General features: G+C 36.8%; 1 protein-coding gene and 1 long non-coding RNA gene across 5 annotated transcripts; one reads left to right on the top strand and one right to left on the bottom strand.

Moving 5' to 3' along the window:
- Positions 1 to 20979: 20979 nt before the first annotated feature.
- HHIP (hedgehog interacting protein) lies at positions 20980 to 115338 on the bottom strand. Of its 4 annotated transcripts, none has more exons than XM_074396862.1 (14): positions 114436 to 115338; positions 108610 to 108802; positions 102447 to 102603; positions 101541 to 101742; positions 57627 to 57778; positions 57055 to 57228; positions 55993 to 56136; positions 52229 to 52350; positions 49394 to 49517; positions 48330 to 48460; positions 45767 to 45848; positions 29939 to 30087; positions 26986 to 27110; positions 20980 to 26161 (listed from the first exon to the last, which is right to left on the bottom strand). In XM_074396862.1, exons 1-14 carry the CDS (start codon positions 114712 to 114714, stop codon positions 26147 to 26149), a joined length of 2049 nt encoding a protein of 682 aa, XP_074252963.1. In that variant the 5' UTR covers positions 114715 to 115338; the 3' UTR covers positions 20980 to 26146. The 4 variants fall into 4 exon arrangements, with proteins under 4 accessions (XP_074252963.1, XP_010336938.1, XP_003928061.1 ...); XM_010338636.3 differs by having other exon boundaries at positions 26982 to 27110; XM_003928012.4 differs by having other exon boundaries at positions 20980 to 27110; positions 114436 to 115337.
- Positions 115283 to 117862, top strand: LOC104651397 (uncharacterized). Its single transcript, XR_744870.3, has 2 exons — positions 115283 to 115677; positions 117569 to 117862. It is a non-coding gene; the product is annotated as an uncharacterized LOC104651397 (long non-coding RNA).
- Positions 117863 to 144179: the final 26317 nt, after the last annotated feature.

Consider the following 144179-nt stretch of genomic DNA (forward strand, 5'->3'; position numbering starts at 1 on the left):
AGTGAAACATTTGGCCACTGATTAGGTGTGCATATAAATGTTCAGGTCTGGGTAGGGAACTATTTTGTGGACATTTTTTTTGCTCCAGTTTTCCCTTTCAATTAGCTGTTTATTCCCTATGACTCACATGTTTTTGTGAAATTGCTTGGAAAGGCATTTGGTGACAAGTGGAATTGAGGTGAAATAGGTGTAGACACAGTTACCAAAGTGAATGTTAAAAATTCTGCTTGGGGTTATCAGAACAACTTTTAGGGATGCTGTGCAAAGTGCATTTGATTATTTCCCTAAAGAATAATAATGATGTATCTTCACATGGTGGTTTTTAGATTAATGTATCTTAAAAGTACTAGTATTGCTGGTTTTTTTTCTGTAATGAGTATAGAAGCAAATTGGATCATGAAGTAACTCCAGTAGTATGAGGTACTGATCTTGAGAAGCCATGTATGTCTGTGGCAATATTCACGTATATCTTATTAGAGAATTTAACTTATGGAAAGTTAAATGAATACATTCTGTTTGGGGTAGTATGGGAATGTCATATTTTTATTAGCCCAGGCTACCTGCCTAAAAAATAAACGTCTTTGAATCTGGGTATAGACAGGCCTCATTTGATTGTGCTTTACTTTATTGATCTCCACAGATATGTTTTTTACACACTGAGAGTTTGTAGCAACTCTGTGTCAAGCAAGTTTACTGGAACCAGTTTTCTAACAGGATGTGCTTACTCGGTGTCTTTGTCACATTTTGGCAATCTTGCAATACTTGAAACTTTATTATTATTATTATTATATCCCTTATGGTGATTTGTGATCAGTGATCTTTGATGATCTATTGTAATTTTGGAAGGGGGCACTGTAAATCATGCCTGTTTAGGATACTGAACTTAATAAATGTTGTGTGCATTTTGACTACTCACCAACTTGCTGTTCCCCTATTTGTTTTCTTTTACTCAGGTCTCTCTATTCCTCAAGACCCAATAATATTGAAATTAGGCCAATTAACAACTATACAATTACGTCTAAGTGTTCAAATGAACAAAATTAAATAAAGAAGAGTCACATGTCTCTCATCTAAATAAAAGATAAAAGGATTAAACTTAGTAAGGAAGGCATGTTTAAAGCTGAGACTGGCTGAAAACTAGGCCTCTTGCACAAAACATTAGCCAAGCTGTGGATGCAAAGAAAAAGTTCTTGAAGGAAATGAAAAGTGTCACTCATGCACAATAATAGTGGAAGACTTTAACACCCCACTGTCAATATTAGACAGATCAGCAAGACAGAAAATCAACAAGGAAATCCAGGACTTGAATGCAGATCTAGACCAAGCAAATGTAATAGATATTTACAGAACTCTTTTTTTTTTTTTTTTTTTTTTTTGAGGCAGAGTTTCGCTCTTGTTACCCAGGCTGGAGTGCAATGGCGCGATATCGGCTTACCGCAACCTCTGCCTCCCGGGTTCAGGCAATTCTCCTGCCTCAGCCTCCTGAGTAGCTGGGATTACAGGCACGCGCCACCATGCCCAGCTAATTTTTTGTATTTTTAGTAGAGACGGGGTTTCACCATGTTGTCCAGGATGGTCTCGATCTCTTGACCTCGTGATCCACCCACCTCGGCCTCCCAAAGTGCTGGGATTACAGGCGTGAGCCACCGCGCCCTTAACCCCAAATTCACAGAATATATATTCCTCTCAGCACTACATCACACTTACTCTAAAATCAACCATATAATTGGAAGTAAATCACTCCTCAGCAATGCAAAAGAAAGGAAATCATAACTAACTATCTCTCAGACCACAGTGCAATCAAATTAGAACTCAGGAATAAGAAACTAACTCAAAAATGCACAACTTCATGGTAAATCAGCAACTGGCTCCTAAATGTAGACAGGATAAACAATGAAATGAAGGCAGAATTAAAGATGTTCTTTGAAACCAATGAGAATGAAGACACAACATGTCAGAATCTCTGGGACAAATTAAAAGCAGTGTCTAGAGGGAAATTCATAGCAATAAATGCCCATATGAGGAGCAAGGAAAGGTCTAAAATCAACACCCTGTTATAAAAATTGAAAGAGTTAGAGGAGCAAGATTAAAAAAAGCCAAAAGCTAGCAGATGACAAGAAATAACTAAGATCACAGCAGAACTGAAGGAGAAAGAGACACCAAAAACCATTCAAAGAATCAACAAATCCAGGAACTGGTTTTTGAAAAGATCGACAAAATAGGTAGACTACTAGTCAGACTAATAAAAAAGAAAAGAGAGAAGAATCAAATAGATGCAATAAAAAATGATAAAGGGGACATCACCACCAACTCCACAGAAATACAAACTACCATCAGAGATTACTACAAACAATTCTATACACACAAGCCAGTAAATCTGGAAGAAATGGTTAAATTCCTGTACACTTGCACTCTCCCAAGACTAAACCAGGAAGAAGTTGAAACCCTAAATAGACCAATAACAAGGGTTGAAGTTGAGGCAGCAATTAATAGCCTACCAACTAAAAAAAGCCCAGGTCCAGATGGGTTTACAGCCGAATTCTACCAGGCATACAAAAAGGAGCTGGTACCATTCCTTCTGAAACTATTCCAAACAATATAAAAAGGGAGAATTCTCCCCAACTCATTTTATAAGACCAACATCATCCTAATACCAAAACTGGGCAGAGACACAACTGAAAAAGAAAACTTCAGGCCAATATCCATGATGAACATCAATGCAAAAATCTTCAATAAAATACTGGGAAACAGAATGCAACAGCACATTAAAAAGCTTATTCATCATCATCAAGTGGGTTTCATCCTGGGGATGCAAGGCTGGTTTGACATACACAAGTCTGTAAATGTAATCCATCACATAAACAGAACCAAAGACAAAAACCACATGATTATTTCAATAGATGCAGAGAATGCCTTTGACAAAATTCAACAGCCCTTTATGCTAAAAACTCTCAATAAACTAGATATCGATGGTATGTATCACACAATCATAAAAGCTATTTGTGACAAACTCACAGCCAATATCATACTGAATGGGCAAAAACTGGAAGCATTCCCTTTGAAATCTGGCACTAGACAAGGATGCCCTCTCTCACTCCTCCTATTCAACATAGTATTGAAGTCCTAGCCAAAGCAATCAGGCAAGAAAAAGAAATAAAGCATATTCAGTTAAGAAAAGAGGAAGCCAAATTGTCTCTATTTGCAGATGACATGATTGTATATTTAGAAGATCCCATTGTCTCAGCCCAAAATCTCCTGAAACTGATAAGCAACTTTAGCAAAGTCTCAGGATACATAATCAATGTGCAGAAATCACAAACATTTCTACCAATAACAGACAAGCAGAGAGCCAAATTAAAAGTGAACTGCCATTCACAATTGCTACGAAGAGAATAAAATACCTAAGAATACAATGAACAAAGGATGTGAAGGACCTCTTCAAGAACTACAAACTACTGCTCAATGAAATGAGAGGACACAAATAGATGGAAAAACATTCCATGCTCATGGTTGGGAAGAATCAACATTGTGAAAATGGCCATACTACCCAAAGAAATTTATAGATTCAATTCCATACCCATCAAACTACCATTGACCTTCTTCCCAGAACTGGAAAAAACCACTACAAACTTTATATGGATTCAGAAGAGAGCCCACATAGCCAAAACAATCCTAAAAAAAAAAAAAAAAACCAAAAAAACCAAAAAAACCAAAAAAACAAAGCTGGATGCATCATGCTGCCTGACTTCAAACTATACTACAAGGTCATAGTAATCAAAACAGCATGGTACTGGTACCAACACAGAGACATAGACCAGTGGAACAGAACAGAGGCCTCAGAAGCAACAGCACACATCTACAACCATCTGATCTTTGACAAACCTGAGGAAAACGAGCAATGGGGAAAGGATTCCCTGTTTAATAAATGGTGTTGGGAAAACTGGCTAGTAATGTGCACAAAGCAGAAATTGGACCCCTTCCTGTCACCTTACACTAAAATTAACTCCAGATGTATTAAAGATCTAAACATAAGACCTAATACCATAAAAATTCTAGAAGAAAACCTCTGCAAAACCATTCAGGACATAGGCATAGGCAAGGACTTCATGGCTAAAACATCAAAAGCAATGGCAACAAAAGCCAAAATAGAAAAATAGGATCTAATTAAACTCCAGAGCTTCTGTACAGCAAAGGAAACAATCATTAGAGTGAACCAGAAACCAACAGAATGGGAAAAGATTTTTGCAATCTATGCATCTGACAAAGGGCTAATATCCAGAATCTACAAAGAACTAAAACAGATTTATAAGAAAAACACAAACAAACCCATTCAAAAGTGGATGAAGGATATGAACAGCCACTTTACAAATGAAGACATCTATGAGGCCAACAAACATGTAAAAGTGCTCATCATCACTGGTCATTAGAGAAATGCAAATCAAAACCACATTGAGATAGCATCTCACGCCAGTTAGAATGGTGATCATTAGAAAATCTGGAGACAACAGATGCTGGAGAGGGTGTGGAGAAATAAAAACACTTTTACATAGTTGGTGGGAGTGCAAATTAGTTCAATCATTGTGGAAAACTGTGTGGTGATTCCTCAAGGACCTAGAAATAGAAAATCAATTTGACCCAGCAATCCCATTACTGGGTATATACCCAAAGGATGATCAATTATTCTATTATAAAGACACATGCACACATATGTTCATTGTGGCACTGTTTACAATAGCAAAGATCTGGAACCAACCCAAATGTCCATCAACGATAGACTGGATAAAGAAAATGTGGCACATATATATCATGGAATACTACACAGCCATAAAAAATGATGAGTTCGTGTCCTTCATAGTAACATGGATGAATCTGGAAACCATCATCTCAGCAAACTGACACAAGAACAGAAAACTAAACACCACATGTTATCACTCATAGGCAGGTGTTGAACAATTACAACATGTGGACACAGGATGGGGAGCATCACACACTGTGGATAGTTAGAAGGGGTTGGGGAGGGACAGGGAGGAGTGGGGAGGGATAAAGAGGGGGAGAAATACCAGATGTGGGTGTTGGGGGGATGAAGGCAGCAAACCACCTTGCCATGTGTGTACCTATGCAACAATCCTGCATGATCTGCACATGTACCCCAGAACCTAAAGTACAATAAACAACAACAACAACAAAACAACAAAAAACAAAAACAAAGAAACAAAACAAAAAAACCTTTACATCCAGTTTGGCAGAGGATATGCCCATTTGTTGTATCCTGTAATTCATGCTGCCAGATTTTTGGCACCAGGATCACAATCCTACTCATCTGAATCCCACTTAGTTGGTGCTTTTCTGCCATATTCCACTTCCATGTGGTATTTAGAAATGACGTGTTAGCTTGTTTCCATAGAGAATGGCAAGAGCCCTCAAGTAGAGGCCACACCTAAAATAAAGCTTGATAATGGACAAAAAAAAAAAAAAAAAAAGTATGGCTGCATTCTTTTTTTTGGCAGTGTAATATTCCATTGTTTATACATACCACATTTTCTTTCTCTAGGCTACCATTTGTAGGCATTTAGACTGATCACATGTCTTCGCTATTGCAAATAATGCTGCAATGAACAGACGTGCACATGTATCTTTATGATAGAATGATTTATATTCCTTTGAGTATATACCCAAAAATGAGATTGCTGGGCTAATAATTCACTTTGAGTTCCTTGAGAAATCTCCAAACTGCTTTCCACATTAATTGAACTAATTTATATTTCCACCAGCAGTGTATAAGCATTCCTGTTTCTCTGCAACTTTGCCAACATCTGTTTTTGTTTGTTTGTTTGTTTACTTTTAATTAATAGCCATTCCAACTGGTGTCAGATGGTATCTCATTGTGGTTTTGATTTGCATTTCTCTAACGCTCAGTGATGTTGAGCATTTTTTCATATGCCTGTTGTCAACATGTATGTTTTCTTTTGAAAAGCATCTGTTCATGTCCTTGCCTACTTTTTAAAGAGGTTGTTTGTTGCTTGTTAAAGAGGTTGTTTTTTGCTAACATAGTTTCCAGACATTAGACATTTGTCAAATGTATAATTTGCAAAAATTTTCTCCCATTCTATAGGTTGTCTACTCTGCTGATAGTTTTCTGTGTTGTGCAGAAGCTCTTTAGTTAGGTCCCACTTGTCTTATCTTTTTTTTTTTTTTTTTTCAATTGCTTTTGGCATCTTCATTGTGAAATCTTTGCCAGGCCCTACATCCAGAATGATATTTCCTAGGTTACTTTCCATAGTTTTTATAGTTTTTGATTTTACGTTTAAGTCTTTAATCCATCTTGAGTTACTTTTTGTGTATGGTGTAAGAAAGGGGTCCTCTTCAATCATCTGCATATTGCATATTGCTAGTCAATTATTCCAGCAACATTTATTGAGTAGAATGTCCTTTCCTCATTGTTTGTTTTTGTCAGATTTGTTGAAGATCAGATAGTTTTAGGTGTGCAACATTACTTCTGGGCTCTCTATCCTGTTCTACTTGTCTATGTGTCTGTTTTTGTACCATTGCTATGCTGTTTTAATTACTTAGCCCTGTAAGATTGTTTGAAGTCAGGTAACATAATGCTTCCGGCTTTGTTCTTTTTGGTTAGAATTGCCTTGGCCACTAGGGCTCTTTTTTAGTTTCATATGAGTTTTAAAATAGTTTTTTTCTAATTAATTCTGCAAAGAATGTCATTGGTAGTTTAATAGTATTAAAAATGCTGTTAAATCTATAAACTGCTTTGGTCAGTGTGGCCATTTTAACAATGTTGAGTTTTTTCTATCCCTGAGCATGGAATATTTTTCCTTTTGTTTGTGTCATCTCTTATTTCTTGGAGCAACCTTTTGTGATTCTCATTATGAAAATCTTTTACCTACCTGGTTAGTTGTATTCCTAGGTATTTTATTCTTTTTGGAATGGGATTGCATTCTTTTATTCTATTATGAATGGGACCGTATTCTTGATCTGACTCTCAGTTTGGATGTTGTTGATGTACAAAAATGCTACTGATTCTTGTACATTAATTTTGTGGCCTGAAACTTCACTGAAGTTGTGTATCAGATCAAGTAGCTTTTGGGAAGAGACCATGGGGTTTTCTAGGTATGGAGTCATATCTGCTACAAACAGGGATATTTTTGTTTACTCTTTTCCTACTTAGTGATGCCTTTTATTTCTTTCTATTGCCTAATTGCTCTGGTCAGGACTTCTAGTACTATGTTGAATAGGAGCCGTGAGAGAGGGCAACCTTGTGATACAGGAGTTAAGAGTAAATCACTTAGGCAGATAGTAAGGGTGTAGGAGTCCTTGGTAAGGCTTTTCTTTTTAATGAAAAGGAGCCCCAAATCATTTTCTAACAAAGAGCAGCCTATAAAGCTGAGCTGCAGACATAGATAAGCAAGCTGTGAGATTGCATGGGTGAATGCTGGCAGGAACTAGGGACTAGACACATTCAAGATGGAGGCTCCGTCTTCCCTTCTCTGCCAGCCATATGTATAATAAGATGCAGATAAGATGCAGACAAGATGGTGCTGATCAACTGGAAAGCCCATTTGCATAAGAAGATTAGGGTGGGTGGCCAGCCTTCCCCACATGCTATGTAAACATCCTACCTGATTGAACTATCTGTGAACCCTACCTAGATCATACACTGCCTCCTCAAACTGGACTATAAAACTGACCGTTTGAAGTCTGCCAGTTCTTTCTGCGTGGAGACCCCCTTCCTCTATGGAGGACCCTATTTTTCTTTCTCTTCTCTTCTACCTATTAAACCTCCACTCCTAAACTCCTCATATGTGTCTGTGTCCTAATATGTTCTATATGTGGTTATCCAGTTTTCCCAGCGCCATTTATTGAATAGGGTGTCCTTTCCCCAATTTATGTTTTGGTATACTTTGTCAAATAACAATTAGTTGTTCATGGGTTCTCTATTCTGTTCCATTGGTCTATATATCTTCCTTCACACCAGGACCATACTGTTTTGGTTACTGTAGCCTTGTAGCATAATTTGAAGTTGGGTAATGTGATACTCTGGATTTGTTCTTTTTGTGTAGGATTCTTTTGCCTGTTTAGGTTCTTTTTTGATTCCATATGAATTTTAGGATTGTTAGTCTAATTCTGTGAATAATGCTGATAGTATTTTGATAATAATTTTGATAATAATTGCATTTGATAATAGATTGCTTTGGACAGTATGGTAATTTTCACAATATTATTTTAATCCAGATCATGAGATGTATTTCCATTTTTTTGTGTCATCTATGATTTCTCTGAGCAGTGTTTTTAGTTCTTGTAGAGATTTTTCACCTCCTTGGTTAAGTATATTCCTAGGTATTTTATTTTTTTGAAGCTATTGTAAAAGGGATTGGATTCTTGATTTGATTCTCAGCTCAGTCATTGTGGGTGTATAGCAGTGCTACTGATTTGTGTGCATTGATTTTGTAACCAGAGACTTTACTAAATTTTTTTTTATTGCATTTTAGATTTTGGAGTACATGTGAAGAACATGCAATATTGTTGCATAGGTACACACACGGCAGTGTGATTTGCTACCTTCCTCCCCATCACCTATATTGGCATTTCTCCACATGCTATCTCTCCCCAACTCCCCACCCACCGCTGTCCCTCCCTTATTTCCCCCCAACAGACCCCAATGTGTGATGCTTCCCTCCCTGTGTCCCTGTGTTCTCATAAATTTGTTTATCAGATCTAAGAGTCTTTTGGAGGAGTCTTTAGGGTTTTCTAGGTATATGATAGTATCATCAGCAAACAAAGATAACTTGACTTCCTCTTTTCCAATTGGGATGCCTTTTCTTTCTTTCTATTACCTGATTGCTCTGGCTAGGACTTCCAGTACTATGTTGAATAAAAGTAGGCATCCTTTCTTGTTCCAGCTTTTAGGGGAAATGCTTTCAGTTTTTCCCCACTCGGTATAATGTTGGCTGTGGGTTTGTCATATATGACTTTTATTTTTGAGGTATGTTATTTCTATGTCTAGTTTGTTGAAGGTATGCTGGATTTTATCAAATGCTTTCTGTGCATCTATTGAGATAATCAAATAGTTTTTGTTTTGTTTTAATTCTGTTTATGTGCTGAGTCCCATTTATTGAACTGTATGTATTGAATCATTCTTGCATCCCTGGGATAAAATCCACTTAATCATGGTGAATTATCTTTTTGAGGTGCTGTTGGATTCAGTTTACTAGTATTTTGTTTAGGATGTTTGCATCTATATTCACCAAGGATACTGCCTTCTAACTACCTTCTAGTTTTTTTGTTTGTTTAAATGTCCTTTCCTGGTTTCTATATCAGGGTGATATTGGCTTTCTTTGAGTTAGAAAGGATTCCCTCTTTCTCAATCTTTGGATTAGTTTCACTAGGAATGATACCAATTTTTCTTCAAATGTCTGGTAGAATTCAGCTGTGAATCTATCTGGTCCTGGGCTTTTTTTTCTTGGTATGTATTTTAATTACTGATTTGATTTCACTGCTTGTTATTGGTCTGTTCAGGATTTCTGTTTCTTCCTGATTCAAGCTAGAAGGGCCGTATGTTTCCAATATGTTTCCATTTTGTGTGCATAGAGGTGTTCATAGTAGTTTCGAATGATCTTTTGGTATTTCTGTGGTGTCCGTTGTAATGTCTCCATTTTCATTTCTAATTAAACTTTTTTGAATATTCTTCTTTTCTTGGTTAATCTAGCCAATTCACCTGAAATCTTAGTTGTGACACAGGTAAGATCTCACCCACGTCTCTTGACCAAGGATCTAAACATAGGGCTTAGGTAAGTAACTGTAGTAGACCACATGTAAGAAAAAAGTTTTGGTTTGCCTAGTAAGTACTTTTAGATACTAATAGTGTTATCTCTTTGTGTTTAGATTGTTGTCATTTCTTTCCCCCTGAGTTTAAATGTTTTGAGAATGAAGGACCTTCTTTTTATACCTTTGTCTTTTCAAGAGGGCTTAGACCTGTCTGGATTAATTACGTATCAATTGATTGGTGGATTGTTGAAGACTAGTCTAGGCCCTTTTGGGTTTTATTATGTAAATTTAAAAAGGCAGTATAATATATGGGAAGGAAATCTTCACATTTTTTCCTATCTTCCTCCGTCCTTTCGTACTTTCTTTTTTCTTTATTTTCTTTCCTTCCTTCTTTGCTTTTTCTCTCTCTCTATTCCCTCTTTTCTTCCCTTTTTCTATTCTCCCTTTTTTTTTTATTATAAAAATAAGGGCCTGCATTTATTTGGCTTTTGTTTTTCCCCGAACACTGGGAATCAAATTACACTTTCTTCCTTTACATTTGCAGTAACTATAGCACATTAATATGAATGCCTTTTAAAAAAATCTAATATTGTAGAGAGGATAGCCAATTAATGGAAGCACATTAATATGATATCCTAAGTCAAAACAAGTGGAATTGAAATACTTTAAAGCAAGCTGCTAAGAAGCCAACAGAAACAAATAAAAAAAATTTCTGACTATAAAACAAGGAAGTAGTGAGAGCAGTCTCCACATATATCCATGGAGGACAGAGGAATGTTGAAAGTAGGTGAAAATGTGAGTTTATGTCTAGAATATGATAATGCTTTGTGAGATAAGTGCAGTGGACCTTCCACACAACTGCTGTGTTTCATGTTCAGCATGCCTTTGAAAAACTCTGTGGACTTTGTTCTTACCAAGGTCAGTAGCATAGTGAGTTCAGCTAGATAATCAACAAACTTACCAACAAAGCATGACTGCATTGTTGTGTATTAAACTCGTAATCAGAAACAAATGTTTGAAAACAACATACAAATAAATATTATCATTAATTTAGCAGTCTCATTGTGGGAGGCAACAAATACCTAGAAATTTGGAGCAATTAAGTCATTGTGACCTTAATTAGTGTTTTTAAATGAATGAACAAATTAAATAAACTTCAAAACCTCCTTCCTCTTTTATTCTTACCAGAAACTATCAATATTGTCCATTATGCCAAGAAGATATGAGGCCAGTTTGCTTTGTTAGACGTCTAATGAATTGTATCTGCATCTATGGGACACTATTTTCAAAGAAATTTCGTGAAATCATCTGATTTGAATTTAGAAATGGGTAATTATCTTTTCATCCATTTTATCAAATATGAAATAAAACGCAGATGATTATTTCTTCCAAGATCTTGACTATGAGACATTATAACAACTACTAATTAGTAGCTAGTGAGACTCCGACTCAGTTTCCACTGCTGGTTCAGGACCTTGCCACCGTGTTGTTATCTAGTCTAAAGTACCTTAGACCTCAAACTATGAACATAGATTAGCTTATACTCAACATTAATTTCCAGTCTAGCACATGATCTTGAATTCTATTCTGATGTCAAAGGAATGTGAGAATTGTCATACTGACCCATCCACCTCACTATTGTCTTGCTGAAGTACTTTCCTGGGAAGAACACTGTCTGAAATTATCTTTAAAATTCAGGTGTATTTCAGCTTTAGCATACATTATGGATTTTCCTCTTCCATATGTCTATAGGAGAAAGAAGACAACATTTTGCTTAATCCTGTAATTCCTTACTCTAATAGTTACTTTCAAAAGAGTTTGAATGATTAAGAGAATTACCTGAACTTTTACTACTCAGGGAAAAATCTGTGGAGCAGCAGCATTGGAATTACCTAAGACCTTATGAGAAATGCAGACTATCGAAGTCACTCCATTCTTAGTGAGTCACAAGATTCACTAAAATCTTAACAAGATCCACAGATAACTGGTTAGGAAGAACATTAAAACTTGAGAAGAATGAGCCTTAGAAAATGGTGTGCTAATTAAAAGGGATAGGGATGGGGTATCTGGGTCACACACAGCATCTGAGGTTGAATAAATGAACGCATCTTTTCAGATATTTACTGTTCTGGTGTTTTGGTTGGTGATGCTTGCTATTCAAGGTTTTCGGCACTAGAGGGTAACGCTGGGCTGAACAGCCAAGTGAGCAAGCCCTCTCTCCAGAAAACAAATGCGCATCTCAAAATTATCTACTCTTAAAAGTTTGTTTGGTCTTTTGTGTTACATTTACTCTAGCTACCCAATAACAATTGGCATTTATTTAATTAGCACAAATTATATGTCAAACACTATGCCAGGTCCTTTACATGAATCACCTTATTTTATCCTCAGATGTGCTAATATTACCCTACTTTAAAGATAAACAAATTAGGGTTAAGGAAGGTCAGGATATATGTTTGTGGTCCCACAGCTGAGAAAAGGTATCTGACAGAGCTTGGATCAGACCAGGTCTGTCTGACTATGAGCCTGTGCTCATAGTCTACACTACAGCCATTCTGCTCTGGCTTCTCTTGACTTCTCTCAATAATCTATCAGGGAAGGAAGATTAAAGTAAACAACTGTGACTACATTGAACAATCAAAAATAGAAGAACAAAAAATTAAATTAAAATTCCATATGTTTTTAATGTACTTTCTTTGTAAGTGAGAACATAGTGATTATGTGCCCATGTTCTAGAGCTTTCTGTCTAATAGAGGACTGCTAGCCGTATATGGCTTTTGAGTGATTGGAATGTGGCTACTATGACTGAAAGACAGTGTTTAAATGAGTTTTTAACTAGTTTCATTTTAATTAGTTTAACTCTAAAAAGTGATACACAATTCAGTCTTTAGAAAGCTGTTAAGTGTTTTTGGAACGACTTGGGCATGTTAATCTATTTTTTCAGCTGTAAGCTTTATGCAAAATTTATTTAACAGATCAAGTATTTTAGATGAAAATTTTGTGTTTGAATTTAGATGTGCTATAAATGTAGAATACACACTCGCTTCCAAAGACAATATAACAATGTAAAATATTTTATGATTAGTCTTGATATTGATTACATGTTGAAATAATAATATTCTTGGTGCATTGAGTTACACAAAATGTGTGGTTGAAATTAGTTTCAGTTGTTTATTTTTACTTTTAAAATGTGGCTACTAGAAAATTTTAAATGATATATGTAGTTCTCATATTCCTGTAAGACATTGTTGCTCCCCTATTGCTGGGTTCAAATCCTCACTCTACTATTGAATAGCTGTGGGAACTTTGTGTCCCATTTCTTAATCTATAAAATGGCTTAAGAGTACCTGTCTCATGTGGTTGTTGAGAAGATTAAACAAATTAATATATGTAAAATACTTATTGCAAAACAATTCTCCATGCACCTTTTGTGTTTCTGCACATCTTTGTAAGCAGAAGCTCTGAATGCCTTTCTTCTCAACTAGCTTTTAAAAGATGCTTGTATAACAACCAGCCTTGGAAGACAGTGAGAGCTTCTCTCTCTAATGCAAAGTTCATGTAGGTTTTGCCTACTGTCTTTTATAAATGATTTGGGATTCCTAAGCTTAAAGTTTCTTTTCTGAAACTCAACCAACTGCCCGTGCAGATATCACATGGATTTTTATGTTTCAGTCTGTGAGATCTGAGGCTCAGGGAACTAGTTACTGGTTCTGGATATTCCTGTGATGAATAAACTGTCCTTTGTCTCTGACCCAGGAGTCTCATGTCTTCTGTCAGCCTCCCTGAAATTATGTCAGGCCAACTTGTTAGTTTCTAAGGAGAGTGAAATCTCAGAACTTTCATAGTTCTTGGCATTTCTTTGAGTAGGTGTCTGGCACACAGCACCATATAAGTGTTAGCAATTACTACTAACTCTCACCTGTTTCCATTCCATTTAGCTGACTTGTTACTGTACTACACCTGTTATGTCCATTTCCACTTAGGTAGATATCTTTTCTTTGCTCTTTATTTGGGTCTCTGACATTCCCTCTGGCTCTACTCTGTTGCTTATCTCTCATGGTTATTTCAGGTTGTATGTGATGAAAGTTTTAGAGCTGTATTTTATGAATCAGTGTAATGGACTTAATTTTGTTTCTTTAAATATTGCTTCAAATATTCAAAATTATTTTATTGCTCCAAAATTTGTCTCTTCCAGGTTAATTTCACAAAACTAAATATAAAGATGTGTGGTGACAGTCTCATGCTCCTGGTTCCTCTGCCTGTATTTAGCTGAAGAGAGTTTGGTACCTGACAAGCACTAGCTCCCTTTCTTCTGCCCAACAGCAATTCTCTCTCTATAATACTTTTTCTTCACTTGTACGCTTTTAGAGATGCACATACCCATGATCACTGTGCATAGTTTCCATTTGCACATAATGCATTTTGACTACACTATAAAACTGTATTTAGAGTTTAGAATTTTACTGATTTTGGTCAAAGGTGAAGGTAAAAATTTTCAGAGCAAAGAGTATGTACACTATACTATTTTCAGTAACTACAGGAACAAATGGGAACAGTGTTAAAGGGAATATCAAACATTTCAGTACTCATTACATACGAGGGATTATCAAACATATTACCAAAATGTTTTAACCAAATTGTCTCAATTGCTTTTAACTCTGACTTTTGAAAATGCCAATGTTAAAGAAAAATCCAATATTAAAGAAGCTACTCTGTGTGATACCAAGTGGCAGGTACATGTCAATATCCATTTATCACAACCCATAGAATACACAGCTAAGAGTGAACCCTAAGGTAAACCATGAACTTTGGGTGATTATGAGCAATTAATATTTAAATTTATTAAAATAAAATGAAACTAAGTATTCATTTTCTCAGTTGTACCAGCTGCCATTTCAAGAGCTTGATAGCCAACCATATTGGACAGTCCAAGTATACCAGATTTCTATCATCACAGAAGGCTATACTGGGCAGCCCTGCTGTTATCCCTTCTAAATGTGGTACATAAACGTGCGGATCAGATATTTTGTGTTGTTCTTTAACAAATAGCACTAGATTTGTTTCCATAGCATTTTTGACGTAATTCCAGATATGTTTACAATTCTAAGTAACATGATTATACCTTGGTTTAGGATAAAGTTATAAAACTTGTTTCTTCCTTCCTTCCTTCTCCCTTCCTTCCTTTCTTCCTTCCTTCCACATCATGAGCCACCGTGCCCAGCCCAGACAGACATTTCTAAGCAAATGCATATTATTAAGCAAAGAAGCCATTCTGAAAAAGCTATACATTGTTTGATTCCAACTATACGAATTTCAGGAAAAGACAAACTATAAAGACAGTTAAAGAGATCAGTGGTTGCCAGGGCTTGGGGAGAGACAGGGATAAGTAGGTGCAGCACAGAAAACTTTTAGGGCAGTGAAGCTACTCTGTGTGATACTATAGTGGCAGGTACATGTCAATATCCATTTATCACAACCCATAGAATACACAGCTAAGAGTGAACCCTAAGGTAAACCATGAACTTTGGGTGATTATGATGTGTCAGTGTAAGTTCATCAATTTTAACAAATATACCTCTTTGGTGAAGGATGTTGATAACAGGAGAGCTAGATTATTGCATATGTGGGAGGAGAGGGTATGTGAGATATCTGCACCTTCTCAATTTTGCTATGAACCTAAGATTGCTCTAAAACATAAAGTCTATTTAAAATTGGTAGGGAAAATTTAATATAACATAGATTTCATTTTCTTTGTTTTTTAGGGTCTCCATCTTCATTAAATATATTCCTAGTGATAGTTACCTTTCGATTTTTTTTCTCTTAACAGGAGTCTTTCAATTTTCTGTTAGTGCGATGTACCATCTTGGCACAATTTACACATTTAAAACTAATGTATATTTTATTTATAGTACATATCACTTTAGCAACCCAGTTTTAGTTTAAACAGATAGATGAATTCTAGCATACATTGAAATATTGCATTTGTTTGTTTGATGATAATGTTATTGCTGAAAATAAGATCCTTTAATAACCACAGCAAGGATCCCCAGTGTCGTGAGGATGACTGACTGTCATGCATAAATATTGACTCAGTGCTGTTGTGTACCTTCTACCCAACTAAGCACAAGCCTGGAATTAAGATGGAGACCACACCACTGTTTCCTTTTTGGAGGCAGAAGGCCATGTTTCCACTACGTTTTTTCCAGTGTTACCATTCCACCCTCGAAGTTAAAACAGCTTATGCCCCATGAATTAGATCCCTGCTCCTCAAGGTAAGCCCATGTGCCATAAGCATTAGTATAACCTCAGGGTTTGTTAGAGATCATCTGAGGCCCCAGCCTAGATGTGCTAAATCAGAATCTGTGTTTTAGTGAAGTCTTCATGTGACATAAGGCACCCTGGAGTTTGCGAAGCACTGAACCAGACAAAGAAGATGAGACCTTCATGAGGCAGTGCTGTGGTGAATTGTGTTCTCTCCTCCTCTCCTCTACTCCCTCCCTCCCTTCCTTCCTCCCTCTCTGCCTTCCTTCCTTCCTTCATTCCTTCCACAGGTATGAGCCGCCAATTCACTTCAACATATGAATTTCATATGTTCGAAACCTCCAGTACCTTAGAATGTGACTCTTTTGGAGAGGGTCTTTCCAGAGGTAATCAAGTGAAAATGAGGTCATTAGTTCAGGCCTGAATCCAGTATGATTGGTGTCCTTATAAAAAGGGAAATGTGGGCACATAGACACACATAGAGGGAAGGTGATGTGAAAAGACACAAGGATAAGTTGGCCTGGCACAGATCTTTCCCTCACACCCCTCAGAAGGAGCCAGCCCCGCCAACACTTTGATCTCGTACTTCCTGCCTCCAGGACTGCAAGGCAATAAACCCCTGTTGCTTAAGCTTCCCAGTGTGTGATCCTTTGTTATGGAAGATTGAGAAGACTAATAATCTTGGTTATATTTTCTTCTGCACTTTGAATTGACTGCCTTCTCGATGGTATCAGCTGGGCATTTCTGCTCTTCTATGTACCCAGAGAATGCTGTCTGGCAGGGTGCCTACAGAAGTTCTCGTGGGGACATTGTTCATGGAAGAGACAATAATGGTATTTGTGACAGTTGTAAAACCAAGCATTAAGGACCCATTAAGGACAATGGCAGCTTCCCCGTAACATGGACTTCTTCAGCATATAGGAAATGATGGACATGGATCAGGTAATGTCTTAAAAATTTTGGGTGAGAGTTGTGGGAGACATAAATGGATTCAAGAATGAACCTACCAGATGGAAAAAACAGAAAAAGGAGATTCAGAGAACACCTAAGAGCAGGCAACACCAGAAGCACAGAGTGGGAGAGAGCCAGGGCAAAGAGGAAGCTGGGAGATTAGCGGAAAACGAGCAAGAGTGTCGGTTCTGATTATGTAATCACCACAAACTCGTGAAGTGCAGTAGTTAATATACTCCTACCTAAGATTTGCAGTTGCAATCTGCCTTCCACATGGATCGTGGAATTCGTACTACTGAATAGTAATACCTGTTTGTTAGAGCTGAAAGAGTGTGAGTTCTTTTATGTATAAGGAAGCTGAGTCTCAGTGTGGTGAGAGATGTATCCGGTAGCTTCCCGCTAATTAGTTGGAGACTCAGGCCCAGGATCCACAGCTCCCAGCCCTAGGCCAGAGCTCTTGCCAGTACACCTGGCATGTGTGGCTTTTGGTAGCTGTAGATTATAGAACAGAATGTCTACGATAAGTGAAATTGCTTTACATGAAGCACATGGATTTTGCATCAAGGAGTTTTAATTATAAGTCTATAAATATGTCAAAAGGATCTGACAACATCTTATTAAATTACAAGACTGAGCTCAAGTAGTTTCTGATGCTGGCATAGTCCCAAGAAGAAGAAGTTTTATAGTTGGGAGCTACCCAGTCTTATACCTCCTTCTCCCTGCCCCCTCCTTTCCCCTTTTAAAGTGTTTGTTTATTTTAACCATAGAAAATACTGTATAGAAATTAGAAAAATGCAGAAGAAATATTTTATCCAAATTGTTTTCCTTCTTTTTTTCCTCTCGTTTCTTTGAATGATAATAGACTGGAATCTTCAGAGAGTCCTCTTTAGAACTCCAAATAGAAAAAACTGTTTTTTACTGATGAGATATCAAGTGTGGCTGGTATTTTAAATTGCATTTCCATTGGAAATAGGACATTAGTCTCAAATTTTCTATTATAAAAGTGAGTGCAAAGGAGTGATTTTATAGACATATCTGTCACATTAACTGTCAGGATCCTGGGAAAATTGGCACCTGAGAATTTGTGAGAGTACAAGTGTGAGCTATAAAGACTTTTAGTGAAAACTGAATCTTCTACTCCTCCACTGGTAGCTGCCTTAAAAATGGAAGAGTTACATTCCGAGTTTGGAAGTAGGATCCCACTAACTTCATTTTATTGTGATCACATGGGATCCAAGATAATGGTTTCTTAATGTGTCCCCTTTTCATCATGTCCCTTTTTATTTCCACCACAGCACCTCTCTTCTCACCGGTCTGTCACTCTTATTAACATTTGTACTGGCCGGGTGTGGTGGCTCATTCTTGTAATCCCAGCACTTTGGGAGGCCAAGGCCAGTGGATCACCTGAGGTCAGGAGTTTGAGAACAGCCTGGCCAACATGGTGAAACCCTAATTCTACTAAAACTATAAAAGTTAGCTGCGCTTGGCAGTGGGTGCCTATAATCACACCTACTTGGAGGCTGAGGCAGAACACAGGAGGCTGAGGTTGCAGTGAGATGAGACTGTGCCACTGCACTGGGCAACAAGAATGAAACTCTGTCTCAAATAAAATAATAATAATAATAATAACACTTGTAGCAATCAACATCTAAAACTGGGAAATGGAGCCACTTTAAGTGTTTACAACAGTGGAAATTTGAAGCAGGGAATTGCTTATACTGGTGATGGCAGAGCTGAAAAGCCATAAAAGAGACAGTGGAGGAACCCAGAGAAAAGTGCAAATCACTTCCATCACTAGAGTGGATATGTGTACTACTACTATTATTATTTTTTTAATGTATGTAGATAGGTAGGTCTGTCAGGGATTCAGAAGGAGCAGACACACGAGAAACAAAAGGGTGATCATGAGCTGAGCCACAAGGACGCATTCTAGGAGCCGAAAGGTACAGCATAAAGAATTCTGGTGCTTCCTGGGTCACTGTGAACATTAGCTGGAGGGCTCTTTTCATGGTGACATTTTGTCTGACTTAAAACTTCTCTGAGGAACAACGTGAGCTGAGGAATGCTTTCTGAATAAATACGTTGTAACACATTTTATTCTCTTAGAAATAATAATGTCTTACAGAGAGATAGCTTTTCCTTTCAACCAGTCAAAGAGATGCATTTATCCAGGAAGAAAGGGGACTTAAATGAACACATTTTGCTTTTCTAGAAAAAAATACTGGCAGATTTTAAATTCGTGCTCAAAGTAACTGATGAAAACACTCCTGGTAGGGTTAACTGGAAGCACAATGGCAAGGTCAGCAAAGTCGTGGGGTACCTGCAATCGCCTTCGTTCACGTCCCTCCCCATTCCACGTGCTGCTTCTCTTCAATTTGGGCACCCAGTGTTCCTAACTTCTCTTCTACATTCTTCACTTATTCTTACTTGAAAGAACGAGGTTTAAGGGACCTACACTTAGAACAAATTTATCAATGTAAGATGTTCATGGCTGCCTAATGAAACTGACCCTTAACGTTGGCATATATTTTGGAAGATATTTTAAAATTAGAACATGAAAAATGACAAAAGATGAAAATATTTTGAGGTAGTTTGGCCATAGAGTATTTAAAAATTGGTGTTCATGTAATCAGTCTGTATGCTTAGAAAAAAGTTTTAAATTCTAAAATAAAAAAGAATTTTAAAATAGCACATGTACAGCAAGTCATAAGATAAAGTTTAATACATTTGATCACGTTAAAAGACACAAAACACAGCCAATCTAACCAAATTTCAGGCATGCATTTACATAAATATATTAAATTAAGAAAAGAAATTATACACTTAAACATCCTTTTCACCTAAAAATCATTAAATCCACAGATCAACAATAAAACCAATTCTCTGCATTTACCACTTCAAGATACAATTGTTCTATTTTAAAGATAACACAAATACACTTGTTAGAATTTATATGCATTATACATATATTATATTTTACATAGATAGTGTGTATACATATGTAGTGTTTGTACAGATAGATAAATATATATATATACATGGGTGTGTGCACACGTACAGATACACACAGATGTACTTTAGGCCATCTGTACTATTACTGTTGAATTCTAAAGTTGAGCTGAGCTGGTGCTGTTGGACGTGATTATTGTCTTTTGCTTCAAACATGCTCATGATGCCCATGGGGCCCACAATCCCCCCTGGTAAATGTCCTTGTCTTTTCTACAGCACATAATCATGGTAGGCACTTTAATAAATATTTTTTCAATTAAAAAATGGATAGATGATTGAATAATAGAAGATTGATTAAAGAGAACTGCGTATGATAATAACTTGGTTAAATAAATCAAATAAGTTCAAATTCAGAGAAATTTCCTGAGCCAATGACTACGCATGTAACTTGTCAGACAGTTATAGAAATCTCTCCTAGAACATATGTTAACCCTGCTCCCTGGAGCTTGTACCTGCCTTTACTACATGTTCATATACCTTCTCCCTCTTATTAACAGAATTCTAAGTATGGGCTGATTCTGGTACTTGCTGTGAATAAGGTTCTGGACAAACTGCCCTAATTTTCAACAATCTAAAGGAAAATGAACCGCTAGAGACACCAAAACATGTTAGAAGAATGATAAAGATAATCATCCCTTAAAACTGGACAAAATTAATCACAGATGAAACCAAAAAAGGCAGAGTTTTCATTTTAGTATTTTACATTTGTTCATTATGATTCAACAATTTTTTTTTCACTTTAGTTGGATTACTTTTGAATAAATAGTTTAGTTTACTGTAGCATGTCCTGGAGAATCAAGTTCTAAAAATTTCATAGTACCTAAGTTACCATTTATCTTATTACTACATGGTTCTTGGTGAAATGCATGTCTAAACATATGTAGTGAATATAATGAGATAAGGGAAATATCTGATTTCTCATAAGGTAGTCAACTGGGTTTTTCAATAATAGTATTAGGAAAGGGACTCTCTTGTACATGAAATCTTAATTTATTCTAGACAAGTCATGTCTCAGATTTTAAGAATATGAGGTAAAAAAACATATCTTTTGGGCATACCATCCCAAAGCTGATCATACCTTGTTCATGTAAATGAAAACTATCAATCAGTTATTTTTTTAATGAAAAGAAAAATGTACAAGAATTAGTTTGTAACTGCAAAGACAAAGCTTATTTCATATTTAGCCACTATGAATTTCCCATTACTGTTATTGTTCAGTTATTTCTATATTATGTGCTGAAATTTTTTCTTTTTGACTTAGGAGATTATAGTCAATTGAGATAATGCATCATATATTTATATTAAGTTGCATATATATGTATATATATACATATATATACATATATATACATATATATATACACACACACACTTATTTTGAATTTAAGTAATACATAATCTATATATGTAAAAAGAAAACCCCAAGAAACCCTACAAAGGAGATGGCAGACTTTATGATGTGTGTTAAGAGGTAACCTTAGATTTAAGTTGAGCTGATACCATTTTTTTATGTTACTATTTAGTCTGGCTCAAAAAAGAGTAACAGATTTTAAGTACAAGGCTTTCTGTTGATACAAGGAATCTAATTATTTATTTTTTATTTTGTTAATTGACTTATATATGACCTATACAAATCATATGAGAATCAAGGTAAATGATGGGTATACCTAAGGTTCATATTTAATGAGGAATTTGAGAAAAGTCCTAATCTCATAAGTGAACAAACCTTTCCATAGAAGCTAGGAAGACCACCAGTGTGACTGAGAAGAAAACAGTTCTACAATACTCCCTCCCAATCCCATGAATATTTGTTACTCTTCTAAAAACTTATTTCAAGGTGATGTCCAAAACTTATTTAGAGAAGATAGTTAAGAGAATGAAGGATTGAAGTTGGCTAGGATTAGTGTTTGACAGGTTCCAAGGTCATTATGTGTGTGTGTGTGTGTGTGTGTGTGTGTGTGTGTGTGTACACACATATATATATATATATATATATATATATATATAAACACACACACACACAGTAGAAGCATATATATATATACTTCTATTCTTAGGTTTCCCACTATCCTTGACATCTTATTCATTATTGGAGGTATGACCAATTTGTGTTGGTGTGATACAAGAGAAAGAAAGATAGCAAATGTATATTTCTTTTATGTATTGTAAAAATGAACTTTCTGATGTTATTGCCAGCATTCAAGTAATAGTTTACTTCCTGGGAGTAAAAATATATACATTTTCTGCCATGGGACTTTGTTCTGAGTTCTCTGCAACTTCAAATCTCATCCCAGGGGTGGGGAAATGAAGATTTTTAATGTCTCCATTGATGAACTGCTTATTTTTTTCCTCACGGATTTGGAATAATTTTCTTTAAAATTATTACATAGAGAAGGTTGTTCCTTGGCTAAGAAATAGCTACGAACTTTCCCTGCTGTTAGCTAACCCCAGTGTTATTCCCTTTGTCTTTCTTATATCTTTGCTTGGGCAGCTGAATTGGAGTATCTGGACTGTTAGTGATTTATACTCTTCCTTATATCTTTCAAGGATTGTAATAGATCAGTCTAGTATGTCATTTGTTTACTATCCACTATTCTTTGCTATATAGAATTTGAGAAAATGTGGGACAAGGAGAGGCTATTTTTCATAAAAACAAAGAAAAGATCATAACCAGCAAAATCAATAGCAAAGTATCCCAGGCTACCTTGAATATGGGTATATTGAGAACATGTCTATTTAGGCAAAACCAACAGAAAATATAGGAGAGGGAAGTGGTTAAAAGAAAAAAGAATATGTGTGTGTGTGTGTGTGTGTGTGTGTGTGTGTCTGTGTGTCTGTGTGTATGTGTGTGTGTATATATATATTATCAGAGAGAGAGAGAGGGAGAGAGAGAGAGAAAGAAGGAGGAAGAGAGGGAGGGAGAGGAAGAGAACACAGATATTATAGGTAACATTTTATAGAAATATTTAAACTAATTTGTTAATCAGTCAACTACAATTAAAATTATAACTCCCAATGGTATACTATAGTTTTCCTCTAAAAATTTGGGTTTGATTTCTTTTTTATGTTTCAAAGCTAAGAGGCTTAGCGGAAAGTTAGACTAATAAAAGTTTAATGTATACCTTGAACGCTCCTAGGTGTAGCATCTAATCTCACATCTTACATCTGGTAGGCTTGTATAGTTTATAATTTAGAGATAAAAACAATATCAAATGCAAATGGAGGCAGGGCATGGTGGCTCATGCCTGTAATCCTAGCCCTATGGGAGGCCAAGGTGAGTGGATCGCTTGAAGTCTGGCATTCGAAACTAGCCTGGCCAATATGTCCCTGTCTCTACTAAAAACACAAAAAAATTAGCCAGGCATGGTGGTGGGCACCTGTAATCCCAGCTACTTGGGAGGCTGAGACAGGAGAATTGCTTGAACCTGGGAGGTTGAGGTTGCAGCAAGCTGAGATTGCACCATTGCACTCCAGTCTGGGCGACAGAGCAAATCTCTGTCTCAAAAAAAAAAAAAAAAAAAAAAGGGCAAATGGATTAAAATTGTTAGTATAATATTTTGTAATTATTTCCAAAGAAATAAATAGGAAAGAAATAACTACCTGGGACTTGCAAACGAAAAACAGAACCGTTTTCTATTTAGGTTGTATGTGTATATATATATATATGTGTTGGTTTCTCTACTCTTTATGAGATACTCAATAATCTGAGAAAACTTCTGAGTATTCTTTGTGATAAAATAAAATATATATTTTACAATAATTACATTGAAAAAAATCCAAGAAGAAAAGTTATGGATGGAAGCACTTTTTGCCATCACTCAAGTTTCTTAAATCTTTTCTCCATTTCATTTAAATATCTGCCAATTGGTGTTTCTTTTATTACCTTAAATAACTGTCAAGAAAACAAGGTTCTATGAACCAGGACAACAGTATGGCAGAAACAGTAGTAGAAAGGTTATTTCCAACCATTTAAAACAACTATAACATCGTTTCACATTTAACTGACATTAAACTTGAGAATGGACAAGGAAATAATAATATACAATTTTCTTTTTCATTATTTCATCTTTATCTTACCCATCAGTATTCTTACGAAGGATCTTTTCTTTCCATTTGAGATTGTGTGCTTTATGAACTGAGCAGATGTTGCCTTTCATGTGATTTAACAATAATTTTTTTCCTAGCTTATACGTCTTAATCAATTCCTACCTGCCTCTCATCATGAATCATGGAAGATAATTCGCCAGTCACGCATTTTAAAAATCTACTTGAAAGAAAAGGTCAAAGAGATTTTTTGAATTGACCACTTAATTTAAAATATGTTGCCATCAATTAGCCAGTGCTATCTACTTTTCTCCTAAGAACAGAAAGAAATGACTCCAATGACTCTACTTTCTTTGCTTGGTTTAATATCCGTGGATCTTGCTATCTTCTCTTGAGAAGAACTTGGTCTTTTATTCTAACGACTCACAAAAGAAAAGGCAATGACACCTGGGGCACATATGTTTTTCTAAGTCACTTAAAAATCTTTCACTTGGGAAAAAGCTGTATAAAAAACCTGGGTCTGGTCAACTTAATATAGATATTTTAAAACAGCAGAACTAATGGCAATGGGACACCTTTTATTTTGGGGAGGAGATGGAAAGTTTAAAGATGTAAGAAGAAATGCTTGATTTTTTTACATTTTGCTGAATATATAGCAGTATCCTTATTGTTTTCAGGGAAACGAGGAATGGGAGAATGTGTAATAAAACTGCACAATTTGACAGATTTAGACAGCTGGCTCCCTCACAAGAAGTTCACATTTTGTTAATGTCACCCACGTTGAATAAGAGACGATTAGATGGTAAGGTCCATTTACAAAAATGGTTGTCAGGACATTTTTTTTTAATTGTAAAACTTTCTGTGATGGAATTCAGTAAAAGGGCTATGGAGAGAAAGCAATGGAGACAAAAGATTGCTATTAACCTACAGATGCAGGCTACTGCATGGTTCATTGCAAGATTTGTCACACTGTTGGGCCAATGAAGTGTTGGTGTGACTAGAAGGGACCACCCCTTTTCTGGGGTAAGAGGGCAATTTGGTCTCCATGCTCATTTAATCCTGAGACTTCTTTGAATAGACTGTCAATTGAATCTAAATTGTGCAAAATTATGCATGCACTTTTTAATGCAGGCTATTGTTCACTAAGCACTGAACCAAGATTTCTCAACCCATTTCCATTTGGCATGAGGTCACTTGAAACTTAAGTAATCATATATGGAAGACAAGAGCAGTGTACTTAACCAATCTTTCTACATTGTGGCTTCTATCTAAATGCTTACTGGGCTTTAATTGCAAATCTCTCACCTTAAAACAATAGAGAAATACCAGCTACAATATATTTTTTTTTAAATTGAGGGTTGTATTCCTAAAGGTAAGGAGCAGGTTTAGAAAGTCAGCTGGTGCTGCATAAGCTATACTGCTCCACAATTTAGATTCTACAGGAATGGATGTTTACAGAAGAAGGAGAGCCATAGTGAGTGTGCACTTGTCATGAGTAGATGTGTTTTTTTTTAGTAGTGCAAAGAGGCCTTATATTTTGTTAAAATCCCAACTTGGAGAGCTGGCCTTGAAAACCATAAAGAAAAATATCTACTAGACTTTTTGCAGATTTAAGTCAGAATGTGTCATCTCTTTAAAACCCTAAACAGAACATTTACAGAAAATTTATTGATACATTAACCAGAGAGTATTTTCATTAAGTTCTGAAGGAACACGTACATTTAAAGTCATATTTGGCAAGAATTATTATGTTAAAAATTTGTACAGGTGACAGCTTACATAGCCAAGATTTTTTAAAAACAAGTGAGCTCTTCTCCAGTGAGGTTCCATTCAATGGAAATCTGCAACATTCTAATAACATATACTCTGACAGTCTTACTATGGCGAAAAGCACTTTACAAATGTTTAATGCTGGAATTTTATAAAGATTGGCTGTTTTCTTGCTTTTTCATCCGTCGTTAATGATTACATGTTGGCACAAGGATACCTTGCTAGATTAGATCCACAGCACATTAAAGACTGTTTGCTTTCTCACTCCCCTTCTTTCCAATTAAGTTGGTGAAAAATGTAACTTTAGTATTTTACAGGACAGGGTAAAGGTGTTTCATCTAGGTGATGTCTATATTATAAAAATAAAATAAAAAATATAAATACGTAACACAAACCCAGTGCCTATTGTTAAATAAAATATACAATAAAAGCAGACCTTTTAGGAAGACTGATTTTAAAATATGCCATTATGATTGAATTATAAAACCCTTGAAAACAATCTTGAGATTAAGATGAAGTAGCCAGATTTCTCTGCTGATAAAAAGGTAAGTGCGTAACATTCTGTAATTGGATACACTGACAAAAATGAAGATTACAATTTTATATCAAGTTGCTCACTTAGAAATTCATCAGGGAGTTCTGAAACATTCTCTCCCAGTATAGTACTTTAATATAAAAATATTGCCTTTTTTATTAGATCCATCAGATTGCACAGTAATGTTTCAAAACTCTATTAAATTTGACTTTAGTGATGACAGACAGAAAATTCCTGGGAAGTCAAATAGTCTATTCTGGTGACATAAAAAATCCATTATCAATTTACAATGGAATTTATGCATAAATTACTCTGCACAAGGAAGTATATATTTTAAAAATTCATCTGTTATGCAACCACGCATATAGGGGTTATGAGTGTGTGTATGTGCATATGTGAACAAACGTGCTGACATACACACAAAAGATCTGCACGTTTGGAAATTATTTTTAAATTAGTGAAAGAGAATGAAATCACAGGAGTGTGTAGCAGGATAACAGTCTTTCTTTTTAATGACAGGATAAAAAATAAATGCCCATTGGAAAGGAATATTCAAACAGTCCCATAAACTATACAATGTAACTCGTTAGATCCAGCAAGTAAGATGTCATGTCAATGATCTGATCAAGAATACCTGCCCTGGTCACTCTGCGGATGTTTCTGTCCACTTGTTCACATTGAGGACCAAGATATCCTTTTTTACAGAGGCACTTGTTTGGTCTAACACAGACACCTCCATGACGACAAGCTGGCTCACATTTTGCTGGGAGAGAAAAAGAGCAAGAACATCATACTCTCATTCTGTATGTCAGAAACAGGACTGAGCATGAGACCAGCAAATATACGCTGACTAAGGGAAGCGAGGGAAAGAAGGGAGATAATTACAAAGTGATCTAAAATATTAATATGTAAGTAGGAAACAGGCTTTTACACCTACAGTTATTTGGGGGCCTGAACTCAGCAGAGAACGAGAGACATTTCTAGAGAAGCAGAGATCACAAGAAACAACTGCAACCCTTTGCAAAATTAACTCTTTTTAAAACGAAGATTTTAGTCCTTTGAAATCTCTGCTCCAGAGGAGCCTTCCTTACAGAGGACCCCGAATGCTCTGCTATGTTCCCATTCCTTCAAGGTAGGACCTCAACATGGAAGCAGCCCAGCCTGAGGGGAAGACACAGAAGCTCAAGCATCTCCAATGCAACATAAAGGAACAGTTTTGGATTTTGGTTAGGTGGAATATCCACCATATAAACTCCCTTGAATTCCTCCTTTCCCTTGCTTCCAGGGGGCACACAGCGTATGCTTTGCTCTCTGATTACACTTTGAAGTCCCTTTCTGGAGTCAGTGCAATTGGCCAGCAAAGGATGTTTTGAGCAAACCTTTTTAGGGTCACCCTACAGCCCAGAATTTATTTATTAAAGAATTTTTACCACTACATTATAAATGGGGAATATAAAGATTTAATGCTAAAATAAGACATAAAGTTGGGTGTATAAATTGCCATTTTCTGGTAAGATAAATCTGGGGAGTACAATCCCTGTGGATGGAGTCAAATTCCTTCAATACATTTCCTTATGTTTTGACGAGACAGGGTCATTTTGACCTTTCAAATGCATTAATCAAATTCCAGGGGTCTGTAGTTGACACATGGAAAAGAAAAAATAAGAAGAAAATAAACAATTTTATCTTTTAAATCTGTGGGAGATGAGAAAACAATGTGAGTACATTAATAAAATTCTTGTTTGCGTACAAAATAAACATTACTTTTATAAAATGATTTTGGTAAATGTTATATAGTCAAATGATTTAAATTTACTCAGTGTAAAGATGAAAGTACCTCATGGAGTAAAACTTTACGATGACTCAATGTATGTCTATTTTACTTTATATCACAATTCACTATTAATATCAATTAAGGTATGTATAATGCCACCCGTATTCAAGATAATTCATTCATCCTCAGTTCAAACATACTGCCACTAGACGGCTTCAGGTAACATAAGAGATTAGGCAAAATGCAAAGCAGGGAACATAGCAGAATGGACACTATTATGTTATATTCTGTTACTAAAAGATGCAGAGAGGCTGAGTGTGGTGGCTCACACCTGTAATCCAAGCACTCTGTGAAGGTGAGGCGGGCGGATCACATGAGGTTGAGAGTTCAAGACCAGCCTGGTCAACATGGAAAACCCATCTCCACTAAAAATACAAAAATTAGCAGGGTATGGCTGTGGGCACCTATAATCCCAGCTACTCAGGAAGCTGAAGCAGGAGAATCATTTGAACCCAGGAGGTGGAGGTTTCGGTGAGCTGAGATCACCTCACTGCACTCCAGCCTGGGTGACAGAGAGAGACTCCATCTTAAAAAAAAAAAAATGCAGAGAAAGTAGATATTGTCAGGCAGCAAAGGAAATAGAGAGACAATATATTATCAGGAATTTGAATATCACTGCATTTGAATACTGATTGTCATATTTTTGGTCAACTAACATAAAGAGGGGATGGGTCAATAAATTGTGAGCATTTGATTTAAATTATGTAATTACTTAATTTCTATTGAGTTTTAATTTTGATATCTCCTTCCTAGATACATAACCATAGTATTAATTAAACACATCTTGTTATTAATGCCAAAGCAATGTACGTTTAAAATATATCTTCTATATGTGATTTTCAATGTTGGTTGTTTTTGTTAGACAATGTAAATAGACAAGTTATAGTTATAATTTTTTGGAACAAATACATCTTGAGGACCAACAAACAGCATTTACAAATTAATAATATTAAATGTTAATTTGAGATTTTAATTTTCATTGGCAATAAGTATTTTAATATTTGAAATAGCTGATATCAAAATCTTTTCGAAGTGATATATGCTGGTTGTTAATTATACATATTCAATTTTAAACTCTAGGTTTCTAAATTTATCTAATTTTCTTACTTCACACAAAGTAGAACTTAAACATCACTGCACATAATTGAGGAAATATCAAGTTACAGGCTAGAACAACCCTGGAATAAATCTCCTTTGCTGTCTGAGCAGATGCACACCTAGTTGATGGTTCACAGGGGAATGGCAAAAAGCATGAAAAAAATCTCATAATATATCTCTAAATAACTGCACTTCTCCTTTTATTTAATAACACCGACTGAAAAGCCCTGTTTTTAGTCTGCTGTAGCAGGAAAGCAAGCAGTAAAGCCAGGAAGGTCATTTACGGGGTGTCTGGAAAATGCTAGCACTTGGAGGGGGGCTTTGCAAACACTAAGTCATCGCTAGCGGGAAATCTCAGAGCCCAGGACTGAGAGGTCCGCAGAGATGATCCAGTTGTGCTGTTTTTTACTTTTTGAAAGGATTCAGTCATTTAAAGATTTTGTATCTTTATAATTAACTTACATAAGTGAATTGTTTACATTAAGAAAACGAGCAAGATTTTACTTACAAGCTCAGAGACAGATGAGCATTAATAGTATTGTAAATGGCTAACCACTTTTGAACACTATAATTGTAGAAGAAACAATGGATGTCAAGTCCTTGAGTACCTAAGGACTGGCTCGCCCCCAGTCCTTTCAGGTGAAAACAGAAATACTAACCGATTCTGCAGAAGTCCCCCTCCCAGCCTGCAGTGCAGCAGCACTTTCCTGTGGGGGTGCAGTAGCCGTTTCGACAGAGCCTGGAGCACTCTGACGCCAGTGTCTGTGCGGGTTGTACCGTGGCTCTGCATTCCTCAGGCATTAAAGGTCTACAGTAAAAGACAATAGTTGAAAGTGTATTCTCGTTGAAAATCAACATTGGAACGAAATCTAGTGATTCAGTGGCTTACAAAACATGCCTCTTACTTTATAGAGAGACTCTTTTTTAAAAAAGTGACTCAGTCAGATAAACCACTTTCTAAGGACAGGAAATACATACCAGTAAGGAAACAAACTAAGCTGTTTGGAACCCAACTGAACACATTAAACATTCGCAGCATTTTACCCTGATCAAAACCCACTGATGAAAACTATGTTTAATTAAATTAATATTTCACATTTGGTAACTAAGAATTTCTAAGCATTGCAATATTTAATAAAACTGTATAAATATCTTAAAACTTTCTCTTTTATATCTACAAAAATGTTTAGGAATAGTGTCTGAGAGAGTTTCACTTGTTATTGACACAGTTGGCAGTATTACAGGGCTGAAGGCATTAATCAAAATGACTTGTGGCTTATAGAGCTTTGGAATCAATTTTTGTTTTAATTTTACATTTCTTTTGAGATAATAGTTTCAGACCGATTTTTCTTGAAAGGTAACCATAATATATGTGTGTATACTACTGAGTCAAAATTTAAACTCCATGCACAGAAAGATCTATATATATATATATATTGATTATTCATACGTAATCTGATTTTGATCCATATATAATGATTATATATATAAATAAGTTGATTTTGTCCTGCTATAAGGAAAAAGAATGCGAAAAGTAGCAAACAGAGGATGGGCAAAGTGGCTCATGCCTGTAATACCAGCACTTTGGGAGGCTGAGGCAGGCAGATCACGGGGTCAAGAGATTGAGACCATCCTGGCCAACATGGTGAAACCCGTCTCTATCAAAAATATAAAAATTAGCTGGGAAGGATGACATGCGCCCGTGGTTCCAGCTACTCGGGAGGCCGAGGCAGAAGAATCGCTTGAACTCAGGAGGCAGATGTTGCAGTGAGCCGAGATGGCACCACTGCACTCCAGCCTGGTGACAGAGCAAGACCCCATCTCAAAAAATATACATATATATAAATAAATAAATAAAAGTAGCAAACAGAAACATCTTATTTGTAATGTAAAAAGTCATAGATTTTAATTGTTCTGCCACGGACATCATTTATAGAGAAAACCAAGATACCACCAGAAGATTTTTATGGTTCTTACTGTTTTTAAAGTAAGATGTCATTTGAGCTGGGTCAGGCTGGAGTCATGGTCACAGCTGCTCATTACTTAATCTTCAGGGAAAAAATGCAGTGTCACATTCCTATCAGTCACTGTTACCTGTGCCACAGTGTGGTGAGAAGTTTCTTTTCAGTTAAGGAATGTAAATGAATGTTTTCATTGCCGGTCAAATCAACAGCATTAGGATGGCCAAACAAATAGACACCTTAAGTATCATAAAAAGAAGGTGATCATTACAGGTCAAAACCTCAAGGGTAAATTACAGAGCGTTCTGAGATAAGCAAATAATTAAGCCCTGCAGACTCAGCTTTTCTGAGATAGGTTACCTTGCTATGTCCCTATGGCAATATAAACAATGATAATAATCTGGGGCCTGACTTCAGGCTGTTTCCACAATGATTCAAAACCATATATGTTAAAAATCAAAATATTTAAAATGTGCAGTGGCTTCTCTAGCTCTTTTCCCCAAGGAAAGTTCCACTCTACGTTGAAAGTGCTGTGTTCTGTAGCTAACATCATAATTCAGAAAACTCCCTTAAATCTATTCAGCCTCTTATTTGAATCTAGGAATGGTCAATTTATGTGAAAGGTCCTTCAGGCATTCTATGCCCTAAGCATATTTTGATTAAAAAAAAAAATTAACGATTTCCATGTGTTCCTCAAGAGTGTCTTTCTGAAAATTAGGGTGGGGTGGTATAAGGTAGAGAAAATGTTCAATGGCTATGCCAGGGAAAGTAAGGACACAATCTTCATCTTCTTGTCCTTGAGTATTCCAAGTATATTCTATTTCTTTCTCATGAAAAATTTTTATTTTGTTTGTGAGACAATGGTGGCATTCTGACCACCAGAAGAGCAATTTTTCAGTAGCCATGATCATTTCCTAAGTGGCATTCAGCAAACAAATAGGCTAATTGAAATCGTAGGATTCTGTGCATCTAACTTCTAATCCTTACTCACTTGCTCACCCACTTTCTGACTCATTCAAGAAAAGAGACTCAGAAATAGGGTATGTCAAAAATATATTACATGCTATATAGGCAATGCAAAATATATAGGTACCTACCCTCACTTACTGCTCTATGAGATGGTTTATGCCTGAATAGGTGAATCTAAAGAGATGGCACCATTTAGGTCATGAATATAGGTCAACTTAGTTAAACAGCAACTAGAAAATGTTGCCTGTTTGAGGCAAAGTATAGGAACACTGATTCATGGCCACTGGGAAGAGGAATGAGGACATGATGAATAGAAATCCGATACTGAAGGGCAATTCTTTAGAGGAGAGTGTCTGACCTGTTTCCCTGCTGATATTCCAGTTGGATGCTTTGACTATTTTTCACCAAACATTCAAACATATGGAAACTCAGATTAGGAAGAAGATTTTAAATTGCTTTTTTTTTTTTTTTTTGACTAAGATTTGGTAAATGTTTGCCTACCCACAGATGTAGTAATGATTTCATACCTGGGCTTGTTTACTTTAATTTATATAAGACTGTGTGGCTGTCATCTACAAACATTGTAATTCTCTCAACTTTTATTTAAATACCAGGAGAAATTATCTTTTTTTTTGGTCTATACAGTGATAAAAAACATTCTGCATTTATTAAATGAAACCAATTCTCTCTCTTTTAAACTGTTACTCTGTCTGGGCTCCCTTAATATGAACATTTACATAAAAGATTGAGTGTCTCTTTTAGGGCTTTATTTCTCTTCAGGAATAGGCTATTTATCGCTCGCTCTTTTTTTTTTCTCTCTTCACTGAAGGTTGTCTGAGACCAGAAGCTACATATTCAATCTTCTTGAAGTCAAATCATTTACTTGGGTAAGTACTGTGCTCTTCAGGGAGATAAGACATAAATACTATGGGGGTAAGTACTGCGCTTTTCAGGGGAATAAGACATAAATACTAGAGGGTCCTGAGCCTCACAGAGACTACTGAAGGAAAGACAAACATTGGCCAGACATGGTGGCTCACGGCTGTAATCCAAGCACTTTAGAGGCCAAGGTGGGTGAATCACCTGAGGTCGGGAGTTCAAGACCAGCCTGACCCAACATGGTGAAACCCCGTCTTAAATAAAAATAAATAAAAGTAAATAAATTATAAAAAAAATGCATACACAAAAGTATAATGCACTCCGATTTTGCTATGACACAGGTGTACATGAAGTATCATAGAAATACACATGAGGAGGCAACTAGTTTAAGAGATGTTATAGAGAGATGACATTTACGCCACCATGTATTTTATCTTTTCAACTACTCATATTCATAGAAACTAGGAAAATACTGTATAGGCAGTCAATAGAAGTTTATTAAATTAAATTAGGTCAGGTATGACGACTCATGCCTGTAATCTCAGCATTTTGGGAGGCCAAGACAGGTGGATCTCCTGAATTCAGGAGTTCGAGACCAGCCTGGCCAAAATGGTGAAACCCCATCTCTACTGAAAATTCAAAAATTAGCTGGGTGTTGTGGTGGGTCCCTGTAGTCCCAGCTGCTCAGGAGGCTGAGGCAGGAGAATCACTTGAACCAGGGAGGCAGAGGTTGCAGTGAGCTGAGATCATGTCATTGCACTCCAGCCTGGGCGACAAGAGTGAAATACTATTTCAAAATAAATAAATTGAATTTAATAGTAGTAACTTTCTCAAATACACTGTCTGAAATATGAACTCCATGAGGACAAATATTTCCTCTCGTCTCTTGTGGTTCCCCAGGACCTAGATAGATGTGTTGCACATGGAAAATGCTTAATAAAAATGTGTTGAATGAATGAAATTAATAAGAATATGGAATTTTTAAAGGGTGTTTGTGTTGGGTAAAGATATGAGGAAAATATGGGCCATTCAGGAAAGGGATATCCTTAAAATCTAATTGCTATACCTTCATATCATAAACACAAACATTTACTGTTTTTCTCTCTATTGACTAAATAAACTTGTCTTAAAGTTTTTTCCAAGGTACAGTTAAATTCATTCTAAAAGATGTATTTTTATACTAACTACAACCATAGTAAATGAACAGAAGGCTAAGCAAGTCATGGTCAGCATGAGATAAAGAGACAGGATTATCTTCTCTTCCAGATGGGAATTAAGTCAACACATTAAAATTCAATTTTCTAATATTTGGTAGTGTCTGACAAAGATTTTTCGTGATTCCAACTATTCCCCTGCAATAACTCTTTGTAATGGTGACATTCTCCCTTTTACGGAAAAGAACAGGCCTCCTTTACATGGAATAAAGAGAAACAAAAAGGGAAGAAACAGTACCTTTAAACTATTTATTGTCATGTTGAAATAGACCATCTTAAGTACTACATATACACACCTAGATGGGATATAAACAAAACTTTAGGGTATATTTCTGTGATGCATTAACCCATTTTCATACTTAATTTTATCGGACTGGAAAATTGGGTGCTTTAATGTATGATCTAATCAGAATCATTTAAATTGTCTCATTCTTCTTTTAAACACTAACTCTTTAAACTTTTGGCACTCTATTAAATGAAGTTTGAAGTAATTTTCAAAACAGAAAATGTACCCCAGAGGGTGTTTAGGCTAGTAAAAACGAATATTTCTAGCCTATTTTTTGACAGCTATCCTCATAGCCCTTGAACTTAATTTAAATCAGAAAAACATATTTCCTAGTCCCTTCACACATGACAAATAATGAAACACTAAAACCCTAGTACAAAAAACTGTCCAACATTCTTTAATGTATAAAGCACTCTTTTCAGAAATATAAAATATATTTTCTTAGAAACCGACTTTGGCTTGCTTTGTGTAGTAGTATAAAGATTTGGATACTTTTTTGAAAACAAGGGAGAAGTTGAGAAGCATAAGTGATTTGTAACACACGTTATAGGTGATGAGACTCTGTGAATAGCTAAGACCAACAGTGAAAGTCTTTGGGTAGCGGTATTATGAATGGTTTTTGTTTCATGATATTTAATTTAATGGATGAACAAATAAACCAACACACAGAAAATCCTTTGATTCTGTTTGGAGGTACAAGGATAAATCCTGTCTGAGCAAGAGTAACTACTTCCACACAAGCACTGCAGAAATCTATTTTGTCTCACAAAAAGGAAAGGAGCTCATTCTGAAATTTTTGTGAGCTGTCTAGATTTTGAATTCATTTCATTGTAAAACAAGATCTACAGATCATGAGTAATACTTATGTTTGAAATTCTGATGGAGGATTTAGAAGTTGTAACAATTCTGTAGCCTCTCTCTTAGACAGCTATGTGTTGAAGGGTGGAAGGTGATGTAAGAGCTGTCTTAATCCCTCATCCACAGACACGTTGGGATGCATGGAAAACAGCACTCTTGCAACTCTAACATTTAAAAAACTACTTATCTTCCATGTTTTTTTCATTCTCATGAGTTAGGAAAAATTGACAAGTCAAAATCCTCATTCCACAGAATGCAGAATCTTAGGCCCTAACCCCGGATCTACTGATTTTGAATCTTTAACAAGATGGCCAGGTGACTCGCATGCTTATCCAAGTTTGTGAGGCCTGTTTCTAAATTAGGACCATTTCCCAGCCAGGAGGAATTAATGTGGCCATTAATTAGTGTGTTCAGGAGCTTCCAAGTACAGAATGCTCTGAAATCTTCCAACTGGGTGGAGTCTTTGCCCTGAACAAGGAGGCAGTCTTTGAATGCCACAGCAGATTCTATGGTTTAAGGAATTTCCTCACGCTGTAAGCAACTCGATTACAGAACGATTATCCTTGACCACGCATCATTTTTAAGCCAGTACTCATCACTTTTACCTAAGAAAGGGTAAGGAAGTGAAAAACATCTCATGATGGGATAAATTTTTACTCCTCTCCCATCTGTAGAGCTTTAGGCATAGGAAGAAATGCTAGTATGTGTACCAGCTGTGTACTTGCTGTGTCATCTGTGTGTTCATCATTTTAGTGCCTTTCTCAAAGGCAGTATACAAACTGATATTTCTCCTCTTCATAATTGTCTTAATGACTGTTCACTGAATTTTTCCTGGTCATATCAATGTTTCTTACTTCAGCGTCAGTTTACTTATAAGGAGTAGAAGCTGTATTCTGAATGATTTACTGCGTGTTTTGAGACCACACATAGCCATTTTGTAGCAGCTTTAAAAATAACAATGCGGCCAGGCTAGGTGGCTCACGCCTGTAATCCCAACACTTTGGGAGGCTGAGGCGGGTGGATCATGAGGTCAGGAGTTTGAGACCAGCCTGACCACCATGGTGAAACCCTGTATCTACTAAAAATACAAAAATTCGCCGGGCGTGGTGGCTTGTGCCTGCAATCCCAGCTATTCAGGAGACTGAGGCAGCAGAATGGCTTGAACCCTGGGAAGGGGAGGTTGCAGTGAGCCGAGATCACGCCACTGCACTATAGCCTGGGTGAAAGAGTGAGACTCCGTCTCAAACAAAACAAAACAAACAAACAAAATGCATTATACAAACTTAATTTAGCTGAGGAATCATATATTTATAATAAAATCATATTCCATAGTGGAGCCAATGGAATCTATTCCTGTGTAACCATGTAATATTGATTTCATTGGGACTTCATGGCAGTAGAGACAGCAATACACATTTCCTAATGGTATCTTTCAAGTACCATTTGAAGTACAGCAAGGAATCAAATGTTTTACGAGTTACTGCTTTCATTTTATTTTAAAGGAATGTCTTCCTTGACATTATAGCATATGTAGGCTGCAGAAATATCTGTTTTAAGTATTCTTAAATAACTCTGGGCTGGGCGTGGTGGCTCACACCTGTAATCCCAACACTTTGGGAGGCCAAGGTGAGCATATCACAAGGTCAGCAGTTCAAGACCAACCGGACCAACATGGTGAAACCCCGTCTCTACTAAAAATACAAACAAATTTAGCTGGGTGTGGTGGCTCACGCCTGTAATCCCAGCTATTCAGGAGGCTAAGGTGGGAGACTCACCTGAACCCAGGGAATGGAGGCTGCAGTGAGCCAAGATGGCACCATTGCACTCCAGCCTGGGCAACAGAGCAAGATTGGTCTCAAAACAAAAACAAACAAACAACAACAAAAATAAACAGAGGGTGGGGGGGTTGGGGAGGGATATCATGGGGAGAAATGCCCGATATAGGTGGCGGGGAGATGGAGGCAGCAAACCACCTTGCCATGTATGTACCTATGCAATAGTCCTGTAAGATCTGCACATGTAGATCTTGTGCAAGAGATCTAGAACCTATAGTACAATTTAAAAAAAAAAAAAAACCCTGATATCAGAACAAAGAGAAAATAAACCTTTTAAATTCAAGGATAGCTCTGAACTTACGTACTTTATGAATTATATTCAAATTTTTAATTTGTACTACATATTTCTAAAATTCAAGTTTAGGGTTGATAAAGCTAATGTTCTATCTTATTTTTACGTAGTGTCTAGAAATTTCTCTGTTCCGAAATGTGCTGAAAACAAGTGGGGCTTGGCATTGACTGTCTTCTTTGTGACTAATAGTCTCTTCAGAAATAGTCTTTTTCTCTCTCTGTCATGTTAGGATACAGTGAGAGGGTGGCAATGTGCAAACCAGAAACAGAGCCTTTACCAAGAATCCAACCATGCTGGCACTCTGCTCTTGGATTTCCTTCAGTACCATCACAAGTAGATGTCTGTTGTTTAAGCCACCTAGGTATTTTGTTATAGCAACCTAAGCTGACTAAGACAAGGGCTTATGGGAAGAATTGGTTTAGGGCAGACCCCTCAAGATCTGTGCAGCTTTGTAACTAAAGCAGTGGTGAAAACAAAAGTTGGTATCTTGGAAGAAAGTTTGAGCAACCAAGTGAGCAGCTGAGAATTAGCTGGAGGTTGCTTCAAGAAATTAGAAACACACAAACAAAATGATGATGGAAGTGGAACTCTGAAAAGACAATGTGCACCCTGAAGAGAGCCATGCAAGGCTTTGGGGTGACTCTTGGAGGAAGGAAACCCAGTGTAGGCATTTATTTTTCATTGACAGCTCAGCTGAGAAGGCTCTTTCTGCCTGTGCAACACCTCGGCTGAGGGTATGTTCCTTTCCTTATAATTCTGGTTATGTCTTGCTTGAGAAGCTACACAACTTTCATGTTATGCTGATATTCTTTTTTGTATGTGAGCTTATTAGTGTTAAAAAATTCATAATGTAGCAGAACAGATTTGAATGCGAAGCTGAATCATGGTGAGTTTTACCTGCATCAATAATTTCTGGATCATTCATTTGGCAATTTATGATGTACAGTGTTATGGTACAGTATTTTTGTTCCAAAGTATTTTATCTCAAATGATATTTTTTGTATTAAATAATGTATGCAATATCCTGATTTAAAGTAAAAATAAACTTTTTAGGGGATGGGACCAGTTTCTCATTTATTTTCTCCCTCCATAGCACATAATGCAAATACAATATCTTGAACATAGGAGACATACAAAAAATGCTTCTAATGACATCAGGACTAATAAAATCAGGACTCTTGGATTATATCTTTACTTACTCTGATATGACACAAAAATAAAAACTAATTAATTAGGGTATGATTTTTAAAAAGCCAATGCCATTGCTTCCTAATATAAAGAAGGAAATATATTTTGTTCAGAATTTTTATGTCCAAAATCGAGTTTTTAACTTAAATACTTTATTCATAAACCATAATTGATAAAAATGTTAGAAATCAAGTATTGTTTATGTAACTTAATATAACCAGATTTTTTTTCTGATTTTATCTATTTTTATTGTAATGAAAATAGCTCAGGGGAATGACAACTAATATTAACAAATAGAATAAATAGGCTGGGCGTGGTGGCTCATGCCTGTAATCTCAGCACTTTGGGAGGCCAACGCAGGTGGATCACCTGAGGTCAGGAGTTCGAGACCAGCCTGGCCAATTGGCGAAAACCCATCTCTACAAAAAATACAAAAAATTAACCAGGTGTGGTGGCGTGTGCTTGTGATCCCAGCTACTCGGGAGGCTGAGGCAGGAGAATCGTTTGAACGTGGAAAGCAGAGGTTGCGGTTGCAGTGAGCCAAGATCGTGCCATTGCACTCTGGCCTGGGCAATGAAAACAAAACTCTGTCTCAAACACAGACACAGACAAGACACACACACACAGACACAGACACACACACACACACACACACACACACACAATAACACTTGTATTATAAAATAATCCAAAAGACTTAAAGAATTTTTCTTTTAGAAATCATCAAAAATAAATTATTAACTCCATTTTCCCACTCATAAAGCAATACATCTACCAGTGTTTTAATTTCATATCATATGAAGGTAGAAATTTAAGTATCACTAAATGCTTTAAAGAAAAAAAGAAACTTAAGACAAGTTTCTTTCCTATAAAAGAGCACAGAAATGTCAGTTCAAATTCTCTTTGAAGCTGACTAGCCTGATGAATTTTCAAGTTTCAATGTTCTTATATTATTTATTTGTCATAGCTGACAAAAAAGTTATTTAAATGACCAATTTTTTAACTCAACCAAAATGAATTAGTAACAAAATGATGTTAAGATGCAGTTTTTTCTTTATAAGCTACATCTTCCTCTAGAAAACATCTTTTCAAAAAATTTACATGACTGTTTTAGACATATCTAATGCAACATTAAATCTGCCTTTATCTAAGGTACTGCAATATCTGAAGATACACTACCTTACGATAAAGGTATCAGACATTCAAAAGTACTAATATCAGACTTCTAGTGTTGCCCTAGAAGAGACAGCGGCAGTCATGGTAATGATGGTGGCGATGTTAATAAAAAAATGCTTTTAAGAGTTTTTGACTCAATATATAAGTCTCACTTTGAAGAATATATTCTTCATCATTCATATTCTCCATTTTATATCTTTTAAAATGAATGCCAATTTCAAGTGGCAATTCAGTCAAGTTTTCATAATAGTCTGTCCAATTACTAAAGGTGATGATATTCTAAGATTCAAAATTGATAGCTTAAGAGTGACTACTTAGTATAAAACAGAAAATTCCTTTGAATGTTGGGCTCATATGTCACATTTCCAGGAAATAGGATATATACATATACCTACAGGAAGACTAATATATATGCTCACCACAAATAACGATAAGCATGTAAGGTGATGGCTACGTTAACTTTACTGAGTCATTTCACAACATTTATCAGAACATCATGTTGTACTCTGTAAATATATGCAATTCTTATTTGTCAATTATACCTTAAAGTTGGGGAAAATTAAGGTTTTAGAGTCATCTTTAATAGTTGTGAGAGGCCAGTGAAGGATTTCAACAAGGGGAGAAATAGAAGTAGTTTTGCATTTTATAAATACATATTTGTCAGCATTGGGAGTAAAAGCACATGATGGTTTTTAAAAATAGGACATAAGCACTTCAAAATAACACAGTTACACAAAGGTTTTTTTTGTAAATTATTATATAATAGTTTCTATTTATTTTGAAATAGGTGATGGTTCTGCATAACATTGCATGTATTACCCGTATGTTTAAGTATGTCTGTACTCATGTACCTGTATGCAAATCTTGCTAAAGTGTAAATAAAATTTTAGTTATGCTCAAGCTGCTACCGTCTATTATGTATGCATGCTCATTCACTCATTAGAAGTTTTGACTTTGATCTTATCCAATTCTGTTGTAGTATATCTCTAAAATCTCAGATGCTATATGGCAGCTTAGGAGGGATTTGTTAGTTGAAAAGGTATTGTGCACCACAACAGGAAATCTAGTATACTAAGAATAAAATATAATCAGTCAGATAAGTGTATATCCATCTTTGGTTACTGGATACATAGAATAATGATGATAGCAGAAAGGTGGAAAATGTTTCCTTGTCTCTTAGACTTCAAATCCACCATGCTGAATGGACTTTTATAGGGCATATACTTGTTCATGACCTCTAGTGTTAAGAAATTCTGTCATGTTTGAAAACTAGTCCCTAGTGGAGCCTGTATCCCTGTTAATAGCTGAAAGGTCAATGGAGCTGCTAAACAGTTTGTATTACTGTCAGGGTGGCCATGAAAACACCACCTGCTGCAAGAGGACTTGGCAGCTGGGTCAACAGGCACTGTGGGAATTTATCAACTTAGGGGGGCCACTTGCATAAAACTTTGACTGATGAATTGGGACTAGACTGGCTTATTGGGCTAAAGCTGCTCTATTATGTATGACTTTCTTTAGGATGGCAGAGCTGCCTGCTGGCTCCCTGAGACATATGTGAAGGATAAACAGAACTGATTTCCTCTTATAAAGTGATTTTTTTTTTTTTTTTGGAAAAAAGCACTCTTTAGCATCCAATGTAATAAGAAGTAGGATGAAGATATTAAGAAAACAATAAACAAGGGACAGTAATTGGGCCATAGGGGGAAGAGGTATGAGGGGCAGTTTTGGATATTGGTCACAGAGGAGTTTCCCTAAACTCCCTAAACAAGGTTTCTGTAAAATGAACTCTTGAGCCTGGAATTTGCATTGTTAATTTATAGACGTCTTAAGGGAATGGTCTGTGTGACTTGGTTGGGTAACAGATAAATGGTATGTTAAAATATAGCAAGAGTGAGTACATAGTAATTAAATCAACATGATGGAGAATAAGTTTCCTCTACAAATTCCTGGAGAAATAAAGCCTGGAAACATTTCAAAACAAAAAAGTTATTTGGTTTAAGTTCATCTAAAAGAAAAATGAAAGAATATTTGTCAATACTATGAAAAAATTTGTGTTCTATAAAAATAAATCTTGGCAGTTACATAACTCTCAGAATTCTTTTATTTCCATCCCCAGGAACATTTATGTAATTTTAAAAGGATTCAGCAAAGAGCAAGCATCCAAGGTATAATTTGGACATTTGAAAACTACGTATTGAAAGTTTTTTTTTTTTTTTTTTTGAGACAGTCTCACTCTGTTGTCCAGGCTGGAGTGCAGTAGCATGATCTTGGCTCACTGCAATTTCTGTCTCCCGGGTTCAAGTGATTCTCCTGCCCAGCCTCCAAAGTAGCTGGGATTACAGGCATGCACACCACACTCAGTTAATTTTTGTATTTTTAGGGGATACAAGGTTTCACTTGTTTTGGCCAAGCTGGTCTTAAATGCCTAACCCTCAAGTGATTCACCCGCCTTGGCCTCCCAAAGTGCTGGGATTACAGGCATGAGCCACTGCGCCTGGCCATATTGAGAGTTCTTAGAAGCTCCATGAAGGTCTGTATTCCAATTTTGGAACTAAAGGAACCTTAAAAGTTGAGAGATCACCTGAAAATAATCCTGAAATGCCTAGAATAAACACACAAAAATTACTAAAGAATGTAATATGTTTAAAATATATTATTTAATCACCTTCACAGCCCTCTGTAGAATGCAGCAGGGACAGAAGTATCACCTATATATTATTTGATGGACAAAGGGGCACACTATGGTGAAATAATCTGTGCTGGGTTCTAAATCTTCTAAGGAAGATTTAGAGACCAGATCAATCCACTCCCTGTCTTACCCAGTTAGACTTGCTCCCAGTCTTGACTAGTTTCAGATGGCACTACTAAGTGAAAGTAAAATTATTGCCAAGATTTTTTGTGCCAGTTCATCTAAATCTGCTTTCCAGAGATGCTAGCTGTAGGAGGCCCCAGCCCATGGCATGCTGGATTCAGTACTAGAGACTTTATGAATCTTGTGAGTTGACTGAACCACCTGGATGATTGGTGTTGATTTGACCCTAACTCTACTCTGCCATACAGTGTGACTGTTCAGTCCTTGAAGATATTCCAGAAGTGTATACAATGTTCAAACATGGAGGCAAATTTAATTCCTTTTTGTTTCCTTGGAATGTTCCTTCTGTCCTTCTGTTTCCTTTTTTTTTTTTTTTCTTAAATTAACTTCTGAGTTCCAGGCATTTTCTATTTTTTTTTCATGCTAAATGATGTCATTTAATTTTTACAACGGGGTCTCTCACCATCCTTTTCTGAGATGGCTGCACACTGTAATTGATTTGAAACTTATGTAAATGATTATGTAACTTATAGCCTTAGATCAAATTGTCCTTACAGACTGAGATGGTAATACTAGAACCTTATCTGTTTTTGCCAAAATGATTTAAGAGATACTGCATATATAGTTTCTATGGTTTCTAAACTCCCTCACTGTGTGTGTGCGTGTGTGTGTGTATGTGTGTGTGCGCATGCGCACACACACGTAGGGAAAAATAGAAAAAACATAAATCTTATGGTAAGAGTATAACTTCTATGGCATATAATACAGAAAATAATAATTTCTTAATTTGCTGCTTTTCTTTCCTTGGGCCACAAATCAACTGATGTTTGAAATCTTGAAAACATTATTCTAACAAGTCTGGGGGCTTCAGTGCAAGAATATAATTAACCTAAGAGTTTAATTTGTGGTATAACAAAACATGTCTACATATTGCTTTTTAGTTGATAAGATTCTTTTATAAAATTCTGCCTCAAAAATTTTAGAAAAACAATCCTGCTCTAACACAGACATCCTGAACACTACTATGCTTATAATTAGTTTGCTTCCAAAATAATCCGGTTCACATACTTAAGTGTCTGCTTATATAGAACTTCAACTCATCTAGGAAGAAATACTATAATAACAAACGTTGATGGCCACATCAAAACAGCACGAGGCTCCCAACAAGTGTTTATAAAAACATTTGCTTTCTTATAGTCAGTTTAATTTTGGAATTTATGCTCATGTCTGTGTACAAGGACGATGTCTTTGGGACTCTGCCACTTCCCCCACCTCCTGAAAAGCAAACACAAATCTTAACCCAAGCCCCCCACATGACATGACTCGCCAGAAACAAGCACCATAATGAGAAGTCAGGCCTTCAGGTATGTCACTCTGAGACCACCCTACTAGAGGAGAGCTAAGATCACAAAACCAAGGTCCCTTATGGGAACCTTGGTAATTAGACACTAATAATAGATTGAAGGTGTAAAATTCACCTCAACTCAGCCACAGACTAAACAATCCAGATGAAGAGAGAAAGATTTTTGTGAGGAGAGAGAATCCATTACGATACTACCAGGTACTTTGCAAAAACATATCAACTTAGTGTAATAGAATAGCAACGACTGTTTTGAAACTAACTGTATTAGATCTGACAGAAATCCCTACACCTCATTATGAATCTATAGAATGCTGCTATTTCGTGAATTAACATTAGTTTGATTTTTATTCTTAAGATTGCCAACTTCAACAATCTCCTAAATGTCTGATTTTTTTTTAATGTCTTTACTTTTCTTATGGAGGTCATTAATTTCACACTTGAGGAAAAAAATTGCTATAGCATATAGATGGGTATTTTTCTTATTGTGAAAGAAAGTGTATACTGTTAAATAGAAAAGGAATGTTATCAGCTTGTGATATGTGATACTGCCCAGAGATCGTTTAGAACTGATTCTTCTTTTTGTTCTGCAAGGGTCAATGTAAACCTACATTTCCCTCAGAAAAGCATTTTGTGATATAGAAAAAGGACAAAAATCTCAGAAAAACATATGAAATTTACAATTTGCAAAGACTATTTTAAAATGCCCTTAGTAAACTTTTCAGATTATTAGAATTAATTCTTTTGAAAGAGACTTGAAATTCAGAAATTGAAATTTGAAAATGGGCTCATGAAAATAATGTAGAAGGAATCTGAAATTTGCAGCATGGTGTGGCTAAAGAGTGATAACTCCTAGTGTTCAACAACAGTGGTGTCTGTGATGATCCTTAGGTTTTTTTATGGTTAGTTGTTTCTAAATTTATGACTAATGTCTTTTTGACAACATATAATTTTAGCAGCTTCTGATAGCTCAGGTTTGATCCAAGAAATTAACAGTGGACTAGTAATGTTTCAAGATGACTAAAGTACCTATGCATACATGTTGTGATGGGTGGGTGGGAAGGACCAGGGGCAAGATAAAAATACTCTTTAAAGGATTAAAACATTCAAGTCTTTCTTTTGCTGAAGAGAATAACAAAACCCTACCTAAGTTTTTATTTGTCTAGTCACTACAGTCTTCATGAGCACTGTGAGCTTTTCAGAGAGTTTCCAAATGAGGCTCAGATGTTGAACTGCCAAAGTAACTTACCTGTTTACTTAGCAAAAATCATACTAAGCAGCTGTCATGTCTGCCAGTATGTTTCTCATTTCCTTAACAATAAGGAGGGTTTATGGCTTCCAACACCAGAGCCTAAGCCACTGCCTCACATGTCAGGCCCCTCTCTGGCTTTTAACTGAGGACTCTGATTCCATGAATATAACGCTGCTCTGTGATGACATCAAGAACAACACGAATGAGCTTTTAAAGCTCTGCATAGTGGCATTAGTCATCTTAGACAGGGGAAGAGGATCCTCTCAGGACAGTGCTGAGCATAAGGAAATGGCAGAAGTAAACATCTTGGCTGATTGCTAATTGTAACGTTTCTGTCATTAATTGAACGAACTAAAATAATGGAAAGAAGAATACTTGGCTTAATGGGATAGAAAGAAATCTCACCTTTTGGGATCTACAATTTTGTAGAGTTTTCCATTGTGAGTCTGGGTCATACTTTTACTGCTTGATAAAATGTAAACTTCACCTGTTAAAGAAAGAAATAACAATAAGTAAATTTACAGCAGTACAGGACCTTACTTCCTATTGCCTGGCAGATATTCTATATGTAAATTTATCTCCATCTATCCACAAGAAAATCCCTTGCCTAAAGATTATGCAAGAGTCTTACAAGATTGCCTTCACAATGCATCCAGAATTCCAGATTTCAGTCCCTCCTTTAGCAGTAGCAATATCCTGCCACTACTCAGTGCAAGCAGATATTATTTCTCACCTAGATTATGACTACAGCCTTCTAACTGAGCTCCCTGTTGCCACTCTTGTTCTTCCGTGTGTATTGTCAACCTACCAGCCATAGAATTCTTTCAAAGAAGTTAGATCATGTAAGTTAAATCACAGTCATTTGTTTCAATGCCCTGCAATAGCTTCTTACCTCATTCAGAGCAAAAGCAAGTCCTGACAGAAGCACTTATTGCTATAACCTCATCTGCAACGTTTTGCCCTCTTGTTCACTCCTTTCCAGTCTCACTGGCTTGTGGTTTCACACATGGGAGGCAGTTTCCCAGCTCAGGATCCTGTTTCAGGTTCTTGCTGTTCCAGGCTCCTGTCACAGGCTCCATCTTTCTGTGAGTCTCCACTAGATTAATCTTTTCCCCTCCTTCAAGGCTGTACTTAAATATTACCTTTCCTGACTGCACTTTAAAATTGTGCCTTCCCCAACTCCCAACAATTCCCTTCACTTCTATATTTTTCTTCAAAGCATTTATTACCCATTTATAGACAGTATTTTTAAAAAATTATTTTCATTTTTCTCCTCCTTTATGACATAAATTTCATGACATTAGTTTAGACTTTTTGTCTCTTTATCCACTGCTGCATCCCCAGCATCTAGAACAGAGCTTTGCACAGAGTAGGTGCTCAATAAATACTTGTAGAATGAATATTGAATGGCCAAGTTTTATCTTGATTTATTTATGTGCAAGACTGATAGGTGTTGGTTATCAAGTTGTTACTATTAATTGATAATTTGAGGCCATATGAAATTGGGTTGCACCTTCTTAATCTTTAGCTTTTTAGGAGATAAGAAAATACACCACAATATGTTAAAATAAACATTGCAGGGAGAGAGAGAGAGAGAAAGGGACCCTGATGCTCAGTCTCAACTCTCTAAACTCTAACTCTTTTTTTTTTTTTTTTTTTTTTCCAGACGGAGTTTCGCTCTTGTTACCCAGGCTGGAGTGCAATGGCGCGATCTCGGCTCACCACAACCTCCGCCTCCTGGGTTCAGGCAATTCTCCTGTCTCAGCCTCCTGAGTAGCTAGGATTACAGGCATGCACCACCATGCTCAGCTAACTTTTTGTATTTTTAGTAGAGACGGGGTTTCACCATGTTGACCAGGATGGTCTCGATCTCTTGACCTCGTGATCCACCCACCTCGGCCTCCCAAAGTGCTGGGATTACAGGCTTGAGCCACCGCGCCCGGCCTTAAACTCTAACTCTTGATATGAACTGTGTTCATAATGGTGAAATACAACAGATGGGGTACTCTTTTAGGAGAAAACCACCCCATTTATCACCACTACTTTCATATAATTCTATGTATTGAATTGATCATGTGAATACAAAATTAGAAGCTGTATTTATAATTACAGCTTTAAATAAGTTTTAAAATTTATATTTGGTCCTCTCTCATGAAATAATCCTTGATTTAGTCTATATTTCTCTTTTTCACTCTATTATTGTGCACTAAACACACCCTGCTACTTTTCTACTTCTGAAAAGGATGTTACACAGTTTGTACCAAAAACGTAGGCACAATAGAAAAAATAAAAATGAAAGTAAAAAGCAAAGGAATATAAGCGAGAGAATTAATACTTATTTTGTCAAATATTTTATAGTTTACCTCATTTAATCCTCACAACAAATCTGTCTGGAATTTATAGTTTAAAAATGCAAAATACCACTCTCAATACTTTTATTTATTTTATTTATATAAAGGGAGTCACTATGAAACTACATTTACCTCTGTAATTTAAATTAGTCGATAGCAAAATTTTTACTCATTGACTGATCATGTTTCAATTTCAACTTCTTTTTGCTTGTTAAGCTGCATACATTTTGATAAACATGCATATTGTATGTTATACCATAGATTGTCCCATGTTAACATAATTTCTATTCTATTAGAGATGCATATAATAAAAAATATCATTAAACAGTTAAAAAATTATATCTTCAGAACTAAAAAGTTCTTTTTCCTACTTCCCATTTTTCTACCTTGCATTTTAGTATTTCTAGTGTGGAAATAAAATATAAAGGCCCTCAGGGAAAAGTTACTTGTAGATAATATGTAACTGGACCATCTTAATTTTTGGAGTAGATCATCTTTGCTGTAGATTACATTCCTAACAAGTAGAGGATAAGATTGCTATATTTATTCTTCAGGGCAGAACAAAGCCTCTGGAAAGAAGTGAGGATGAATCTTAACAAATCTAATTTATACAGTACCTAGCTCATCTTCTCCAAATCCCAAGATGTGGCCAGAAAAGTAGCCTCTGCAGGACCCACTGGTGCCGAGACAGAGTGGTTTTTCTTGCCATTGCTTTGTCACAGGACTTTGCTGGAGAGTTAAGAAATTCCTACAACAAAACATACCAGAAACCTACAATGAAAACATGCTTTGGTTCAAATATGACAATAAAATGTTTAAAATAAAATTCATAACAGTTGCTTTTCCATAGACCTGGCTTCTAAAGGAAAAAATAAAATAGCCCGTAACGTGTGTGAGTACTGTGAAATTCCCATATGTGGAGAAAGTACTTAAAGATAGTATTTTGTTTGGAGGGGGCACTAAAAGTACCTGAGTATGAGAAAAGCCTTCCCCTTCATCCAGAGAATGATACTTCCTCGCCAGGACTAGACTGCATGCTGTGCTAATAATCAGAGAGAAGAACAGGGGAAGAGCATGGGGTCGGTACATTTTTCTAGTTCCCAGGAGCGATCCAGAGTATCAGCTCTGAATGCCAGTGACTTGGGAAACAAGATTCTTAATTTGGATTTCATCACAGAGTTTCTTACAATGATCTACAATGTTACCTTGCAAATTGAGACTAAAATTTAATTTTGTATTTTTACTTATAGAGACAAATTATGTTCTCTTGCTTAAAATCCTGAAGATTTGGCAAAACCAAAAATCTTTATCCTTCTAATGCAATTTAAAAAATATTTATAGAGCAGGTAAAACAATAGTTTTTAAATTATTCATTGTCATAGTAAATTTGTGTTGCGGATGAAGGGAAGAGGCTAAATAATATGAAAAGTCCATCTGAAGATTTCTGTGGCCTTAAAATTCATTTTGTGAAATTTAACAAGCCTGTTGGGAAGCATTTTTTTTTTTGGTAAGTTCTTCAACTAAACCATTATATCTATGGAAGTAAAAGTAAATAATATTTAAGTTTGTTCCCCATCTGATCCACAAAAAGAGACACTCATTTGAATATTCTGTGGCAGTTTGCCAAGCGATTAATGGATATGTTATTTGGTATATCATATTGTAGTATCAGGTAACCTACCCGTTACGATCTCCAAACACATAGCTTCCATACAATCTTTCTGACTGGCAGCCCCGATATACAAATCCACCAACCAAAGGACCATTACTGAATGGCTTGAATTCTAAAAGTGAGGGCTCACTTTCTGGAAAGAAACATAGCATTAGATCAAATGAAACATATTTTCATAAAGTAAAAGGAATTTTTTAAAATTATACTTTTAAGTTGTGGGGTACATATGCAGAATGTGCATGTTGGTTATATAGGTATGTATGAGCCATGGCAGTTTGCTGCACCTATCAACCTGTCATCTACATTGGGTATTTCTGCTAATGCTATCCCTCCTCACCCCTCAAGAGGCCCTGGTGTGTGATGTTCTTCTCCCTGTGTCCACGTGTTCTCATTGTTCAGCTCCCACTTATGAGTGAGAACTTGTGGTGTTTGGTTTTCTGTTCTTGTGTTAGTTTACTGAGAATTATGGTTTCCAGTTTCATTCATGTCCTTGCAAAGGACATAAACTCATTCTTTCTCATGGCTGCATAGTATTCGATGATGTATGTGTGCCACATTTTCTTTATCCAGTCTATCATTTGTGGACATTTGGGTTGGTTCCAAGTCTTTGCTATTGTGAGCAGTGCTGCAATAAATATACATGTGCATGTGTCTTTATAGCACATGTATATTTATTGCAGAATGATTTATAATCCTTTGGGTATATACCCAGTAATGGGATTGCTGGATCAAAGGAAATGTACACCAAGCAACAATTACTACTGTAATTTAACTCTAAAATGTGTTCTATGATATACCAAAGGGATTCTTGCTAGAGATATTTACTGAAAATAGTATCCATATTTCATGAAAATAGACCTCCTTGTACAGCTTAGAGAAATGAGAATACTCTGCAAACACTTGCTGTTGTAATTTTCAAGACCTACCAAGTTTTCAGTGAAATCAGAATTTGGATATTTTGGGACTCATGATTATTTACTTTAGAACCAAAATACTTAAAAAAAACATTTAAGGTTTTACATGCTAAGTTTTGTGTAGAAATGCTTCTGCATATATTGAGTAAATTGAGTCAGACCTCTGTCAAAATATATAAAATGTTTAAAAGCCTACACTTTAATGAAAATAAAACATAGTACATAGAAGGTCTTTAAACATGCATTTATTCTATATGTGAAGACGTTGTAACCCAGTCAAGTAATATCTTCATTCAAAATATTTTAATATTCTGTTCAGAGAGTCGTGTGGATAAAAAAGCCCATTTCAATAACTCTTGAGCTACATGTGTATAGCCTGTGTCTCTATCTTTCTGTGCATGCCATTACATGCTTGAATATATGCATGCTAACTGTACTGGAAAAGCTCTAAAACCACTTGCAAATTAATATGAAAATTACCTTTTATGTGTTTAATGTCAAATAAGTATTATCAACAGCTTTTATCAAAAGCTTTTGTGGAAAGATAGTAATTTTAATGACCTCTTTCCCTTCCACGCGATTATGATATATATGAGACTACAAAAAAATAGAAAAGTTAAGAAAAATTTTAAATAATGAGCACACTGAGAGGTAGCATAATGGAATAATTAAGGTCACAAACTGGAGTTAGGCTGCTCAGATTCAAATCCTGACGCTGCCACTTTGTGTCGTGTGAAAATTAATCTTTCTGTGCCTGTTTCCTCATTTGTACAATGTGGCCAATGATAGTGCCTATCACATAGTGTAGTTCTGTAAAGGAAATGAGTATAAAGTGCTTACTACTGGGTCTGGCATGTAGTAAGCACTGTAGATGTGTTTTAAAAATACATAAATGTAGGGCTGTTGATATTGTAACCAATTTTAGCTTAACCTCAATTAATGTGACTGTAGAATTTTGTTTAATCTGCAAATACAGCCAAAATTTCATCTAGCTAGTGAGGCATTAGGTTTTCTTTTTTTTCAAAGCACATTACTCTTTGGTTTGGCTTTTAAAAGATGCACGTGCATGTACACACACACACACACACACACACCCCCCACACACACAAACACAAATACCTGAAAAAAAAGTAAAATAACTGAATACCACATGAACTAACACAGCTGCTTCATTCCTGGTGTTAAATAAATATCTGTATTGAATGAGTAAATAGAAGAAGCAATCAATTTAATAATCTTAATCTGCTGTGTTTCCTGAATCATAATAATGGTTGATATATTGCTTCCTTCAAAAGGAATACATTCTAAAATATTAAAAAATACTAAGTGTTTTGAACTTTATTATCCAACTTTGTATTTTTACATGTTCTCTCTAAATATTCAAGTATTCATCTTACTAAAAATACTGCTTAAATGTCCCATTCCCGTGACTTGTTTTTACACATTGATTACTTTGTTTTCTCTAAAATAAACATTTCTTTTAAAAAATTACATTTTTATCTGAATCACTTACAGTTTTCCTAACTACTGAGACAGCCATGTTGGATGTTGAGAAATGTCTTACTTTTAACACTTGTTCTTTCTCTGCATATATGATGTTAAGACAAACTCTCCCTTATTGAATAGAAGTTATTCATCTTGATTCTCTGATGAGCAAAATATAAGCTGCTAACTTTCGAAGGCCTGTTAAATTTTTTGGACCTACTGAGAACCATTTAACCCATGATCATTAACCAGATGGAACCCTCAGGGCTTGTAAGAGTCACTGGAGCTTTAAAAAGTGAGCAATTTACTCCCTTGTCATTGTCAGGCCAGTGTTTTTATGCTTTCCCAAATGCTCATTTTTCAGAAATGCTTTTCTCTTCAATTACTAAATATACTAAAACAAAACTGGAATTAAAGCAAAATCAGCAAATTATGCTCTACATACCATAATCTTTCCCCTTTATTATCTGTAGGATTCTGGCTGATGATCTGTTTTTTCCATTGGAATCTGAACAAAGTATAGTTAAATTGATGTTTATATCAGTGGGATGTCGATCCACGGCACATCTGCATAACAAAAGAGGGGATACACATTAATTCCTACCGTGATCTTTTCCAAGCTCAGACTGGAGACTCCTGACATAGGAAGGAGACTTTTGGGTATTGGCAAGGATCCTGTGGGCAACTTAGTTTGGATCTTCTAGAAACCACTGAAGGAAATAGTCTGATGTGTTTGCTTTCTTGGTTGAAGCTTAATAATCTATGGAATATATTTCTTAGTCTCTGTTGTTATGACTTATAATTTCTTCTGTTATAAATGTCCATACTGTCTTAAAACAATTGTGAACCTGTTCTTAAGGAATATCACATGTATAATACACTGTTGAAGTATGCAAATAAGAATCAGTATCACTATCCAGGAACAGAAAACCAAACACCTCATGTTCTCACTCATGAGTGGGAGTTGAACAATATGAATACATGGACACAGGGAGGAGAACATCACACACTGGGGCCTGTTGAGGGGGGTGCCGGCCAAGAGGAGGGAGAGCATGAGGACAAATACCTAATGCATGTGGGGCTTAAAACCTAGATGACGTGTTGATAGGTGCAGCAAACCACCATGGCACATGTTAACTTATGTAACAAACCTGCACGTTTAGCACATGTATCCTAGAACTTAAAGTAAAATAAACTAAAAAAAAAAAAATCAGAGTCACCACCAACTCATCTCTGTGTCACACAATACATTAGTTATAATATTAATTTTGGGTTTCTTACATGAAATTGCTGCATTCTAAAACTTAGGCTGCTCTACCAAAGGAAAACATGTGCTCCTTTTCAGGGACTGTAGTAAAGCTGGTCCCTGCAAACACTGAGGTATTTTATGCTGACTCTGATTTCATGTTCTCCATCCCTATATGGGGGCCAGAGTATCTCTGTGACTTAAGCCACCGACAGGAAGCTCCGTAAGGGGAGGTGGCACTTGTAGCTTCATCACTATCTTCCTATCATCTGGTTCAAAGCCAGGAATATAAGAGGTGCTCAAGGTTTGTGGAATATTTAAATCGCTGAGGGACTGGGCATGAGGGGGAAGAATAAAGTTAAAAAATACAACTTTTGCAGTTCCCAAAAGGGTGGAAAACAGACTTGCCTTGTTTTTAGGTTTCTCAGTCTTGGCATTACTGACATTTTGGGCCAGGTAATTTTTTGTCTGGGGAGGCTATGCTGCCAGCTGCAGGGTGCTTCGCAGCGTCTCTTGCCTCTGCATACTAAAGGTCAGCAGCATCTCTCCCTCACCCCCCGCCACACCCTCATTGTGAAAACCAAAAATGTTTCCAGACCCTGCCAAATGTCCCCTGGGGGTTAAATTAGAACCGCTGTTCTAGGCCAAAAAAATACATCAATTACTCAAAAACAAACTCAAACCATTGGAGCTATTAAAGAAATGTAAGAAATAAAATAAAAGAATTGAGAGTTGGTGCTGGTTCTTAAGACACAGAAGAGTCATGTAGCAATTATTAAAAAACAAACAAAAAACAAAACATAAACTCTTGGCTTCAGATGATCCCATTCATAATAGGAAAACCATAAGCCTGACCTGCCAAAGATGGGTTAGTTGTTTTGTGGCAACAGTCCCTTTATTGTCCTCTCTAGTTCAATGATTCACAGACCACAATGCCTGGCAGGGATCATGGCAGAGTCATGCTGTGTCTTAAGGTGGAGCTGCGCCCACAGAGGGAGAACATTTTCCCCCATTACCTTTCTTTGAAGATAGAGAAACTATGAGAAAAAGAGGTTTGACTTGTTTCCAACAAGAAACAGCAAATCTGGAAAACAGGCCAGGCCTCACAGAGGTGGGGTTGCTGGGGGCTTTGAGCTATGGCTCTGGCTGAATACCAGGTCCATTAAGAACTGCTTGACCCTTGTAACCTTCAGTTTCTTATGTGAAAAAGGGTCTTGCCAGTGAAACTCTCTGAGTGACACTATAATGGTGGATGTATGTCATTATCCATTTGTCTAAACCTACAGAAAGTACGACACCAAGAGTGAACCCTAATGTAAACCATGGACTCCGGGTGATTATGACATGTCAATGTCAGTTCATCGATGGTGACTAATGTCCCACTCTATGGAGGATGAAAATGGGAGGGGCTATGCATGTGTGGGGCTAAGGATAGTATAAAAATGTCTGTATCTTTTTCTCAATTTTGCCATGCATGTACCACTGTCCTGAAAACTAGTCTATGAATAAAAGGGAAGTGGGAGAAGCGGGGCTGATGATGAGCTTTGCTGAGAAGCAGAGAGGAGATAAAAGTACACAGGATACTTAGTTCAGCACCCTGCAGTAGAGTGCTTCATAAAAGTTTGCCTTATTTTTAGCCAATAATTAATTTAGTTTTCTTTCTGCTTCATTAAATCGTCTTCTGCTTAGAATACTCTTGGAGAGAGGTGGAATACAACCACGACTTTTCCTTCAGCCCTCTGCCCCAGAGGTGCGGAGGCTCCGCAGCCCAGGCGTCTTGCCACAAGTCTGGTCTCTAAGCACCTCATCCCGTGTTTTTGGACTGAGGTTCAGGACCCCCAGGAAAGTTGTGAGAAAGCTCCAGTGGGATTGTGGTGACTCAGGCTGGCTGACTTCAAAGTGTTGCTTTGTGGTGGTATCTGTGAGTTCTGAGCTCTAGGAATGGAATGTGACAGTTTCCTCCACATCCTGAACCCACCTTAAGTATTCCCTGTCGCACAGATTTTAAGATCTGCTGAGATGCCAAAAAGGAAATGAACTGTAGACTTGGGCTTTGATGGAGGGGAGATGAAGGGCATGAGGGATTATAAAAATAAAAGGTTTGAGAAATATTCACCTTGCACATAGTGAACACTCAATAAACATTAAATGGTAATAATAACTTACCTAGTAAATGAATGAATGTGGCCACATATCCCTGAGTATGAATAATAGACCATAGACTGGATGAAGCTTTCGTCACTGAATTGCTGTATTATATTTCATAGCATTTAAAAAGAATGTACCTCAAATTTCTCACTTTACATACTTTTCAGTTTTTCTTTATTTTTGTTCACTACACTACAAACAGCTAATATGGAGTCCTTAATATTTGCAATTTTTTCAAAGTGAAATAAAAGTTAATGTTTAGCTCAACTCCTTGCAAATGAACACTGCAACATCGTATCTGAAGTGAAGCTATGAGAATAAGAATTGCAATTTATTAAAAACCTACCAGGGGTCAGACACCCTATTGGTACTTTACTTACAGATTTTTATTTAATCATCGCAAGGCAGTTATTATTCACCCCCATGTAATATATAAAGAACTTAAGATTTAGTGGGATTTAAGGAGACAAATCAAAAAGTTCATCTCTCTACACTGTTCAGATTAAAGTCTTGGTCATTATACTAGTCCAACAGTGTTTATCTGATAATAACCCCTCCACATTTTGAAGTGAATTTTTCTCTATGAATGTGTCCTTTGCCTTGTCTAATCTGCCTTCTCAATCTGCTTCTCATAGTAATAGAAGACAGAGTACTAAATACTCACTTGAGTAACGACCTGCTGTGGCTTCAGAGGCACGGCCTTAGATACCACTTTTGGCTGTTCTATTATGGTATATGCTCCATGCTGTGTTTTCCCAGATCCCAGATCCCTCCCTGCCTTTAAAGTCAGTGAGAAGACAGACTTGTGTTCTCACCTGCCTGGATCGTGGAGCCCGTGAGCAAACACTTCAGGGGGCTGGTTGGTGCTGTTGAAATGCGGGTTGCTCCTTGGTATGGAATAAGGCACGCTGCACATGTCTGTGTCCACTTCCAGCCGTAGCACTGAGCCTGTGAAATCACTGAGAAGTTGGGGGACAGAACATGTATTTTACATTTTCATTATATATTTCATCTATATTAAATATGGTGAGGTTGCTCTAGTGATAAAAGAATCATCTCGTTACTTGAAATAAAATTATTAAAGTGGCTGGACGCAGGGACTCATGTCTGTAATGGCAGCACTTTGGGAAGCCACGTGAGAGGTGAGAGGATTGTTTGACACCAGGAGCTCGAGGCTAGCCTGGCAACATAGCAAGACTCCATCTCTACAGAAAATGTTAAAATGAGCCAGATGTGGTGGCATGCAGCCAGGATGATCTCGTGAGCCCAGGGGTTTGAGGCCACATTGAGCTATGATAGTGCTGCTACATTCCGGCCTGAGCAACAGAGTGAGACCTTGTTTGAATAAATAAATGAATAATAAAATAAAATAAATTCGTTATTGTGGAAAATGAAACCGGGGCATTCCAGACAAACGACTGAACCAAGACACGGCATGATGGTGGCTGAGGGCTGTGGCATCAGTAGTACACTGCTTTTTGTTTTTGTTTTTTTTGACTCTGTTCTCTTAATTTTTGTCAGACTAAACCTATGTATTCTACATCTCCCAAGGGGCTTCACTGGGCCGTGTTAGCCCATTGCGCAGCGTTGAGAGGCAGTGTGTACAGGGCCCCTGTTTCTCTGTGCTGTGTGTAGCAGAGGCAGCCCTGCAGCAGAGAACTACACAACACTAATTCTTTTTATGACAAACAAAAGATCACATAGCATGTTAGTGAATTCCTTTTCATTTCATAAATGCGGAGGCTGACAACACAAGTTAAGCATTTAACCAAGGTGACCATTCAAAGATGGTACTTAATTCACTGGTGCTGAGCTTTTCTCCTGTTACTTAAACCATTTCAACCTTGAGAGGAACCCATTTGTAATCAGCCGTTTACCTTAACCCATCCATTTCTTCCATATCATCCAGTGTGATCATCCCGTCACCGAGAATGATGTACAAAAAGCCGTCAGGGCCAAAGAGCAGTTGTCCTCCCAGATGCTTTCTGTGGAGTTCTGCAACTTCAAGAAAGACTCTGGCTGTTCTCAAGTCAACTTGGTGGGGATTTTTTCTACATTGTGGGAAGAAAACAATGCCATGATTGTTAAAATATGTAAGGTGAGTCCGCCAGAAAGTAAATAGTACATAAATGGGAAAACAAACTCCTGGCACATAGTAAGTAAGTAAACATATATGAAATGGAGCTAATAGAAATTGCCGAAAAATTACGTTGTTTTCCAAGTTTCAGAAGTAGCCTTTAAGTTAAAAGACAACTGAAGAAAAATGTCAAAACCATCATTCTCAATTTATCTTAAAGACACATACGGAGTTTTCAGCAAGATGGAGATAATGATTTAATTATTGCCACCTTATGGCTACTTCTTTGCAACTTCTAAATAAAAAAGCTTATGAAAAGTTGATGAGAAAATAAGATAAAAATTTTTATGCTTCGATGGCTTTTAGTGATACCTGGATACTGTGTATTCCACAACCCTAAGAATGTGGTCATGAGGCCCGATAGCCCACCGTTCTTGGTTGGTGGTATAAGACACATACAGCTTTCCATTTTTCTTGTAATTGGGATGGAATGCGAGGCTTAGCAGTCCTCTTTCATCTCCTCCCTGCAGTCAAATGAAAAACACAAAGAATTGTAAAGTTAATTATGTTCTTTATTGTGTTTCAACTGGAACCCCAAAAGAGTCTCTTTCTTTCTTCTGGATAATCTTTGCCCAACCTCTTTTCTTTTCTTCCTGGCCTACTGCACAGAAAAGGATTATAAAACATTTCACTTTGTGGAACTCTTTAAGGGTTAGAACAAGACAATTGTCTTGTGTGGTTGTCTATGCGCAAGAGTCTTACAGCACTTTTGTCAAGTGATTTGTGTATGTAATCTTGGTACGCTAGGAAGACAAGTTTAAGTGCTGTGAAGAATTCTTTCCTGGGTTACTAGGTTGCTTGTAGTTCATAGAAGACAAATAAAAAGGTTCATAATCAACAGTCACTTCTAATCCAAGTCTCCAAAACCTAAAACACAGTGTGGGCTGCCAACTCCCACTGTCTTGGCAATATGTTTAGAAAACAGTTAAATTGCTTGTGTAATATGTAAACCTTTGCTTTGCCCTGGGGGCATCTACATCAGTTGTCACAACGATGGTGGTCTGTTCATCATAGCTAGGTAATAGGCAGCCTTGCCTTGCCTATCTATATAGAAATAAGACATTGTTACATGAATCCCTTTGCTGCATAGGGTTTTTCTTTGCAGAAGGATGAAGCAGAGGGAGGGGGCTTAAAGGCAACGGCTGGGGAAGGAGTGGGAGAAATGCTAGAGAGGAAAGGGGACACTAGGAAATCAAAGAAAAATCCCAAACAACTTTCTTTGTTATTATATGAATGTCAAGGATTGTATATATTAAGCATGCCAAATGCTATAACAATTAAAACATCATCATGTTCTTAAATAGAACATTTATCTTTATTTTCTGCTAATTCAACTTGTTGAAATTCAATATGGTCTCAGCCTTTGTTTTATCCCACAAGTAGTCTAGGAATTTCTATAATGAAATCAAAGTAACTAAAACTTTCTAGATCAGAGCCTTAAAGTTCACATACTAGTAAGCCAGGGAGCACTTTCTCGATGAAAAACATGTCATAGAAATTGAATGCTGCAACTGCTGATAGCACATCACCTTATTTATTCCATTAAACGTCATGACATATCCTATGGCAAAACACTATGAGACGTTATTCCTTCTCAAGTATTAGCAGAGAAAAACAAAATCTCTAATACTGCAACCTCTTCATGAGGTCATGTTCAGTCATGGAATCAATCACTCCCATGTTTCTGTCCCCCACAGAACAGTATATGTTACTAGCAAAGCATAGAACTGTTTGTAGTTCTTATTTTACGTGGCATTCAGAATTGAAAGCTTTAGGCATAAAACTTTACTTTTAATAAACATTGATTTGTTTCCTGGCTTAGGGAAAATGTTTTAAGATACAGATCATCCAAAGTAGAATATCCAGACTTTCAGAGCATATCCATATTAAAATGGCTGCAAATATCACAGAACTACCAAATCATTATTTAAATGTCAAAAAGTCAACTTCCATCACAATCTGTGTAATTTTAATTTTAATTACAAAGGTAAAACTCTAATAACATATATGAATGACTCTGCTTTTCAGATTATCTCGTTCTGGCGATTTTAATATTGACTGATGGTGCTGTTTTTCTTCTTAAATCATCATTAAATAAAAATCTCTTGGCTTTCTTATGAGACACTGGAAGCTAGGATATGTAAGTACAATTTGACTGTAGAGAAGCCACTGAACATTTGAACCTTCTTGATGGATTGTCTAACGAGGCCCAAGGGTGGGATTTCGTTTGTGATTAATTCCTCCCTTGAATATATTTCCCTCTAAAGCTGTGAGTGCAGGTTAAGCACTGCATGCCTGCTTCACAAATGTTTGTGTTCCTCTATAAGCAGCTTTTGTTGAAAGTAGTTCTTTGTAGTTTTTAATCAAATCATCAGAAATACAATTTGAATTGGATAGCAACATGCTTTAAAACTGTGCTGGTTGCTTTTCAGGAATTAGGAATGTAGAATTAATGCACTGTAGAAAGACAGATGGGAAAAGAGATTTAAACAAATCCACAAGTGATAGAAGACAATTGTTCACTTTAGAGATACTATCTATCACATGAATGACTTTGGGAGCATTTTTGACATTTACTAAAGTGCCAAATATGGAAACAGAATGAGACATGTGAATGACAGAGCAATAAATCAAAAAAGCAATTTTAAAAAAGTCAGTAATTCTGAATTTTTCAGGTAATAGGATTTACAATTGATTAATCATTACATATGATCTCACTGTTAATATCAACTTTCAGGTGCAAAGTCATGTTTTGGTTGGGTTAGAAACTTGACTACTCTTGTCATTTCAGAGAAATACTCACTTTCATAACTACACTGATGAAAACAGTTTAATGTATTATGTAAATATCCTAGATTCGCTTGAATCCAGATTTAATTTAATTTTAATTATATCATTTAAAATGATATAATAGGATTCCTAAATGTTCAGAAATTAGAAAGGACAGATATATTCCTGGTTTGCCAGTGTGCCAAGAGATTAATGTATTGAGATCTCACATGTCACTTGAATTAGACTTCAGAGTTATGTTGTCTATTTAATTAAAAGATGTTACTGACAAATTATGATTTAACTCTCAAATGCACACCTATCTCAGATCTGGATCATTTTTCAAGATCTGTTGACCGGGCACTGAAGGGTTACTTGTAGAGCAGGGTCAGTTACGGGCCACACCATGAGAAACACCACCAGATATTTAAGGCCCTCAGGCCCCATAAGGTCACCTCAGCTGTAGTCTTCACCAGGACACTGTTCTAGCCCAAGAGCCTGAACACTGACGCCTGAGCCAGGACTGGCAAGCGGACCAGACCTCCCAGGGTCCTGTACTTTTTTCTATTATCTTAGTCCCCTTTGCCCCAAATCTGACTGTGTGTGTTCAAAGCCCCATTCTGTTGGTCTGAGCCCCAAGCCCAAAGGCTCCCTTCTCTTCACTGTTTCCAAATCCGATAACCCAGCTTTAGAGGCTCAGTAGAAAAGAAGCAACAAAGCCCTGGTGCCAATATTACTAACTGCTCTTCTTCCTACTCCTATTCATCCTTCTCCTTCAACATGTGTGGTTTCATGGCTTAGAGTAAATGGAATCAAAATCATACAGTCCTTCCAGAAATGTCAATTATCGAACTGAGTCTAGGGAGCATCTGGGGAGTTTTTACATCATTCTTGAGCTTCTAGTGATTAGTTGAGCCAAGCTGGATAAAAAAGGAGAAAAACATATTAATAGAATGGCCAATGGAAGATTTGTGATCCAGACAATCATGCCTTCCAAAAAGACACTGACTTCTAACATTATACTTTTTTTTTTTTTTTTTGAAATGGAGTTTTGCTGTTTTTGCCTAGGCCAGAGTGCAATGGTGTGATCTTGGCTCGCTGCAATTTCCACTTCCCAGGTTCAAGTAGTTCTCCTTCCTCAGCCTCCTGAGTACCTGGGATTACAGGCATGTGCCACCATGCCTGGCTGATATTACATTTCTAGTAGAGATGGGTTTCACCATGTTGTTCAGGCTGGTCTGGAACTCCTGATCTCAGGTGATCCTCCCACATTGGTCTCCCAAAGTGTTGGTATAACAGGCGTGAGCCACCGTGCCTGGCCCTAACATTATACTTTTAAAAAACTGTTAACCAATGTCCAAAATGTTTATCCTCATCCAGGTGAAAAGCTGTGATTTGCCCAAATATTCACATAATAATTGTACTTCATTATTAGTACTGAGCTCTTTCTTGTGCTTCTGGGAATGCACAGACAGCATTGCTAGAACCAAACTGAAGGCTCAAAGGGCAACAAGCAATTTACAAACAAGACTTTACAGTTTCCTCAATTTGGCAATGCTTTAAAAATAACAACAAAAAAACCCCTTACTGACTTGAACCACACCCAAACTTCATAGGCTGCCACAAGACCCCATCTTTTCCTTTGCTCAGCTCTTCAATGCTTTATCAACTTCTGGACAGCCATACAGCAAGCACAGATGACTGCTCAAATTTGGAGTGTCGAATGATTTGAAAATAATTTTCCCACACTTTGGAACCTGGAGACTAACTTGTTTCAGAGGAAATCATAAAATCCTCTTCAGGAATTTTTAATAAGTATTTCACTATCTGCCATTCTAGTTATCAGTGAGCTCTTAGAAGCAATTTCACAGGGTCCACAGAAGATAGACAAAACCCCAAAATGAAGAATACTGATAACTTTAATGTAAGTATAAGATCAGTCCTAGTGCTGGAGCTTTGGGATAAATTCTTCCCTGTTGAGCAGATTAAAGTTATAACCAATTAAGAATTTTTCTCTTCTTTGAATAATCAGAAAGTATTCTTTTTTCTTTTATTTTTTTAGACATGATTTCCCTCTGTCACCCTGACTGGAGTACAGTGTCACAATCATGGCTCACTGCAGCTTTGAACCTCTGGCCTCAAGTGATCCTCTTGCCTTGGCTTCTGACAGTGTTGCTATTACAGGCATGAGCCACCACACTTGGCCCTATCTTTTCTTTTTCAACAAACGTTGTGGGGCAGTATCTTTCACTGTGATACTTTAAAGACATTTTCTTCATATTTTAATGTGGTTAAACTTCATTTTTTTCTGATTTCTGTTTTTGCTTTAAATTTGTCCTAATGTCCTTCAGGAAATGTTGACTTGTACATTTTAGGAAACATAGTTTTTCTTAGTGACCTTTTGGTAAGTGGCCGATTTCAAGTTCAGTCATCCACAACATGATCCTATGACATTAAGAAAGCCAAAAAACATAAACTACAAAATGTGACACTATGTTCAAGATATTATTTGTTACTGTCTTGTCAAAAAACTTATTTAATATTTATTCAATAAATATTTATTGAATACCTATTATGTGTTAGACATGGTGTTTAGGGGTAAACAATCAATAAGAATAAATCCCTGCTCTCAATGAGTTGACATATGGAAGCACATAACAAAGCATAGTTTTGAATATTGAGTTGTTTCATTCCTATCATACTTTTTTTCTGAGGAGGATGAACAATGCTACATGGTTAGAAATGTGCATGGCTAAAGAACAAGCATTAAAGATAAGACATAAATATTTTTGGTAACTTCTGACACAAAGGTTAATTGACGTATTAGCACCTGAGGTTTCTCCACTCTAAAACTTTGTAAGAAAAAGAAAAAGAAAAAAAAGCTTGGTTACATAAAAACTAAATTACATGAAGAAGTAAGCAGAGTTTCTACAAACAGTAAGACCGTCTTGTAATTGATTTTATGTACATGACACAGGCACGCAGGTATGAATGAAGGTTTCTAGTAAAATTGTTGCTCTCTGAATGCTCAAGATAGTTCTAAGAATTCACATAAGAACAGAGTGGTGGTATTTTGAATATTCTATAAGATATATACTTTTACTATAAGGCAGGCTTTCACTTTTCTTTTATTAACTGTCATTTTCTTGCCTATTTTTTGCTGATATCCATCATGAAAAGAAAAAGAGGGCTTGGGACTAACATGGGACCCTCTCATGGAAATCTATGCTTTCTCTTAGACTGGAATTGTTTGCCGATCAGAAATGGGAAAACGGGTTTGTTTGAGAATTGTTAGTTCAAACACGATACCAAATTGTATTCATTTTTTTATTGTTGCTATAAAAATTTACCACAAACTTTGTGGCTTGAAGTAACAAAAATTTATTATCTTAATTTGTAGATGAGAGCTCAACAGGGGTCTCACAAGTTATAATAAATGTTGGCAGAGCTAAGTTCCTTTCTAGAGATCCTAGGAGATAATCCATTTTCTTTGGTTTTCCAGTTTATGGAAGTCATCTGCATTTCTCAATTTGTATCTTCTTTCTAGCGCCTTCAAAGCCCGAAATGATGGATTGAATCCTTCTCATATCACATCACTCTGACCTCCTTTGTTTCCCTCTTCCACTTTTAAGAACTTGTGATTACACTGAGCGCTCCCCACCACCAGATGATCCAGGATAATCTTCCTATGTGCTGTTTAGCCATCTTAATTCCATTGCAACCTTAATTCCCCTTTGCCATGTAAGGTAACATATTCATAAGTTCTAGGGAAAGGACAAGGACACCATTTGGGGAGGGACATTATTCTGCCTACTGCATGAGTATTTTAATCTGTTTCTATAAAAGGATCCCAAGTATTTATGACTTGCGTCTTCATGGCTATGCTCTCCTGTGAGCACTGAAAGAGGAGACCAGTGAACTTCATCTATAAGTTCACGGGGTATACTTAAGGAACACTCTGTTACAACAAGCTCTTTCTCATAGCTGTCAATACCGAAAGAACAATCAACATTCTTCAGAATGAAGTGAAAGCATCCTTCAGAATTGAGAAGGAAAGACCATTTAATAAAACGTGGACACGTGAAACTTTCACAGATGAATTCCGTTAAGATCAAAACTCCCATGTTAGTCAAATTCATATCCAAGATACAGAGAAAGTAAAATTGAATATACACAAACAATTTCTATTAACTAGAGGACAATCTTTGCATTTTCAGTTAATTAAAACTGTGTTATTTTGCTGTGTGTATAAGCTGTGAAACATTGTAGAGCACCTATTTCTTAACAACTCTTGGAAAAGATAAGGAGCATCACTTTTCAGTAGTTCCCAAAGTTGAAATTGCTCTTAGAACAGAAGTGAATCCGCTGAGGTCCCTGAGTTAGGGTACAGGAGAAACATGATTTGCTTTCGTGATATAATAAAAAGTATGTTTGTTCTTTGTCTCCAGTTCTTCTCACTAAGCCTCTAAAACTCCTGGAATTTCCTGAGTGATAGGAATGCCTTGTTTTTCATTTGTAAGGAACTGTTTTAATCACACCTGAGTTTATTCTAATGAGCTGAGTACTGGTGGGCTTCTAGATAACTTCAGGATGGGGGCTGGTAACCAGAGGAACTACCATGTGATTAGAGAATTGGAACTTTTCGGCCCACCCCACAGCCCCAGGGAGCAAGAGGGGCTGGAGGTTGAGTTCAGTCACCAAATGGCCAATAATTCAATCATTCAGGTCTATGTAATGAAACCTCCATACAACCCTCCAAGAGAGGGGAGAAGAGCTCTGCACACTACCCCCTTCCAATGTCTTTTTCTATGTCTCTCTTCCATTTGGCTATTCCTGAGTTGTATCCTTTATAATAAACCAGTAAGAGCAAACAAAGTGCTTTCCTGTGTTCTGTGAGTCATTCTAGTGAATTACCAAGCCTGAAGGTGAGTGACAGGAACTCCCACATTTGTAGTCAGCTAGGCAGAAATGTGGCTAGCATGGGCACCCCATTTGTGACTGGTATTTGAAGTAGGAGCAGGTTTATGGGGTTGAGCCCTTAACCTGTAAGGTCTGAGTTAAGTCCAGATAGTTTCAGAATTGAACTGAATTAAGTCGAATTAATTCTTAGTATGGGAGAAGTGGTGGTTGGGACAGAAAATCTCTCATTCGGTGTCAGAAAACACTCTCAAAAGAACCAGAAAGGTTACTTAGCCCATTCTCTTTTCTAGGGAAGTGGAGTTTATGATCAAGTCTACTGGAGACGTTAAAGTCAAAGAATACTTCAAATAATTTGGTAGTTCTCTTTTCATTCATAAAATTCTTACTATTGAATTGACTTTTTTTTCCTCCTAAACTTAAGTTTGGGAAAGACATAAATATCTTCTGTCATTTTGTAATCCACTCTCTTAGCTTTTCTGAACTGCACTATTCTCTGAGAATAAAACCAGCCACAATCAACTAAGGACCTATCAATTCTAGTAGGAATTCTCCCTTTTTCATTAAAATTTCCTCTATTTTTCCAGATTTGGTTTTCCTCTAAACTTAATTCCAATTAATGGAATGCTGAGGCTCAACTTGTCTCTTCTTCTTAATTGTGTTTACTCACTGTTTCAGTCATGAATCGCTTAACAAATGGGGATACCTTCTGAGAAATGTTTCGTTAGGCAGTTTCGTCCTTGTGTGAACATCAGGCCTAGATGGTAGAGGCCTAGATGGTAGAGCCTTCTACACACCTAGGCTATATGGTATGGCCTATTGCTCCTAGGCTGCAGACCCATGCGGCATGTTACTTTACTGAATACTGTAGGCCACTTAATACAATGGTAAGCATCTGTGTATGTAAACATAGAAAAGGTACCGTAAAAATATGGTGTTACAATCTTATGGGACCACCAATGTATATGCAGTCCGTCATTTACTCAAATGTCTTTATGCAATGCATAACTGTATATAAAATTTTCAAATGCTGGTGGGATACAAGCTCACCTGCATCACATTTCATCACACCTGACAAAGAAATCTGCCCTGCTTCAGATAACATTGAGAGCTGCTAGAAGATACTCAGCAATTCAGAATTTTTGGAAGTGTTTCATGGGGTATGTAATCGCTGGTATGTAGCGATTGGTCCGTATCAAACCTGTGTTTAGAATTTTCAAGCAATTTATCTTTTGAAGGTAGCAGATGCAAAGACAGACTAGAAAAGTACAAATGGGAGAATAAAAGAGATTCCATATGGAAATCATCTACCTGTAAGACACAAGAATTCTCTTTTCTACTCCCTTCAAACAAACACAATAAATCAGCCATACTAGGTTTAAGTTACAGCCTACTCAGAGTGAAGATATTAGAAGTGGCTATTTTCTACAATTTCTAGTTTCATAGCTCCTTTGTGTTTCATACACAAATGATCTTTTGATATTTCCACCTATAAGTAAAAACATATACACATACTCAGTAATATACTTATAACTATTATAGTCACAATATTTTATGTATATATGTGATTTATTTTATATAAAATTCATATTTGTCAAATGGAATTTAATTTATTATGTTCATATTACTATTTCCTCCTTAGGCTTTTAAAGCATTTGAACTGTGACATGTGATACATCAAGGCATATTAGAGATTGGATTGACATGTACCTTTTATCTTGCCGAGGCAGCAGTCAACAGCTGTGGAAACTTTAATATATGTGCACAAGGAATCCAATATAATATCAGAGAATGGTTTAAACACAAGGGACTATATGGCTCAATATGCATCAGATGTTAATAATAGCCACAGTATTCCAAAGTTCAGTTTTCTAAAATATCTTCTCAATAAGACAAAATGCTTTAACAAAATTAAACTGTGTGAAACATCTACTTGAAACAATTAAGTGATAAAATAACAAGCACCCAAAAAGCATAAACCCTTCTCAAAAAGAAAATCCTAGCACCAAACACTTTTTTGAAGAAAAAAAGATATAGAAATATTGGTGACTCAGAGGGAAAGCAAAGCTCTTATTCTGTACACTTAGGCTAAATGAAAATAATGACTGTTTAACAAAACCACAAGAATGTTCTTGGGAATAAAAAAATGAATAAAAATTACAATTAGAAAAAGCTTTGTAACCTCACTAAACCATTATGAAAACCATAGTTTTAAGACTCGTTGAAACTTAAATAAAAAAATAATTCTAGACTGAACTATAAAAGGGTAAAATATTAAGCTAACTACTTTGTTAGACACAACAAAACGTTAGATATGTAAATTAGGAACAATTCTCCAATAGTGGAGAACTTGACAGTGGAGGTACTGACTTGTTTTAGTACTAGTTGGTTGTACTGAGTTCTTACTGTGTGTCAGAGACTGTTCTAAGCGATTTGCAAGCATTAGTCTGTTTAAACCTTACAACAACTCTAGAGTTTAAGACTGTTTTATTATCTTTATTTTCCATTTAAGGAAACAGGCATAGAGGAATTGAGTAACTTGCCCAAAGTGCACAAATAAAAGTATCAAAGCAGAGATTGTCTGTGACTGCAAGACACACAATTCGAACTACTATGTTACAATGCTCTACCAAGTATTTCCTAAATGAAGAAATGAACAAATGAAGAAGAGATTTTTTTCTTATCAGCACCCATTGTTCATGAACTAGGCAGTTTTGAAACAGTCTTAGGTAACTTGAGTTTCTGAAGTTCTACAGAGGAATAAAATAAAACTCATCCCTCAGTTACTTTAACTTATATATATTACTTTAAATTAAATGACTTAGTCATTTTAACTTAGGTAGCATAGAGTGAAGTGTATACCTCACTTATCTTAACACAAAGGTTAATTTAGGTTTTAAGGTAGTGTTGTGCCAGTAAATGGGATGTTTGAAAAAAAAAAAAGTGCTGATTTGTGTAAATTTCTGTGGTATAAATACTCTCACTGAGGCAAAGGAAAACTTCTTGGTAAATGTCTTAAGTCTATGACATAAGGTTGCTCAGATAATCCAAAAAGATGATGAATGTAAAATTACGTTATGAGCTCCAAAGTGCTACTCCAATTGAAGACATAACTATTATAGTGCACAGAGAGGGAAGAACTATTCTCACATTCAGTTGTTCTATAAAATAATAAGCTTCTTAAGTAGGGAATGTGATTTTGAAGTACAGAATGTGATGTCCTGTATTCTGATCAGATGAGGAATGTGTGCATGTTATGCAGAAGAAGTATTAACTTGCTGCCTGCCATCCAAAGAACTTTTGGACTTCAGAAAATTACAGGCATGGACAGGCACATTTATACTTATATTTAGCACCAGACTTACCACATACTTTTGATAAAGATTTGTGTGTATCTTTTCAGGAGATTTAGGTGGTAAGTGTTGCCAGTGGTTGGTTTATTAACACATGATTTGTAAGGCTTGAGGTAATCTAAATTTTTGTTTTAAAATTGAAATATCCTCAACTTGGTGATTGTAAAAATATAGTGATTTTTTTCATTTAAAAATATATAAAATTTATACTCTAAAGTTAAACATAAAACTATTTAGTAGACAAAGATAAGGGGTGAAAGAGACAGACCCCAACATTTGTTTGTTCTCTAATAATTCCAGTGGGAAATCACAATATTTTCTTCCCACCAAAAACAAACCCAATGTAAAAACGCACTTCCCAGAGTTGTGATAGAAAAATGTGTGTTTTTGATAGTAGCAACAGCTGTGAAAATTACTTCAGAGCACTATTGACTATTATGACACATATTTATAGAAACAAAAAGGATACCAAATTTAAATTTAAATTTGGATAATCAATTATAAATTAAGGAAGAATGTAAGATTATTCAAAGAGTGTGTGAGTATGAACATCCCTTAAAATATACATATCCCCAAAGACTAGATGATACCACAGAATAAAGGAAATATTATATGTATTTGGAGAGGTTCCATTCTTTCTTCTGTCAGTGTCTCATGGATTTCACTTTTAGGACCATTCTTAAGCATAAATAGTTAAAAAAAAAACAAACTTAAGTTGACAATATTGAGCATATCTTGTGAGAAAAGCAAGTATTTCCTTTGGAATAAGAAAGACAATTTAGAAAACCCATTAAGTTATTCAGACCCCCTTATAATTTATTTTACTTAATAGATAAAAAGTGTCTTTCTTAGAATGACTTGGTCTGTAATAAAGACAAATACATTTTAAGATTTTGTTAATAATAATCTTACAAACATAAGAACTACTAACTTTTATAAAAACAAAAGTTAATTTTATGGAGTTACTGAAATAATAGACTTTTATATCGAAAACAAATGAAATAAAATGGACTTACACGATTTAATTCACCATCTTTAAAGCTAAACTCTCTGAGGCATAAAGTCTTATCATGTTATTTTAAACATTAAACCCAGGAATATAAAGTAAGTTTTCTCGATAGTTTCACGTGATTTATACCTTTTTAGTTTAAATTTTTTTCTCCTGTCAAAAAATGGGAGATTCAGGGCTTTTTCAATAGGAGAAAGAAATCACAATATTAAAGATAAATGCTTAACTGTAGCAAAGGGTACAAAATTGTTTTTAATGAATTTGACCTCTTGCTTTTATAAAGTTTGTTTTTTACGATGTGTGGCTAATATGCCGGTCATGCAGCTAAAAGCATTATCTTCACATCGTTATATAGAAATATAACACTGGCATACTTGAGTTTCCTAATCATGTTTCACTACTCTTGCCCATTATGTATTTCTATTGTTACTCTAAATAAGAACTCAAATTGACTTATGTAAGAGAAAACATTAAGCAATTAAGTAAGATTATTGCTTTGAAAAGAGACCTTGAAAAAAAAACCCCAATCGTTTAGACCACCAAGGAACACTAATAAATTTAAGGAAATATGAGGTTTCCTCCATGTGACTTCTCTTGAAGAGTTATGCAATAGATTGCTGGAACTTCAAGGTCATATAACAATTATGGTACTTTAAAAATTACTTTCTAAGTAGAGTTTGTATTTACATGATTTATATGCCAATTAAACTTGCAATTTACCAAGAAGCAGAATCAAATTCTTTGAATCTTTAATATTTTCATTAAGTACTATTTTCCAAAATGATCAGATGCAGAATTCTAACAACATAGAAGCATTAAAACACTCAAGTATGAGAAATCTAAACATTCATTTTCATAGGAAAATTATATTTATTCCAAAATATCATTAGCGACAAATCAACATTTAGAAAATAAACATTTGCTATGCCTCAGATATTTAAATTAAGAAATTCTTTTTGATATTTGATATCTTTTCTTTGTATTAATTATGAATAAAAACTATTAATATATATTTCTGACCAAATGCATCTTCACTATTATATTACATGACAATTTAAAATATAAAATTCTGTAATTCCATCTTTTCTTTAAGAAAGAAATTATGGTGCTATTCCATTCAGATAAAATAAATGTGGGAACTATACATTACAGAAATAAAAAAATCTGGATGAAGTTTAGATTAAAGACAGAAAAGTGATTATAAAATTAGAATAGAATTTATAAAGAAAGTCTAAAGGGAGGGCTTGATTTTCTTAAAGTCACAGAAGAAAAAACTCTGAGGAGTACAAATAACCTGATTTAAGTACATGAGGATTTATGTTAAGGAGGACAGTGTCCAGCTGTTCATCTTTTCCATGGAAGTTTCACCAACTTCCAAGGATAGATTTCAATGAATAAAAGCTCTGCTCCTTATAATTTTTAATATAATGGAAAATATACTTTAAAAATCTATGATTAATATAATTTTGCATCAAAGGGCAGAATTCGAGGGAACTCCTGATATTAAAATTTCTTGAGACCGTGTTGTTAGTTAACTAAAGGAAGAACCAAACAGTGAAAGACTGACCAGGGTTCTAGTATGTTCATAATTCAACACATGTAGCAGCTTGAAAAAACTGATGGAAAATTAATGAGTCCCAATTCAGATCCCCAGAATCACTATGCAGAGACTAGTTCTTGATTCTAAATAGTAGGGCAAATGAAGTGTTTATAGTGCTTCCACTTTCTGACTGCCAGCACCCACTCTCTTCAAAATCTATAATGTTATGAACATTTATCCTCATTCACTGCACAGCTTTTGCTCTCAGATTCCACCACGTCACTCAGTCATCAAGGGGCAGATGTGGTATGCCAGTTGCATCCATGTTTTCATGTGTCAGATTCCTGTTCGTTCATAACATGTTGTTTAAGACTATGGGCTCAGAGATCTAGACTGTCTTGCTTTGCAACTTGACTCCACCGCTTGATAGCTTTCTGACTTTGGGAAACTTATCTTAGCCTCTCTGTTTCTCACTTTTACCATTTTCAAAATACACGCATTTCCTACTTTGTGGGTTGTTGCATGGAAAGATAGAAGGATGATCCCTGACAGACTGTTGGTGCTCAAGAAAATTTAGCCATTGTTACAATATACCACAGCATGGACTATTGTATTCTAGTTGGGGAAAGAGACTTCACATAAGAAAGGCTATACAGAAAATACATAGTTCAACTTTGGAGAGGACTATAAAAGACAAGAATAGGGTGTTATGAAAAAGAATTCAGGGGGAATGTAATTCAGACTAGAGCGACGTCAGGGAAGACCTTTCTAAAGAGAGAAGACCTCTCTAAATATTCAAGTTGAGACTTCAATGATGCGAAAGGGCCAGAAAGGGAAGAAAGAAAGGGCAGAATCTCCCAGAGAGATACTTTATGAGTAATGAGTGTGATTCTTTGGAAAAAAAGAGAAATGGAAGAGAAGAGTACAAAAATAAGTGTACAGATTGTGGAGAATTTTAGGTATCAGAGGGCACACGTAAATATGGTGGAGAGAATGTGTGCTCTATCACATGAGAATTGGGTTTGAATCCTTGCTTACATGACTTCCAGGCTGCTTGACTTTGGGGAAATAATTTAACATTCCTGACCTTTGGTCTTTTTCTATTGTAAAGGCATTATAGCTTCTACTTCACAATGTCATTTTTTTAAAAATGAAAAACACATAAAATAAAAATTTAAAGTTACTAGTACTCAGATGGCACATATTTATTAATTATTTAGTAATCAGCTCCTTTCTTCATCATGATGAAGACAGGTGGGAGGAGCAATGAGCATATTGTTCATAAACATGACAGTAGGAAATAGGAGAGCTATCCCTAATTGTATGGAAGGATTGAAAATATAAGATTGTACCAAGAAACACATGACCATTCATTCATTCATTCACCAAATTCTTCTCTCAGAGCTATCACCCCAAACCAAGATGCCACCTTTGAAATGAATAAGATCAACTCTAGCAAAATGATAGTTAAATGTTTCCACCTAGACATTTTCCATTTTAATAGGAATTTTCTTTTCTATTTTAATAGTTTCAGGTGAAAAACTATAATTGGATATGGTGTTCATTTTTTTCCCCCTCATTTCATAGAATGCATGACAAGTGACTTTAGGGTGAGGGCTTTGGAGGAGGCATTGCTGATGGTACTTAGATTTGTCATGTGCAGCATTTGCAGTAAAGCTGCTTGTTTTACTGGGTAGGTGGAATTATTTGAAATCAAATTTAAAAGCTAACTTAAAAAGGCATCTCCCTCTTTATATACAAAATGTAATATATGATGGACAATAATAAAATAACACACATATACTTATTTAAGTATATAAACAGAGGGACTATATTTGTATTTATATGTATTATGTGTAATTATTAGAAAATAGAAATATAAGCACATCAGCAAAAACTACATAGGTATTTCAAGAATCATCAAACAGTTAAAAAGCCAAACTCCTGAAGCAGCACTCTATCAGCCTAATTATGGACACAAATATCATCAGTATCAACAAATTGCCTTGCTCCTCTTTTTCTTACATATTGCCAGATGCAAACAGATTGTCTTTATGTCACACACGTAAGCCTAGATTGCAGAAATCAGGGACTCAAATGTGAAATTACCTATCAAAATTAGTATGTATGATATAAACCTTGAAGATTTTTTTATATGTATAAGCAAAATGTAGGGCCATGTTGATGTTAATATTAGAACTCCAGATATCTGGAGGTCTATATTTTATTGCTGTAAAAATGATAAGGAAAGTTTTTTTTCTATTAGAAATTGGCAATCTTTCAATTTTAATAAATAGTAGATATCAGAGATACATGTAAGATTGTCTGGGAGCCCCTCAGTATACCGTGAAATGTTATTTTGTGTAATATTACAAATCATTCCAAAACAGTCTTGAAGTAGGAATATGGCCTAAGGTAGAACTGCGCTTATTAACGCTGGAGTGACTTTGGCATCCATTGCTGCTGAGCTGGTTAAAACACAAATAAAGCTAAGTTTTCTTTGAATTTCCTGATATAAATCTAAATGGAGGTTAAAAAAATCATGGATAGCATAAAGAACAGTTCATTTTTCTTCTTTGCCTGTGAGAGTTTTTGTTTCTGTTGGCCGTGTCTGATGATAGGACACTGGTCCATTCTTCACATAGATTTGTAACCAACAAATGTGTTCATTTTACTTTGCATCTTTAAAAGAATAACAAAGCAAAACTTTTTGACTCTTATCACCTATAAAATAGGCCCAAATAATTTAGGAGGGACCATGAGACACTCTACAATGTGGCCTTAACCTTTCTTTCCAGCCTCCACTTCTGTCATTCTATCTCATGTTCCTGTTTTTCCAGCTACGGTGAACTCTGATGCTCCCTTGGCTTTAATATCCTGATGTCTCTGCATTTGTTTGTTCTCTCTGCTCTGGAGACCATTCCCATCTAGATTCTCTGGAATAACTTGTTGATTGTTTACCACCAGTTCCAGTGCTTCTGCAAAGTCCTCCTTGACTCCAGAGTTTAGCAAGCATGTCTTTTTCTTTTTGTCCTAGTAATTTCCAGATATTGCTAGGACACCAGACTACCATCATATAATTTTGCATTGATTATACCTACCAGTCTCCCTACTCCATACAGAAGAAATCTTCAATGGAAATCAAGTTTTATTATTCTTTGATTGTATCTCAGTACTTAGCCCAATGGCTGACACCTCTAGGTATACAAATATTCATTGCGTGGGTTAATAGTAGACTATAAGACTTATACCTCAATTTCATGAATTTCATCTATATTTACCCAATTAATCTTCTCTTTCAAAACACAGTGTTACCAAATAAGTCATTTTAAATTATTTACCTGTCTGTAATCTCAGCCCTTTGGGAGACCAAGGTGGCAGATCACATGTGGTCAGGAGTTCAAGACCAGCCTGACCAACATGGTGAAACCCCGTCTTTATTAAAAATACAAAAATTAGTCAGGTATGGTGGCACATGCCTGTAATCCCAGCTACTCAGGAGGCTGAGGCAGGAGAATCACTTGAAGCCAGGAAGCGGAGGTAGCAGTGAGCCAAGATCACACCATTGCACTCCAGCCTGGGCGTCAGAGTGAGACTCCATCTCAAAACACAAATAAATAAAATAATTTACTTAGAAAAGATACTGGGGTAAGGCTTCAGTATAAACAGAACATTAACAATTTCTATTTGATATTAATATAGAAAAGAAGCATCTTGCTAAAATATATAATAAACAGTTACGAAAAACCTTCTTCTGATAGTAACAAATAATGGTCTATAAAATATTGGAATAAAATTGTTTTTCAAGTTGTAGAATAATCTGAGCAGTGCTCCAGGCAAAAATCAAAAGTAATTATTTATTATTTTGAGTTTTAAAAAATTTTGTACTTTACCACCATGTTCTTTTTGATGATAAATGTATAAAAGAGAACTCATGGTAGCAGAGTAGTCCTGGAATCACTTCCCAAGATTAATGTCACTAGAAAACATCAGGCAAAGTATTAAGGGGTGACACTAGACAATCTGTTTTTCTTTGTAACTACTTGTCTAGATCTTCAGAGTAAAAACACTAATAAAAGTCAGTCATCATGATGATGTCATTCTCATAATTTCCTTAGAAATAAACTAGCAAGTACAAAAAATATTTATAATGTACGACATCATCTATGTGCCTTTCCATTGCTCAAACTTTGGGTTATAGTTAGTGAGGTTTCCTGTTTGTTATAAGAAACACACTCTGGGTGAAATAAAATACATTAATAAAAGCTCTCTGAAATCAAACTGTCTTGTAAATCACATGTATAGGCAGGTATAGTTTAATCACTACAGATTAAAACAATTGTATGACCTAATAATCCAGCAATTGATAAAAAGATTTTTTTTTTTCTTTTTGCAAACCAAACCCTTGGGAAGGTATTTATCTGTCACTGAAATGGTTTCAGTGTCTACAACAATGAAATGGTTTCAGTGTCTACAACAATGATATCTTCTTACTGGTACGGCATGGTCTCTAGATGACATTTATAACACACCAAACTTGAAGTAATAAACACTCCAATGACATTTTTGGTGCTACCACTTTAAATTCATAAAATGTCTATGGCCTTCATCCAGACACAGGAGAACTGAGAAGTTGTGTGTGTATGAGAATGACTTCTCATCTCTTTCATTCTTGCATATAACTGCTTAGATGGTGCATTTCCTCATTTATCCAATCCTGCAACTGTTTTGTCTGGCAGAGTTAATTAACATCTACCAGTTTACATAGTTTCGTTGACATTTAACATGCTCCCCGTGACTTGTGTCTTTCAAAGGATAAAACGGACTGAGGAAGAGAACGGAAGAATCTCGCATTTCTTTAAAGACATTAGAAGGCATAACTCTTCCTCATAAGTTCTAATATTTAGACTTCTTATTTATTTTTGCAGAAAAACTTCCTCTTCATCCAAGATGGGAAAATCTTATCTTGGCACAGGTGAGCCTTTTCCCCAACACTTGCATAAATTATGCGTTTTCACTTGTTGGCTGCCTGGGACTTCAAAAAAAGAATCTCCAATTAATTCTACAGAAGGACACTCTGTCAACCAGCACCACTGAGACTCTTCTAGCAAGCCACACTTAACTTCCTTTACAATTCATATTGCTACTCAGGGCCAAATCAAGCACAGCTTTTTTTTTCCTGCTTCAACAACAAGCTATTCTGAAAGTGACAGTGTTTGGGAACCAAGGATGACTAAGGCAGGAGCATGGTCTGTGTTTGACTTTGTGTTAGTTTATTATGCAATGCTCACAGAAGACAGCAGAGTTTAAAAGCAGTGCTGATTCTGTAGCAAAAATTTTTTAAATGCATTCATAGGTTGGGTTTTGGATGGTTATTAGATGGATTTTGTCCACAATTATTGGACATGAAATTTGAATCCTGGTTCTACCAGTTGCTAGATATGTATCATCGAGAAGATTGCTTAACTTTCTGAACATGAGTTTCCTTATCCATAAAAAGTGACAATCATACTGAGATTACAGGACCGTTGCAAAAATTAAATGCATTGCATCTTGTAAAAATTCTGTAACACAGTGAAACTTCAGAAAAGCGGATTCCCATTCCTAACAAGTTAAAAGCCATATGTAAATAGAATGTAAGGTATCAAACTTAACTTTGATAATGCTGAGGTGACATATAGGCCAATAGCAAAAAACAAACAAACAAAAAATGTTGCCAAAAGTTATTAGGCCCCTGGAACGTTTAAAGCACTCACTAGACTAAGTGACCTTAACGGCTTTGTGGTGAAGGAATGACGCAATTATCGTGTGAGGGGTGAAGACGCTGAAGCATCAGCTTAATTTAGGGCAACTCCACACAGAACAAAAGAATTCAAAGGTGCCTGTTTTCCTTTTCCGACATAAGGCTCACTACACTACGAGCACATCTAATACGCTTTCTTGATTCCTACTTGCAGAAGACTAAAATATCCTCTGTGAAGTTGGTAGAAATTAAACAGGGACGCATCATTAAAGTCTGTACTAGCTTAGAGTTAATACATTAATGTAGACTCCAAACCAAAGCCATGTGGAAGAATGGCAGCATTAAAGATGGATTTGCCAGATACTACATTCAGCCCTTTGATTTGCCTGAGCAGCACCATCTGTGGGATCACACTTTACCCCGAGTCACTCCTTTACTCCAAAACTCTCTACTTATACGAAAGCAATGTTTATTGCAATGCAGCTTCTGCACAAAACACATGAAGAGAATATTATTAGGTTGTCATAGGATTTATTGCATGGATGGTTAACACCTAGACAGACAAACATAAACAGGATTACTTGCGACATTTTGAAGCTATAACCAATGATAAGCAGACTGGCTGAATATAACAATTACGTAGAGTGACAAAGTTGCAGTAGACGACCAAAAAATAAACCACCCTTGCCCTGAGACTTGATCATTTATTTTAAGCCACTCTGTCACGGGGCCCAAGAAATAAAGAGCAATGCCTTGAACAGCAATGATTGGAAAGAGGAAATATAGTCTGAGCATCTTTCTTTTTCAGTGTTTAAGTTTTCATACATGTTCCTGTTTTCATATTTGTCCCTGTGACTGTGGCACCCGGACTAGGGTTCTACCAGAAAGTTCTGACAACTGTACATGCTGCGTTGCTAAGAAAGTTGTGGCCTTATGCTGAGCCAGCAAATGGCTCTACATTCTCATTCCTCTTTTCTCCTTCTTTCCACTCAGAGTCATGTAGGTCTTTAATAATCTTTTAATAGTCTATAATAAGTCTTTAACTTAATAGTCTAAGTTATTAGAAACTTTACATTTTAATTACAGTTTGGATAGGCAGAGAGCAATTGCCTTTCCCATAATTTCTTTTAGTAACATTTCCTATTTGTCCTTTGTTTTACTGTTAATTTTTCTAACAGATCTTTAATCTACCCTTTTCTTCTCCATCCCAATTTCAATAACATCTTTAATCCCAAGACACCCTATTCTGGGATAGATACTAATTTACTAGTAGTCAGGATAATAGATAACTAACTATTACATTTTAACCAGCCTTTACTTTTAAGCATTTGCACTGATTTTTAAAAATCTCTGCAACATTCCTCAAAGACAGCTTCTCATGGATATCCCAGTTCTTTAAAAAAAAAAAATCCCTCTTCTTTAAGTTTGGTGTCATAATAATACTTCTTAGAGCCTCTAGGGAGGATACCAAACTTAATTTTATTATGGCCACTGTAATTTGGTGGGTGAGCCACACTTACTTCCTTAACCAATTCATACGCTCCTCAAGGCTAAACCAAGAGTAACCTCTCTTTATGCTTCAGCAACAAGCTGTTCCAAGAAAGCAGTTGTTTATAGTATTGAGAAACTGTGCCTCCAAGCCACATCCCAGTGTAATGTTCAGTTGGCAAAAAAGAAGGTTGTATGTTGTTCAACAGGGAAATTTGCCTCATTCGACCACCCAAGAGGGCAGCAAAAATAAGTCACCTAGTAAAGGTGGTCTTTATACAAAGGTCAAACAGAACTTTACTGGAAACTTTGGGTGGACTGGAAAGTCCTGGCTTAATACAGTGAACTGCATAATTTAAAATGTGCTTCAGTTTTACTATAAGTAAAGCTTATTTCAAGATCAATGCATGCCTGATTATGCTTTTTAATAAAAAGGGCAATAATTTAAAAGGAAAGAAATGGAACAAGATGGCTGGTGCAAGACATTATTTCCTAATCCTGACACAGCCCTGTGTGTGCCACCTTCTTACTTCTATTATTTTTTTTTCTTTTATTAGTATTTGCCTATAGTGACAGATACCTGATTTTCTTGATGATGAAAAGGATAGGAAGGGCCTATGAAAGCAGGGGACCGAGAATAGGAGGCATGGCCATCATGTTGCTTATATCAGGCACAAGATACTAAGTCCAAGTTAACTGAAATTCCACAATTTTTCCAAAGTTTTTGTTTTTGTTTTTGGTTATTTGTTGCCATCATAAAGGTCATTTTAATGTCTACTTTATGATGTACAACTATTTAATATCAGACACGGTATAGTTAAGGAAATTTTATAACTTAAAACTCTCCAAATATTGTGATGACTGTTTGTCCTGGTTTTCTGAACATAGTTCTGGTTTATGTCCTAGTAAAACTATTCAGATGTTCTTCCTAAACTCTCAAAATTGTCCTGATTTGGTGACAGATTATATGGACACTCTTACTTTAATATATACATCAACTATTGAGCTTGAACAGAGAAGAAAATTCTAAAAGTACACTTCTAGATACAAATTTCAGTTTTTTATAGCAAACAGTGCCCAAGGCTGGCACGCAGGAACATGATATTGGTATGATCCCTCTTCTCCAGAAGCTTATGGCCCACATGGACAGGGAACGCCAGTGTAAGGTGGTTAGTGCTACAGTTAGGATGCAACTCATGAAGAGTGTTCTTGGGCTATCTTGTACAGTGCATAATGTTGCAGCTGTACAGTACGTGGAAACTGTGGCATTGATAATGGCAGAGAGAGTAGCAGTATATGCAGGGGGCCAAGAAAATGAAGTTAGGATTGAAATAGGTATACAAGACCCAGGCATATCAATGACTGGTGAAAATCCTACACAAGTCATTTAGAGTTGAAAGTTACAGTATACAATTGGATGCAACGATACTATTTTCTTTTCACTAGTCCGATATATGAAACTAAAAAATGGTTCCTAATAGTGATGTTTAAAAAAATTCAAAGCCCTAGGAAATATAAACCATAATCTCAAGTAGGACTAGAATGTGTATTTAGAGAAATATGCTAAACTTTTATAGAATATCCCTAATTTTGTTAAAATATCTTTGTACAAATGATATTCTAGTATCTTCAGAGTTTTTTGTTTGTTTGTTTTGTTTTTTGTTTGTTTGGTTTTTTGCATTTTCAATAGACACAGGGTTTTCCATGTTTGCTAGGCTGGTCTCCAACTTTTGACATCATGTGATCCACCCACCTTGGCCTTGCAAAGTGCTGGGATTACAGGCGTTAGCCACTGTGCCCAACCTAATTCTTTTTTTTAGATGGAGTCTCACTCTGTTGCCAGGCGGGAGGGCAGTGGTGCGATCTCAGCTCACTACAACCTCTGCCTCTTGGGTTCAAGCAATTCTGCCTCAGTCTCCCAAGTAACTGGGACTACAGGATGACTTTAAAGACTTAAGCCAACATGATTTCTCAGGGGGAAGTGTACTGAGAATCACGAATTGACCATCCATTTCATGGGTCAGCAAATGTTTTTCCTAAAGAGCCAGATATAATAGTCAATATTTAAGGCTGTGTGGGCCATGGAGTCTCTCTGGCAACTACTCAAACCTTGCTGTTGTAGCACAAAAGTAGCCACAGAGAAAATATAAACAAATGATGTGGCTGTGTTCCAATAAAACTCTCTATATAAAAACAGGCTGTGGACAAGATTCAATCTGTAGTTTGCCAAGCCTGAATCTAAGTCATTACCCTATCGTGTGTCCTAAGGATACTTTACTCTGGCCCAAAAGCTAAGTAATATCCACATATGTGGAAGCAGTCGGCATGTATACTATAATTTATCATAAATTTTAAATTCAATTAAATTTACATTGTTTGACTATTATCTTAAATTTAATTTCTAAGACCCAACCATTATAAACAGTGTTTTTTTTAACTCCTTAACATTCCTAAAACAAAAGGAAATGTTGTAATTAGCCATGATTTTTTAAACTACAGCTTAACTTTTATATTCAGAAACTCCTCATAAAATACCATACTTATTCTTTATTTTTTTTGTAAAAATGAAAATTAAAGTGAATAGCTTAGCTCTGGTTGTTTATCTCAAGTGATGATATTTTATCTCTGTCCAATCTGATCCAAGCTTCTTTATTTTAGATACAAAGTAAGAAACATTAATTATTAATTACATATCAACAGTCTAAGCAAATTAATAGTTTCAAAATTACTGAACGAGAATGTAAAATCATATGACTTGACAATGGAACTTTATTCTAGAAGTTACCACTTTAATGTGGGCAAGATTATAAACCAGAGACTCATTTTCATTGTCCAAACTCTCTCAGGTTTTGCCTTTCTTTCTCTCTCTGCTTAAATCTATTTCTTCCTCTCTAAACCCAAAGATACCCAAGCTTTCTGTTATCAAAATCTGCATTTGAGCCAAAAAATGGAATTTGCTCTCCCTAAACTAAAAAGAATGGTAAGGATAACAGTCAGCTTTCTCAGGAATATTTGCATTTGAACAGAGATTAAGCTAATAAAAATTTGGCTGATGATCTTTGAAAAATATATTTTACACACCCTTGCCTTCGTACATACAGCTTTAACTTGTTCTTAGAGTTTTAGTGTCAACCTTTTAAAAAATAGTTTCATCTGTATTTTGTTTCACACAGAGAGATGGTGTTTTCCTGAAAATAACTAATAGTCAACAGCAGTAATGTTGCCGTTCCAGTCCCTCTTCTCAAAGCTGTCTGTTAAGAAATTCCATTAACTGAAATATCAATGAGAAGTGAATGCAATTCTCTCTCTCTTTTTGTCCTTTTAATAGATTTATTGTTCAGAGAAGTTTAAAGTTTCCAGGAAAATTGAACAGAGAAAGCGATTTCCCATATATTCCAGTCCCCTGAAATTCTCTTCTTTTACTTTGATATTTGGTGGTGTTTTGAAAGAAATAAATCTAACCTAGGGTGAATGGGTTTGTCAAAACATGGTGTCATGTGGCCCTTCACTTTGTTTTCATGGGAAAACATTGCATTTCCTTTGGTTAAGAGCACCTGAACAATCAGCAGGCATTGTCATCCCTAAAGGAATCTGTTACTCATGCTTTCTAACTTTTTTGGGAAGTTTTCGCTGTCCTGCAAATCTGTTGCTTCCTCTTCGGCTTCTCAGTTCCACTTCTTGGTAAATTAGTCTCTAGAGTGCCTTCTATAGCCTCCACATTTCTAATCTACTGTACTAATCACTATCACTCAGAAACATGAACGTTCTGGGAAAGCTCACAGCAAAACATCAGGCTTGTTAAATAATGAAGATTAATTTTACAAATAATTCAACATGAGTATGGCTCTGTGTGGCTAGCCAACCTCAAATAAACTATTTTTTTCTCTCCAGGCTTTAGTTTCCTCAACTGTAAAATGACAGAGCTAGGTTGCATGATTCCAAAGGTACCTTTCACTTCCAAAATTTTTATAATTTTATAACTAAAGCACATGGCCCTCAGTGACAGCTATTTTATTTGAAGCTCAGCAGTCAATTTTACCTTCCCAACTCTGATCCCAAAAGATGATGTGGAAATCTGATTGCCAGATAAATGAGATTCTAAAGCATGCTGCTGTGAGATATGAACTCTGCAATCTGATAGACTTCTGAAGTCCGAGAAGCTCTGAAGAGCAAAAGCAAAATCTTTTTCTATAAGTTTCATGCATATTTATTTGCCAGCAAAACTAGACCTGAATGGTTGTGAAAAAATTCATAGTCTTTATATATTCAGATGTTTTTCTGCAGTTAGATTAATGTATTTGATTATGAGGTGCTATCCCAGACCCCGTGGATAATATATAACATATGAACCATAATGACTTAATATACACCTGAAAATCTTTAAATTCTAATACTTATCTAGTCTCAGTGGTGAAGAATAGTGAAGGATGATGAACCTCATATATTTGTAAAGACGACCTAGATACTACAGTATTTCATATTTTACATATAAGAATAAGCTGTTTTCAGCTGGACGTGGTGGCTCACGCCTGTAATCCCAGCACTTTGGGAGGTCGAGGCGGGTGGATCACGAGGTCAAGAGATCGAGACCATCCTGGTCAACATGGTGAAACCCCGTCTCTACTAAAAATACAAAAAATTAGCTGGGCGTGGTGGTGCGTGCCTGTAATCCCAGCTACTCAGGAGGCTGAGACAGGAGAATTGCCTGAACCCAGGAGGCGGAGGTTGCGGTGAGCCGAGATCGTGCCATTGCACTCCAGCCTGGGTAACAAGAGCGAAACTCCGTCTCAAAAAAAAAAAAAAGAATAAGCTGTTTACACATTTTTCAGATACCCTTATGTACATTCTTTGAAAACTGGTCATTTAAATCATGTATCTTTTAAATTATTAGTCAACCAAAATATTCAGTTACTGAGAAGTTCCCCTTGGTAGGAATAAATGGAAATTTTCTGCAATTTAATATTTTGCAGGTCAATAGTAGGAACAATGAGATGCCTTCAATACCCTAACAGTGAACAAGTAAGTGAGATGACATTTGAATCTGCTTATACAGTAATCCTGGACACAAGTCCAAAAGCCCTCATTTCTTCTATCTTCTTTTTAAATACCATAAATCTTTACCTAAATGCTTGCAAATAGTTTTTTATAATTCATTAACATGTAAAAACAGAGTTTCTGGATTTTTTTTCTAGTTCCTCTGTTTCAATTAGAAGTCCAATAATCATTCACTCAATGAATGAATGAATCCATCAATGAACAGCAAACATATAGTCATAGCTCTGATGTAGAGATGAATCATATTATTTTTGCAGTTCTACAAAATACAGGGAAGATGTTCACTAAGTTCCTACATAGAGATCTTGGAAAGTAGATTATTCTTCTGAGCTGATTTCCACAAATCTGTCAGTTCTTTGATCAAACAAAAAGTAGTTTTGTAACTGTCTTCTGGTAATAATCTTCTAACTGGGTTTTTCCATAGGTAAAAAGCTAGTTTTAAAGAAAAACTTCTCCTTATCATTTGAATGAATGGCAGAATGAACACCATGACAAGAGGTCAAGGTGGTGAAATAAAGCAGAAAGGTTATTTAAACTTTCTAGATAAGTAAATTAAACATTGCTTTTAGAATGGAGATGGCAGACAATAGAAAACAGGAAGTTTTTTTAGTAAAGCACAGTAAGTACATAAGCATGTTACTAGGCAGAAAAGACTAAAATTCTCTCACATAATTACATAAAACTACTCTTACTTAAAACTCAGATATATAAGACATAGTTTTTTTCATTAAAAAGAAATTAATTTTTTTATTTTTGAATGCTTATTGTATATAGGTAGCATTAATTTCATGAACATGTTTAAATGTAACCAAGGCTGTTAATGAGAAAGCAAATGACTAATTTAAAGAGTCTCCAAACTGCTAGAGGTAAAAGCACACACATTCTCCTGCAGAGTCAGGATTGTGCTTTTTAAGCTTTCTCTTGTTTTCATTTAAGTGAATAAACAAGAATAGATTTTAATATGCATATTAAGTAGCTAGCAAAGGCACACTAATAGACTAATGAGAATGTTCAGAAATGTCCTGCATGTTTCAAATTGTAACTGATGTTACATTTTAAGTAGTCTACAGCATGTTAATCATACTATTATGACTAAAGACAAATTAAAACATGTCATAGAGAACAGAGGCCTCAGATAATATGCCTCACATCTACAACCATCTGATCTTTGACAAACCTGACAAAAACAAGCAATGAGGAAAGAATTCTCTATTTAATAAATGGTGCTGGGAAAACTGGCTAGCCATATGCAGATAACTGAAACTGAAGCCCTTCCTTACACCTTATACAAAAATTAACTCAAGATGGATTAAAGACTTAAATGTAAGACCTAAAACCATAAAAACCCTAGAAGAAAACGTAGGCAATGCCATTCAGGACATAGGCGGGGAAAAGACTTCATGACTAAAATACCAAGAGCAATGGCAACAAAAGCCAAAATTGACAAATAGGATCTAACTAAACTAAAGAGCTTCTGCACAGCAAAAGAAACTACCATCAGAGTGAACAGGCAACCTACAGAATGGGAGAAAATTTTTGCAATCTACCCATCTGACAAAGGGCTAATATCCAGAGTCTACAAAGAACTTCAACAAATTTACAAGACAAAACAACCCCATCAAAAAGTGGGTGAAGGTTATGGACAGATACTTCTCAAAGGAAGATATTTATGTGGCCAGCAAACATGAAAAAAAGCTCCTCATCATCGGTCATTAGAGAAATGCAAATCAGAACCACAATGAGATACCATCTCACACCAGTTAGAATGACAATCATTAAAAAGTCAGAAAACAACAGATGTTGGAGAGGATGTGGAGAAACAGGAACACTTTTACAGAGTTGGTGGGAGTGTAAATTAGTTCAACCATTGTGAAAGACAGTTTGGTGATTCCTCAAGGATCTAGAACCGGAAATACAATTTGATCCAGCAATCCCATTACTGGGTATATGCCCAAAGTATTATAACTCATTTTACTATGAAGTCCCATGCACATGTATGTTATTGTGGCACTGTTGTGTTGGCAAAGAGTTGGAGCCAACACGAAGGCCCATCAATGATAGACTGGTTGCAGAAAATGTGGCACATACACATATGGAATATTATACAGCCATAAAAAGAATGAGTTCATGTCCTCTGTAGGGACATGGATGAAGATGGAAACCATCATTCTCAGCATACTAACACAGGAACAGAAAACCAAACACCACATGTTCTCACTCATAAGTGGGAGTTGAACAATGAGAACACATGGACATGCAGTGAGGAACATCACCGGGGCCCGTTGGGGGCTGGAGGGGTAGGAAAGGATAGCATCAGGAGAAATACCTAATGTAGATGCCAGGTAGATGGGTGCAGCAAAACACCATGGAACGTGTATACCTATGTAACAAACCTGCACGTTCTGCACGTGTATCCCAGAACTTAAAAGTATAATAATAATAATAATAATAATAATAATAATAATAATAATGTCATACTTGTTTACCAAAGTTAATTAAATGCACATAATGGAGCTCAACATCATTGGAAAGAAAATGTAAACTTTAGAGCTGCAGGGTACAAAATATTACAAAATTATGTTACCAAAGTACAAAACCTCATCATTAGATGTTTCATAATCTCTATTAAGTATTTGGGAGGCAGTTCCTGATATACCTCTGTTATTCTTATAGATTTGGATGCAAACTACAGTGATTCCCTAATAAATACGATTAATGGACAGAAATAAAATAGAAATTTTACAAAATCCTTTCAAAATAAGGATGGGACTATACGTTGTATAGATGTGTTTATTACAAGGCTTCAGCTACTCCTTTTTTGGGAGATGAGCCATTTTCTGCAACTTAGAAATTACTAAGTGAGTCTTTTTGACTCCATTGCTTCTGGCGCTTCAGCAAGGCTTTCTGGGTATATTTCACTGCTACCTCAAATGTGGGTATCTGGGTCTACAGGTCTTATAAAAGAAAGTAGATATAAGTAAGCAAGAAACAAATATTATGTGAACATTAAGAAAATACCACTTAATGAGGCACACTCCACCAAGTGAAAACCTTAGTTGGGTTGCTTTTTAAATCTTGAATATCCCTAACATATGTCACAGAGGAAATCCCAGTACTAAGAAGCACGAGGAGAGAGGCAGGCAGGATTGAATATTAAGAGCCTGGACTCTGGCTCTGAGTGGCTTATTTGTTCTGTAAGGAGTGAATGTCTGTTGTTATCACTGCCCAGCGTCCACTCCCTCTTCCACGACTAACAACACCTTGAATTCCCCTTGGGGTTGTACCCTTTCCACACTTGGGAATGAGTGCTTTGGACTCTGTTCTTGGCTCCAGAGAAGTTCTGGGATCCATTAGTGGCCCCAGAGTGGGTGTGAGGCCCAAGCCAGCAGCATTTGCTATGAGACTGCTTTGGCACCTAGGAAAAAGCAGCCCTCATTCTCCTGGATTCGCTAAGCTAGTAGGAGGTAAGCCTAGAGCTGCTACAATCTGTGCCACAAGGAGAAAGCTTGCGAAAAAAAATGAAGCCAACACAAGAGAAAGTAAAATTATTTTGGTTTTGATTAAGCCCATCTAAACTCAGTTTCTATTTTTCCTAAGATCTCCCCTTGTATTCATTTTTCACTTCTTTTGAGACTCAATTCTCCCTGTCTCCTGGAGAGGGAGAAGCTCCCAAATCCTGTACTAGGGGAAGAACAGCAGTCACAGTAGCTAAGGTAACATTTGTCTTAAGCCAACTGATTACACAGAGACCTAACACATCACTGAGAGGCTGGCCATAACTGTCTTTGCTGTCTACTACTGAAGAGACGCAGAATCCCTAGCTGAACATATAAGACACTTTATAAAGTACCCTATCTCGCAGGATCCAGATGTTTAGCCTGATCTCAGTCTCTTCATGATGTTTTTTGTGTGAAAGGCAATGCCCAATCTTTTAAGAATCATTCCCATGTGAGTCACAGACACCCTCAGAAGGATGGAGTTACCTGTTCTTTCCTCTGGTGTCTCCAAGACTTTGGTTATACCTTCCTTACAGCACACATCAGGTCATTTATAGTTTTTCTGCATCTATTTCCTCTCCCTCATTGTATCTGAGTTCTTCATATCCCTCTTGGTTTTCCTGCCCACCATCCATTTACCTTCATCCAATCAATGCACACTAATATTCCTGTGGGTAAACTACCTTCCACCTTCTAGGTCCTGGGCTGGGCTCTAGACATGGCTCCAGAGATATGCCCTGTTCATTGCATATGACATATAATGAACATGTCTTTTGGTCCAGGTTGAATGGAAACTGAATAACAAGTCTCCAGAGAATAATGTGGGGCATGCTGTAATGGTTATAAGCATCAATTTACTTTCACACATAATTTTTGATAAAACAAAAACAAACACACAAACAATAACATAAAAAATTCTGTACCTAGCCATATCTAAGTAGAAGTGTACATGATGATGAACAAATACTTTTGGCAGGATTAAAATAACATTTTATTCTAACTTTTATTTTCAAATTCGTTTCAAAATTGTGAGTTTGGTTGCCATTTTCTGAAGTAAAATCTTCTGCTTCACTATTATTATATCTCTCAGATCCAAATATAAACAATTTAGGGTGGGGAAAAGGGGACATTTTGTCCTGGATTTCTTGGAAGCACATGCCTGTGTATTCCCAACGTTAGTGTCATTAATTTAATATTTTCTCCATTATTTAAAGATTGCCCTCAGTCTGTTGACAACTCTTTCACCATTGGATTTCTCTCCTGGGTGGCATTTAAGCTGTATTTAAAACGTACGTCTTGTTTACATACACTCTTGAGCCAGAACCTTTGGTTTATAGGAAAGAATTTTGCTGATGTCTTTCTTTCCCTACTGAAAAATTACTGAAGTCATATTAATGACTGCTTATTGTTGAATTCCTCCAAAGGATTGATATCGAATGCAAAGTTTAGACTGCCTGGCTTTGCTTATGCTATAAACTGAAATATAAACCAAAGATATTATGGAAATATTCTACATTTAGTCTGTGTATTCATATACCTAAACATTCTCTGATTAAAAATTAGGTGTGTAATTTTTTAGAAAAGCTTATTATCTTTAGTAATATTTCACTGAACAATATAGTGTTTTATGCACATACATACATACATATATATGCATATGTAAATATTTTTAAATCAAATAGTGCAATTACAGATAACAAAACTGAGCCATGAAATATTTTGTTTAGGAAAGAATTAAAAATACTGCTCTATCCAATGTCAACCAAAACTAATGAGAAATTAATAATCTCTTTCTCTTTTATGTCCTGTAAATAAAAATTATTTCCCAATGATTTCAGTTTAATATAGCCAAATAAGGTTTTGTTAATCCAAAACTGAATCTAAATTCCTATGTTTGATAATTTCAATGCATTTATTATTCTCAAAAAGGCACCATAAAAACTTTCTCATAATGGGGACAACAAAGTTAGCAAGATTTGTCTTCAATAACTAAATAATTTTGAAAAATTAATTGTATTCTGATGTAATATCTTCATTGATCTCTAATTGTTCTTACACATTTTCAAGTCCCATAGCAAGTTCAAATTAGGAAAATTAGAGAGATTAAATGTTCTAAATTTTGCTATGAATCATAATTTAACTATGAATCCATTTGGAACTCATTTGTATTTCAATTCATTAATTGGTATTTAAAATCAAAGTATAGAAATAAAATGCTTATCGGGATGCTTCATCTGGAGGTAAAACAACAAATTCGTGTTTAACACTATCTTCTGTGTACAGGAGAGACTCTTTTAAAGTGATATCCAACAATGTGACTAACTGCCTTGCAGAAATTTAGAATCAGAAACGCAAAGGTTAGATGAAGTTAAAGGTCATCCCCCTACAGGCGAAGGGAACCAGTTCCCTACCAAGTTTCTAGCAGAACTACTTCCCTAGGGCACATCATAAAAGTAATTTACTGACAACTCACCTTACCAAGGGTCATCTGGGGCCTCCAGTCTTCTGGAATTCACTTTTAAGAAGCATGATTAAGTGGGGACAACTATTGGCCCTAAAGTATTTATGCTGAGAACAAATGTCTGTCAGAATTAAATTCTTTGCGCGTGCTGGTTTCAGGCTTAAAAAGATATGTGCCTGATGAAAAGCACATATATTCGATTCAGCAAATTAAATTTCAGAATGAATATTGGTTAATTGATTTATTAAGCTTTTTTTTACCCCAGAAATCCAAATCGAGAACGCAGTCTAATAAAAAGGATAATATATTTACCAAAAGTTAGTTATATTGTTTTCAATCTTTTCTAGTCCAATTTATTCTCACAGTGGAGAAAAAATGCATTATACTATTTTTAAAAAGTGAGGATGCCATTTAAACCCAACTAAGAAAGTTGACTTAAAAAGGAAATGGCAAGAAAAGCTATTTCCTAATTAAAACAAATCTCCTGCTTTTATTTTTTTGACATAAGATATTGGGTTTAATATTAGACAGAGATGGCCTTTGCACATTAAAAAATGCTAGAAGTTAAAATATGTGTACATTGGACAAAATTAAAACATTATTTGACACTGTGGGTGGGATATAGCTCTAATCTATACAGTGCATGGAAACGACGCTGGTACTTTCAATTGCACAGCACACATCTCAGTAATAACAGGGGATGAGGCATACAATTTCAGGGAACACCCACAATGAAAATTATTCTTTCCAAACAGAGAATTGTTTTGGAATAAGTTAGGTTAATTGGCATCAAGGGAATTCTCTCAAGGAAACACAGAGCCCTGCAATCCTTACATGTGCAAGTAAGATGATCAAGCATTAACCTCTTTCCCTTTTCAATTTTTCACATCTAATTTACTCTATCCACAGCCAAATTAACTTCTGTAGATTCAGATGCAGGTGGGAAGGGGACAGTTCTTTGTCAGCTTAACATGCAGCTTGAAAGAATGATTTGTTAGATGAGGTTATTTGTTCAAATGGCAACAACAAAGAAGAAACCCACTGTGGATATTTGGGATTACTCTACTTTTGAGAGTGAACTACGGGGACTTTATTATAAGGTCAGTTATTTTACAATTTAAAAAGCTAGAAATTCCCTACAACAAGCTTTCCATATCCCCTTATTAGAGATCTATGTTTTTTATATTCCATTATCATTTTAATCCTCTTTGACTTCAGGATACATGGATTTTGACCTTTTATATGCTAAATCCAAGTAGAGTTAATCTTTTAAAAAAATTATTTTCCCCCCTTACCACCTTTAAATGTGCATTTCCTAAGAGGAACACATATGTGTGTGCATGTGTATCATTCAAACAGTCTTTAATTGTGGTTACCATTTTCATGAATAACGACTTACAGCCGGCATAGGGTGAGCCTTCTTCATTACATTACCACAATTGATATTTTCCTATAATTTACAACCTTTCACCAGAATCCATGAAATATCCTATGTTGCTAATGTACTGAGTTTCAAAATTTGCACTTTAAACTATGAGAAAGAAAGTATAAATTTTGGAAACACCATGTGTAAAAATGCTTATGTTTAATAGGAAAAGTTTTGCAATATTCTTCCAAGTATCGACCCACTGAAAGGTAGAACTGAAAGGAACCTCAGATATTAATGATTCTCTCATTTTACAGGTAAAAATTGCAGCTCATGTGGTGAAATGACTGGCTCAGAGGCACAAAGAACATTCACAGCAGAGCTGGTACTGGAAGTCAGTATTCTACCCTACGTCCCCACTTCCACCTTTGCCTCTCCAAGTCTACTCTTAGCATGGCTGCTATGGATCTTGTTTAAAAAGTTTAAGTCAGATCATATCGCTCCTGTTCAAAACCCTCCAGTGGTTCCCCATCACACTCATCTCACTCAGTATAGAGGCCAAAGACCTTAGCAGAACCTGTACACTTCGTGGCCCCACCAACACTCAGATGGCCAACTATGCAATCTCATCTCCTACCAATACTCCCCTCTTCCCTCACTTAATTCCAGACTGGGCTTCTTCCCCACCACCCCAAGTACCGTCCACTTCGAGGTCATGGTATATCTTGACCTTGACCAAGGTTTGAAAATTTACTTCACTGTTTCCTTGTACATTCAAGACATTATTGTCATTAACCGAAAGCTGAAATCTCAGTACATGTTGAGTTACTGCAGCTTTCAAAAGTTTAACTGGAACAATGATGATCATACAGAAAGACAATGCACCTATTGGGCAAGGAGGCAAGGTACCCACATGAACTCTGCATTGGGAGTTGATGACTGGGTTTCTGTATTATTATAAAGGGGAAAAATCAAAATAAAGCAAAGCATACCCACTATTTCTGAGCCTGGACAAGCATGGGGTCATCCAATGCCTGATCACACTGGACATTTCTCTTTTCCATAATTCTCTCAGAGACTTGAACTACTTTCCATTCCTCAGAAGTGGGGAGCAAGAAGGAATCTAAGGTATTATTTAGCCTAGTCCTCTGACTTAAAAGATGAGGCTGTCACGATCCCAGAAGGGATCATGCCACCACTGTGTGGCAACACTGGTGTCATATGGACAGTAAGTGAGTGATATGGCTATGCCATGATTAGTTCTCACACATCAAACTGAAGTGGGACATTACAGGAACGCAATCCATTAGAGACCAAAGGCTCTGACAATTGATGCTATCATCTAAGTTTATTTAGTAGTTTCTCCAGCAACTAATTCTTCTCAAGGGAAGAAGCTCACCTAGTCATGCCCAGAATACTTTTCAGCTTTTGTCTGCCTGTTTGTTTGTTTGCCCAGAAGTTTTATATGCATTAACATTTAATAAAGGCAAAATCTTAAGGGGAATAAAAAACCATCCTTGGACAAGGAGACATTGTCTGCAGGTTGCAGTTAAGGAATTTATGCAATTAAAGAACTATGTCAACTATAGGGTAAAGCATTTTGGTGCAGCAAGCGTAAGATTAGCCCCAGGGTGATGCACATAGACACCTCCGGTGTAAATATATTATTAACATCATGGGGTCAACTGATCTTCCAAATCCCTGGAGATTTAAACAGAAGCTTTAAAGGTGATACAGAGAAAAATCACAGACAGGGCAAGAGATGAACTATGTGGCTTTTTCAACCTCGGGTCACAGCCCTGAGTCCAGTCTAGGGTAGTAATTGATAACTTATGACAGATGTTTGGTGACCTGTGTGTGTGGAGACGTTGGTTCAAGTTTTGTTTCACTTTTCCTGAACAGATGTGTTCACAACCATCCACAAAGATATTTACACTTACGGGAGCCGCATCACCACATCTTTCCTAGAAAGCCTAAGAATGTAATGGAAATTGAATTTTGTTATTTCTATCCTCTTAAGAGTAGCACTTATGCATTTTTTTTTCCAATCTCAAGCATCTTTTCATTCACACACACGATCCTTTTTTTCTTTCTTAAAGGAATTCTTCTGAACAGTTGGAAACTGTGGGCTAAGGTTTCTTATGAAACAGACATGTTTCCCTATCTAGAAATAGCCTGAAGACAGATGCCATTTTATTTAAGTTTGTGATCTGTTTGGATCAAGATGGGTTAGAATAAGATGCTGGTTTAGAAACTGCTTTTTAGAACTAAACAGTGTGGCAAAAACCGCAGTTAGTTTTGCACCAACCTAAAAGTAAATAATTTAGATTTTTTTTTTTTTTTTGACGGATTCACTTCAGTCATCCAGGCTGGAGTGCAGTGGCACGATCTCGGCTCACTATAGCCTCCATCCTGGAAATAAGCAATTCTCCTGCCTCAGCCTCTCTAGTAGCTGGGATTACAGGCATGTGCCAACATGCCTAGCTAATTTTTAATTTTTATTAGAGATGGGGTTTCACCATGTTGGCCAGGCTGATGGAGCACTCCTAAACTTAGGTGATCCACCGGCCTCGGCCTGCCAGTGTTGGGGTTACAGGCTTGAGCCACCACGGGGAATGAATTTAGCTTTTTTTTTTTTTCTCTCCCTCTGTCATCAGGCTGGAGTGCAGTGGTGCAATCTAGGCTCACTGCAACATCTGCCTCCTGGGTTCAAGCTATTCTTCTGCCTCAGCCTCCCGAGTAGCTGGGACCACAGGCGAGTGCCACCATGCCTGACTAATTTTTGTATTTTTGGTAGAGATGGGGTTTCACCATGTTGGCCAGGATGGTCTCAATCTCCTGACCTCATGATCTGCCCGCCTCGGCCTCCCAAAATGCTGGGATTACAGGCGTGAGCCACCACACCCAACTGCTCCCTCCCAACTCCTGGCATTCTAAATCTGTGCTGTGAGCCATAGCTGCTAGTGGGCAAAAATATGTGCCTTCTTACTTTTCAGTCCCAGTGTATTTCCTTTGCAAATCCTACAATTTATTAACTCTATGGCAGACTGACACAAACCATGCTCCAAAATAAACACAAAAAAGACCGACATTACTATAATATCCAGGCTGAGAAAAACTACTATGAAAGCAAGGAAATGCTGAGGAAAGGTTGCTGTAGTTCCTGTGGGTCACCTGCTTTGTGTTTAGTCATCGTTAGGCAGGTGCTCCCAGAAACTCCAGAGCTGGGGAGTTTGCAGAGTGAGGTGGGTAGCAATAGCCTATAACTAATGTCAAAAGCTGATGCTGTCAAAAAGTGTTGTTTTTCTCCAGTAACACATTTAAATGAAAATATATCCTAGGTTTATCTTTCCGAGGTAAAGAAAACCCTTTCACATGCATCAGTAACTTTGTTTCCATGGGACTGCCATGTAATTTTGGTGTGAATGATAAGACTATTACAAGTTTCCCCTAAGTTATCGTTCACATACATTTTATTTTATTCCTTATTTATTATTTTTTTCTTTTTTGAAATGAGGTCTGACTCTGTCACCCAGGCTGGAGTATAGTAGCAAAATCATAGCTCACTGTAACCTTGAACTCCTGGGCTCAGGGATTCTCTCACCTGAACTTCCCGAGTAGCTGAGACTACAGGTGCATGCCATCACACTCGGCTAATGTTTAAATTTTTGGTAGAGATGGGGTGTTGCTATGGTTGGCAAGGCTGGTCTTGAATCCCTGGCCTCAAGCAATTTTCCTGCCTCAGCCTCCCAAAGTGCTGGGATTGGAAGTGAGCCACCAAAATTCATGTTAAGAGGAACTGTTTCAACACCAGGGTGCATTGCTAGCAGTGGTCACTGCAGCTTGTGAGTTGTTCTGGGGGCTGAGCATGTTTTCCTTTCTCTCCTCCTTTTTATGTTAGGATGATGGATGATGGCTAACAGCTTATAAAGCACTTCACATTTATGTGTGATTGTGCATGCAAAATATTAGCTGTGACCTTTTATTGTCTCTACTTAATGAATGAAGAAAGTGACCCTAGAGAGTTAAACAACTTGCCCAAGGCCAAACGACCAGTAAGGCTTGGTAGGAACAGTGGTCAGGACCCAGGCGTCTATCCCTGACTCTAGATGCTGGGCTCTCAGCCTCCTCATTGAGCATGCTGACACCAACCATCATCAATGCTGTTTACTGAGCATGCTCTGCAGTCTCTCCTCTCATGCAGCGCTGCTCATCAGAGGCACATAGCAGCATTGAGCAACACAGCACCCTGGTTGAGAGCACAGTGTCAATCTGGATTTAAAATCTGTCTGTGGTACTTGCTAGCTATATTATCATGGCAGTTTCCTTAATATCTGGGCCTCAATCCCTTTATCTGTGAAATGGGATATTAACACCTACCTGACAGGGATTCCAGAAGTAATCAGTGTAATGCCTATCAAAGTAAGTCCTTAAAAATTGGTGGTTATGATTAATAAGAAAGAAGTGAGTGTCTGCTAACAACACTTGCTTGAAGACTATAGTATTAAACTTTATTGTACACTTGAAATTTGCTAAGATAATAGATTTCTTAAGTGTTCACACACACACACACACACACACACACACACACACATACACACACACACGACTATAGTATCAGGAAATGATCAATTATCAAAGGGAATTCTGTACCAAAGGGAATTCTCTGCCATTTAGAGATAGTTCTGTGATGTAAGATATTTTCTTTTCATGAGGTAATGAAGCCAATGGAAAACAATGATAACAGATATCACCAATAGATTTCCTTTTTTTTTTTCCTAGTCAGAGATAGTCTCTAGAAGATGGTAGATATCTCACTTAGAGAGATTTTCTTTAAAGATGGCAGACTTTTTCTAGGGTCCAGATTTCTTGGTTTTTCACTTGTTTTAAATGATTATCATAAGATTTCTCAGATTTATAGCTTCTATGTCCTTTGCCTTCAAATCTTAGGTAAATATAAAGATATTAATGTAAAAATTTTCTTTACCTCTGCCGTGACTGTCAGGACCTAAAACGTAGGAGAAGGCAGGGCTTTCTCTACTCAACTGGAGAAACATTGCATCTGCCACTCCAGTTTCTGCCTCAGCAAAAAACATGATGGCAAATAATCTACAGATTAAACTGCCTTAAACTGACATAACCACATAAATGCACAGTTATACTTACTAAAAGGTTTTATCAATAGAATAGCAAATTCAAAAATAATAAAAGAATATCAGAAGCAAAAACTAACTCAACCAAATGGAAAATTACTCTGAGGTTATTTCACATTATTAAGGGACATTTTCCTTTATGAAAAATGATTTTTCTTTGTGGGCATGTTTACATTTAAAATTATATTAAAGTTATAAAAAAATTGAAAATGACATTTTTTCACAGGGTAGAGAGTATTGTGATATAAAGGATCAGCAACACTCAATAAAATAAAGATAGTTGCAGTCAAAGTCATGTCATCACTACCTTGGTATTAAAAATACCTGCAGTCAGAAACTTTACTTGCCAGAGACCAGGTTGAATCTCAGCACTCTGGGAGGCCGAGGTGGGTGCATCACTTGAGCCCAGGAGTTCAAGACCACATTGGGCAACATGAAGAAATCCCGTCTCTACTAAAAATACAAAAATTAGCCAGGCATGGAGGAACATGCCTGTAATCCCAGCTACTCAGGAGGCTGAGATCAGAGAACTGCTTTAACCCAGGACATTACGGTGAGCCTAGAATGCACCACTGCACTCCAGCCTGGGCAACAGAGCACGACTCTGTCTCAAAAAACAAATAAAATGTCTTTATTTGCAATATGCATTTCATTTATATTTTTACATGACATAAATGGTTTACACCTAGGATTTTAAACTATAGAAGAAGAAGTTGCTTAAAAGTTTTATTTTGGTGAAGACCATTTCTACCACTTTTTGAATAAATTTATTTATTATTTCCACCACTATAGCAGCTCCCTTTTAGACGAGGCTTAGTGACTTCTGAGCAGTAATCAGACAGGTCAAGAAGTTTAAAAATGCCATTTAGGATTCAAAAATATTCCACAAGGCTGATTCTTCTGTTGTAGTATTTAACAAATATGATTTGTTGCTTTCTTTCAATTAACACAGGCTTTATCTAACCTAATGTGTGCTTAAAAGCAGAATTCTCAGCATTTTTTCTGGGAAAGCATTTGTTACACGGTCTAATTATCATATGTGTATGTGTGTATAATGTATATGCATGTTATGTTACCAGTACTACTTTTGAAAAATAAATTCCTTCTCAATCTGCTTTGACTCATTTCACTCAAGCAAAAATACACTTCATAGGTTGCTTTAAGATTGCAAGTCAAAGAAAAAAATATAAAAAGTTAGGTTTGACAAAGTTCAGAGAAATGGAACATCAGCCTCCATGGTTGATGAACACTTAGATTTCACTAAACTTTCGATGCTCATAATTACATATGTGATTTACAAGCCTGCGAAAACAGAGGCTGCCCCATTAGGGCTTGCCCTAGTGGACTCTGCATTCTCCTGCACATGCTCCCGTGACTCCTGGGCACCCGGACTGCTGTCTCTCAAGAGCCCCACCTCAATGGGCTCAGTCACCCGAACAATCAGCAGCTTTCAGCCTCACGTTCTCTCCTGCCCTGGTAAAAGGACTGATTCTAAAAGCATCTTTTGAAATGAGTATACAAGTAGATAGAGAGGGACAGGAGTCCAGTGACACTTGTTCCAATGATAGACAAGCCCTTCAGCTTTGTGTGCTGTGTGTGCTGCCAGTGGAGGGCTGCCGAGGGTGTGAACCTCTTCATCCTCTGGCTACTCGCAAGAACTAAGTGGCAGAGAATGGTGCTTGCTAGTTTCCTTAAGGGGCCGCCCTGCAAAGTGACAGGTGCAGGCATGTCCTCCCTTTAACACACATGCAAAGCTAAGACTAGCTTACACATTCTTGGCAGTCAGGAGCGCTTTGGAGAAATTACACTAGAGTATCTTCTGGCGGTCTTGTCACTTGTAACAAGGGTTTACCATATGTAATCACAACCCACATATCTTAAGATTAGGAACAATGGCAATTTTGGCAACTAGCTAAACACCAGATTCCAAAATGGAACAAAAATGGTAAAAAATTAATGGGTACAGCCATTTCTCAATTAGAATTAACTTGAGATTTTTAAATACCTTTTTTTCCCAAATGCTATTTTGTATGCTTTATATGAAACATCTTACATGCTGCCAAAGTTAACCCCATTCCTCACTCAAGTTGGATAAGTAATATATATAAACTAATTAAATGACAAAAGGTACAGGGCAAATGACAACTGGTGTCCAACCAGCTGCTCTTAGTTGTTACGTCAGAAACAGGACTTAGATGTAGGCTTGGCAGAGAAAATATGTCTCATTCAATGTGTAACTGACCCAGAAGTCTGGCTGTTGACATCAGTGGTTTTCAAATTGGCTACACATGGAAATTACCTAAGAAAGCTTTAAAAACATATTGCTACTGGGTGTCAACCCCAGATATTCTAATTTTTGGGGGGATATAATAATTTTTTTTATCTGTTTGTTTTTGAGATGGTCTCGCTCTGTTGCCCAGGCTGGTGTGCAGTGGCACGATCCCAGCTCACTGCAACCTGTGCCTCCTGGGTTCAAGTGATTCTCCTGTCTCAATCTCCTGAGTAGCTGAGACTATAGGCACGTGCCACAATGCCAGGCTAAGTTTTTGTATTTTTAGCAGAGACAGGGTTTCACCATATTGGCCAGGTTGGTCTTGAACTTCTAACCTCAAGTGATCCTCCTGCCTTGGCTTCCCAAAGTGTTGGAATTACAGGCATGAGACATTGCACCCAGCTTGGCTATAAGAATTTTTGAAAGCTCCTGGGTGATTATACCGTGAAGCCATTCTTGAGAGCCACTAGTCTATCATTGCCAAGGACTTTACACAGAAACAGCTGGTTTTAGTACTTGCCAGAAGCTCTGATTCAGAGCTCAGATAAGCTCAATTTAAAGATTTCAAATCACCCGGTATCTTAAAGAAGTGTTTCTCTCTGAAGAGAGTACAATTTTTGTAAATTTTGCCCTTTGGAATAAAACAGTAACAGAACAATAATAATGCTGCATGCGCACATGAGCATACCAAGCCACACACACAATGAAAGTTTTAAAGTTTGTTCATCAATTTGACACTTGGGCCATTCTTCACAGTGTCAATATTAGTGATTAGCTTGCAGAGTACACTATCATCAAAGACACACCAAATCACTACATATGTTTAAAACATATTCCTGACTTATGCTTTAATCTCAATGCCACAACTTTTTTTTCTATAGCAAAAAGAAGTTAATTCTTTAGCTTGTGCTTTGCATTTTCTGCAGATTAACTTTTTCTCTGGGAACTGCAGACAGTTTAGCCCCTAAGGTACTACAAGTTCTTACAATTCAGGCAGCATGATCTTGGTGTTTAAAAATAAGACATCATATTTTTAGCTTCAGTCAGAGCCATTTAGGAAGAGTCTTTCAAGTTCCCTTATGATTGGCTCTTGGCTGAAGGTATCTGTCTTAAGCAGTTATAAGAATCAGGGTTGGCAGAGATTTAAAGAGATAAGCAAGTCCAACTCTTGGCCACAAAAAAGGTCAGTCTTTGCCATGTGACAGAAATTACTACCAATTCTTAATCGACATTAGCAGACAAAGAATTCCAGATTTTTTGTATAGCCAGCAATAGATTTCAGAAACTCTTATTATCAGGAATTCTTCGTTATGTCTGACTTAACATATTCCTACTGGTAATCAATTGATGTAATTGTGAAGGGCGTCTGCACCGTGGTTTGTGTTATTCTCAATTTCAAACATGTGGCGGTTGAGTTTAGTATGCATTACCAATTCTGTGATTTGAGTATTGCAATTAATACTTCAGTCTGTTAAACAGCTTTATGCCCCCTCTTAGAATTTTAAAACTAAAAAAGTAGAGAAGAGTTGATACATATAATAATTAATGAAAATTCTTATTTGCATTATTTATGCAAAATGATTATTGACAAACACAGAATACTGTCTTAAACATAAAATAACTTTAATATATTAAAGAAGCCAGAAATAGCTGTGAAAATGCTTGTACATTACATGTCTTTGAGGGGCAACCACCAAAATCAGTGCTATGACCAACTCATGAATGTGGCAGCATCTGCCTCATCATACTGACAGTGGCCTGAACTCTTCCAATCAGGGACTTCTATGGGGAGTTCAATAGACACTGAAATAAAGGCTACCTGCAGCATAACCTGCTTGAGGTAAGAAGGATGTGATCGCATTACTCACTGCACACACTCTGTCATCCATGTGATATATTCCTATCTTCTTAATGTAATTAATGTTAAAACACTAAAGGAATTTAAAATATTGCACTTTAAAATATGTCATGTAAGTTCATGGGAATAATAGATTTTGAAGTATATTTTAGGCCCCAGAAACCCTGGAGCTCTTCTGGAGAAGAAGGTCCAAATTCTGCAAGTTTTTTTTTGCAAATTTGGCCACGTTCTGCGGAATTCCTAGAAGACTGCAGAACACACATACTCAGAACCGAGAAACTATCATATCCTTGCTTGCACAATTTCATTGCATGATGAAACATCTCCATGTCAGAACCGAATTTTCTAATGAATCATCAGAGATCCCTATGAAGAGGGTAAATTGAAATAGGAATGCTGAAAAAACCCTTTAAAAAGGTTTCTTATATTTACATATATAATATTTACATATTACATATTTAAAAGGACCTCAAATTGAGGTCGAAACAAGAACAACAGTTCTTGTTCTAAAACCATTTTCCAGTATTCTGAGCCCTTCTTACATCTATATTTGATCATACATATCTTTTTCATACCAATAGTTTTACTCAAAGCACATTTGAAAACTATTATTAATATTAATTCTCTCAAATATTCTCTCAAGCATTTGAAAATATTTTTAAAGCAAATTGGCAATAAGTATTATGGTTATAATCTTCAACTGAGTAATGCCCCTCCTGTGAATGCATGTTAAGGAAGTCATCCATGATAAGATTAAATAAAATGCACAAGAATAATAAACAACATTACTTACAATGGTAAAAAGTAAAGACTGAAGTCATCTAAACTCTCACACAATAAGAAAATGAAATAGGTAGCAGGAATACATCTATATTTTTTTCTGACTTGCTTCTTCTGATTTGGGTCTTCTTACCACTGAGTAGAGCACACCCAAGCAAGGAAGAGTTCATTTCTATGTGAGCAGGAGACTATAAATCCTCCTTCAGTCTTTTTTTTTTTTTCAGTTAAGAAGTGAAAAGGATAGCCTGTTCTTTCCAAATCATATTGTTACTTCGTTTCACTCTAAAACACGCAGGAGCTATTAAATGTGTCTTAATTTTAGAATGCCATCATTTCCTTAATAGTTTAGTACTGCTAATGTTGTACTCTCATGAAACAAACTTGACAATAATTTTGTTTACATACCTAGGCTATTTAACACGAGAATTCAAATTAGAGAAGTGAAAAAGGGCAATATATGTTATATAGACGGCTAGTTATAGAAATATTTGACTTACCTGTAAAAACACTGTACAAGGAAGTCATACTATAAGTTGCATTTTTTTATGAGACAGACTCGAAAACAAAGATGGTGAAAGAATGATTTGCAGTTGTCAAAATAACCAAAAGACCTCTTTGCTTCTACTAGCAAATGTTGACGTACAATCCTGTGCTATGACCATTAAACAACATTTAAAGAAATACTTTATAAAGTCAAAGATTCCTTTAAATTTGTAAATTACATAGGGAAAGTATGTCAAATATCAATTAGATTGCACAGCACCACAGTCAACAAATAACAGAAATTTAATGTCACTGTCCTAGTTTTTCAGGTGCCATAATTATTGTTTCCTTATGTTGCCCCCTTATTTTCTCCTGCAAGATTCTTTCTTTTATTACAAAGAAATGCCTACACTGAGGAAGGTAACACTAAAATAAAATTAACATAGCCACCACAAAAAAAAAATAAAATTTAAAAAGCCAACCTTTATTCCACTTTGAACAAGTTTGTGAATGTCCAAATAAGGCTCCTTGAAAATTTCTCCTTCAGGGGTAAGTATCTTCACATAACCTTCTTTTTCCAGAATGAAGAGACGGTGCGAGCCATCCCCACTATGCAGGGCACCAACGGGCTGCCGCAGCCCACTCACAACCTCCTGAATACAGAAGCAGTTGTGTTTGTGCTTTCTAAACAAATTAAAGAAAACCAGTAAGCTTTCTTGAGATGAAGGAGATAAGGGATGCACTTGGCATCCTGTTCAAACTCTATTTCCTGTAGGAATCATGGTTTTGAGAACCATGAAGTGCTGCTAACCCAAGGGTCACAATATAATTCTTTTAAGTGGTTCTTTTAAATTCTTTCAACGGTAAACGACAAAATAGTTCCCTATCAGAAAGTAGAGAATCAAAACATATATATATTTCCAAATATCATAACCTTATTTTCTCATCTTTCAGTGACAATAACTAAAATTAGTTTTACTCACAATAAATAAACCTTACAGAAGATACGTAAAGAGAAGGCTGTAAGATCTATTTATAAAAATCTGATTTGCTAATAGTAATTGTGCTGAACATTTTCACAGTACCATAGGCTAACAACAATTGTAAAATTCAGGCTTAAAACTATACCCATAAAATTCACATGAGTCATAGAGAAGCCAAGCTTATAATATAAGATTAGTAGTCTAAGTATAAAAAGTATTTAAGCTATGATTTTTGAGAAACAAACTACCACAAAGAAAAAAACTAAAGCATCTGGAGGATATAGCTGCTGAACATAAGCACAGACAATTGATTCACTGTCAAACCCACAAGATTTGTCAGTTGGGGTTTTTTTTGTTTTGTTTTTTGTTTGTTTTAAAGATTAAAGAGCATTTATCTTTATGAACCTGCTGATCTCTTCCACTTTGTCGTATTCTTCCATCTGGTCCAAGTAGTTAGATGCTGGTCCTCTGACTTGTTTTCTTGGAAAATCTGGAAAGCACAGCCCGCCATCTTTTCTTGCATAGTAAAAGCAAAACTCATCTGCAGTTGTTTGAAGGAAACCTTTAAAAAATATAAAAAGACTCATTAGAAACACGTAGTGTCATAGTAAAACCACCTTATTTGAAAGATATAAGATGAGGAAAACAATTTTTAGAAACTAGATGGATATTTTAGGAAGAGCCTAGATTAAAATGAAAAGACATGCCTGTAATTACAGTACTTTGTGAGGCTGGGGCGGTTGGATCACCTGAGGTCAGGAGTTTGAGACCAGCCTGGTCAACATGGTGAATCCCTGTCTCGACTAAAAATACAAAAATCAGCTGAGCGTGGTGGTGTGCACCTGTAACCCCAGCTATTCAGAAGGCTGAGGCAGTAGAATCATTTGAACCTGTGAAGTGGAGGTTGCAGTGAGCCAAGATCACACCACTGCACTCCAGCCTGGGCCACAGAGTGAGACTCTGTCTCAAAAAACAAATACATAATAAATAAGAAGAAAGAAAAAAATTGGGGATTGGGATTTCCATTTGCACTTTAAACAAAATTTAAAAATTGTAGTAAAAATAAAATAACATTGTATTGGGTATTTTTAAAGGCTCCTGTGAAGTACAAATAAGGCAAACTTGGCATTTATCTTGTTATTGCACTGATTTCTTTTCAAGATTCTCTAGTTACTGTATGTTGTACTTGTGAGCTTATCTCATCAATATTTAGCATTTTGTCCTACGTTACTAAATAAATTCCTCAGATGAACAAACTAGAATCAAGAAAGAAACAGGCTATCCGGTGCCAGTTTTGGTTATTTTACAAATTTTAGTGTATTGCAATTCACATAAAATTAAATAATAAAGCTAATGAATAACAAAGTCACATGCTATGATAAATAACTGGCTGTAATGATCAAGCAATGAATTGATGCTTGATCATTATAAGAGAGACTTCATTTTCAAATATGTAATTGCCTTTTTTCTGCACCTCACTTATAGGAGATAATGATTAATTTGTAATAGAAAAATTATATTTAAAATATTCCTTCAATCTTCTCAGAAATATAAGCGACTCACTTAATAGAAGCTAAAAGAAAGATGTTTTCTCTTTTCTTACGCATTAAATATTTCATCATATAAAGAGAGCTATCTTTGAATATGAAAGAAAAGAACTTTATGGCAAAAGGGTTTTGATATTACTTTTACAGTTTGAGTTAATAAGGTGTTACCTTTCTGGGACATATTAAAAAGACTCACTTCCACATGCTAATGATTTCTGTTTTCAAAATAGGATGATGCTACCAGAGTCAGCCTTATATATGGTTCTAAATTGCTGCTTCTGGTCTTAGACTTTATGTTATATCTAAAGTTTTGATTTTTATATGACAAATTATATTATCATACCTCATCAATTTTGTGATAAATGCACTGAGTAGTTCAGTGGAAATTTACAAGTTGTATAACAAGTTCAGATTTAGCAAGGATTTCTAAGAATAAGAATTTGGAATCAGCCAAGTGAGACTCATCAATGGTGCATAAAAGACACTACAAGTTTACTTTCTGTGTGCTTGACCGAGAACCCCTCAAACCTAAAACTTATCTTAGAATGCGAAGGTCCCAAATGGTTGTAAAGCTTGAAGTACATTTTGACCTAACTTTTGAGTGAGATGTATTATCGTGACCTTTCTGAGAGAGACTCTTCCATGCCAATTTCTGACTGGGCTATCGGAAAAGATCTTGTCTTTGGCAACCAGGCAAGTAAGCGCAGATGTCCTTGGGAGTGTGTGTGTGTGTGTGTGTGTGTGTGTGTGTGTGTGGTGGGGGCACAGAAAAAAAAGAGACAAGCAGCTGGGAAGTGCTCCATGGGAGGGGTAGGCAAGTGGAAAGTTATCTTTCTTTGACAAAAATTCAAAGATTAGGAACTGGGGAGAGGAATGAAGGCCATAGAAGCATTTGCTCATCTTTGGCAATTCACCATTTGCAAAAGATAACTTTTCCCATCCCTTCTTTAATGGGTAACCTTCAGATGAAAACTGCCTAATAAGGTTCAACAAGTCTCCTAGAGGTAAAAAGGAAAGAAAAATTAAATTTACTCAATTGGGTTCGTTAAATCAAACGCTTTGCAAAGTTTTGGGCTAGATCATATTTTGGAAATATTTACCATTAGGCAACAAAATCTTCATATATTTATTATGCATGCAGGAAGACTGTCATACTATGGTCATATTTATAACTGAATATGCGAGTGAGACATTTAGTTTTAATGTGATGTTTGCCTGCAGGGTCACAGAAAAATTGCAAAATGCAATTCAAAAGAGATTTCGAACTTGTTTTTTTTTTAAAATGTGTGCTTCAGCATTGCTGTCTACCAACCAATACCATCTTAAGGGGAAATTAATTAACAACGCTGGTGGCCAATTCCATTTTATAGGGAATTAGTAGCTGGGACAAACATGAGGAAATGAGACGTCATTTTCAAATGGAATATCAAAAGATTAATGAATGCATATTCATAAACTTGGTGGCTCCAGAGGTATGATGCCTGCTTGGCAAATTAAGAAAAAATAAAGAATGTTAACAATAAATTTACCCCAAGTTTCTTACGTAATTTAGACAAACTGAATAGCCTAAGTGTAAAAGAACCAGCTCAGAAGATTTTTACTTAAAGACATGGGTATTTTCTTTTTATGATCATGTAATTTTGCTTGAATTTAAGTATCTAATACTTTTTTTAATGCTTTACCTTAAATGACCCGATTCTGCAGTGAACAATAATGGATAAGGAGACATATTTTAACATTTTTTGCCAGGGAAAATGTAATTTACTTAATGGTTCCCTCTTGTTTGGCATTTTATTGGAAGTGCACGTTTAGCTCACTTGGGATCATCATAATATAGTCAGGTCTACTAATAATCAGCGAACACTGAATATTCCAGCAGTTGTATTTTTTTAAGTCCTGGTCACTTACCGACTATCTTGGATCTGTAAATGTTCTCCTGGATCATGAGACTGGTTCTGCTGCTATACCACAGAGCACCCTATAAATACTGACATGTAAGATAAATGCTTCCCGTGGAGGATTATGAGTTCTCCCTTTTCTCTCAGCCTGTATTCCAGAGAAAAGTTATTTTTCCTCATTATAAGTGTTGCTCGTCTTGATAAGGAAAAAAAAAGAGCTACTGACTCATTGGGAGTAAGGCCTACTCATGAACATATTCTAAAAGAAGTGGTGGATTTTGAAACATCCATCTATTCCTTCTGGTTTACTCTCCTTGAGACTAAGAAGACACATGTGTAAGTGAACTGACCAGGGTTAGGAATGTCTATGGACTAGAAATATTCAGTTTGAATCAAACCCTTGACCTTGGCCTTCTTAGAAACAGGATTAAACCAATTGAACTAATTGGGTGCAGACATTTCACACTACAATAACCTACTGCTGAGAAGGTGAGGTCGATGAGTAATAAAAATCATTATGACTACAGGTATAAAGGAAGAAGCAAGGCCAACTAGATGTCCACTGATATGGTTTCCATAGAGTATGTTATACCGTCTTTTAATGATCAGCAAAGCAGCTACCCTGCTCAGTCAAGCAGAAGAAAAAACTTGCAGAGATAAGAGGAGAGTTTTTGGCATTTTTAGAAGTTTTGAGAACTTACTTCTCTAAGTGAATTCACAACTGGAGAATATTATGATTAATAAAACTCTAGTGTATACCCACTATATTGCTTTGTAATATCTTTTCCCATTTTTGGGAAAATAAGCAAACTATGACTATTTCTTAATTGAGCTTTCTAGAAAGTAGCTATCTTGTGGGTATACGAATATGTTAAAGTGACTGTGCTTTCTTAAAGCCATGAAGCCAAAGCAAATGGTTAAGTCATTTATATGTACATTTCTTCATGTATTGGGCAGTAAGGAAAAAAATGAAGATGTCTCTGGAATTATTTTCTCTCTTCCAATTTTTTCATCATTTGCCTTCTTTTAGCAAAATACATCCCATGGGGTACCCTCCTCTTCAAGTTTTTGATTTGTAGAAAGATGAAACTATTAATGAGGACAGTCAAAATATGTTTAGTTTTTTCTAAAAAAGAAACACAAAGTAGCTGTTTTCCAACACTTCGAACTTCAGAAGAAAGTGAACAATATCATTAAATCAACTTAAGGGAAAATGATTAAAAATTTGCTTCTGTAGTAATTTCCAAAAAATCTGTGTTCCACAATTGTAAAGACGGTTTGGTGCTGAGGGCATGGGCTTGGGGGGTAGGGACTGATCAGCATCTTAGTCATTGTACTTGAGGAAATGGTAACCTACGTGCCAACGATCAATCCAAGTAACAAATCGATTAGCATAAGTAATGCAAAGAGTGTGTTACTACAGCTCAATTTTGGGACAAGTAATTAGAATGATCATTAGCATTTGACGCATGCAGGGGCAGCCCCTCTACTTGTTGGTAACGCCTTCCAGACTCTCTGGAAAGCACCCTTGCTGCTCTGTACACCTCTAGAGTGGAACTTTCATCTGGATATCTTTCAAAGCAGCCTGGGTGGCCACCAAAAGCACTTGACATCTTGATGCACTTCAGCAGTTTTACATATATACAAACTTTGTAGAAAAATAAATTTGTCATTCATCACCACATATGTTGATCTGGAGAGCGAGGTGCCTGCAGTTTTGGCTCTGAGCTGTTTGCTGTGCCCTCTCTTTCAGTGTATTGCTTTTATTTTATTGTTTTTTGGAAGCTAAAAATTACTTCAAATATATAAAGACCCCCACAGATAAGTCCCCAAATCTAGCATGTTGTATTTATCTAAAGTAGATAATGATAAATAAAAATGCTAAGTGCGGATATCACTTTCAATTTATAGTCCTACAGGCAAATGTGTAAGACTTGAAGTTTCCAGCAAACATTTATGGTATCTAATCTGTTATCACTTCTCTGGAGGCCATCTAGGCAACCGTGACCTATTCTACTTTGCTTTGGGGAATGTGATAAAGAGGAAGAAACAGTTGCTTGAGAAAAGGCCTAGGAACACAGCTGTGGTTTATGAAGACAATAATAACATTTTCATATTGAATGGGTTTAGATATATGTTATGCTATATGCAAGAGAGAAAGCAACCCTAGTCAAAATGTTTTCTAAAGTTATTAAGAGAGCTATATTAAAAAATGCAAAAATCCACACTTTCCTGGGTCAGAGAAAAAAGTAAAATGTACATAGCACTTTAAAAAATTCTCTCAGTGCATTCTATAGTTCTTGAAGCTTGCCTTTTTCTTAAATACTGCTTAATCTTCAGTAGATTTGTGTGCCACTTTGCCTGACTAAACAGGATCTGTCTCATTAAATTATTTTCTTCCAATATGTTGAATCTTCCAACTAAAGCAACAGCAACTAAAGTTTACAAACTTTTCGTGATAAAAATTACTTAATGAATATTTATGCTTATTGGGGTCCAAAATATGATAGTGACTAGATATGTTCATGACACTATACGTGTAAGAACGTCCATATCTCTCCTGTCACCTTCTCATTGTACAACATTGATTAAGGTGTGTGACTCCTCCCAAGGCTCAGATTTCCTCATCTGTCAAATGGAGAGGACACTACGGTTCCTACCTACCTCACAGAGTAAAAATCAGCCATTTTATTGAAAGTGCTTTGTAAGATATTATTTTTTTGGATTCCTAATCATATTTTATTTAAGGGTCTATCTTACAAGTTAGCGGACATTCTCCAATTTCGTATCAGCTGTGTAAAAGACACTGCCTTGATATTGATGCTGATGGGTAAAGAAGGTACCAAGAAGAGATTTGGTGTGAAGATTACCACCTGTATTATCAGTTTAACAAAAAATATATAACAAGTCAACAAAACCAATTATACTGTTTGCAGACTGAAATTACAATACTCCCTTTAGAGGCAATAAAAGTTATAAATTTGGAAATGTTAATTAGGAGGTAAAATAGGTTATTTTTAAGGGCAAGATGAATTTTACAAGTCTTGTAAATAAGCATTTAAAAACACGTATCTTACAAGGAGATTGCATGGTGGTTTATTTCACTCATGCACTTCTTCTTACCTGGAATATGGCCTCGGCAAGTGTAAAAGAATTCTTTGCAATAGTCTTTGCAGAGCAGAGGAAGTACGAGGTCTCTTTCCAAGACTTCTCTCTCAGGTGAGTGGAACAGGCTTTGAGAATGTGGAGAGCAAAGTGCACATTTGATTTCCTCCAGTAACTTCCCACACTCTGTGTTGTTGGTAACAGAAAATATCTGAAAGCCATACATCAGAAACGATATTGTTTTAGTTAGGTAAGGTTTAGGTTTAGTTATTATTATTATTTTTTGCAATTCTGTAAGTAGAACAGTCTCATTTAGCCAGTGAAGTTTTCTGAAAAGAATTACTGTGTCACAATACAGAATGCCTTTATAAGGACACAAGTACAGTCTCTGGAACCGAGCTGGGAGAACAAAGGGCAGGGATACATAAAAGTGCTTCTTATTCTTGCAAATCAAAGACATTTCATCTGTACTTTAGGTGTAAAAAGTTAAAAGGCTATTATATTTAGATTCTTTAAGGTTTTATTACTTCATTCTTCCTCAAAGTGTATACTGAGTGATATTTAACTTTAAAGTTCTAACCTTTATCCAACTGTGTGCAAAACAGAATTTTTCAAGACATGGCTTATTTGTGTCTTATGTGAAGATCTATTTCATTTCTGAAATTCTTAATATGTTAATCTTAAAAATGTACTCGGGTTACATTTTTTAAATTTCAATTAATTTTCAATCTGCATACCGCATTAGGGAAAGTTTTCTAAAGTAGGATAATATTTGCCTTTCATGTTTTATAAAAATAATATCTAAAGTGAAATTGAACAGGTTAGACCAATTATTATTATTCATTATATCTTAGCCAGGAAAAATGTTCTAACTAGGTCCTCAGGTATGCTATATCTATGAACAAACATAAGAATTTAATAAAGTGTTTTTGAATAATATGTAGTAAATTTTAATGAAAAATGGCAGACCTTCATCACAATTTTTTGCAATGATATGTCTTTTATTTCAATAAGACCAATTTGAGTTATTGATTCATTGAGTTTAGCAATTAGTAGACAGAATAGATCTTGTTGTCTAGCAGTAACTTTAAAAACCTGACTTCAGAAGCTTCTTTAATATATATAGAAGACAATGACAACACAATATTTGACATGTGAAATGTAGCTGTCTAAATCAAGTATTAATTTTTTTATATGAAAAACACAATAATGGAATTGAATTTTATACCTTTTCCCAATTCATCTAACTATGTTCATACTTTATTACTTCTTTAGAACTGTCAACCAAAATTAACATTTTAAATTCTAGAACATTGTTTTAAACAAATATTTCATTCACTAATGAAGGTTCTAATTTGAGTAAATCTATGGCTTCTATTTTTTGGGATAATGATATTCTAGGTAATCATAAAAATTTAAATCTGCAAGAGCAAAGTAACTAAAATAATCATTGCATATAAGCATGCTGAAATTTTAGTATGCAGCAAGTCCAATAAAAGTTTAAAAAATATATGATGCATTGTAGCTACACTATTCAGAAAAGTCATTATTAATCACAATTATATTTACAGTCTTATCAATTTATTTAAATAACAACTGCTTAAATGGATAAAATCTTCTAAAAGGAAGCATACACTACACCCTTAGAATTTGCATTCCAAGAATGTTTTAAATGTCTTTTATTGTCCATACTCTGGCAAACCTCACCAGATCTATTCAATATTAATAGTGTTCAATTCTGTTCTGTTTGTTTGTCATATAACAGTCCACTAAGAACAAAACAATTGCAGGATGCTGAAGCCACCCTTTTTTGCTGGCTGAAAACCTGGAATGCAATTACCTTTTGTTTTGTGGAGATTATGCATGCTTCCATTTTTTATAGCTGAAACAAAATGATCCTCATATACTCTCTCAGCTGCTGTCCAGGAAGAGCTTGATTTTAGTGCCTAAGGAATTTTGTCTTTTACAATTTTTGGAATGTGTTCTGGCCACAGATCTCTCATCAAAAGTTTCAGAAGTAGGATTCAATAAATTATCTGAAATCAAGTATAATATTATTCTTTTTAAAGTTTCATGCTGTTCCGGCCCAGCAGGATGGTAACATTTTGCTCTGTGTGAGGTCTGCAGTGTAAATACCTATTTGAAGATAGATAGAGCCATCATTCTGGCTTTGGTTTCAATGAACCAATAGTCTTATTGAAGTCAATTAAACTGACTCAGCCAAAGCAGCAACAGTGTTTTAGACAGATGAGTCTGGGTGTGTGTCGGGTGATTTCTACTTTTTTGCCTATGTGTCTGTGTCTTATATAGGTCCTTAACTTTATTTCTGACGATGCTATCAATCTTAAGAAAAAAAATTAAGCTAATTTCCTGTTTCGATTTTTAAAAGCCGTATATGAAACCGTCAAATTACAGTGGTTTAAACTAAATATACTTCAGAAATCATGTAAAACTTCGAAACATTATTACAGCATGCCTAGTAATCATCGTGGCTGTTGCTAATTTATAACATCTGGCGGGTCATCCTTTAATCTTCAGCCACACGAAAGTAAAATCCATAGAAGAAGGGTAAGATAAATAGGGGATACACAATAAAGTGTGGCCTCCAACTATAGCTTATCAACAAATAGTAAAACGGGTGACAGAGACCTTCTGTATTTCTCTTTATTTACCAAGTAACTAAACAAAGAGGGCAAAAGGCACCCACATGGGCTCTATGAGGAAACAAAAGGAGAAAATACATGACAGTATATTAAGATGTCGCCTTAAGATCACTTGGTTTACAAAAAGTTATTTCTAAAAATCATATGCCTACAAGGTTGTTCAGCTGTTGGGTAGAACACATGTGTCTCTCAACTATAGTGCTGGATTATGTCATTAAAGAGTTCAGTTTCAATTTTAGGCTAATATGTAAATAGATCATTGTACTAAGGCAGCTGTTAAAGGGACCCCAGGATGAGTTATTTGTTTAGTTGGATGTGTTCAACAATAGCCTTTGTCCCTGAAAGAGCCAGAGCAAACAAATGATTGTAAAAGGGCACACTTGAAAACAATTACTTTTCACCCATTCCTTGACAGCTTTGGCTGTGAAACCACCCAAGGTAGAGAGAGCTCTATGCCTCTGTGGCTACAAGTTAAGTTTTAGAAATGGGGGTTATACCATTTGGTTGCAGATTCAATTTGCTTAATGAGAATTAGAGCCTTTTAACATGCTATATTTAGAAAGTGCAATAATATTGCTAAGATAATATGACTTCCTAAATTTTGACAGTAATTATTTGCCATAGTAAACAATCTCATCACAATATACAATGTTATTAAAATATTTAAAAAATTAAAATAAGAGCACAGTTCCATGGCTAAAGAATTGAAGTCAATTCTAGTTCACTAAAGAAAATTTCTTAGCTGTGAAACAGGACTTAATTGCATAGCTGAGCATGCTAATATTTCTACTATCTATTTGTCTAAGAAATTCTTCCTGTAGGAAAAAGCTACTACTGTAGTTTCTTGAAAGCCTGCAGAAATCTTTCTGGGGATTTTTTTTTTTCATAAACAATAAAGGGCCCTTTCAAATAGCAATCATCCCTCCTGTATACACATTATGAAATAAGATCCTAACATATATTATAATCCAGGAAGGCTTACGGGAAAAAGGGAAACACTGAAGTTTATTATAAAATAACATGTTTTAAAAACTATTAAAACTTGAGAACTAACATAGGTCAAGAATGCATACGCATACCTATAGCAAATCTCTGTTTTGAACAATTTGGGTATTGTTAGTTTATAAGCCACTTGTAATGGAACCAGCAAAAGTCTAGTGTACCAAAGTTAACTCAGACACACTTTCCAAATGAGTAAGGGTTTGTTGGAGATTGGAAGCACATAAAACAGAAAGGAATATGTATAGTTAACATGGCAGATTGCTTCCTAAAGAATGATTTCTTTAAAAAAGTTTTTATATAACTACTCTTAAGGAAGATAACTCCCCTCAGTCCCGTCTCCTTTTCCCTTCTCCCCACCATTGAGTCAAGAACAAAATTTTCATTCCATATGTCCCTGGAAGAGTTCAGTATTGCAGGGATCTCTAGATCATCAGTTTATTCATAGCATGTATTGCACCAAGGAGGACTTAATGGCAAATATTTCTAAACTTTTCTCTGAATTTCCTGGTTCTTTAGGGCTGCTGATAAAACCCTTAAGGTGACCTGAATGTAGCTGTTTTGTAACTTAATTCAATTGCAACACAGGAGCTTCATGACATTGTCTTGAATAAAATCCTGGAATATCTGTTCCCTGAATCTCAGGCTCCTGCTGCATATGGTTAAGAATAAAAAGAGAGTTGCAGCTGAAAACCTGCAGCAAGACAGTTCTCACTCATCTGGGAATAGAAGGAGTTGGACAAATGCTCCCTCAAAAGGCATGAACATTTGGACAGAGCTGGGGACTGAAAGAGAATGATGTTCTCTAGTTTCACCCATTAGTGAACCAACTAACAAATACAATGGTGTTGTTGTTATTCTTTTGCCATAAGCAACAGGACTCTGTGTGTGGGCAGCAGTTTAGTGGGGAGGAGGATAAGTCGACCCCTTTTTGTCCTATTGATTTTTTCCTATTTGCATGACTTGAGCAAATTAAATGATGCAATATGGCTTTTTGTTACAAAACAAAGTGAGAGATACCACCCAGACACATATGTTGATTCGTAGGAGCTGTTTACATGAGAATAGAGTGAAATCTACCGTGAACTGAGCATAAAAATTAGATTCAGCCTGGGTATTTTTTTTTTTTATTATTATGCCTGGGCCAGCAAGACTGAAGCACAAGTTTTCCAAGAGCCTCTCAGACCTTGACAACTGGCAGTGTTCTAACAGAGGAATTCTTAATTAAACCTAAAATGGGGAAAGGGAGGGGGAGCAAAGACACCTGATTGTTTATTTCACGTGCAGTGATTGTTAATGATGTGACCCAGCAATCATTCCTTGGAGTACAGTAGATACCACACATGATTGCATCTCCTGGCAAGAATGAGATTGCAAACTCAAAAATAAGCGTGTCTTTACAGTCAACAAACACTATGCTGGTATTTAGTTAAACGTATTAACGTATTAACACACAAGGAAAACGTAAATGCCATGACTCTTAAAACAAATTCTTAGAGAAGCTCTTCCAAGACACCTAACTGACCCTGAAAGCCTGAATTTATAATTTACAAAATGACAGAGAATCGTCTCCTTTTTATGTGACAAATAACGTTCCAGCAAAATCTTTCGCCAGTTTTTTTCGGGTCCCTAACCGGAGGACCAGAAGTTCCTTTCTGTTGGTTTAACTAATGTAATGCAAGACACCCCCCTCTGACGGGGCTGGGGATCATAAACCAACCATGCTTCAACATCCTTTACGACTCAATCCTCTCCCTAACCGAGCACGTGGAGAAAACGGCACAAATCTTTTTACCCTAGAAAAATAAACCGGAAACCACAGCCACCTTAATTTACAGTTTCACCGCAGCCAATGCCCCCATTCGATCCAAAACACACTGTTAATCGCGATTCTTTTAAAATATTTACCCAGCCCAGGGTGCGGGTACCGCAGAAGCGTCTGTTTTCTGAGACAGGCAAGTTTGCACAGCATCCCCACCGTGGACTCTGGGGGCGGGAATGCTGTTTGCTTTACCACAGAGGAACACACAACGGAATCACGTTAGCGCTTTAGAAAAGTTAGGAAAAGAACTCCCCCAAAGAAGTTTTGCCCTTCTTACAGCCACCGGCTTTGCCAGAGCCACAGGGAACCCCACCCAGCCAATATGCCAAGTACGCATCCGTGAGGTCAGTGAGTGCCTACCTTGTTCTCCAGGCGCCCCAGCCCCGGGCTGTCACTCCGCAGGCAGCAGGACAGCCGAGGGTAGAAGCCCCCGCACAGCATCTCTCCCCCACTCAGCAGCTCCAGCTGGGACATCATCCTCCTGTCTCTCCTTTTCAGGCGCTTCGGGGGGTTCCCATTCAGGCACCTTCTCCTCCTTGCTCCGCTCCCTTCGTTTCTTTCCCCAAACTTAGCATCTCCTTCAAAGAAGCCCAGAGCCACGGCCAGCAGCAGCAGCTTAAAGGAGAGCATCTTCAGCATCGTCTGCCCAGAGCAGCAGGGGCTGGGCGCGGGAGGATGGGGGGAAACGCCACTGCCTGCCCAACAGGGGCACTAGGGCGCAGCTCCAGGAGGAGGCTGCGGGGCTGCAGGGCACTCGAGAGGCAGAGGGAGGTGGCGGGGACAAAAATATGTACAGCGATGCAACTTTGCAAAAAATAAAAGACGCGGCGACGGGTCCAACGCCTTAGGGGAGCCAGAGGAGCCAGATAAAGTTGTGCAGATGACACCGTTTGCAGTTGTGCCAGTGTCAGTTGGGTTGGGGGCTTTCTGCTGCAGCTGGGAAGTGGGAGGAGGAGAAGGAGTTGGAAGAGGAGGAAGAAAAGGAGAAGACAGCCACAGATGTTCACTTGTCCGTGTAACGGGAGTTGTTTAGGTGGGACAGTAGCAGGAACAGAAACGGCGACGGCGACGGCGGCGGCGGGGCAGTGCTGGGCTCTAGATGATGCTGAGGTCTCCTCTGCCGGCGGCTGCAGCTTCTCACACAGCCTCTCATGTTTCGCTCTCTCTTTTCTTCTTCTTTTTAACTAGCGCGCGGGGAGGTGCTGCCACAGCGCGCCCCTTGACGTCACCGCTTCTCGCGCGCCCCCGCCCAGGGTGGGGGAAAGGGGAGGGGGCGGCCCCCGCGCGAGCGCGTCCCCCGGGCCCCGGCGGCCTGCCGGCTGCGGCGGGGAGGGGCGGCGGGCCGCGACGGCGGCGGACGGAGGGGGAGGGCGGCGAGCCTTCGGAGCCAGCCTCGAGGGCGCAGGACCCACCGCGCCCGCCTCGCCGCGGCGCCCGAGTGGGGGCGTCCACGGCTCCGGGTCCCTGCGGGCCTGGGGCAGGGGCGCAGTCCGGACCTTCCCGGACTGCCTGGCTGCTGCAGCCAGCAGGCTCCTCTCTCCTTCCCTCTTCCTCTCTGCACTGCCCGGGCTAAAGGCGGCCAAGCTGAGGCTCCGAGAGAAAGTGAGTAAGAGTGGGCCGTGGGAGGTGGGAAGGGAGGGACCCCTTCCAGGGCCATCCCCACCCCGGCCCCCGGCCAGCCCCTCGCCCCGTGGGAGGGTGAACTAAGTGGGCTGGAGCCGACGGGAGGGAGGTTTGGGCCCCTTTGTCTTTCCCAGCCGCACGGACACCCCCTTTTTCCACACTGACTTTCGATGTGAAGCTCAAGTCCTCAAAGATCTTTCTTGGGGTCGAACTTAGAGGCAAGGGAATCCCAGATGCGGTTGCGTACGCTGAGAGGGTTTGGAGACTCGTCCTCGCCGGAAGTCCTGCAAACCACTGAAGTGGCACGGACGCGTGTGCGCAGAGTGGGCGGTGTGTCCGGCTGCAGGCCGAGCCCGAGTCAGCCTCCCAGAGTGCTTGCCTTGGTTTGGGCGGGTTAGTCCCCGACCTGCCCCTGCCCCTGTCAGGGTCCCACAAGTGTCCGGGAATAAGCTGGGTCCCGCTGGTGCCATCTGTGAGCACAGGTAAAACACACACACACACACACACCGCCCCTGGGGAGAGATTTCCCTGGGTGTAGAAACAGGAGTTAGATCTGGAGAAAGAATTAGAATTAGTTGTTGAGGGCGTGCAGAAGCACTGTGCCCTGCTTATCCCCCGGTATACAAATAAATTAACCTTTCCCCCAGCTAGACAAAGTCTGTGTAAATAAAGTGTTTCTAAATAGATGTCTACGTTATCAAGGGCAGTGACTTGACGTTTACCGGATTCCCAAAAGTTAGCATCAGGAGGAGCTTCTACAGGGTTGCACACAAAATGTGCGTTTAGCCCACTTGGATATTTAACAGAGGAGCCGATTTCCAAGAAGATGGGCTTTGATGAGCAGATAAGGCAGTTTTCCCATTTTGGCAGTGGAGGAATATTCACCATATTTGGATTTGCTTCACTTGTTGGACATAGATTTTACCAAGCGATTGCGAAAGTTGGTGATGGGTGAGGTGGGCAGTTGATTAAATTAATTACTTCTTCAAAGTGGTCCCAGTGGCTAGGTAAGGCTTCTTTTTCACTTCCTGAGCCTGGATATTAGTGAAGTTAGGTTTTTCCCAAAAGAGATGACACATCAGAATAAGTGAAAAGAATCTGCTAGGATGTTTGGCCCACTCCTCAGCTAAATGTAGGGCCCTGATGACATATGTAACATTTCCCCCAGGGGCTGTTGTACACACGACTTCTTCATACATGTGGTTGTAAGTGCCACTTTGGATCCCACAGCCTATTTCTTGTGATATTCTTTCTGCTTTGAGGACTTTTCATATAAAATTAACCAGAGAACTATAAAGACTTTAAGACTTTAAACTCATTAATAGATCTCGAGATGAATCCCATCAAATTTAAATCACTTGCACAATTTCATCTCATTAGGTAGTTTGAGTATGAGGAATCGGGACCCAATATGGGGTGCTTTCCACTATCCAACATTTTATTCCCAAATGCCAATTTTATATTCTTTTTCCAAAATAAAAATCCTTCTAAAATTGCATTTCAGTGGTTTGCGCCCCTACTTTGATAAATTCATGTTAGTAGTTTTGAAACAGGCCTTTTTTATGGCTTATAATTCAAGTCAAAAGACACTTAAAGGTAAATTAATTTTGGTTTTAAAATACTATGCATCTGTTATAACCCATGACCCTAAAATATAGAAAGTTTATAAAAGATTACTGAAATGAGACATGCTTGTTATTTCTTGACATATGGAAACTAGAATTGATTTCATCTGCTGTTTGTCTGAAAGTCAATTAATTTGGTCACTTAAGAGATAACTTGAGCTTATTCTTCGTGTTACTGATATAATTTCTTAATAGTTACAAAGCAGTGTTATACAAATGGACTAACTTCTGGTTCTTTTTTCCAGAGGGAAAATTGCAGCCCTTGCCTGCAACCAGGCTGACAGCATAATTAGGAATCAAGAATCAACACTGGGTTATTTCTTCAGATTAAACCTAGAAAGCCCCCTTGGAGGCTGAAGTGGGGGAGCATGCCATGCATAAACTCGAACATGAAAAATGGTCTTCCTTCATCAGAGAGCTCTCCCTCTTCAACTAAACCAACAGAGTGATGAAAAGAAGGGAATCCTTCCTGACCGAAATAATCCAGACAATCAAATCGGCCTTTTTTTTTTTTTTTTTTTTTTTTTTTTAGCAAGAAATGGAACAACACAAGGTTGTCTAGTTCACATCTTCTGCTCATACCACCACTGAGCAACCCCCCCAGGACTGTCCCCCAGGTGCAGGTCATGCCCTGTGCAAGAGCACCTGAAGTGGGAGCTGAAGTCCTGTCCAGGCTCCATTCACCAAGCAGAGCTTATGTTGCTGTGTGTCTGTGTCTACCCAGAGGATGTGGGTGCTTTTTGAAATGTGCACCAAGGCATCTTGTATGAGCTAGCACCAGCTCAGACCATCCCACCTTCATACCCTGGTCCTATCCAGGATTATATTCCCTACTTTAGAAGAGTTAATGATTCTCATGAACATACTCAGTTTATTATAAAAAGAAATATGTGATACAAATTGAAATTAATTTTAGATGTAAAGTTCAAACTATTACATGTATGTGAATTATGTATGTATGCATATGTATATATCAAGACTTATATGAATATACATTTTTTGTGTATCAGAAGTGATGACTATTTAACTTTGGTGTTTAAAATAAAATTATTTTGGGTTTTGGAATTCGTTTTATATATGGAGTTTTGGCCTTCACAGAAAAATGTACTATTTAATTCCATTTCAACAAATAAATATTAAGTGTCAGGTACTGTACTAAGCAATATAGTACTGAAAAATAACATAAACATCCTGCTTCTAGAATTTAATTCCATTTCAACAAATAAATATTAAGTGTCAGGTACTGTGCTAAGCAATATAGTACTGAAAAACAATACAAACATCCTGCTTCTAGATAGTTAATAATCTGGTTACCTGGAGTCTGTAAACTAAAAATCCGTGAATTTGGTCTCTAACCTTCCTGTTCTATCTGTTCTGCACTTCTCAAATGTATCAAATTATATCCTGAACTCAAATGCTCCTATACTTTAAATGGCTGTTTTAAAGGAAGACAAATGATAAGGTCACAAATAAAGTTACAGTTACAAATTATGGTAAGGGCTATGAAGGAAATGCTAAAGTACAGAATAACAAAGCGCAGCACATCTATTTCAGATTAAGTGCCTGGAAAAAGCTGCTCTGGGAAAATGACATATCGACGGAGACCTAGGATGGCTTGGAAGGAGTATGAAGTGATTCCAACAGCCATTTAAAATACAGGAGCATTTGAGTTCAGAATATAATTTGATACATTTAAGAAGTGCGGAACAGATAGAACAGGAAGGTTAGAGACCACATTCACAGGTTTTTAGTTTATAGACTCCAGGTAACTAAGTTACTTCCATATATTTGCATTTCTGTTTGTTTTTGCAAGTGCCCTTTCTTTCCTACTGTATACTTATCCATCTTTGTCTCTTTAAGTTCTGGCTTAACAGCAATCTCTTCTAAGAATTATTCTAGTTTGGACAGCCCTTCAACCATTGCACCTCATCTAACAACCACATAGATACCATATTTTCTTTATTTTCTTCTGGGCATCACTGGTAAATATCTGAGACATTTTCATATGCACAAGTTGAATATTCATGAGATTACAAGCTCCGCAAGGGCGGGAACTGCATTTCCTTCTTTGGACACCTCAACATGGTCTAGTTTAGACTCATAGCACAGCAACCAGCCTCTCAATAAATGCTGCTGACTGGCTGATCTTGATTGAGTTGATAATTTTTAAAGGTTTAAAATGAAGCAAATATTTGCATTATAAAAATTTTAAATTGGGCCAGGCATAGTGGCTCACCCCACCCCTGCAATCCCAGCACCTGCAGAGTCCAAGAGGAGGATTACTTGAGCCCAAAATTTGGAGACCAACCTGGGCAACATAGTGAGACTCCATCTCTAAAAAAAAAATAAGAAAAATTAACTGGGCAAGGTGGAACACATCTGTAGTCCCAACAACTTGGGAGGTTGAGATGGGAGGATCACTTGAGCCCAGGAGATCAGGACTGCAGTGAGCTATGATTGCATCACTGCACTTCATCCTGGGAGACAGCACAAGACCCTGTCTCAAAAAGTAAACTGTTAAACAGAAGAAAGCACACAATTTAAAGGAAGTGCAGGAGACCTTGCTACTAAAGTGTGACTCCACAGAGGAAGAGTGGTGAGCAAAGCGAGCTAATAAATACACATCCTTTAAAAATTAAAGGTTGGTTATAGTTCAGGTAAGTGGAAACAATGGTAGGGCTGCTCCTAGGGGTTTTTCTACAGTTAGTTAGTCTTTCTTTCAAAATTCAATACCTACTGTATGCCAGAGCCTGCTCTGGACCCTGGGGACTCAGCAGTGTATAAAACTTTTCTCATGGAACTCATATGCTAATGGGGAAGATAGATAACAAATAGATATAGAGTATATCAGATGACAAGGAATGCTGCAGAGAAAAGGGAGCATGGGGACAGATTGCAGGGGTTGGGAGAAATAATTTTATATAGATCATCAGGTAAAGTGTTTTCTGAGGCGGTATTTGGGCACCCTGATCTCTGACATCTCACCTTCCGGAGCTGTGAAAAGTAAATGTTTACTATTTAACCCACTAGTCTATGGTAATTTGTTTTAGCAGCCCAAACTGACTAAGATAGATTCTAAATATTGTAACATTAACCTTGTTGTTGGATGCTTGGCATTATATTTCTATACATATTCTTTTTTTTTTTTTTTTTTGAGATTGAGTCTCACTCTGCTGCTCAGGTTGGAGTGCAATGGCATGATTTCAGCTCACTGCAAATTCCACCTCCTGGATTCAAGCAATTCTCCTGCCTCAGCCTCTGAGTAGCTGGGATTACAGGCATGCACCATTACACCCAGCTAATTTTTGTATTTTTAGTAGAGATGGGGTCTCAGCATAGTCACCAGGCTGATCTTGAACTCCTAACCTTGTGATCTGCCCACCTTGGCCTCCCAAAGTGCTGGGGTTACAGGTTTGAGCCAACCCACCTGGCCTATTTCTGTAAATATTCCTGAGCTTTGCTCTTCTTGAAATTACTTAGTAACAATTTGATCTTTTCTTTTTTTTAATTTTATTTTTTTATTATACTTTAATAAAGCTGAGGGGCCAAATAAAATAGAAGAAATAAGACAACAAATAAATTATATAATTAGTGACCCATATACTTCCTGATTGGGTTTTTTTTTTGTTTTTTTGTTTTGTTTTTTAATGGTGCAAGAGAAAGTAGAAAAAGAGGAAGATAGAAAGGGAATGCAGAGATCCCACTGAGAGGATTTTTATACAAGAGTTTGAGAACTTCTGGGCTCAGGAAGCAACTGGGTCCAGGGCAAGAATACAGTAGTTGTACAGGATACCACATGCTTTCCACCATCTGTTCAGAATACTTTGAGCTCTATCCAAAGAACAGTTTTCTATGTTATAATACAAAATTTTCAGATTTTGTTTTAAAGATCATGAGTCACAATATTGCCAAGTGACCTTTTGAGGTGTGCTGATATTTACATAGGGAGGATCTGATTTATGGTATATTTTCTTTTCTAAGAAATAAAAATAATAATTATTATTAAAAGGCTGTATTAGTTTCCTAGGACTTTGATAACAAAATACTACAAACTGGGTGGCTTAAAACAACAGAAATGTATCACCTCATAGTGCTGGACACCAAAAGTCTGAAATCAAGATGTCAGTAGGTCTGTGCTCCTTCTGAAAGCTGCAGGGAAGTCCTTCATAGCTTCTGGTGTTTGCTGGCAATCTTTGGGGTTCTTGGCTTATAGCACCACAATTCCATCCTCTGCCTTCAGTATCACATGGCATTCTCAATGTGTTTCTCTGTGTCTTCATATGGCTGTCTTCTCATAAGAACACCAGTCATACTGGATTGGGGCCTGCCCTACTCCAATATGAGATGATGGGGTCTTCTAGATATACAATCATGTCGTCTGCAAATAGAGACAATTTGACTTCTTCCTTTCCTATTTGAATACCCTTTATTTCTTTTTCTTGTCTGATTGCTCTGGCTAGAACTTCCAGTACTATATTGAATAGGAGTGGTGAGAGAGGGCATCCTTGTCTCGTGCCAGATTTCAAAGGGAATGCTTCCAGTTTTTGCCCATTCAGTATGATATTGGCTGTTGGTTTGTCATAAATAGCTTTTATTATTTTGAGATACGTACCATCAATACCTAGTTTATTGAGGGTTTTTAGCATAAAAGGCTGTTGAATTTTGTCAAAGGCCTTCTCTGCATCAATTGAGATAATCATGTGGTTTTTGTCTTTGGTTCTGTTTATGTGGTGAATTACGTTTATAGACTCGCATATGTTGAACCAGCCTTGCATCCCTGGGATGAAGCCTACTTGATCATGGTGGATAAGCTTTTTGATGTGCTGTTGCAATCGGCTTGCCAGTATTTTATTGAAGATTTTTGCATCTATGTTCATCATGGATATTGGCATGAAGTTTTCTTTTCTTGTGGAGTCTCTGCCGGGTTTTGGCATCAGGATGATGTTGGTCTCATAAAATGATTTGGGAAGGATTCTGTCTTTTTGGATTATTTGGAATAGTTTCAGAAGGAATGGTTTCAGCTCCTCTTTGTATGTCTGGTAGAATTTGGCTGTGAACCCAACTGGACCTGGGCTTTTTTTGGGTGGTAGGCTGTTAATTGCTGCCTCAACTTCAAACCTGGTTATTGGTCTATTCAGGGTTTCAACTTCTTCCTGATTTAGGCTTGGGAAGAGGCAAGTGTCCAGGAATTTATCCATTTCTTCCAGGTTTACTAGTTTATGTGCATAGAGTTGTTTGTAATAATCTCTGATGATGGTTTGAATTTCTGTGGAATCTGTGGTGAGATCCCCTTTATCGGTTTTTATTGCATCTATTTGGTTATTCTCTCTCTTTTTTTTTTTATTAATCTGGCTAGTGGTCTGTCTATTTTGTTGATCTTTTTGAAAAACCAGCTCCTGGATATTGATTTTTTGAAGCATTTTTTTGTGTCTCTATCTCCTTCCGTTCTGCTCTGATCTTAGTTATTTCTTGTCTTCTGCTAGGTTTTGATTTTTTTTGATCTTGCTCCTCTAGCTCTTTCAATTTTGATGATAGGGTGCCAATTTTCAATCTCTCCTTGCTTCTCATGTGGGCACTTATTGCTATATATTTTCCTCTAGAGACTGCTTTAAATGTGTCCCAGAGATTCTGGTATGTTGTGTCTTTGTTCTCGTTGGTTTCAAAGAACATCTTTATTTCTGCCTTCATTTCATTGTTTATCCAGTCAACATTCAAGAGCCAGTTGTTCAGTTTCCATGAAGCTGTGCGGTTCTGAGTTAGTTTCTGCATTCTGAGTTCTAACTTGATTGCTTGTTGTCTGAGAGACTGTTATGATTTCCATTCTTTTGCATTTGCTGAGGAGTGATTTGTTTCCAATCACATGGTCAATTTTAGAGTAGGTATGATGTGGTGCTGAGAAGAATGTATAGTCTGTGGATTTGGGGTGGAGAGTTCTGTAAATGTCTATTAGGTTTGCTTGTTCCCAGGTCTGAGTTCAAGTCCTGGATATCCTTGTTAATTTTCTGTCTTGTTGATCTGTCTAATATTGACAATGGGGTGACAATTTGATCTTTTCAAGCCTGCTGTTAAACTTTGTTAGGTGAAGCCAAAACCACCTTTATTCTGTCTTATTTTCTCCACTACTAAGGCAATACTACTAAGTTTGCCTAGAAAAAAAAATGGACACTCCCTGATTTTCCTTGAATTATGAGATGTTCGCCTCTGGCTCTTGTAACACCAGCTATTCTTAGGCCTATGTGAGCTCCAATAACCTACTTCTTACAAGGGCTTCTTCCCTTTTCTCAGGTAATTTCTCAATATGCATTTTCTACTAAATTCGCAGCTTGAAGAATTGGTGCGTATCTCTCTATGGATCTCCATAGCTTTCTGTGTGCAGCTGACTCCTGCCTAGTACTCTGCTTTTTGAACCCCAGTTCCCTTGGTCTCTCTAGACCTCATGTCTCTCTCTTTAGTTCAAAGTTATTGCTTAGCTCTCTCTCAATTCCCCCTCCCTGCATTGCTACCTGGGAAAATCTGTCTGGGCGGTAAACTGGGACGGTTGTAGGGCTTACCTTGTTTGTTTTCTCTTTCTCAGGGGTCAGTGTCCTCTGCTTACTTATTTGATATGCAATGCCTAAAAATTTTGTGCAGTTTTAACATTCCCATTATTAAAATATTACAATGTTAACTATTTAGGTGTTTCAGGGGTTGATTAATCTGATCCCTGTTACTCCATCTTGGCTAGAAGCAAGAGTCTAAGACTCTTTTTATTTGTGTGTATAAGAAGGTTTTCAATAACCAATTCAATTACTTGAATAAATACAGGACATAGCATGCCCAGTTACCAAGCCAGTGGGTGGTTCACGTCAATGTTTTATTATCAGCCTCTGTTTATGTCTTTCTGTCTCTGTGGGACTATCACTTTATATAATCTACAGTCTCACAAAGTAGTTGGTGGGAATTTATTTCAGTCTTTTTCCATTTTTGCTCTTTATTACGAACAGTGATCCTAACTACATTTCCCCATCTCATATCTACACCCTTGAGTTCTGTCCATTACCTTTTGTTTCCAGAGCCATGGCCCTGCCTTCTTTCCTACTCTGCCATTAGCCTGGGGAACCAAGAATCTCGGATTTTTTTTTTTTTTCCTGGTACTCCAACATCCATGGTTACTTCTTTTGTACAGAGTGCTAAATTTATTTTGAAAACACATAACCCTTTCTTTTTCTTTTCTTCCGTTTTTTTTGTTTGTTTGTTTTTTGGTTTTTGGTTTTTTTTGCCTAGAGGGTAACACCTGGCTGCTATGTATTCTGAATATAAGGAAGGGAAATCAGTAGCAGAGTTTCAGTAACTGTTTCTGTTTTTGGTCTTATGCTGTACTCTGCTGCCCATTACACCTGGCATCCTTGAGTCTATAACCTCCCCCAAGTTCTGAAAGACAGAATGGCTCTGGCCTTGGCTGCAGCCTCTCCATATTTATTCTGGATTGCATCTTTTCCCAGTCTGCTTTATTGAGCTCCACTCTTCCACTCGTTTTCCACCTTCTAGAAATGTGTTGAAACAGTTTATCCACTGATAAACCCCTCTTGTTCTTTCCACAGCTCTGTTTGCCCCTGCCCTTTTAAATTGGTATGCAGCAGCCCTCCCTTAACCTCGGGACTATGTTTCAAGACCCCCTGGGGATAATTGCCATCAGTTGAAACACACTGCTGTTCACGTCTTTTACCCACAAATTTAATGTCTGTTTTATCTTAACTCTAAGATGAAAGCACTATGGCTATAACTTTTGCAGTTTGAGGAGTGACAGTAAAACTATCATAAATTTCTTTTTCCTTCCTCAAAATTTCACCAAAAGATTTGTTCTTACTATAGAGCTTAGAAACCACAGCATATGACTTTTTCTTTCCTTAAGTAGAGAACTTTCACTTTTTACTTAAAAGAAGTACTTTCAGGCCTCTCTCTGACATGTCCAAATGGTCAGCACCACTCTTCTTGAACTTTGGGACCATTATTAAGTAAAATAAGGACCATGATATACGGTAACTGAGATGCCTAAGTGACTAAGGTGGGGGTAGAGTATTTAGTGTGGATACACTGGACAAAGGAATGATTCATATCCCATTTGGGACAGAAAGGACATCATGAGATTTTTATCACACTACTTAGGATGCATGCCATTTAAAGCTCACAAATTGTTTATTTCTGGAATGTTTCATTTAATGTTTTTGGCCTGAATTTGACCACAGGGAACTGAAACCATGGAAAGCAAAATCTTGAATAAGGGAGAAGTACTGAATTCTTATTTTAGTGGAATCCCAGGAAAAAGAGAAGATAAATTCATAGGCTCAGTTTGCTGTCTTGAACTGGCAACCACTTTAGCTAAAACTAAAGATATATGGTAACTAACATTTAATTATTTAATTGACATTATTGACCAATTCCTTTCCCTGAAACTATGCCTTCTCCTGTTTCAGTAACTCCAGTCTCAACTGGGTTTCCTGTTTATCTGGATACAACTCCTCAGTCTTCACTTCCTCTCTACATCTCCTTTGCACACTTATGTACCCCAGATTTCTTTCCTTGGCCTCCTTCTCTTCTTGGTCTGCCCTTTAAACATTTTTTGCTTGGATGTCCAGCTAGTATTTGAAACTCAGCACATCCCAAACTGAACTGGTCATCTTTACTTCTAAATCTGCTCCTCCACATCTTTCTGTTTCGATGAACAATATATCCATAGTTCTTCTTTTTGTTGGGGGAGGCAGAGTCTCTCTCTCTGTCTCCCAGGCTGGAGTGCAGTGGCACAATGTCAGCTCACTGCAACCTTAGTCTCCCAAGTTCAAGTGATTCTCCTACCTCAGTCCCTGAGTAGCTGGAACTACAGGCGCCTGCCACCATGCCCCGCTAATTTTTGTATTTTTTATAGATACGGGGTTTTGCCTTGTTGGCCAGGCTGGTCTTGAACTCCTGACCTCAGGTGATCCACCACCTCTGTCTCCCAAAGTGGTAGGATTACAGGCGTGAGCCACCTTGCCTAGCCAGTGTGCTTATACTTCTAATCCTCATCCAAAAACGTATCAGCCATCTTCACTTCCTCTTTTAGATATAATTGGCCATTAAGTCTTGTGCATAGTACCTCTTAAATATTGCTCAGAAATGTATACTTCTTTCCATTCTCTCAGCTAGTGCTTCTTTAACAGTTATTTTAAATTTTTTACTATAAAAAATTTTAAACACAGTAAAATACACCTGTCACTCAGCTTCAACAATTACCAACATTTGGCTTATCGTATTTAATGTATGTTCCTCCCTTATTAAATCCCACCACTGAATTATTTTAAAATAAGTTTCAGATACTATATTATTTCCTTGGTAAAGCTTATGCATTTCTAAAAGAAAAAAAATTCTTAAGACTTAGCAACAAAATTTTTATCATCATAAAAATAATAATTTCTTTTTAATTTATTCTTGTGTCCACTATGAAATATGTTCATTTGTCCACTACATTTCCTTGATTGTCATATATATTTATAATTGGTCTGTTCAAATCTGGAACTAAGCAAGATTCATGCACTGCATTTGGTTGATGTAACTTTTTTGATTCTTCTTTAGAGAGGTTCTTCTTCTTCTTTTTTTTTTTTTTTTAAGACAAAATCTTACTTTGTCATCCAGGCTGGAGTACAGTGGCACGATCTTGGCTCATTGCAATCTCCACCTCCTGGGTTCAAGCAATTCTCATGCCTCAGCCTCCCAAGTATCTGGGATAACAGATACATGCCATGCCACCGTGCCTGGCTAATTTTTGTATTTTTAGTAGAAACGGGGTTTCTCTATTTTGGCCAGGCTATTCTGGAACTCCTGGGCTCAAGTGATCTGCCCACCTTGTCTTCCCAAAGCGTCGGGATTTACAGGAGTAAGCCACCACTCTCAGCCCCTTTTTGTTTTTCTTTCCCATTTATTTACTGAAGAAATCAGGTTATTTGTCCTGTAGGATCTCTCTAAACATTGCAGATTTATTTGATTGTATTATCCTAGTATCTTAAGCCTATTTCTGTATCTCTGTATTTTCTGCAAACTCACATTTAGATCTAGAGGTTTGAATGGAATTTTTGTGAGAATATTCCATAAGTGGTTTCTATTTCATCATATTTGGGAACATATAATGTATGGCTATTTCTCTTATTGTAACAATGAGAGTTTTCAATGGCTTTAACTGTTATTATACGAATCCATTCATTTAAGAAATCCCTATAATCATTTATCTAATGGGTTCAACAATGATTCATGATCATTGTCTAGGTCCATTATATATTAGGGGGCCTATCATTTCTTATTAGCATTACTGCAACAACTTCGTAAGATTTCAAAGCCTATAATTTATGTTCTTCAACTCTATTCCATTATGCCCAATGCCACTAAATGAATTTTTGTATACCACAACTCATTTCATATGCTTCCCCCTGCATAAAATTTTTCAATGAATTCATAGTCAATTAAGAAAAAAGTCCAGCTTCTATAGGAAAAATATATAAGTGCCTTTATCATCTAGCCCCTGCTGACCTATTATTCATTTTACATTTATAAGTGCTTAAATTTTTCTGAAATAGAATTCTTCTTAAAGTAGAGAAGCTGCAAAATATTGATTTAGCATTTATTGGAAATGAGAAGTAAGTTGCTGACATACAGGCAGATGGCAGAATTATTTTTATGGCGATGACATCTAAGCCCTCAAGAATGAGAGCATCTTGAGAAATCTTTGGCCGCATCAACAATAGCAATGTGGCATGCTCAAGACCATGTCTAAGAGAACTGACTCCAGAGCAAGGAACTTTGATGAGGTATACTGGATAAGGGAGCAGTGATTTTTGGCCAAGTTGCATTTTAAAATGCATCAGTTGTAAATTTGCCAAAGAAAGTACATTGTTTGCCTGGCTTGTATCATCTTTTCAAGTTTCATTCCCATGACATTTTCTCTTAAAGTTACTATGCAGATATATTGATTATGGTTTAATTCATATGAAATAATAATTTCATAATAGTTTTAATGGTATTCAATTTATATTTTATTTATTCATGATTCCTTATAACTACTTTGCTAGATAATTCATTATTAAACAATATTATGGACTATGCATTAATTATGTCTTACTGTTTCCACTTTACATGTTATGTTTACTTTTTAACTCAATTGGATAAAATTTTGTTACTACATTTAAAATCTTTAGGAGAAGCAACACCACGTAGCAGATGGCATCTACATTTATTAAATGTCTACAATTGGTACTTTATCATGTCTGAATCACGACGGAATAATTTTCCCCACAGCATTCACTCTATCTGGCTACAGCTGCAGGCTATGACCTACCACTATCTCCATAACCTCTTTGGTGCTGCCAGTCCTATATCCTATGAGTGTTTTTGAATCTCCATAACTTTGTTGACATCCCACTAGACCTCCCCAATTCACTGATTTGCTCTCTGCACATTGACTGGAGTCAGTGTAATAAAGATAGAATTGAGATGGAGATCTCTGGGTGCCTGCAACAGGATTCTCATGTAGATTTCTTATGAAAGTTATGCCTGAAAGTTATATCTATTGGAATTGCATCTTGTCAAGTCAAACTCACTTAAAAAGTAGCTTTATTTAGTGGTAATGACTGAAACTGTTATTTTTTTATAGTACTTCTTTAGTAAGTGTCAGTTTTCTGTAATACCTGAATCAACTGCAAGTGGTGTAATTTATTAATACATTTTCCTTCCATGGAATTGGAAGGGTGAGCTAATGGGAACAGAGGGTGAGCAGAAATGGTACTTAATTATAAAATAATGAAAAACAGTCTACATTGTGAAATTACCTAATAAACAGAATGATCACAACTGAGATGATTCAGTAATTAATGATTACATCAATTAAATTAACTTATTTGCATCTCAACCCTATGTAAATTACATAAGGAAGTATAATACCTTAATATTGTAAACAATTAATAAAATATGGAAGACATTATACACTCACAGAATTGAAAGCCCACACAGCTATAGCATTAATTACTTTTGTGTGCATTAGGTGTTTTGGAAACTAAGCATTAATTTCCCGGCATATCAAGACCACCCTGTAGGAAAGTTTAATTCCTCAATGAGTATCTATCATTTAGCTAAATGTTTGGCAACTATGCCACTAAAACAAAATATGCAAATGAATATTTACTAATGACTGAATGAAAACATGCTCTGTTTCTTGATATTTTTGAGTAGTGTAAAAACACTAAGACATTTATTCAAAACCGGCTACCTTAATCAAGACACAGAACAATCTTCAACAATAGGAAGTTGTGTACGATTTAGGCAATTAGACAATCTGGCAATATATTTTTTTAAAAAAATCTGAAAGATAACTTTATTTCTTATTTTAAAAAATACATAATTATATCAAACCTAAATACATGATAATTTAAATATTGTCAACCATTTAAAGCATTACTTATAAATAATTATCCTGGAAAAATGCTGTGTTATGAAAACCTCTAAACCTAGTTTAAAATGTGTATTTGCAACAAATTTTTTGGTCATGTGGTCTAGAAGGGGTCAGATACATTTCTGAAAGAATGTTCTGAGAGACAAAAACAAAAACCTAGCATGTCAATTTTTGGACCAAAGACATTACTAAAACTAAGGCAACAATTTTAGTAGCAATGTGATGTAGTTAAAAATTATTTCTGTGGTGTGGAGCATGATTGCAAATTCTTTTTCTAAAATTTGTGAATTATACATATTGGTTTTATTTTCCAACTGTGATTTACTTATGAGGAAATTCTTCAGTTTTTTTTTTTTTTTTTTTTTTTTTTTGGAACTACTCTAAATTTTATGTCCTGCCGAAGGGCATGAAGTTCTGTAGACGTTTTCATTTATTAATGGTTGCAAACACCTGGTCATTTGGTAGGCATTACAGATACTTTTATATGCAAAAAATTAGAATAAATGTTGGATAAAATAAAAAGCTTTTATACTTTAAGATCTATTTATATTTCATAAGACCAGAGATTCCATGAATTCAAACTTTAGGTGCTTTGGTTTTTTTTACCTTACATCAAATGTGATTTTGCTATTTAAATTATCCAAAAAAATATATTCGCAAACATAACTAGTTCTTGATATTTCTTTGGATAGTTATAAGTATAAATGAATCCAAATATCAGGATTATGTGCCCTTTAAAACGAATGCATGTTCTTTCTACTTGGTAAGGAGATGGAAAATTGCGTGGTGGATTTTTTCTTGTACATGTGAATCCAAAACATATTGAGCCAGACTTTATTTTCCTATGAAAAATAATTATATGCTAATCACCATGTGTGCATTGTTTATTGCTTTTAAACGATAGGTTAAGATGATTAATAAGCACCTGAGGAAGAATAGCATTACTTTCATCTTGAAAAAGTGACAAGCACTTCATATGAGGCCAGTCCAAAGCCAGCAATACATCTGGAGGTACAACATAGTTCTGAAATAATGTTTTTACTCACAGTTAGAAAAAGAAGGGTTTAAAATGTGTTGCTCTTGTGAGGTATGGATGCTGATTTAGAATCTCCTCAGGGGAAAAATGAGATCATATTTTTGAAAGTTAGTGTTGCATTCTATAAGTTTGTAAGCAAGCCTTACCTCATTTCTTTTAAAACTGGGCTTTTCCTTCTTCATCCCTGCTAGGACATAATTAATTTCTCAGTTCTTTTGTGTTATTCTACTTATACAAATGGTTGATATATATATAATATATATATATATATTTTTAAGATGGAGTTGTGCTCTGTCTCCTAGGCCGTAGCGCAGTGGCGTGATCTGGCTCACTGCAACCTTCACCTCTCCGATTCAAATGATTCTCCTTTCTTAGCCTCTCGAGTAGCTGAGACTACAGGTGTGCCCCCCCACACCTGGCTAATTTTTTGTATTTTTAGTAGAGATAGGGTTTCACCATGTTGGTCAGGCTGGTCTTGAACTACTAATCTCAAGCAATCCACCTGCCTTGGTCTTCCAAAGTGCTGGGATTACAGGCGTGAGCCACTGTACCTAGCCTGGATGACTTCTTAATAGATTCTTCTAAGATCTTTCTTTGACCTCTTATGTGATATTTTCTAGTCTTTTGAATATTTTCTAGACTTTGAATTCATTCGATCAATTTTTTTGTGTGTATGAAGTAGGAGTTTCTCACATGAAAAGCTAGTAGAAAGAGCTGTATTTAAGCCTTTACCTACGTCAGGTGCAGCGATAGATGTTCTGCATCTATTATCTCACTTAATCATTATAACAACCCCACATGAAAGAAATACATTTTATACATAAGAAACAAAAACTCAGTGAAGAAAATTTCCCGTGGTCACATAGTCAGTAAGTCACAGAGCTATGCATAAACACAGACATGTCAAAAGACCATTCTCAATCAGTTCACTACGGTGGGGCTTCCAAAAGACTGGGCTGTGATTATTGTTTTATCCTAGGCACAGATATCTTATTATTGTGTTCATTTTCTGATTATCAGTCTAATACCACATCCTTTTGTATGTGTACTGCCAACAGTTCTCTCAATAATACTTTTTAAAAAAAAATCATAAGTCTTCAAAGTCTGAAGTTCATTGCAATATAACTTCTTAGTCATTATGCAATACAAACAAAACATGATTCTGTAAGTTGTTCTCATTCTCACTGTTTCCTTCCTTCACTTCATCTCATCCACCTACTACTGAGATAAGCCAGTGCTTGTCATCACTTCTGGTCCGACATTCCTGTCTCTGACAACATCCTCTGCATTGGTTATATATGCTTTGTAACCATATTATCACAAAGTCAGCAGCTTAAAACAAAACACATTTATTATCTCACAGTTTCTATGAATTAGAAGTATAGGCTTGGCTTCAGGGTCTCTCAATGCTGCTATAAAGATGCTGGCCGGGGCACCAGTCTCAGTGAAGACTAGACTGAAAGAACCCTCTTCCACTGGCTTCTTAGCCCACTCCATTCTGGTTTTCAACTCCTATGCACCACTGAAATGGTCCCTGCTAAGCTCACCAATAATTACTATATACTTATCATATCCACATAACACTTTTCAGTCCTTGTCTTACTTAACCACTCAGCAACTTCAATACCTTTCTCCATTCTTTTAAAATAATATTCTTGCTGGGCACGGTGGCTCACGCCTGTAATCCCAGCACTTTGGGAGGCTGAGGTGGGTGGATCACAAGGTCAGGAGATCGAGATCGTCCTGGCCAACATGGTGAAACCCTGTCTCTATTAAAAACACAAAAAAATTAGCATGGCATGGTGGTACATGCCTGTAGTCCCAGCTACTCAGGAGGTTGAGGCAGGAGAATCACTTGTACCCGGGATGGGGAGGTTGCAGTGAGCTGAGATCATGCCACTGCACTCCAGCTTGGCAACAGAGCAAGACTCTGTCTCAAAAAAAAAAAATTATTTTTCTTTTTTTTCCATGTCAAGACATGCTGCAGGATTCATGTTGCTGTTAGCAGCATTCAGTCTCTTGCAGGCTGTTGGACTGAAAGCCTCCATTTCTTGTTGGCTGCTGTCCAGAGAACATTTTCAGTTGCTGTCACATGGCCCATGACACAGGCCAGTGCACAATATGGCAGCTTGCTTCTTCAAAGCCAGCAAGGGAGAGAGAGTCTCCTCTAAAGACAGCCTTTACAGCTTACATAACGTAATCATGTGCCCATAATCGTATATATTCCATCTCCATTGCTGTATTAGTTGGTTAGAAGCAAGTCATAGGTTCTCTAAGTTGTTCTCCCCATTCCCACTGCCTCCTTCCTTCACATCATCTCATCCACTTATTACAGAAATAACCCAGTGCTTTATCATCACTTCTAGTCTGGGGAGGGAATAGAATCCCACAAGGACCTGAACACCAGGAGATGGGCAATGTGAGGCCATGTTAAAATCTGCTGCACCCTCCTACAGTTCAAGGCTTACTGCTTTGCCATTTCTGCCATGTCTTTCTAACTCATTTGGTTCTCTAGGTCATTGATGTCTCTTCTCTTTACTGATATCTGTCTCCTCCTGTCCTTATTTTTCTTATATTAGATTTCTTACATCCACATTTCAATTGCTGTCTTGCTAAGACTTTACTGCCCCTGACCCTTTGTCTGTTGGCTGCATTTACTTGGATAGCCCCAACTCTAGATAAGCCCAGATATCCTCCTCCTCTAAATCTAAAGTCAGATGACACTAACTGTCATCAGATAAGGGCTCTGTTTCCTATAATAAGTCATTTCCTCCACCTGAATCTCACCCCTACTTTAACCTCTAGTTTCAACCTTTCTCTTCACTGAATCCTTCTCATCAACATTTAAATATTTAAACCATTTCTTGACTCTATGTCCTGCTGAGTAGCCATATTCTTATCTTTCTCCTCCATTTCTCAGCCTGACTTGTTGATAGAGTTCTATACACTATCACTTTTAACTTACTTTCCACTGTCTTCTCAACCCACTGCATTCTGGTTTTCAACTCCAGTGCTCCACTGAAATGGTCCCCGTTAAGCTCACCAATTATTATTATATCCAGTTACTATATCCAAATAACACTTTTCAGTCCTTGTGTTACTTAACTGCTCAGCAACTTCAAAAAAGTTCTCCATTCTTCTTTAAAAGTATTCTTTTCATTTTTTTTTTTCCATGAACATGCTTCAGGATTTCGTTTTTCCTCTGTTTTCTCTCGATCTTCTTAGCTAGATTCTCCTTCTGTATTAAAGTTTTAAGTGTTGTCATTCCTTCAAATCATGCCCGGGTTCCTTCCTTCTCACTTACACTTTCCCCTCTCTAGACAATTTCATCCACTTCTGTGTCTTTATTTTTATTTATTTATGTATTTTCTTTTTTAGATGGAATCTTGCTCTGTCACCCAGGCTGGAGTGCAGTGGCATGATCTTGGCTCATTGCAACCTCCACCTCCCAGGTTTAAGCGATTCTCTTGCCTCAGACTCCCAAGTAGCTGGGAATACAGGTGGGTGCCCCCATGCTGGGCTGATTTTTGTATTTTTAGTAGAGGCAGTGTTTCACCATGTTTGGCCAGCCTGGTCTTGAACTCCTGGACTCAGGTGATCTGCCTGCCTCAGCCTCCCAAAGTACTGGGATTACAGGCATGAGCCACAGTGCTCTGCCAATTTCTGTGTGTCTTTAATTTTTCATTACTATGTCAAATGATTCTGAATATGTATAAAGAGCAAGTGTCTCATGGAACTCGAGAATCACATATCTGCCTTTTTATTATCTCCACTTTAATGATTTTATGAGCATTTCAAAGTTAACATCATGAGGTCCAAATTAATAATCGTCATTATGCAAACCTCTGTTTTCAATGTTTCATACCCCAGGAAAGAGCACCATTATTTATTGGCAACTTGCTCAAGCCCGAAAAGTGTTATCCTTGATCATTCTTTTCGCTCACTCCATATTTTTAATCAGTTACCAAATCCTATTCTTTCTATCTCTTAATTAACGAATCTCTCTACTCCCTATGTACACGGATAACATCTTATACTCAGTTGTAATCATCACTCTTTGGGATTATTGCATCGGCCTCCTAACTTGTCTTTCAGTATACACTCTTACTCCTTTGCAATCCATCTTCCACATTTTAACCATAAGAGTCTTTAAAATGCAAACCTAATTATTGTCCTCTTGCTTTAAAGACTTTTAGTAGTTTGTTACTGTCTTTATGACAAATTTCCTTGGTATGGCTGATACGCGGGTAAGATCCATGAGGGCAGAGACCTTGTGTTTTGTACGCTGCTGCACCTCCAGTACCTATTTTAGCACAGTATGTGGTACAAAGTTGGTGCTAATAAACATGAGATGAATTAATAATTATAGGATCCTATAGAGTTTGTGTCCTATTTGTATCAATTAGCTTTTGCTATGTAGCAAACCATCGCAACATTTAACAATTTAAAACAACCATGTGTTCGCTTTTAATTCCACAGGTGAGCATGACATTTCTTATCTGTACTGTCTTGGCAGATCTCTGAGGTTACCTGGCAGCTTTTCTAGGGCTGGATGTTTCAAGAAAACCTCACTTCTGTGTCTGGCTATTGAAGGCTGGATGGCCTAAGAGCACTCAGCTGGAATGGCACATTTCTGTTCCACATGATCTCTCGTCCTCCAGCAGGCTAACACAGGCTTGTTCACATGTGGTGGGCTCAGGATTGGAAGGAGCAAAATGAAAGTGACTTGGCAAGGCCTTGCTAACATTGTGTCTGGTATTTTCCTGTTGACCAGTGCAAGTCACGAGATCAAACTCTATGTAGCAGAGGTGTGAACCAATCAGGGGCTGTTACTGGAACAATCTACTCCCTCTGCAGCTTCGTCTTGACAAACTTACCCCTATTTTCAAACTAGTCATGTATAAGTTTTATGTCCTTGAATGGGTTGTGCAAAATTATCTTTTTGTCTAGAATGCTGTCTTCCTCTTCTTCTGTTTTTCTTAGGCTCTTCCCTCAAGACAATGTTAAGGTATATGTTGAATTGTGTGTAGCAGAGAACAACAACAAAACCAGTGGTAAACATGACTATTTTATTTTTTAAGTTGGTATGGCTGCTATGCTCTAAATGTCATTAGAGACCATATTCTTTATTTTTCTTTCTTTCTTTTTGTTTTTACTACTCTTTATCACCATAGTTTCCTTTACTCACGTTGTCCAGGATGTCCTGTCACCATGATTGTGCTCCCAACAGCAGAAAGTGAAGAAAGGAAAGGTGAAATCATGCAAATTTCTCAAAAGTTACAATTCAAAAGTTCCACACATTTCTACTCATATTTTACTGGCCAGAAATTGGATATTTGACTTTATTTAGCTGCAAAGAAGTCAGGGAGTCTTATTCTGAGTCTCAACCAGGTAAAATTATATACCTGGAATATGGAGAAAACCAATATTGGAGGACAATAGAGATGTTAGTTCTCAACCTTATTTTCCCCAGAGAGCCTTTCCTAAAATTCTATTAAAGATTAACTCTACCTCTTGGGAGTCCATAGTATTCCATTTCTTCCTTGATAGGACTCACTATTCCTGGTTGCTATTGGTTCAGTAGCAGTTATTCCTGTCAGATTACGGGTAGACCAGAGATAATATTCCTATTCACACCATGATTTCCTCAGTACCTAGCATAGAGCCTGGTCTATTGCAGACAATTGGTGCATATTGGTTGTAGAATAATTGTGACCAGAGCCAAACCAATTACCAACTGGTTGAGGAAAAAGAAAGCCTGGTTGTTTTCATAATTTTCATAATTAATTGTTCACATTAATTTTTTGAAATGTAAATGAACAGAAAATAACATTAAAATGTGAATAAGAAATCAAGCTCTGGTTGACAGCAAGTGAGAGGCTGTTGTAAATAACTGCTACACCATCCTTATTAAGTGTAATTAAAAGCAATACTTGGACATGTGACCTAGTGTGACTGAATAGAGTGTTTCCACAGTCTGTTTAGCAAACTAAACCAAACCATCATCAAATAATTTTTATTAGGATATATGAAGTAGAGATAACCACTAAATTGCAGAATAAATCTGTATAATACAATCCCCACATCTTTTGGATGAAACTTCTTAACATAATAGGTCTTATCCAGGAAAATTGAAAGCAAACTCTTAACATTTTACAGCTCCTCAATAATGTGATTACTGCACTACTCTTCAGTGACAAATTACTTAACCATTTTTAAGATTTTGGAAATATTCTTTCTGTTTTTCCCCTTATTGTACATTTATCTGAGGAACCAAGAGGTTTATGAATTCATGTATATTCTTTTCCTTTCTGTTATACCTACAAAGTGGTAATATAATAATGATAAACTTTTAAAACTATGTATGAACTGAAAGAAAGCATTATTTGGAATCTCCTTATAAAGACCCAGAAAAAAAGAAACATAAAATTTCTATTTTCAATATATGTTGTGAAACGGCAGCAGCTTCATCTCCATCGATAACCTCGCTATTCAGTTAGTACCAGTGTGTTTATGTATAACATCATCTGTCTGGAATATGGCCTTTATACTTCCAAAGAAAAGGATTGCTTTAAAGGGAAATAGGTAGATAGATGGAGGGAATTGGGGGCATATTATAAAATCTTATATTGTTAACATACTTTTTTGACAACCCCATCATAAACAAATTGGTCTGAACTCACGTGCTACTGGACACCTTCTCAGTGCCATGTTCAGCAGTTTTATGTTTCTATATTGATCTGGAAGCCAAATGATAGATTCCTTCTGATAGACTCCTAGAACAAGGCATGTCTGCTGTTGGCATTAATGTAGGAGTTTTCTTCTTGGTTACTTTGGAAGCTGGGGATCCCTGGCTGGTGCCACCCTACCTGGGGCTCACTTGCATACACTGGCATGCCCCCGCTTGCCTGTGTTATAACTTGTAGCCATGCTTGTCATTCCTGAGCTCTTGTACTGTGCCCAAGAAGAATGAGGTTATGCTGGACATTGAAGGGTGAGAAGGGCAAAGAAGAATTTTTATTGAGCAATGGAAATAGCTTTCAGCAGAGAGAGGATGCGAGGTTGGTCCTCCTACCTGAAGGTGGGAAAGTTTTCCCACGGGGCTTGGTCCAGGGCCTTTTATAGACTGGGGAATGCATGCTGATTGGTTTGTGAGGATGCAAAAAAGGGTAAAGGGAAGACACCACTCAAAAGTGGGCATGTCAGTGTAGAAAACAAATTAGGAAAGAGCAGTTATATATAAAATATAGGTGAAGGGTGCGGACCAGTCAGAGGAAAGTATACCAAACAGGAAGACAAGTTCTCAATCCTGTCTGAGGATTTAACCTGTAGCTTGGCTTTCAGGTTCTGAACTGTCTTTGGCTTGGAGGTGGGGTTTTCCTGGGGACCCGCCCCTATTTGCCAAGGCACCTGGCTGCCTACTTTTACTATCAGTGTGATTATAGTTCATTGAGAGAAGTACATGCCTCCTAACAGGTAGTGGGCCCTTTTTCCTTTAGTGACTAGGAAAATGTTTCTGAGAATAAAAATGCTGGTGAATTTCAAAAAAAAAAAAAAAAAAAAAATCACCCAATCAGAATCTTGAGCATTCCTACTAAGCCAGAGGAATGATTTCCAGGAATTCTATCTTCTTACCTTTTATTAATATGTTCCTAAGGAAATGGTACCACAGTGGACATATCTCTTACATTCTCTTTATTTTTTTGCATATGGAGATTTACACTTAGATAACAACATCTATGTGTAGGAATCTAGAAAACTGAGGTGAACTTGAAATTTGTGCATTATGAAAGGTGCCCTTGGCTGCCATTACTTTCTTACTGGATACCATTTCACACTTACTGTTTGCACGGATGTCAGTGTTCATATGTGTAAGAATTTGCTTTTAATTTCCCTGGATAAGACCTATTACTTTAAGAAATTGCATCCAAAAGATGTGGGGATTAGATTGCACAGATTTACTCTGCAATTTGGAGGTTATCGCTACTTCACCTATTCTAATAAAAAATATTTAATAGGGATGGCATACCATTTTAACAGTAAGTTTGCATGGATGTCAATGTCCATGTATGTAAAATAAAATGAAGGCGACTTGCCCTTGAAACATATAGCAAAGTGAAGCTCAGCAGTCATTATATAACCAAGAACAACATAGAGAAATTTTTGTTCTATTTTTGCCAAATTATCGAATTAATACCCACTGGCATACATTATCTTGTCTAGTCTACCACCATGCTGATAATACAACATATTTTAGAAGGCAAAATATAGCATAACATATTTGGTAAAATAGTGCTCATTAATTTCTTTTTCTTTTTCTTTTTTTTTTTTTTTTGCGACAGAGTCTTACTCTTGTTGCCCAGGCTGGAGTGCAATGGTGCCATTTCGGCTCATCACAACCTCCACCTCGTGGGTTCAGGTGATTCTCCTGCCTCAGCCTCCTGAGTAGCTGGGACAACAGGCATGTGCCTCCGCATCTGGCTATTTTCTTTTTGTATTTTTAGTACAGACACAGTTACTCCATGTTGGTCAGGCTGGCCTTGAACTCCTTACCTCAGGTGATCCGCCCACTTTGGCCTCCCAAAGTGCTGGGATTACAAGAGTGAGCATTAATTTCTTAATAATTGTTTCTTATGAAGTTGGGGGAAAATTAAGAAAACCTAAAGAATCTAACTTTTAAGTTTCAATCATCATCAGTGTTTTATATTGTTACCTGAACCAGTAAAGTCAATGTCAAAAGAAATAGAAAGAAAATCCCAAGGGCAGTTTAAGATTTTCATTTTTTATTACAGTGCATGTAGTAATTTTTAATAAATAACAATTTTAAAGGAAACTTAAAAAAGGAACAAAAGTTTGCCCATGTCTCAAGTGGGACAAGTTTACTCTAAATGTGAGAGGCAAATATGATGAGTAAACCTTTCTATTTTTTAAAATGCTTTGTATTAAGAAAATCTGCTGCAGTATGTTTTTTTGTTTGTTTGTTTTGGTTTGGTTTTTCCTAAATGAAATCCTCCTTAATTCAAACCCAGGAGTATTTTAAGAAAAAGTTAATAAGCAAATGCTTCTCTGGCCAAAAAGAATTCTGTGCTATACAAACAATGAAAAGAATCATGAAGGAAGGTCCTGACTGCCTGCTGCAGCAGGTCTTAGTTCCCTTTTCTGGGTAGCTTATCCATGCATGGAACCCCTTGAGAGTCAGTGAGAAGACATTAACATGGTACCCAGAGCAGAGAAATTGAAATGTGCTCAATTAACATTTTAGATGATAAAAGTCATTCAAAGAGAATTCTTTCAATAGGATGCCGACCAAAGTTTGGTTGTATAATTCTTACATATACCTTATCTCTTCCTTCTGAAAAGAAATTTTGGCTTTTTTTTTCCAGAATTAATGGTACTTCTTAATTCTCCCAGAACACAATGTGAGTAAGCTTATTTTACAAATTCTACCTTTTTCTGATTATAAAAATATAATTCTCAATGTAGAAAATTTGGAGAAGGCAGGAAACACCAAAGGAAACAAAAATCACAGTCATCTCACTCCACTCATCACCCTGAGGTAAACACTGGTAACATTTTGGTATATTTAAAAAAAATATATAGTGTTTTGAAGCCAATACGTTAGTATCTAGTACTGTTGAAAAGGTATTTCAGTGTATTTTGTCTGAATGATGGGTATTATAACTTTTGAGTAGCAAGATCAATTTTTAAGAAGATACGTCAGCACTTGTAAAGAGAAGCTGGCACTGCAATTGTAAAAATCTTGGAAAATTAGGCACTCCGTTGACACTTGCTTCCTTTGCTCACAGTATTTTAGTTTCTTCTTTCTTTTAATTGCTCTCAGAATCAGTTGATGAGCCAAAAGACAAAGTAACCTTGTAATTGTGTAACCTCATGCTTCTTTAAAAACACTTTCTTCTTCTTCTTTTTTTTTTCTTTGTTTGATTGGCTTATTGTTTTCCGATTATCCTTATCTGGAGAAGCAAAACAGAGTTACTTGTAGATCAGTTGTGGGAAACGAATGCTTTGAGTGAATTTTAAGGTGTCTACAAAGTTACTTAATATAGATTCAACTCAAATATTTCTGCTAATGTGAGGCGATGTCTGCATAAGTGTTCCAAAATTGTATGTTATCCATTGGTTTCAAACTGTGTAATATATCTGTTCTTGTCACATTTGCTGAAGAGCCACTCAGCAATTATAACACTGACAAATTTGAAATTCAGTTTTCAGTGATCTGCTGATGGAGATGAACGTTTATCTTCACCCTAAGCCTTTTTTTTTCTTTAGAGCTTAGTCTCTTTCAGAAACAGATGTTTCAAGACTTTTTGAAAAGATTGAGGATGCAGGAGATTACACTAGTATGTCTTCAATAACAATCATGAAAGGCATACAGATGTGGCTGTGAAATAAAAAGTTATGATGTATATGGGCAAACTACGGAATGCCTTTGTTTATATTCACACTGTACAACAGTGACCAATTGACGTGATGGTGGGGGTGAGATGGACGTGTGTAACTGCAGCATCTGCTAATGGAGGAGATAGAATTGACAGATATAGGAGACTTAAAAGCAAAAGGTATTTTCTTTTTGAAAAAAAGAAGCCATGAAAAAATTCAGCAGTTGGCACTTTTAACAACTGCCACTCTGAAACTCCCCTTTTCAGTGTCTGTGGAGTCATGACATTTCAGTTGGTTACATCCAAATAGATTTTTTTCCCATAAATCAAGAATTATTTGGTGCCTCTCTTGAGGGCAGTAACTAATTAGTTATGTCCCTACTTCATGAAAAGTGCTATTACATGTTGTTCTTCTGTGTGCAGTCGGGTATGACAGTAGCAAGAGCGGTGATTTTAAGGGACAAAGACTGAAGATGGAGACGCCCAATTTGTTATTTGCCAATCTAGCAGACAGTAGGGAAACAACTGTTTTCTTTTAGTTGTCAGATTATCTGTGCCAAAGGAAAAAAGCAAACTCTAAACATATTTTAAGGAGGTTTATTCTGAACCAGTATGAGTGACTGTGGCCAGGGAAAACACAAACATAAGTACCATGGAATAAGTGGTCCCTAAGCAGTCACATTGTAACTGTCACATACATTTCAGGACAGCAGAAGTTTCAGGAAAAATCACCAGTTATTATATGAAGATTATACATCGGTTTGGCCCAGAAAGGCAAGACATCTTGAAGCAGGGGTTTATAGATCATAGGTGGGTTTAGAGTTTTCTCAATTTGTGATTGGCTGAAGGAATAAGGCTTTGTCTAAAAACTTGGAATCAGTAGAAAAGAATGTTTAAGTTTAATTTTAACATACAGTAATTAAGATAAGTTGTTCACTAATCATCATCCTACAATGCTATGCCAGAATCGGGTTATGGGAGCATGAGACATATACTGTGTCAAAGTGACCTGTAGGGGTGTACAACTCAACTCTTGCCTGTCATGGCCTTAGGACTTGCTTATAATTTGGTATCCTACTGCCACAAAGAGTCTGTTCCATCAGTCTTATGATCTCTCTTTCAACAGTAATGCTGGTGTATAACAAGGCATGTCTGACCTTCCATTTGGTCATGGCTAGGAACTCTACTTTTAAGGTTTCTCTGGGGTTCCCTTGGCCAAGAGAGGGTCCATTCAGTAGTTGGGGAGCTTAGGATTTTATTTTTAGTTTACACCTGAAACTCTCCACAGTTATTAACAGAGACATATTTCCACTTTAGGAATAGTAGCTAAATCTGGCTAAGATTCACTTTCACCAAAGATGCTACCACTATGAAGTTTTCAAGGGGACAAATGTGGATACATGATTTCTTTTTGTTCTCCATAAGTCCACAAGAGAGAAACAACACATTTATTTATTTATACATATGTAAAATACCTTTTTGAAAAGTCAACTTTTATCTTAGATTCAGGTGGTACATGTGCAGACTTATTACCTGGGTATATTGCATGTTGATGTTTGGGGTATGATTGATCCTGTGACTCTGGTACTGAGCACAGTACTCAATAGTACTCAATTTTTTCAGTTCTTCCCCCATCTCTCCCTACTGCCTCTATTAGTCCCCAGTGTCTATTGTTCCCATCTTTACCATCTTTATGTCCATGAGTACTCACGTTTCTGCAAGGGATGTGATTTCATTCTTTTTTATAACTCTGTAGTATTCCATGATGTACATATATCACATTTTCTTTATTCAATCCAACACTGATTGGCACCTAGGTTGACTCCATGTGTTTGCTATTGTGAATAGTGTGGTGATGAACATATGAGTGCATGCATCTTTTTGGTAGAACAATTTATTTTCTTCTGGATATGTACCCAGTAATGGTATTGCTGGGTTGAATAGTACTTCGTTTTTTAATTATTTGAGAATTCTTCAAACTGCTTCACACAGTGGTTGAACTAATTTACAGTCCCACCAACAGCATATAATTGTCCCCTTTTCTCTGCAAGCTCACCAGCAACTGTGTGTTTTTTAAGTTTTTAGTAATAACTATTCTCATTGGTGTGAGATGTTATCTCATTGTGGTTTTAATTTACATTTCTTTGATGATTAGTGATGTGGAACTTTTTTCATATTTATTGGCCACTTGTGTGTCTTTTTTTGAGAAGCGTCTATTCATGTCTTCTGTCTACTTTTTAATGGAGTTATTCATTTTTTTGCAACATATTTAGATGAGATGTTGAAGTTTTGGGTTAACAGAGCATGAAAAAGAGAAAATAAAAATTAAACAACAAAACAATAATCCCAAGAATAACATGAATTATGATGGTAATCTTAGAAAATGTTCTTTTTCCCCTCTGAGGCTGGTTGGGCCTGTCCCATCTGATCTCCTGCCCAGCTACTTTGTTGTGGTCATGTTCTACACCAATAAACAGGAGTCTCCATCATTATTGAAAGACATAATCTAGACAGTGAGGCCCAGATAAATAAAAGTTCCTCCTCTTGCATGCCCAGAGCCAGAGTTCTTGCCTCTTGTCTGGGGATCTGACTCTTCTGAAGTTGCTTGCCTTTAGTAATGCCATATATATTACGGTAGGTCACACCAACCCATGTGTATTAGTCTGTTCTCATGCTGATATAAAGAACTGCCTAAGATTGGGTAATTTATAAAGAAAATAGATTTAACTGACTCACAGTTCTGTATAGCTGGGGAGGCCTCAGGAAACTTACAAGCATGGCAGAAGGCACCTCCCACTTCACAGGATGGTAAGAGAGAGAATGAGTGCAAGTAGGGGAAATGCCAGATGCTTATAAACACATCAGATCTTCTGAGACTCAGTATCATGAGAACAGGATGGGGAAAACTGCCTCATGATCTGATTACCTCACCTGGTCCCACCCTTGACACCTGGGGATTATTACAATTCCAG

This window comes from Saimiri boliviensis, chromosome 3 (genome assembly GCF_048565385.1).
Source record: "Saimiri boliviensis isolate mSaiBol1 chromosome 3, mSaiBol1.pri, whole genome shotgun sequence".
Lineage (NCBI taxonomy): Eukaryota > Metazoa > Chordata > Mammalia > Primates > Cebidae > Saimiri > Saimiri boliviensis.

Coding starts and splice junctions, on each gene's coding strand:
- HHIP (XM_003928012.4), bottom strand. CDS start 114,714: ATGCTGAAGATGCTCTCCTTTAAGCTGCTGCTGCTGGCCGTGGCTCTG. Junction 101,743..102,446: donor AAAGTGGAAGAGATCAGCAG/GTTCATAAAGAT, acceptor TAATTTGTTTAG/AAAGCACAAACACAACTGCT. Junction 30,088..45,766: donor AAAATTGTAGATCCCAAAAG/GTGAGATTTCTT, acceptor CTTTTACTGTAG/ACCTTTAATGCCTGAGGAAT.